The sequence below is a fragment of the Salvelinus fontinalis genome, chromosome 4 (genome assembly GCF_029448725.1).
Source record: "Salvelinus fontinalis isolate EN_2023a chromosome 4, ASM2944872v1, whole genome shotgun sequence".
Lineage (NCBI taxonomy): Eukaryota > Metazoa > Chordata > Actinopteri > Salmoniformes > Salmonidae > Salvelinus > Salvelinus fontinalis.
In genome coordinates, this window is record NC_074668.1 from 39438583 (window position 1) to 39563596 (window position 125014).

The 125014-nt window shown below is 42.5% G+C and overlaps 3 protein-coding genes and 1 pseudogene across 4 annotated transcripts; 3 read left to right on the top strand and 1 right to left on the bottom strand.

Moving 5' to 3' along the window:
- The first annotated feature begins 32643 nt into the window (after positions 1-32643).
- On the top strand, positions 32644-60941 carry LOC129853753 (electrogenic sodium bicarbonate cotransporter 4-like; annotated as a pseudogene).
- A 4135-nt stretch (positions 60942-65076) lies between these two features.
- On the bottom strand, positions 65077-67822 carry ogfod2 (2-oxoglutarate and iron-dependent oxygenase domain containing 2). Of its 2 annotated transcripts, XM_055920120.1 has the most exons (7): positions 67374-67820; positions 67218-67274; positions 66966-67076; positions 66751-66850; positions 66503-66627; positions 66109-66366; positions 65077-65819 (listed from the first exon to the last, which is right to left on the bottom strand). In XM_055920120.1, exons 1-7 carry the CDS (start codon positions 67506-67508, stop codon positions 65562-65564), a joined length of 1044 nt encoding a protein of 347 aa, XP_055776095.1. In that variant the 5' UTR covers positions 67509-67820; the 3' UTR covers positions 65077-65561. The 2 variants fall into 2 exon arrangements, with proteins under 2 accessions (XP_055776095.1, XP_055776096.1); XM_055920121.1 differs by lacking the exon at positions 66966-67076 and having other exon boundaries at positions 67374-67822.
- A 4030-nt stretch (positions 67823-71852) lies between these two features.
- abcb9 (ATP-binding cassette, sub-family B (MDR/TAP), member 9) lies at positions 71853-84185 on the top strand. Its single transcript, XM_055920119.1, has 12 exons — positions 71853-72111; positions 73242-73981; positions 75048-75162; positions 75362-75492; positions 77756-77961; positions 78173-78370; positions 78619-78747; positions 78901-79089; positions 80251-80424; positions 80671-80830; positions 81214-81350; positions 81818-84185. Exons 2-12 carry the CDS (start codon positions 73294-73296, stop codon positions 82055-82057), a joined length of 2367 nt encoding a protein of 788 aa, XP_055776094.1. The 5' UTR covers positions 71853-72111; positions 73242-73293; the 3' UTR covers positions 82058-84185.
- Positions 84186-84272: 87 nt separating this feature from the next.
- LOC129853756 (vacuolar protein sorting-associated protein 37B-like) lies at positions 84273-121573 on the top strand. The gene is made up of 4 exons (XM_055920122.1): positions 84273-84536; positions 95708-95879; positions 117799-117881; positions 118208-121573. The coding sequence occupies exons 1-4, from the start codon at positions 84432-84434 to the stop codon at positions 118673-118675; spliced, it is 828 nt and encodes a 275-aa protein (XP_055776097.1). The 5' UTR covers positions 84273-84431; the 3' UTR covers positions 118676-121573.
- The last annotated feature ends 3441 nt before the right edge of the window (positions 121574-125014 follow it).

Here is a 125014-nt window from a genome sequence, read left to right on the forward strand (position 1 = left end):
GCCAGGGTGATGTAACCCCAGATAAAACGGTGATAAAAGTTGGCGAACCCTTGCAGCTGCACCCTGGACGTAGGCAGAGGCCAATCCACCACCACTCTCACCTTATTGGGATCAATCTTGACACTCCCAGCAGAGATAATGTAGCCCAGAAAGGGAATGGTGGAGCAATGGAACTCACACTTTTCTGCCTTAACAAACAACCTGTTCTCCAGATGGCGCTGGAGAACCTGTCATTTGTGGAGCAGGTGTTCTTGGGAGGAGCGGGAGAAGACGAGGATGTCATCAATGTAGACAATAGACGAATTGGTTCAACATGTCGTGGAGAACATCATTCACCAGAGCCTGGAACATGGCAGGGGCGTTGGTGAGGCCAAAGGGAATGACCAGATATTCGTAGAGGCCGCTGGTCATGTTGAAGGCGGTCTTCCACTCGTCCCCCTCTCGTATCCGCACCAGGTGGTAGGCGTTTCGTAGATCCAGCTTGGAGAAAACAGTGGCCCCCTGGAGCGGCTCTAAGGCCGAGGAAATGAGTGGTAGCGAATAACGGTTCTTCACATGTAATGTCATTGACTCACTGGTAGTCAATGCACGGGCGCAGGGTCTTGTCCTTTTTCTCCACGAAGAAGAACCCTGCTCCAGCGGGAGAGGAAGAGAGACGGATAAATCCTGTAGCTAGGGAGTCCCAAATGTAGGTCTCCATAGCCTTGGTCTCTGGTCCCGAGAGAGAGTAAAGACATCCCCGGGGTGGCATTGTGCTAGGGAGAAGGTCAATCCCACAGTCATAGGGGCGGTGTGGCGGAAGGGAAGTGGCCCGGGTCTTGCTGAACACGTCCCGGAGGTCCTGGTACTCCGCGGGAATGGCGTAGAAGTCGGGAGCAACTTCCGAGCCCCCAGGAAGACGTCCCGGGACAGGTTGCGCCTGGCTCAGAGTCAGGACAGGCAAGGGTCAAAACCAGGAGGGTGAGAAAATAGAGACTGGGAAAAGCTGGCGCTGAGAACAAAAACGCTGGTTGACTTGACGAACAAGACGAACTGGCACCAGACAAAAAGAACACAGGTATAAATACACGGGATAATGGGGAAGATGGGCGACACCTGGTGGGGGGTGGAGACAATCACAAAGACAGGTGAAACAGATCAGGGTGTGACAGTCAGTGCACCCAGCCCAGTCATAATTCTCTCCCTCCCTATGTCATGTAGAATAGATTTTTCTGAATTACAAAAAACTGTCATGGGTTAACACATCCATAGACAACATTCTGAAAATATCCTGACAATGTTGTTTCAACCTCCTGATGTGGGGAGGATGTCATTAAAGTCAACACGATGTAGGTTATTAGGCTAATTTGCTATAATTGAATCAAAAACATTGGACTACTTTAGTTTAACGGTGATATGGTTGCCATAGTGCCGTGAGGTAGCCTAGGCAGAATATATTGTAAATATTTAATTGTTTTTTTATTGCATTTTTCAACTTTGTTTTGTTTTTGATCCCTTTTTGAAAGATTTACTGAAATATCTGGTGGTGACTCATCAAAATGGCAGGACTGATTATGGCAAGTCAGTTTATATTTGATTATATGATTTGAATGATGCAGCATCATCAGATCAACATTATCGGCTTTTTGGCCCCGTGCCCCAGTTCCTAGAGGGAAGTGGACTGCGGTGTGAGGGGATGCAGAGGCTCGCTTCGTAGGGGGCTTTTCTGGACCACTGCTGAGGTGTGGTGCTCTAACTGGTACTTTTACAGTCGCCGAAGCATCACAGAGGTGGGTGCTATATTTTAGTAGTGGACGATCCAGCCTACCTACGGAGTAGGGGCTGTGACTATCGAAGATAAAGAGGTGCCCAACAACGGCCTCTCTACCTCCCTGCCTGGCTGTACCATCTATGCTCACTCCTCTCATCATCTAAAGCTGTGGAGGACTAAGAACAGACAGATCTCTACGTTTCTTTTGTTAAATCGTTTAGGTCATTTTGTTTTTAAAGGAATTTAGAAATTGTACTTGTAATGAAAAGCACTATATAAAATACATCTATTATTATTATTATAACTGATGGTTTATTTGTGTGTGCATGGCCCAAGGGCAACTAGTGTTAGATATAAGTACATCTCAATCATTGATGGTGGAATTGGCATCCAGTGTTCAATAAAATGTTATAGATTTATAACTGATGATATACATATGGTGCATTCAGAAAGTATTCAGACCCCTTGACTTTTTCCACATTTTGTTACGTTACTGCCTTATTCTGAAATGGATTAATAGGTTTTTCCCCTTCATCAATCTACACACAATACCCCATAATGATAAAGCAAACCCAGAATTGCAAATGTGTTAAAAAAAAACGTTTATCAAGTTTGCAGAAGTTTTCAGACCCTTCACTCAGTACTTTGTTGAAGCACCTTTGGCAGGGGTTATAGCCTCAAGTCTTCTTGGGTATGACGCTACAGAATTGGCACACCTGTATTTGGGGAGTTTCTCCCATTCTTCTCTGCAGATCCTCTCAAGCTCTGTCAGGTTTGATGGGAAGCGTTGCTCCACAGCTATTTTTAGATCTCTCCAGAGATGTTCGATTGGGTTCAAGTCCGGGCTCTGGCTGGGCTACTCAAGAACATTCAGAGACTTTTACCCTCTCTGGGATAGCGGGACGCTTGCGTCCCACCTGGCCAATAGCCAGGGAAAATGTAGAGCGCCAAATTCAAAAATATTATATAAAATCAAACTTTCATTAAATCGCACATATAAGATACCAAATTAAAGCTACACTCGTTGTGAATCCAACCAATATGTCCGATTTCAAAAAGGCTTTTCGGCGAAAGCATAAGATGCTATTATCTGATGATAGCACAATGTCAACAAAGAGAGTGTAGCATCTTTCAACCATGCCGGCGCTACTCAAAACGCAGATATACAATATAAAACATGCATTACCTTTGACGAGATTCTTTTGTTGGCACTCCAATATGTCCCATAAACATCACAAATGGTCCTTTTGTTCGATTAATTCCGTCCATATATGTCCAAATTGTCCATTTATTTGTCCCGTTTGATCCAGAAAAAAGAGCTTCCACTTTGAAGAACGTCACTACAAAATATCTAAAAAATTACCTCTAAACTTTGCCAAAACATTTCAAACTACTTTTGTAGTACAACTTAAGGTATTTGTAAACGTTAATAATCGATCAAATTGAAGACTGGGTCTATCTGTTTTCAATACAGGAGGACAACAATCTAATGCTACTTTTCAAGTCTTGCGCAACTCTCAAACAGTACACATGACGTTACTCTACTTCCTGATGGCCTTCTTCTTCAGTGCACATATGAATATCCTCAACCTATTTCCTAAGACTGGTGACATCCAGTGGAAGCAGTAGGAACTGAGAACAGGGTGATCAAAAATGTTGTATACCAATGAAAACTCGTTGAACAGACAGTGACATAAAAAAATAAATGGTTAGTCCTCAGGGTTTTGCCTGCTACATAAGTTCTGTTATACTTACAGACATGATTCAAACAGTTTTAGAAACTTCAGAGTGTTTTCTATCCAAATATACTAACAATATGCATATCTTATATTCTGGGGATGAGTAGAAGGAAGTTGTAATTGGGCATGCTATTTTTCCCAAAGTGAAAATTCTGCCCCCTATCCTAGAGAAGGTAACGAAGCCACTCCTGTGTTGTCTTGGCTGTTTTCTTAGGGTTGTTGTCCTGTTGGAAGGTGAACCTTCGCCCCAGTCTGAGGTCCTGAGTGCTCTGGAGCAGGTTTTCATCAAGGATCTCTCTGTACTTTGCTCCGTTCATCTTTGCCTCGATCCTGACTAGTCTACCAGTCCCTGCCGCTGAAAAACATCCTTCACCGTAGGGATGGTGCCAGGTTTCCTCCAGACGTAACACTTGGCATTCAGGCCAAAGAGTTCAATCTTGGTTTCATCAGACCAGAAAATCTTGGTCTGAGAGTCTTTAGGTACCTTTTGGCAAACTCCAAGCATCCTGTTATGTGCCTTTTACTGAGGAGTGGCTTCCGTCTGGCCACTCTACCATAAAGGCCTGATTCCCCCTTCCCCAGATCTGTGCCTCGACACAATCCTGTCTTGGAGCTCTACAGACAACTCCTTCGACCTCATGGCTTGGTTTTTGCTCTGATGCACTGTCAACTGTGGGACCTTACATAGACAGGCGTGTGCTTTTCCAAGTCATGTCAAAAATCAATTGAATTTACCACAGGTGGACTCCAATCAAAGTGTAGAAACATCTCAAGGATGATCAATGGAAACAGGATGCACCTGAGCTCAAGTTCGAGTCTCATAGCGAAGAGTATGAATAATGATATTTTTATTCTTTATGAATTTGCGAACATTTTTAAAAACCTGTTTTTGCTTTGTCATTGTGGGGTATTGCGTGTAGATTGAGGAGGTCATTTTTTTATTTAATCCAATTTAGAATAAGTGTTTAACTTAACAAAATGTTGAAAAAGGGGTCTGAATTCTTTCCCAAAGCACTGTATGTTATGCCCTGGTCAGCAAAAAGGTACAGTATGTGTGTGAGTGAAGAAATTCCCATGGTCACATGTAGAATAGTCACATAACTCATGAATGTTGATCAGTCAACCCTATCACCAACCAAACCAGCCCCAATACCAGTTGTCCTGTTATTGAGCCATCAGAGGGGGAGAGGGCAAGGTTTGAAAGAGAGAGAGGGGGTTAGGAAGAGAGGGTCAGAGAGAGAGAGAGGGTGCGAACTGAGAACAACTTTTCCCTATTGTTCGGTTTGGTGTTGTCAATAGTTCATTCGAGATCCAGTGATAGGCTATGGTATCATTGATGCATTCCTGCAATTAACAGAAGACCTCTCTTTCTCTCCATTTGCTCATTTCAGGCCAGGAAACTACGCCAGGTAAGACACCTTATTGTACATATATTAACCTGTCTTCCAGGTGTAGTTTAGTACGGTTCCATTTACAGAATCAAGACTCCCCTGCTGGAGATGGTAAATAGAAACAAAAGCAACACGGGCTGTTACTTCTTGCTGAAATATAGAGAAGCGATGATTTCCTGAAGTCTGTATAAATTGTTGAAACTTGATGATTTATGAAACGCATTTTGGAATAATGTTTTACTTGTAGACTTTGATTTCCCAGCATATAAATATACACTGGCGTCTGTGAATGTATCATATCTTTTTAATGTTCTTTGGGAAATAATGTTTGAGCAGAAAATTGTTCTGAAGCAAAACTTCTAATGCAATTTGGTTTAATGGAATTGAATCGCTGCTAACTGATTAAGAATGTACTCAAAACCATTTTCATCTCAATTACTAAACAGGCCTTATGAAGCAGATTTTATTTATTGTAATATTGTAAGCACTTCTCATGATACTTTTATTTTAATATTGTAAGCTCTTCTCATGATACCTTTTCAACAGAATTTTTTTCGGTGATAGGTTTGTGATTGTTTCAGAAACAGACATTGTAATCTGTTAGGCAGATGTGACAATTGAATGTACACCAGAGAGAGGTGGGGTGAGATTGGAGGGGGGAACTGTGCGTGACAGGACTGTTGTGTGTGTGGTGCACGTGTGAGAGAGAGGGGGAATGATAGAGAGACAACGATAGACAGAGAGCAGGAGGGCGATAGAGAGAGAGAGAGAAAAAGAGGGGGAGAGAGAGAAAGACACATCGTTACAACACTGTACATATACAGTACATACTGACATTTGAAATGTCTTTTATATTTTTACACTTCTGTGAGTGTAATGTTTACTGTTCATTTTATTGTTTTTCACTTTTGTATATGATCTACTTCACTTGCTTTGGCAATGTTAACATATGTTTCCCATGCCAATAAAGCCCCTTGAAATGAATTGAAAGAGAGACGAATGGAAAGAGAGGCAGAGGGATCGAGAGAGAAACAGAGAGAGAAGGGGAGGGGGGGGCATAGAGAGGGTGAGTGAGAGAGAGACCAAAGACCTACTGTTTGTATCTATCAGTGTGGCTGCATGTCCACATTAAGTGGGTTTGCAGTCCCATCGATCAGGCTGGCAGAGAAGAGAGGTGATGGCCTGTAGGTCCCACTCATCCTGCCCACTGGGTGTGAAGGACACTGATGTGACAGAACTAATTACACACACAGGAAGCCAGCGAAAGCAAGAGCCACACAAGCTCAACACAGCCTCAACACAGCCTCAACACAGCCTCAACCGCCTACGGCCATAACAAAGCTATTCCCCTAATCCACTTAAAAATGATCTTTTGGCATTTGTTTTATTCGTCCACTGTTGTTACATTCCCAAACTGTTTTGCATGACAGCAATCAAGTTTAAGATCTAGGACTTTAAAAAAAGCTACATGTAACTTGCCTTATCATCGTGATAATGCAAAACGCATCATCATAATGATGTGGCATCATGATGATGTGTTCTCTGGGAATACTATGCCACAGTAACATGAGTAAGTATGAGTATGAGTATGAGTAAGTATTGCAAATAGCTTTCCCAGTTTACCAAATATCCAGTGGTCTGTCATGTGCTGAAGTACTCTGCTTATCTGTTTTAATTATGCATCTTTCCATTGAGTTGGCCTCCAATTTAATTATTTCCTCATTGATCTGTGATCATCAGCAGTCAATGCAGCTGGGTCTCTCTCTCTCTCTCACACACACATGCACGGACACACACACAATAGTAGTATACACACACACAAACACAATAGTTGTACACACACACAGACACACAACCACAATAGTAGTATATAGTCAGTCACAACCGGACACTCTTCTATATATGCAGTATCTACACTCCCCTCCATAAGTATTTGGACAGTGAAAATATATTTTTTCAATTGTCTCTATACTCGTTGGATGCGTTTGCAGTTTGTTGTGGGTTATGTTTTGTGCAATAGGAGCTGAATCGTGAACGATGACTGAAGTCATTTTCTTTTTAAGTAAGTAGATAAGATGTTTCTGAGCACTTCTAAATTAATCCTGAGAATGCCATGATTAAGAAAAATCATGAATTCATAATGATGTGTGAGAAGGTTACTGAGGCTACAACAAAACATGCTAACTTCTACATGCTAACCAAAAACAGGGGAGGTTAGCATTTTTTGTGGGATATGATCTTTGTGCCTCTGTAACTTTCTCATTCATCATTAATCACTATTCTTTCTTGGTAATCCAAAATATAATTTTCTTACTTCGAATAAAGGTGACTCCAAAATTAAACCAAAATTAAACATTATTCACCATTCAGTCGCTATTGGGAAAAATATAATCTGAAACACAACCCAATCAAAATGTAAATGCATCCAACAAGTTTGTCGAGTCACAAGCTTGATGTAGTTATTGAGTGCAAGGAATATGGGACCAAATACTAAACGTTTGACTACTGTAATGCATTATAAGTGAATTTGTCCAAATACCTATGACTTCACATGGGGGGACTAGATGTGCAAGTGCATTCATTTCTAAACAGGACCACAGATATGTATGAAAAGAACCTGAAATAAAAGGTGACATTCTGTACTTTTGCCTCATGAAACACTGATCTCAAATCCAAAATGCAGGAGTATCTAGCCAAATTGAAAATGTTTTCTTCACTGTCAAAATATATGGAGGGGAGTGTATATAAAAATATATATATACAAATATATGTATATATAAACTCAGCAAAAAAAGAAACATCCCTTTTTCAGGACCTCGTATTTCAAAGACAATTTGTAAAAATCCAAATAACTTCATAGATCTTCATTTTAAAGGGTTTAAACACTGTTGCCAATGCTTGTTCAATGAACCATAAACAATTAATGAACATGCACCTGTGGAACGGTCGTTAAGACACGAACAGCTTACAGACGGTAGGCAATTAAGATCACAGTTTTGAAAACTTAGGAAACTAAAAAGAGGCCTTTCTACTGACTCTGAAAAACACCAAAAGAAAGATGCCCAGGGTCCCTGCTCAGCTGCGTGAACATGCCTTAGGCATGATGCAAGGAGGCATGAGGACTGCAGATGTGGCCAGGGCAATAAATTGCAATGTCCGTACTGTGAGACGCCTAAGACAGCGCTACAGGGAGACAGGACGGACAGCTGATCGTCAACGCAGTGGCAGACCACTTGTAACAACACCTGCATAGGATTGGTACATCCGAACATCACACTTGCGGGACAGGTACAGGATGGCAACAACAACTGCCAGAGTTACACCAGGGGTGATGGTTGGATTCCCGTTTATTGTCGAAGGAATGAGCGTTACACCGAGGCTTGTACTCTGGAGCGGGATCGATTTGGAGGTGGAGGGTCCGTTATAGTCTGGGGCGGTGTGTCACAGCATCATCGGACTGAGCTTGTTGTCATTGCAAGCAATCTCAACGCTGTGCGTTACAGGGAAGACCTCCTCCTCCCTCGTGGTACCCTTCCTGCAGGCTCATCCTGACATGACCCTCCAGCATGACAATACCACCAGCCATACTGCTCGTTCTGTGCATGTAAGACAGGAATGTCAATGTTCTGCCATGGCCAGCGAAGAGCCCGGATCTCAATCCCATTGAGCACGTCTGGGACCTGTTGGATCGGAGGGTGAGGGCTAGGGCCATTCCCCCCAGAAATGTCCGGGAACTTGCAGGTGCCTTGGTGAAAAAGTGGGGTAACATCTCACAGCAAGAACTGACAAATCTGGTGTATTCCACGAGGAGGAGATGCACTGCAGTACTTAATGCAGCTGGTGGCCACACCATATACTGACTGTTACTTTTGATTTTGACCCCCCCTTTGTTCAGGGACACATTATTCCATTTATGTTAGTCACATGTCTGTGGAACTTGTTCAGGTTGTGTCTCAGTTGTTGAATTTTGTTATGTTCATACAAATATTTACACATGTTAAGTTTGCTGAAAATCAATGCAATTGACAGTAAGGCCGTTTCTTTTTTTGCTGAGTTTATGTACATTTTTGTTAACATAATGGTTGTGTAAGCTGTGCTTAATATACACTGTTATTTTGCTAATCTTTCCGTTAGTCTTTTTTGTTCTCCAGGATGGACCATGAGCGAATGGGAGACCGGGGAATGGGGGGCATTCACCATCGATATGAGGAGGAGGGTGAGTGAGATACAGTACATCAGGCTTTCATCCTAATCTAAAAATACATTGTTGTTCCTCTTTAAAACAAACATGTATATTGTACAATAGGCATATCATGATGGAATAGGGCAAACTTTTTCTTGCTTACAAGACGACATGAGAGATGTTTTAAAAATAATCGACAAGACAGTTCAGATCAGTTATTTGTTTTTAATTGCATAGCATTCATCATTTTACTGTAATATTAAATATCTAATGTATATTTATTAGATCAATCATTTGTGTAAATGTGCAATTTATCTCAATGAAGAATTCATTATGTTCTATGTGATGATAATAACAAAGATTAAAGATCAACATGATTGGGATCGGCATTGGATACCATTTTATATGCAAACATGAATTTGCATCTGTGTGTGTGTGTGTGTGTATGTGTGTGAAAGATTGTGTGTAAACCTGTGTGTGTGTTTGCATGGACTTTCAGTTTGGGTCACCGTGTCCTGAGCAGACCCATGTCTATCAATTTGCCAGCAGGGATGTGTGTTGTTCCAGCAATGATTTCTCTGTATTCAGCGTTGCACTGAGGAGGATGTCACCGAGTTAGTTAAGACTAGGCCTCGCAGGCTAGGATCATTTTTGTCTAGCTTCCGGGCTCCTTCATGCAAATAATTTTCCATTTGTTCAACAGTTTTTTTTTGCACCATTGGTTTAGAACAATGTTCTAATTGCCAATAATGTTTTATTGTAGTTCTTGCCTCAAGTGAACTTGATCATGCACTGATATTCAAAAAAGCAGCCCATTGGAAAGCTACAGTACAGTCGCCATCAAAGTAATATACAACAACACAAAAGTTGACATGGTTGTGGTTTGTAGCTGACAGGAATACATGGCACAGTATGTCACTTAGGAAAGATCATGTGCAGAAGAGGGATCTTTTACAGTATGCAAATCATTAATAACAATGCATTTGAGTTGTCATTCATTATGTAAGTGAGTGGCTTTTTCATTAGAGAAACACACACGAACACTGTATCATCATTTATCCATTGTTTGTTTCAATGACTGAACATTCATGGAAATGCTCCTTTGTGTACCAGGGGTTAATGAATGATGTGATGGGACTCAGTTATTATGTGTTGGTTGTTGCTGGGCTCTTCTAGGTATTGTACTGTACTGTACAACTATTATTAGGCTTTGTTTGATGGATTTTTAATGATGTTCTGTTTCATGTTAATGTAACTTTAATACCGTTTGTTTCCAGACCATTAGTCCAACTGCATTGGTGTCCCAGGACCCAACTTTGTTGTTAACTTAGCATTACCGTTCATCCACAGACCAGCAGAACATCTACATCGGTGTCCCGGTGCCTCGTGGGTACAGACGGAAGCGCCGGCGAAGACGTTCTGCAGGGGGCCATGAGGCGGGGAACATGGAGAGGGGGGACAGTCACTATGACCAGAACAAACAACATGACCACGAGCATGATGACGGGGACAGATACAGAGACATTGAGGAGGGCCTCGTGGACCCACACGACATCCAAGTCCCTCAAGACATCAACCGCACAGGTAAGTCATGGTCTGCATCCCAAATGGCAACCCTATTTGCTAAGTAGTGCACTTATTTTGATCAGGGCCACAATCACATTACACTACAGTGCCTATGCACCATAACAACCAATGGTCAGAGGTGATTTTAGCATGTATATCTTGGTGGGGCAAACGCAACTTTTTTATTATCATGCATGCCAGCAAAGCCACAACACAACACTAAACAATAGATGAATTGCACCATAACGGTGGCAAACGGTGCCCACAAACGGTTATGGCCTACATAAAGTTGTCCCAAAAGCAGAGCTTTCTTTTCAGCATCATGGAGTGAATCCTTACCACCGCTACACCTGGCTATCAGCGGAGCCTTGTCTGGCAGTGAAACTGTCCATTCAGCCTCATTTAGTGACTTTCTAAAAAAACATACTGTAGCTGACTTTTTTTTTCACGTTTATTTAACCAGGTAGGCTATCTGAGAACAAGTTCTCATTTACAACTGCGACCTGGCCAAGATTAAACAAAACATACAGTCAATAATATATACAGTGTGTGCAAATGAGGTAAGACATGGGAGGTAAGGCAATAAATAGGCCATAGTGGCGAAATAATTACAATTTAGCAATTAAACACTGGAGTGATAGATGTGCAAAAGATGAATGTGCAAGTAGAGATACTGGGGTGCAAAGGAGCAAAAAATGTAAATAAATAACAATATAGGGATGAGGTAGTTGGATGAGTTATTTACAGGTGGGATATGTACAGGTGCAGTGATCTGTGAGCTGCTCTGACAGCTGGTGCTTAAAAGTTAGTGAGGGAGATATGAGTCTCCAGGTTCAGTGATTTTTGCAATTTGTTCCAGTCATTGGCAGCAGAGAACTGGAAGGAAAGGCGGCCAAAGTAGGAATTGGCTTTGGGGGTGACCAGTGAAATATACCTGCTGGAGCGCGTGCTACGGGTGGGTGCTGCTATGGTGACCAGTAAGCTGAGATAAGGCGGGGCTTTACCTAGCCTTAGGGGCAGCCAACGAGAGCATACAGGTCGCAGTGGTGGGTAGTATATGGGGCTTTGGTGACAAAATGGATGGCACTGTGATAGCAAATTGGATGCAGTCTGAGTAGAGTGTTGGAGGCTATTTTGTAAACGTCATCACCGAAGTCAAGGATCGGTAGGATAGTCAGTTTTACGAGGGTATGTTTGACAGCATGAGTGAAGGATGCTTTGTTGCAAAATAGAAAACCGATTCTAGATTTAATTTTGGATTGGAGATGCTTAATGTGAGTCTGGAAGGAGAGTTTACAGTCTAACCAGACACCTAGGTATTTGTAGATGTCCACATATTCTAAGTCAGAACCGTCCAGAGTAGTGATGCTGGATGGTTGGGCAGGTGATGGTAGCAATCGGTTGAAGAGCATGCATTTAGTTTTCCATGGTTTACTTGATTAAACCTCTTAAGGATCCGCCCCTTTTTTTCAATTTTCGCCTAAAATGACATACCCAAATCTAACTGCCTGTAGCTCAGGCCTTGAAGCAAGGATATGCATATTCTTGGTACCATTCGAAAGGAAACACTTTGAAGTTTGTGGAAATGTGAAAGGAATGTAGGAGAATATAACACAATAGATCTGGTAAAAGATAATACAAAGAAATGTTGTATTTTTTTGGTACCATCATCTTTGAAATGCAAGAGAAAGGCCATAATGTATTATTCCAGCCCAGGTGCACCAACTGAGAACTCTGGTAAAAAAAAACAAGGTTGAATCATGACGTCAGTGATCTTCAAGTCGGCGCTCTAGAAAGAGGCCTGAGTTCCGACTTGGAATTCCGAGTTGGATGACCATTCAGAACGTATTTTTCCCGTCGTAGCTAATTCTTTTCCAGAGTTCCCAGGTGTCTTGAACACACTGAAGTCTGAGCTTTCCCAGTTCTGAGTTTCCAGTTGTTTTGAACGTGGCAGAAGTCATGCTGGATTGACAGCATGGCCAATGTATTCAACCTTTTCTGGCCCATGGCGTTGCATGTGAATGTTTATCCTTTTAAGCTTGGAAAAGAGACCCTTAAACCCAGACTTGGACCACACACCCTCTCCACTGAATAGCAGGCTAGTGATTGCTTTGCAAAACTTGCAGTTAACCACTGATTCGTTCCAAACCACTCATTGTTGAATTTGCGATTTTCAACTTGTTGTGTAATATTTATGTCCAATAGCCAATGAGCACCGATACGTTTTCTCTAATTTCTCTTCATATGACAACTGCAAGGATTTGGCAGTAGATTGTCGACTTGATTCATGATAATGACTGCTTGTCTATCTTGCTACCTAAGATTTTGAAAGTATGATGTTAACATGATCAGTCCAATCAAAGCTACGGTATATATAACGTGATTTGATGTCATTTTATCTGTGGCCAATGACCTTGAGCCTTCTTGGATGGGCACTTCTAATGTAAATCTATGGCAGCACCCAAGGGGTTTGAATTTGAGCTCTCCCTGTAGATTTTGCAGTGACGTATTGTTCCCATGAGTGACAGAACACTGAGCCAATCACGGCGCAACTAGAGAACATTACCAACCGCTACGCTCAGTATTTTTCGCTGTCTGGCCCACCACCACAGAAAACACTAAGCTAAGCTGAAACACCTGCATTTTGGAGCTGCATTACTCAAATAAGCAAAAAAGAGACCATGTTTTCCCCACCTGTCCTGAACGACGGGTCGTCATTGACAATGATGTATATGTATGGGCAATTCCAAGGTAATGGAATTATGCTGAAACTCCAGATTTTTCACTTACAATGTATACCAAACAAAAAAAAATGATTAAAAAGTTTAGCAAACCATACAAGTCTATGCACAATGACTACTTTTAACAATTTACACTGAACATTTTACAAAAACACATTTATTGGAAGAACTGTGCATATGCGAAGTGAGTGAAGTGGATTTACACCCGGCAACGGAATTGTGGTAACGCAATTTCATCATTGGTCCCTGATCTGTACTACATAGAAATGCATAATTAAAGATATGAATATCATTCTCTTCATGGTTATGTATCCTAAATAGATAGGCACACAAAAATGTATGAATATGCATTATCCTCCTTTGCATATTTGTGTATTATTCTACACAATGGCTATTATTTTAATGAGCTCTGTCCCCAAACAAGACCCAATTTGGTTGGTCTGGACCGGACCAAATCTTAACCAATCATAGACGTGTATGTTTCACAAGTTTGGACATCAACGTACAGCACAGTAAGGCTCTGTAGAGTCCAGCATAGTAGTGTTCAGTACACTACAGTAGAGTATAGTTCAGTACAATAGAGTACAGTATACTCTACTGTGTACAGTACTGAACTATTTTTAGAGAGTTCAGTGAATCCATATTATGGCAAGAACAGCTCAAATAAGCAAAGAGAAACAACAGTCCAACATTACTTTAACCTGTTAGGGGTGCAGCCCGACACCGGTACACTTATGACAACATCCAGCTCAAGTGCAGGGCGCGAAATTCAAAAGATATTTTTTAAAAATATTTAACTTTCACACATTAACAAGTCCAAGACACCAGATGAAAGGTGCACATCTTGTGAATCAAGCCAACATGTCCGATTTTTAAAATGTTTTACAGGGAAGACACAATATGTAAATCTATTAGCTAATCACGTTAGCTAAAGACGCCAATATTCTTACTCCATCAGTTTATGACTCCATCAGTAGCTATCACAAATTCGGCCAAATAAAGATAAAAATAGCCACTAACCAAGAAACAACCTCATCAGATGACAGTCTGATAACATATTTATTGTATAGCATATGTTTTTTTCAAAAAATTTGCATATTTCAGGTATAATTCATAGTTTACATTTCAGCTACAATCAGAAATTGCACCGAAAGCAGCCATAATATTTACAGACACCAACGTCAAATACCTAATTACTCATCATAAAACATTTCTGAAAAATACATAGTGTACAGCAATTGAAAGACAGGCATCTTGTGATTCTAGACAATATTTCCGATTTATTAAATGTTTTACAGCGCAAACAAAATGTAGCGTGAAATTAGCATAGCCACAATAGCCAGCAACACTTGGGCGCCCACGACCAGTCAACATGCACGACAGATATTAGAAATAGCATCATAAAATGTTTTACTTTTGCTGATCTTTCATCAGAATGTTGAACAAGGTGTCCTCTGTCCAGATGAGTCGTTGTTTGGATTCAGAATGGCAAATTTCCCTCTTCACTTAGCATTGGCACTAGCCGAGTGGCACAAATCTCTCCGACGTAAACACAGTCAGAGGACGGAACACGGCAAAACTCCCGAAAAAATTTCAATAATCTTATTAAACTATATTGAAAAAACATACATTACAATGATATGTTCACATGTATCAAAAAAATTCCGAGCCGGGGATAGTTGTCGTCTATTACGGCAGCAAAACAGAAGGCAATGGCACTTCCTTGTCGCGCGTTTCAGAGTACCGGAAGTGGACGGTCACGTCAAAGAAATAGCTTTTATTCCACCCCAGACCAAGATGAACACAAAATTTCTTCTCTCATATCCTCTTGAGACCAAGAGGAAGGTGTATGGAGTGTAAGTAGACTCCTAAGTGTCATGACCATATATAGGCATCAAGTTGAACAGAACACATTTCTGACATTTCACTTCCTGGTCAGGGAAAGTGCTGCCAAATGAATTCTGTTTCACCCAGAGAAATAATTCCAACGGTTTTAGAAACTAGAGAGTGTTTTCTATCCAATATTAATAATAATATCCATATTGTACAAGCAAGAATTGAGTAGGAGGCCGTTTGAAATGGGCACGATTTCACTGGCTACTCAACACTTTCCCTTGTAGCCAGAAGAAGTACTTTAAGAGATGGTCAGTCAATCCAGAAAATTATTGTAATTTTTGCTTATTTGAGCTGTTCTTGCCATAATATGGATTCACTGATCTCTAAAAATCATCAAGCGCTATGGTGAAACTGGCTCTCATGAGAACCGCCACAGGAAAGGAAGACCCCGAGTTACCTCTGATGCAGAGGATAAGGTCATTAGAGTTAACTGCACCTCAGATTGCAGCCCAAATAAATGCTACAAAGTTCAAGTAACAGACACATCAACAGTTCAGAGGAGACTGTGTGAATCAGGCATTCATGGTCGAATTGCTGCAAAGAAACCACTACTAAAGGACACCAATAAGAAGAAGAGACACAAGCAATGGACATTAGTAGCGGTTCCAACCGCCATGTTATCGTGAGATGCAGAGTAGGTGAACAGAGGATCTCCGCATGTGTGATTCCCACTGTGAAGCATGGAGGAGGAGGTGTGATGGTGTGGGGGTGCTTTGCTGTTGACACTGTCAGTGATTTATTTAGAATTCTAGGCACACTTAACCAACATGGCTACCACAGCATCCTGCAGCAATACGCCATCCTATCTTTTTTGCGCTTAGTGGGACTATCATGTGTTTTTCAACAGGACAATGACTCAAAACACACCTCCAGACTGTGTAAGGGCTATTTGACCAAGAAGGAGAGTGATGGAGTGCTGCATCAGATGTCCAAACCTCCACAATCACCCAATTGAGATGGTTTGAGATGAGTTGGACCGCAGAGTGAAGGAAAAGCAGCCAACAAGTGCTCAGCATATGTGGGAACTCCTTCAAGACTGTTGGAAAAGCATTCCTAATGAAGCTGGTTTAGAGAATGCCAAGCGTGTACAAAGCTGTCATCAAGGCAAAGGGTGGCGACTTTGAAAAATCTAAAATATTACATATATTTTGATTTGTTTAACACTTCTTTGGTTACTACATGATTCCATGTGTTATTACATATTCTACAATGTAAACTTGACTGGTACTGTATATAAAGTGAATAAAACACTAGGCCTATAGGCTATGCCTACACTGCATTGGATGCTTTGAGTAAATCTGAGCTGAAAGACATTGTAGGCTATTTCGTTAAAATAAACTAGAGCCTATGAACACGTAGTAATAAAAATTCAAATCTTAATTGGCACATTTCAAACTATCCTTTTGTGAAGCGCAGCAAGGGAACCAGTTCTGTATGATGGCAAGTGGTGGGGTTGATAAAACAGAATTGGAGGATCCTCTATCATTTAAATCTCCAGTTTGGGAAACAGTAGCACCCAAAATGAATTGAACTTAGGAGGTAATCAACTAAATGTTTAGAATTTATTAGAACATGATAAGATGATATTACATGAATGAACAATATGCATAAATTCTTTGTATTTTCTTCTACTTTCTGAAGAGGCAACAGCGCGGGAATGACCCATCTGTGTGTGATTGTTAGACTGCCACTACAGTGCATTTGGAAAGTATTCAGACCTTGACTTTTTCCACATTGTTATGTTACAGCCGTATACTAAAATGGATTAAATAAAACATTTCTCATCAATCTACACACAATACCCCATAATGACAAAGGGAAAACAGGTTTTTAGAAATCTTTGCAAATATATTAAAAATACTGAAGTATTCATAAGTATTCCGACCCTTTCCTATGAGACTAGAAATTGAGATCAGGTGCATCTTGTTTCCATTTATCATCCTTGAGATGATTCTACAACTTGGAGTCCACCTGTGGTAAATTCAATTGATTGGACATGACTTGGAAAGTCACACGTCTATGTAAGGTCCCACAGTTGCCAGTGCATGTCAGAGCAAAAAACAAGCTAGGAGGTTGAAGGAATTGTCCGTAGAGCTCTGAGACAGGATTGTGTCGAGGCACAGATCTGGGGAAGGGTACCAAAAAATTTCTGCAGCATTGAAGGTCCCCAAGAACACAGTGGCCTCCATCATTATTAAATGGAAGAAGTTTGAAACCACCAAGACTAGAGCTGGCTTCCCAGCCAAACTGAGCAATCAGGAGGAGAAGGACCTTGGTCAGGGAGGTGACCAAGAACCTGATGGTCACTAACAGAGCTCCAGAGTTCATCTATGGAGATGGGAGAACCTTTCAGAGAGACAACCATCTCTGCAGCACTCCACCAATCAGGTCTTTATGGTAGAGTGGCCACCCCTCAGTAAAAGGCACATGACATCCCGCTTGGCGTTTGCCAAAAGACATCTAAAGACTCTCAGACCATAAGAAACAAGATTCTCTGGTTTGATTAAACCAAGATTAAACCAAGAGCCCGGACTTGAACACTATCAAACATCTCTGGAGAGACCTGAAAATAGCTGTACAGCAACGCTCCCCATCCAACTTGACAAAGCTTGAGAGGATCTGCAGAGAAGAATGGGAGAAACTCCCCAAATACAGGTTTGCCAAGCTTGTAGCTTCATACCCAAGAAAACGCGAGGCTGTAATCGCTTCCAAAGGTGCTTCATAAAGTACTGAGTAAAGGGTCTGTAAATGTAATATTTCATTTCTAAAATCCTGTTTTTGTTTTGTCATTATGGGGTATTGTGTGTAGATTAGGGAAATCCATTTTAGAATAAGGCTGTAACGTAAGAAAATGTGTAAAAAGTCAAGGGGTCTGAATACTTTCCAAAATGTCCTGTATGTATCCGTTAGCAATGATGCTCATGACAACGCCTTCTGGTAGACGAAAGGCTTTCCCAAAAAACTTCTAAATGATATGTTAACTACAAAGTAGTCTATGCATACCTGGCTGAATGATATCATGATTATTTTCATCATTCCAGGGATGATTTGTTCGGCAAACTCTGCAAATCACGTGTGCTTCAGAAACATCACTAACCAAGCAAGGCTTTTGCCTTGGTAGCACCTAAACTAAAAGGTATCTACACCCATAAATCTACATTTGAGATTCTTCCCAGACCTAAAAAACAAAAATGGTCTCCTGATGTGGTTTAATCATTGTTGTGGACTTAGAACCTCAAAATGAGTTGTTTTTCTTTTTTTAAAAGTGTGATTGAGCGTGAAAACCTGAAACAGGGAAAATCTGAAACCTGGAAAACCAAAATGGAGAAAATGGAATAACGCAAAAAAATACAAACAATTTTATAGGGCCCTACATCATATGGCTCAAGATCTATTCCTGGGTTAGTTTGACATCTTTCGCCAAAACAAAAATGAACTACAGTAACTGTTGGCATTTCATTTTCCCACTGTATCGAAACCAAACAGTAACCCCAAAACCACAATACGTACTGAACCTTCGGTTTGGTGAACAGTTACACCCTTGGTACTGAACCAACTTTACACTACTGTACTCTTCTGTGCTGTGCTGTACTATACTCTACTTTTCTTTATTGTATTCTATTTTACTGTCCTGTACTGTGCTGTCCAAACTTGTGAACCCAACTGTGGTTTGTGACTGATTTTCCATTGTAGCCAATTCAATTGCAAAAACATTTACCAATTTTGGGGAAATTCTGTTACCAATTTGTTTTAATCACTTAATAGTTCATAAACACAATTTATATCAGTAAAAACACTAACTAATTTATGTCTACCTTTACTTGGTACTTCTGTGAACTGTCATTATCCTTCTTTCTCATGAAGGAGAGAAATCAGAAAATATCATAAAGATATGTGGGTTTCTGGTAACGGAATTTTAAGGCACACGGCAATGTTTGTTAAACTTACAGAAGGCACAAAATGTATCCAAAACTAAATATAAGTGTTGATAGTTGTTTTCTAAGACCCCTTTTCCATACGTTTGACCAGAAATCAAAGCCTTTGTTAATTTCTCATTTTTAGGATGGAAAATAGTTGAAATAGTTATGCCTTAATTTCTAAAAAATATAGACTAGTAGCTTTTTTCATTTGACACCCAATTTGACATGCTCCTATTAACTTCACGTTGGTGCTCTTGGGTACTTTTACATGGAAATGTCTGTATGTCTAATCACACATTACATCACAGGCAAGTCATGATCACAAACACATTGTTTCCATTTGTTTGATACCATTCCATTCACTCCACAAATGAGTCCCATCACACTCCAGTGACGCTGAGCGCGTCATAACAACGCTAGCCAGCTGTTATCTCCTATGAGAAAACGGCATGTGTTGTCTTGTTTGGGGGAGTGGATCTGTGACTCTTACAGTAACCAAAATAGAGAGTCTAAAATATATCATAAATCAGGTGGAGTTTGAAATGCATCCCTTACCCAGAACCCTCAGCTAGTTGAATGGAATTGAGGTACTCGTCACTATGTGAGTATGTCCACATGGCTCAATGTGGTGTAATTGAGTTCAATGCAGCACAATAGCTTGAATACACAGTTGTTGTCACGGCCGTTGAATGAAGTGGACCAAGGTGCAGCGTGGCGAGCGTACATGTTCTTTTTATTAGAAAAGACGCCGAACAAAACAATAAACACTACAAAACAAACCGTGACGCTTAATGCTATGTGCCACAAACAAAGTATACTTCCCACAAAGACAGGTGGGGAAAAAGTTCTACCTAAGTATGGTTCTCAATTAGAGACAACGACAGCTGTCGCTGATTGAGAACCCTACCCAGCCAAAACATAGAAATACAAACAATAGAACATAGAATACCCACCCCAAATCACACCCTGACCAAACCAAATAGAGACATAAAAAGGATCTCCAAGGTCAGGGCGTGACAGTTGTTATTTTCAGTCAGCTTGTTAGCTGATTTAAGAGGGCACCTACACAGCTGCAATCTTAGCAGAGGGCTATTATACATACAATAATAATAGGAACACTAAGTTTTAATATTTGAGAGAGGAAATACGAAGACCTTCAGGACAATAAAGTGTTAGGAGATTACATTTTATTTAACTAGGCAAGTCAGTTAACCACAAATTCTTATTTACAATGACGGCCTAGGAACAGTGGCTTCAGGGGCAGAACAACAGATTTTTACCTTGTCAGCTCAGGGATTTTATCTAGCAACTTTTTGGTTACTGGCCCAACGCTCTAACCACTACGCTACCTGCCACCCCTCAATGAAAGCTTAGAAACCTTAAATAAAAGTAGAATCATTTTGGGAAATAAAGAAACGTTTTAAGAACTAGACCCATTGATGTCCCCAATTTCCCTTGTGTGAATTAAACTACTATTTTAGATTATTTATATGTTTTCTATTTAACTAGGCAAGTAAGTTAAGAACAAATTCTTAAGAACAAATTCTTATTTACAATGACGGGCTAACAAAAGGCCTCCTGCGGGGACGGGGGTTGGGATTAAAAATGTAATTAAATTAAAATATAGGACAAAACACACATCACGACAAGAGAGAAAACAACACTACATAAAGAGAGATCTAAGACAACAACATAGCATGGCAGCAACCCATGGCAACACAGCATGGTAGCAATACAACATGGTAGCAACACAACATGGCAGCAGCACAACATGATAGCAGCACAAAACAGGGTACAAACATTATTGGGCACAGACAACAGCACAAAGGGCAAGAAGGTAGAGACCCCCATAAATCACGCAAAGCAGCCACACACTGTGTTTGTAAACTGTTTGTGTCAACAAGTTTCTTACAGTTGGTTAGGGTTTTTCAAAGTAATATATGAAATTAAGTTGACTATGTTGTATCAAATGTCAGTAGCTTACTTTGTTCTGCCTAATAAACGTACCTAACCACTTTGTTAAATGAGCCCTCTAACTTCTCAACCTTGTCCAATGCAAGTGGATAGAGAACAGAGCACACATCCAGGACCTCTATACCAGGCGGTGTCAGAAGAAGGCCCTAAAAATTGTCTAAGACTCCAGCCACCCTAGTCATAGACTGTTCTCTCTGCTATCACATGGCAAGTGTTACCGATGCACCAAGTCTGGGACCAACAGGACACTTAACAGCTTCTACTCCCAATCCATAAGACTGCTAAATGGCTTGTTAAATAGTTAACCAAATAACTACCCGGACTATCTGCATTGACCCTTTTTCACTAACTTTTATGACTCATCACATAAGCTGACAATACAGTGCCTTGCAAAAGTATTCACCCCCCTTGGCATATTTCCTAGTTTGTTGCATTACAACCTGGAATTAATTTATTTATTTGGAATTCATGTAATGGACATATACAAAATAGTCCAAATTGGGGAAGTGAAAAAATATATAACAAAAACTTGTTTCAAAAAATTGTAAAAAAGAAAACAACGGAAAAGTGGTGGGTACATATGCATTTACCCCCTTTGCTATGAAGCCCCTAAATAAGATCTGGTGCAACCAATTACCTTCAGAAGTCACATAATTAGTTAAATAAAGTCCACCTGTGTGCAATCTAAGTGTCACATGATCTGTCACATGATCTCAGTAGATCTGTTCATGTTCTGAAAGGCCCCAGAGTCTGCAACACCACTAAGCAAGGGGCACCACCAAGCAAGCGGCACCATGAAAACCAAAGAGCTCTCCAAACAGGTCAGGGACAAAGTTGTGGAGAAGTACAGATCAGGGTTGGGTTATAAAAATATATCCAAATATTTGAACATCCCACGGAGCGCCATTAAATACATTATTAAAAAATGCAAAGAATATGGCACCACAACAAACCTGCCAAGAGAGCCGCCCACCAAAACTCATGGACCAAACAAGGGGGGCATTAACCAGAGAGGCAACAACGAGACCAAAGATAACTCTGAAGGAGCTGCAAAGCTCCACAGCGGAGATTGGAGTATCTGTCCATAGGACCACTTTAAGCCGTACACTTCAGAGTTTGGCTTTACGGAAGAGTGGCCTGAAAAAAGTCATTGCTTAAAGAAAAAAATAAGCAAACACGTTTGGTGTTCGCCAAAAAGGCATGTGGGAGACTCCCCAAACATATGGAAGAAGGTACTCTGGTTAGATGAGACTAAAATTGAGCTTATTGGCCATCAAGGAAAACACTATGTCTGGCGCAAACCCAACACCTCATATCACCCCGAGAACACCATCCCCACAGTGAAGCATGGTGGTGGCAGCATCATGCTGTGGGGAAGTTTTTCCTCGGCAGGGACTGGGAAACTGGTCAGAATTGAAGGAATGATGGATGGTGCTAAATACATGGAAATTCTTGAGGGAAACCTGTTTCATTCTTCAAGAGATTTGAGACTGGGACGAAGGTTCACCTTCCAGCAGGACAATGACCCTAAGCATACTGCTAAAGCAATGGTTTAAGGGGTAACATTAAAATGTCTTGAAATGGCCTTGTCAAAGCACAGACCTCAATCCAATTGAGAATCTGTGGTATGACTTAAAGATTGCTGTACACCAGCGGAACCCATCCAACTTGAAGGAGCTGGAGCAGTTTTGCCTTGAAGAATGGGCAAAAATCCCAGTGGCTAGATGTGCCAAGCTTATAGAGACATACCCTAAGAGACTTGCAGCTGTAATTGCTGCAAAAGGTGGCTCTACAAAGTATTGACTTTGGGGGGTGAATAGTTATGCAATCAAGTTCAGTTTTTTTGTCTTATTTCTTGTTTGTTTCACCCCCAAAAATCTTTTGCATCTTCAAAGTGGTAGGCATCTTGTGTAAATCACATGATACAAACCCCCCAAAAATCAATTTTAATTCCAGGTTGTAAGGCAACAAAATAGGAAAAATGCCAAGGGGGTGAATACTTTCGCAAGCCACTGTATATGCTTATAAGTCCCATGCCATTATTTTATATTGTATGATTTTATAGTAAGAACATAATTGAATTTATCTGAATAAATTATATTCTGGAATTTGTGCGCATATGAAGTGGCTATGTTGATCTTGAAAGGGATCATTTAAAACAGGCCCTAAATGCTACAGTGAATTCATAAACTATTCAGACCATTGTACTTTTTCTACATTTTCCTACTTTACAGCCTTATTCTAAAATAGATTTTTTTTTTTTTATTCTTCAATCTACACACAATACCCCATAATGACAAAGCGAAAACAGGTTCAGAAATGTTTGCAAATGTATTAAAAATACAAAAACAGAAATACTGCATTTACATAAGTATTCAGACCTTTTGCTACGAGACTCGAAATTGAGTTCAGCTGCAGCCTGTTTCCATTGATCATCCTTGAGATGTTTCTACAACTGGATTGGAAATTCAATTGATTGGACATGATTTGGAAAGGCACACACCTGTCTATAAGGTTCCACAGTTGACAGTACATGTCAGAGCAAAAACCAAGCCATGAGGTCCAAGGAATTGTCCGTAGAGCAGAGACAGGATTGTGTCGTGGCACAGATCTGGGGAAGGGTACCAAAAAATGTCTGCAGCATTAAAGGTCCCCAAGAACACAGTGGCCTCCATCATTCTTAAATGGAAGAAGTTTGGAACCACCAAGACTCTTCCTAGAGCTGGTCGCTCGGCCAAACTAAGAAATCAGGGGAGAAGGGCCTTGGTCAGGGAGGTGACTAAGAACCTCTTAAACTCTTACTTAGAGTCAAATGAAGTTCTTTCAGGGCCGTCGATGTGTCTGCTTGGGGGGGGGGGGGGGGGAGGGGATATACATGACTGTGATTATGATCGAAGATAATTCTCTTGGTAGATAATGCGGTCGACATTTGATTTTTAGGAATTCTAGGTCAGGTGAACAAAAGGACTTGAGTTCCTGTATGTTGTTATGATGACACCATGTCTCGTTAATCATAAGGCATACACCCCCGCCCTTCTTACCAGAGAGATGTTTATTTCTGTTGCGCGATGCCTGAAGAAACCAGGTGGCTGTACTGACTCTGATGACGTATCCCAAGTGAGCCATGTTTCCATGGAACAAAGAACGTTACAATCTCTGATGTCTCTCTGGAAGGCAACCCTTGCTCGGATTTCGTCTACCTTGTTGTCAAGAGACTGGCCATTGGCGAGTAGTATGTTCGGGAGCGGTGCGCGATGTGCCCGTCTACGCAGCCTGACCAGAAGACTGCTCCATCTGCCCCTTCTGCGGCGCCGTTGTTTTGGGTCGCTGGCTGGGATCCGATCCATTGTCCTGGGTGGTGGACCAGAGGATCCGCTTCGGGAAAGTCGTTTTCCTGGCCGTAATGTTGGTGAGTTGACGTTTCTCTTATATCCAATAGTTCCTCCCGACTGTATGTAATAAAACTTCAGATTTCCCGGGGTAACAATGTAAGAAATAACACATAAAAAAACAAAATACTGCATAGTTTCCTAGGAACGCGAAGCGAGGCGGCCATCTCTGTCAGCACCGGAAGTTATACTGTATTCTATCTATTGCATTTTAGCCTATGCCACTCTTTCATTACTCATCCATATATTTATATATTCTTAATCCAGTCCTTTAATTAGATTTGTGTGTTTTAGGTATCTGTTTTGGAATTGTTAGATATTACTTGTTAGATATTGCTGCATTGTCGGAACTAGAAGCACAAGCATTTCGCAACACTCACAATAACATCTGCTAACCATGTGTATGTGACCAATCAAATTTGATTCGATTTTGATTCGATTTTTTTCAGCGGCAGGGACTGGGAGACTTGTCAGGATTGAGGGAGGGATGAACGGAGCAAAGTACAGAGACATCCTTGATGAAAACCTGCTCCAGAGTGCTCATGACCTCAGACTGGGGTGAAGGTTCATCTTTCAACAGGACAACAACCTTAAGCACACATCCAAGACAACGCAGGAGTGGAATTGGGACAAGTCTCTGAATGTCCTTGAGTGACCCAGCCAGAGCCCTGACTTGAACCCGATCGAACATCTCTGGAGAGACCTGAAAATAGCTGTCAAGTGAAGCTCCCTTTTCAACCTCACTGAGCTTGAGAGGATTTGCGTCATATCCAAGACACGAGGCTGTATCGCTGCCAAACATGCTTCAAGAAAGTACTGCATAAAGGGTCTGAATACTTATGTAAATGTGACATTTCCATTTTTTTATACAGTTGCAAAAATGTCTATAAACCATTTTTTTGCTTTGTTATTATGGGGAATTGTGTGTCGATAGTTTCCGAATGCACTATATATTTAGAGTTATTTTGCAACGTTAGTTGTGAAAAACAAAACATATATGGGCTGCTTTGTTATGCTGATGAAGGAGGACCCAAAAGCGACGTAATAGAAACAGAGTCTTTATTCCAGTCTTAAACAAACAATGATGTTCCTGGATATTATCCAAAGGTAATCCAAAACAGGAAACTGAAAACCTCTTGTCAGTAGAGAGGAACGACTGGAGACGCGACCACCGACTGCAGGTCGCTTCAGGAAGGCACAGACCGTAGCTGACATAGACACCTGCTCACACGCAACTTCTGACAAATGCAAAAACACAACAGGGCGGAACAAGGACACAGAGCAGCTAACCTCAAACAAGAATCCGACAAAGACAGAAGCAGAAAACAGAGGGAGAAATAGGGACTCAAATCAGAGGGCAAAATAGGGGACAGGTGTGAAAGAGTAAATAAGGTCGTTAGGAGAATGAGAACCAGCTGGGAGCAAGAACGGAACGATAGAGAGAGAGAGCGGGAGAGGGAAAAAGGGAGGAGGAGAGAGAGGAATAGAAAGAGGGAAAGAACCTAATAAGACCAGCAGAGGGAAGCACAGGGACAAGACATGAAGATCAAAGACAAAACATGACAGTACCCCCCCACTCACCAAGCGCCTCCTGGCGCACTCGAGGAGGAACCCTGGCGGCGACGAAGGAAATCATCAATCAACGAACGGTCCAGCACGTCCCGCGATGGAACCCAACTCCTCTCCTCAGGACCGAAACCCTCCCCATCCACTAAGTACTGTTGACCACGTCCCTGAGAACGCATGTCCATGATCTTCCGTTCCTTGTAAATAGGTGCGCCCTCGACAAGGACGGGAGGGGGGGAGGGAAGACGAACGGGGGCGCGAAGAAAAGGCTTGACACAAGAGACATGGAAGACAGGGTGGATGCGACGAAGATGTCGCGGAAGAAGCAGTCGCACAGCGACAGGATTAACGACCTGAGAGACACGGAACGGACCAATGAACCGCGGAGTCAACTTGCGAGAAGCTGTCGTAATGGAAAGGTTACGAGTGGAAAGCCACACTCTCTGACCGCGACAATACCTAGGACTCTTAATCCTACGTTTATTGGCGGCTCACAGTCCTCCCCGCCGACGAAGGCAGACCGGTAATAAAGTCTAAGGCGATCTGAGACCATGGTCGAGAAGGAATGGGAAGCGGTCTAAGACGACCGGCAGGAGGAGAGTTACCTGACTTAGTCTGCGCGCAGTCCGAACAAGCAGCCACGAAACGGCGCGTGTCCCGCTCCTGAGTAGGCCACCAAAACCGCTGGCGAATCGAAGCAAGCGTACCCCGAACGCCGGGGTGACCAGCTAACTTGGCAGAATGAGCCCACTGAAGAACAGCCAGACGAATAGAGACAGGAACGAACAGAAGGTTACTAGGACAAGCGCGCGGCGACGCAGTGTGAGTGAGTGCTTGCTTTACCTGTCTCTCAATTCCCCAGACAGTCAACCCGACAACACGCCCTTCAGGGAGAATCCCCTCCGGTTCCGATGGCGACAATCGATGAGAAAAGTAAGCGCAAGGATGGACCTTATCGTCAGACTGGAAGCGCTGGGACAGAATGGCTCCCACGCCCACCTCTGAAGCGTCAACCTCGACAATTAATTGTTTAGTGACGTCAGGAGTAACAAGGATAGGGGCGGATGTAAAACGCTTCTTGAGGAGATCAAAAGCTCCCTGGGCGGAACCAGACCACTTAAAGCAAGACTTGACAGAAGTCAGAGCTGTGAGAGGGGCAGCCACTTGACCGAAATTACGAATGAAACGCCGATAGAAATTAGCGAAACCGAGAAAGCGCTGTAACTCGACACGTGACTTAGGAACAGGCCAATCGCTGACATCCTGGACCTTAGCGGGATCCATCTGAATGCCTTCAGCAGACAGATAATCATCGAGAGCCTTACGTTCGGGAGCCGACAGAGAGAATAATCTACCCCGAGGAGAAGTGGTCCCCGGATGGAGATCAATACAACAATCATACGACCGGTGAGGAGGAAGAGAGTTGGCTCTGGACCGACTGAAGACCGTGCGTAGATCATGATATTCCTCCGGCACTCCTGTCACATCACCAGGCTCCTCCTGAGTAGAGGGGACAGAAGAAACAGGAGGGATAGCAGACATTAAACACTTCACATGACAAGAAACGTTCCAGGAAAGGATAGAATTACTAGACCAATTAATAGAAGGATTATGACATACTAGCCAGGGATGACCCAAAACAACAGGTGTAACAGGTGAACAAAAAATCAAAAAAGAAATGGTCTCACTGTGGTTACCAGATACTGTGAGGGTTAAAGGTAGTGTCTCATATCTGATACTGGGGAGAGGACTACCATCTAAGGCGAACATGGGTGTGATCCTCCCTAACTCTCTGAGAGGAATGTCATGTTTCCGAGCCCATGCTTCGTCCATAAAACAACCCTCAGCCCCAGAGTCTATCAAGGCACTGCAGGAAGCAGCCGACCCGGTCCAGCGTAGATGGACCGACAAGGTAGTACAGGATCTTGATGGAGAGACCTGAGTAGTAGCGCTCACCAGTAGCCCTCTGCTTACTGATGAGCTCTGGCCTTTAACTGGACATGACATGACAAAATGTCCAGCAGAACCGCAATAGAAGCAAAGGCGGTTGGTGATTCTCCGTTCCCTCTCCTTCGTCGAGATGTGAACACCTCCCAGCTGCATGGGCTCAGTCTCTGAGCCGATGGAAGGAGATGGTCGAGATGCGGAGAAGGGAAACCCCGTTAACGCGAGCTCTCTTCCACGAGCTCGGTGACGAAGATCTACCCGTCGTTCTATGCGGATAGCGAGTGCAATCAAAGAGTCCACGCTGGAAGGAACCTCCCGGGAGAGAATCTCATCCTTAACCTCAGCGTGGAGTCCCTCCAGAAAACGAGCGAGCAACGCCGGCTCGTTCCAGTCACTGGATGCAGCAAGAGTACGAAACTCTATAGAGTAATCCGTTATGGATCGATCACCTTGACATAGGGAAGCCAGACCCCTGGAAGCCTCCTTCCCAAAAACTGAACGATCAAAGACCCGTATCATCTCCTCCTTAAAGTTCTGATAAACGTCAGAACACTCAGCCCTTGCCTCCCAAATAGCTGTGCCCCACTCCCGAGCCCGCCCAGTAAGGAGTGATATGACGTAAGCGATCCGAGCTCTCTCTCCAGAGTATGTGTTGGGCTGGAGAGAGAACACAATATCACACTGGGTGAGAAAGGAGCGACACTCAGTGGGCTGTCCAGAGTAACATGGTGGATTATTAACCCTGGGTTCCGGAGACTCGGAAGACCAGGAAGTAGCTTGTGGTACGAGACGAAGACTCTGAAACTGTCCTGAGAGATCGGAGACCTGAGCGGCCAGGGTCTCAACGGCATGACGAGCAGCAGACAATTCCTGCTCGTGTCTGCCGAGCATTGCTCCCTGGAACTTGACGGTAGTGTTGAGAGAATCCATAGTCGCTGGGTCCATTCTTGGTCGGATTCTTCTGTTATGCTGATGAAGGAGGACCCAAAAGCGACGTAATAGAAACAGAGTCTTTATTCCAGTCTTAAACAAACAATGATGTTCCTGGATATTATCCAAAGGTAATCCAAAACAGGAAACTGAAAACCTCTTGTCAGTAGAGAGGAACGACTGGAGACGCGACCACCGACTGCAGGTCGCTTCAGGAAGGCACAGACCGTAGCTGACATAGACACCTGCTCACACGCAACTTCTGACAAATGCAAAAACACAACAGGGCGGAACAAGGACACAGAGCAGCTAACCTCAAACAAGAATCCGACAAAGACAGAAGCAGAAAACAGAGGGAGAAATAGGGACTCAAATCAGAGGGCAAAATAGGGGACAGGTGTGAAAGAGTAAATAAGGTCGTTAGGAGAATGAGAACCAGCTGGGAGCAAGAACGGAACGATAGAGAGAGAGAGCGGGAGAGGGAAAAAGGGAGGAGGAGAGAGAGGAATAGAAAGAGGGAAAGAACCTAATAAGACCAGCAGAGGGAAGCACAGGGACAAGACATGAAGATCAAAGACAAAACATGACATGCTTGATACGACTATGGGCTATTGATCATTTGAGAAAGTCAGAAAAAAAAAGCTTGGGCTTTGTTCCTTGCCCCAGGCTGCACAGCTGTTCTCTCAAGTGATCATATTTTCTATTTTGAATTTAATCTTGTCTTTGCTAATATGTCATATTAGTTTAGATTTAGAATGGCCCATTACTAAATGGGCAGGAACAGGGGCAGGGGGGGATATTTAATCTGTATGCACTCCAACATCAAATGGAGGCCGCGCGCTTTCCCGCCGGTCTGTTTTTCTATGATGCCAGATAGGCTACTTCGGTTTTATAGCGGAGCTGTGCTTAATGTGAGCAGCTGATAAATATAACAACACTTATTTCACTTCACACATGAGCATGCTCTGGCTGTGTGTAACGGCAGGGATCTGACCAAGACGCAGCGTATTCCGTGTTTAACATATTTAATGACAGACGAAAACGTGAACACTTACAAAACTACAAACGTGGCTTACTGATACAGTCCTTTCTGGTGCAGACAAAACACAGAGACAGGAAACAACCACCCACAAAATCCCAACACAAAACAAGCCACCTATATATGATTCTCAATCAGGGACAACGATTGACAGCTGCCTCTGAATGAGAACCATATTAGGCCGAACACAGAAACAGACAAACTAGACACACAACATAGAATGCCCACCCAGCTCATGTCCTGACCAACACTAAAACAAGCAAAACACATAAGCACTATGGTCAGGACGTGACACTGTGCGAGAGGTGACATTCTGTATGCCATTGGCTCTCCATTCCTGTTCCTGCAGCTACCCCAGTGCTTAATTTGGGAAACCAAGTGAAATCTGTTCGGGAACATCGATAGTAACATGTTTTCGCAATGAAAATATTTCACTAAACTGTTGACTGCCCCTCTGCGTGCTCGTGAAAATTAATAAAAGAGAGAGCGAAGGAATACTGTAAAGGAGAGAGAGGAGGTGGTGGAAACGCACGGTGGTGAGATATTCTGTGGCTAAAGGTGTCCGTCCGCCTATTCATTATGAAAATATACACATTTCCCTATTAGGCGATTCAAAATCAAATTCACTATAATTGCTAATTGTAAGCCGCCTTACACGATCAATGAACTAACAGCATCCCCTAGGGCTGGCTGTTCTCTCCCAGACTCGTGGATAGAAATGTTGAAGTATAGCGTAAGGTAACCAATCCATCCAATGTGCATAATAATACAGTCCACACTCAAAGCGAATACTCAAATGTGTTTACTTTTGGAGTAAAGGCGAGACCAAGTTTGTAGCAAAGACATCTTAAATCAGTTTTGTTGTATGCTTTTCTGCTATGCGTAATATGTTGTAGGTTATGTATTGTGTAACAGCATCACAATAATCATTTGAATTCATGTTTTTCTTTCGTGCTTGGGCTCACAAGTCTATGCATATGCATAAGCTCCAATAGGCTATGCATAAGGTGTATTTAATTCATCATCACTGTAGAAAGCGCTGTCCATTTCGTTTCGTTGTGTTAAACTTTGAAACAACATCCGCAACGACCATGTTTTTCATTCGGTTTCGACCTGCTTTCGAACTTTCTTCAAATTGATCATCACAGTGAGGTGAGTTTTTAAAGCATTATACTTTGGCATTGCTGTCAGAGTGGTTAGAGGGACAATAGAGCACTGAGTACCAGGCCATTAACAACCTGATGGTGGTTAGGGCACTAACAATGCATGTCCTGAGTGCATAAGAGATTACCTTAACTCACGTGGAATTTTACTGCGGTCATGACTCCTGGTGTGATGGTAATACCGTCACTGCAACCGCCCTATTCTTATGTGACCTAGTTACAGTTTTGACATAAATTGGCTTGAAAATCTATGGCAAGACTTGAAAATGCCTGTCTAGCAATGATCAACAACCAACTTCACAGATCTTGAATAATGTGCAAATATTGTACAATCCAGGTGTGCAAAGCTCATAGAGACTTACCCAGAAAGACTCACGGCTGTAATTGCTGCCAAATGTATTGACATAGGGTTAGGGTTCATTTTTCTAAATTGCCACTTCTATAAACACCTAAATACAGGTCTGGTTCCTTATGGGTTTCCATAGATGTGGGATTTTATCATCTGGAACCTTAGCGACTACATAAGTAGAAAACTATAGCTCTACTAGGTGTCTTCCATCAAGCGCAAACACCCGTCCTAATGAGTTACTGACACCATTTTTACCCATAACCCCTCATTCTCTATTCTTACAGGTAAACCATAGGTGTCCACCTGGTGTCACAATAACATCCATAAAAGGCTTCTAACATACATACTGTATTTAACATAATGAACAGTTTACATACATTCTTCTACAATAATATGCATTCTCAATAGATTTCAATATCTTTCATAAATCAACCCAAATAAGTCTCTAACATCGAAATGGCTCTAACACTTACGTAAATGAGATATTTCTGTATTTCATTTTCAATAAATGTGCTAACATTTCATTACGGGGTAATGTGTGTAGATGGGTGAGGGAAAAAATCAATGTAATCCATTTTGAATTCAGGCTGTAACACAACAAAATTTGAATACTTTGTGAAGGCACTGTTTGTCAGGTCGCTGAATTGGCCTAAGCATCGACACCTCGTGGTAGAGATCAAGTCCTCTGGTCACAGACGTTCCTGTAGGATTGATAGAAATGCTGTCAAGCTCAAGATCAGATCATTGCCATTGAAGTGAAGGGTAAGACAGAACGGCAAGTTTTTACCCTTGCTGATCCAATTGATCAGCTTAAATTTTTCAGTTTACCATCCCTTCATCCCTGTCTGTGAGGAATTATAACAACTCAGTAAAAATTCAAATATTCAGCTTGACCTTTTTAAATATTAGGTAATGTAATCATCACCATCTGTTGTTGCCCCATTGCTTGGAACTCCCCGCTTAATAAGTGGGCTCACAGGGAAGACATTAAGCATGTTGATATTTCAGATCCACAAAAGTCAAAAATCTCCAGAGTAAATATGAGTCTGTCAAGCAGTGATGATGTCTGACGCGTGTGTGTGTTTGTCCCAGTGTCCCCTGCGGCGGAGCGTCTCCGCTATATCCTGGGAGAGGACGATGACATGCCCAACCCCACCCTCTTCACTGAGATGGACACGCTGCAGCAGGACGGAGACGAGCTGGAGTGGAAAGAGTCTGCTAGGTGACTTCTGACCCATAGATTACACACACACACACACACACACACACACACACACACACACACACACACACACACACACACGCACACACGCACACACGCACACACACGCACACACACACACACACACACACACACACACACAGACATACGGAAACATAATAGAAACATACGGTAAAAGCCAGCCTTGACAGCCAATATCAAGTCTGTCAGGTTCATGCCAAGAAGTTGAAGGTCTACGTTATAGTTATAGCTATGAACTTCTGAGTCACCTGTAGTGTAGGCTCATTTATATTTTAACGTGCGTATGGTGATACCAAAAATACATTTCATAGAACAAATTATCCCAATTCTTTAGCATAGACGGATGTCATTCCAGAACCCACCAATTTTGTCATGAGTTTCATGTTTATTATGGCATGCATGATGAATGAATGTCTGATTGTTGACATGTGTCATTCCCAAGACAAGCAGTCAGTGTTTACATCATACCAGTTTCGACGTGAGTGATTTGTCCCTTCCAACTCATGCCCTCTTTCTGTCCCTGGACTGGGGTGCAGGTGGGTGAAGTTTGAGGAGAAGGTGGAGGACGGAGGAGAGAGGTGGAGCAAGCCCCATGTGTCCACCCTGTCCCTGCACAGTCTGTTTGAGCTCAGGACCTGTCTACAGACCGGCACTGTGGTTCTGGATCTGGAGGGATACTCACTGCCTCAGATAGTTGGTGAGCATCACAAATTCCCCTTTACAGAGCGCTAATGCATGCCAAATAAGTGTTGTGTGATTCTTACCTAATGTTTAGAGTTAGTACTATTAACAGTTAGCCTAGTGTGTGCAGTGTATTTCAGTGATGCTGGCAGCATCCAGTAGTTGACAGGAAAGGCATTATGGTACCAACAAGGACATGAACTGTTGGTTGTGAGTGATACTACAAACAGTACTAAGACAACGTTCTCCTGCAGATGAAATCATTGAGCGGCAGATAGACGAGGGCATGTTGTCTCCTGACCTGAGAGAGAAGATCAGCTTTGTCCTCCTGAGGAAGCACAGGCACCAGACCAAAAAGCCCATCCACCGCTCTCTGGCTGACATGGGCAAGGCCAGCGGTGGTGGTGCCCGTGAGTGTCCCTCTGCTCTATGGTCAAGAATGGCCATCGGTATCCCTATACACATTAGAGTACTTCCGAAGGTTTACATTTGTAGCCTACGTATACACATAAATATATATATATTATGCCCACTGCACAGGCTTTCTTATACTTTCTTTAATTGCAAATGATCAACAACAAAAAATGTATGCAGTCCTCTCAGTTTTATTCAGTTGAATTAAATCAACTTTATCCCCAAGGATACATTATAGTCTATCTCCTCAGACAGTCTCCTGTCTTCCTTACTTGAATTTCCTCCTCAGCTCGTAGTCCAGGGGCAGCGGCCGCATTCAACCGCTCCACAGAGGACCTACGCATGAAATCAGGAGGCTATGGTCGTCTGCGTGAGTCTCTCTCTCATCATCTCTCTAGAGCCTGTCTGTTTCTTTTTCTCTTTCTTTCACGCTCTCTTCCTGTGACTTCTTGTAATCGCTCTTAAAGATGCACTCAGCAGAAATCGCTCCTCCATTTCCTAGTTGCTAAAATTCTAGTAGTTTGCTTAATTTCAGTTTATATGACAAAACAAGCAAGTATAGTGTAGAGAATCATTGTACCATCTAAACGCTATGAAATATATATTGTATTTTCAGCTGTTTGAAGCTGGTGTACAAAACCAAAAGTAAAAGACGCAAAAACAAAACTTAAGAACGGGAAACATATAGCATATAGAAACTTGCTTTCAATGAGAATAACAGATCTAGAACATACATTTCTATGTGAATTTTGTTGGGTTACCCAAAAAGTGACATATTGCAGCTTTAAATATCAAATTATTAGCGATATAGAATACTACAGGGTTGTCCCTAAAGAATGTAAGAGAGGCGCTGCGCCACTATGTAAAAAAGTAAAAGACGTAAAAAAAAATATACAGTACCAGTCAAAAGTTTGGACACACCTACTCATTCAAGGGGTTTTCTTTATTTTTACTATTTTCTACATTGTTGAATAATAGTGAAGACATCAAAACTATGAAATAACACGGAATCATGTAGTAACCAAGAAAGTGTTAAACAAATCAAAATATATGTTGTATTTTATATTCTTCAAGGTAGCCACCCTTTGCCTTGATGACAGCTTTGCACACTCTTGGCATTCTCTTAACCAGGTTCATGAGGTAGTCACCTGGAATGCATTTCAATCAACAGGTGTGTCTTGTTAAAAGTTAATTTGTGGAATTTCTTTCCTTAATCCGTTTGAGCCAATCAGTTGTGTTGTGACAAGGTAGGTCACAACACAACAACACACAAATAGATAGCTCTATTTGGTAAAGACCAAGTCCATATTATGGCGACAGTCCATCATTACTTTACTGGCGACAGTCCACGACAGTCCATCATTACTTTAAGACATGAAGGTTTCATGCAGAAAATTTCAAGAACTTTGAAAGTTTCTTCTAGTGCAGTCGCAAAAAACATCAAGCGCTATGATGAAACTGGCTCTCAGGAGGACCACCACAGGAAAGGAAGACCCAGAGTTACCTCTGCTGCAGAGGATAAAGTCATTAGAATAACTGCACCTCAGATTGCAGCCCAAATAAATGCTTCACAGAGTTCAAGTAACAGACACATCTCAACATCAACTGTTCCGAGGAGACTGTGTGAATCAGGCCTTCATGGTCGAATTGCTGCAAAGAAACCACTACTAAAGGACAACAATAATAATAAGAAACTTGCTTGGGCCAAGAAACACGAGCAATGGACAGTAGATCGGTGGAAATCTGTCCTTTGGTCTTATGAGTCCAAATTTGAGATTTTTGGTTCCAACCTCTGTGTCTTTGTGAGACGCGGAGTAGGTGAACGGATGATCTCCGCATGTGTGATTCCCACTGTGAAGCATGGAGGAGGAGGTGTGATGGTGTGGGGGTGCTTTGCTGGTGACATTGTCAGTGATTTATTTAGAATTCAAGGCACACTTAAACAGCATGGCTACCACAGCATTCTGCAGCAATACGTCATCCCATCTGGTTTGCGCTTAGTGGGACTACTATCATTTGTTTTTCAACAGGACAATGACCCAAAACACACCTCCAGGCTGTGTAAGGACATTTTGACCAAGAAGGAGAGTGATGGAGTGCTGCATCAGATCACCTGGCCTCCGCAATCACCCGACCTAAACCCAATTGAGATGGTTTGGGATGAGTTGGACCGCAGAGGGAAGGAAATGCAGCCAACAAGTGCTCAGCATATGTGGGAACTCCTTCAAGACTGTTGGAAAAGCATTCCAGGGGAAGCTGGTTGACAGAATGCCAAGAGTGTGCAAAGCTGCCATCAAGGCAAAGGGTGGCTAGTTTAAAGAATCTAAAATATTACATATATTTTGATTTGTTTAACACTATTTTGGTGACAACATGATTCCATATGTGTTATTTCATAGTTTTGATGTCTTCACTATTATTCTAAAATGTAGAAAATAGTAAAAATAAATAAAAACCCTTGAATGAGTAGGTGTGTCCACACTTTTGACTGGTACTGCATGTTTTACTTTATTTGTTATCATATAAGCTCATCTTTTGCTCTAGATTGCAGGAAATGGCAGTTACAGGTGTTAAAAAAAGAAAAATCTCGGAGTCCAAAGGGGGGCATTGACTCCTCCTAGCCTCCTCCCCAGCCATACTAAGCAGCACCTCCTTGTTAAAAAGATTCTGAGGAAAAATGATCATATTTAATCCTCTTCAGGTCATGAATTCATTTCATTTGAAGAATGAAAAGTTGATTTTTACACGTGTCTTTGATACATAGAACACTCTCCATATCCTCAACATTGATATGATAAATTGTTCACATGTACTGTGTTGCTTTACAGGTCATGCCCATAGTAGGAGTATGAATGACATTGCAGACACTCTGAGCACAGACCAGGTGACCCACTAACGCAACATTACAACTCAGCAGGCTCAATTCAATCAAACATCCTTGCGGCGCGAAACTGCAGGTTTTACAGAATTATTGTCTTCTAATGGTTTTTTAATCTAAGTTAATTTAGGGTAGTTACATTACTTAAAATGTGCACTTCCTTTGTGCAGAAATTATATTAGTTTTCCGCAACGATGTTTGATTGAATTGCAACCAGAGTGTTTGTAGGAATTCATATTCCTTCTTTTGCAATGGCAAAACGTGTTGAGTTTGTGTATACATACAGTATGTGTTTGTGCCGACTTTTCAAAATCCATTTAACCAGTAAATGTGCAGAATTTTACATATACATTTTAATTAAGTGCGGCAAGCAGCTGTATGCTGCAGAGGATTTGTATTGCAGTTGTATTTCATTGTTGCCATGGGAGCCCCGATGAGAGTCAGCATTGTTATAATTCTCATAAAATATTTGATTGGGTTCGTTTTAGTGTTAGTGTCACAGAGCAGTTGGGAGCAGGCTGCCTCACAATTCAGTCTTTTCTTAGGGTGATTTAAAAGGAGAATTTAAACCCAGGGAGACAGACGGTCTCTTTAAATCCAGGAGAATTCCATTGTTAGAAGGGTTATTATGCTGTGAATGATGGAGGATGGGTCAGGCGTGTTGTGCTAAGCATTGGGTTGAAACGGATGTCTCTTTGACAATTTTATGCCCAAATAATTGTCTTGAGATCATGTTCTGGACAAATACGTTGGGTTTAACTCAGTAGATATGTGAATTAATACATCTCTGGGTACTTGACTGTTTCTGCATCTATTTGGCTAGCGTAAAGCAAAAACAGACTGGCTTCCAGGCTATCCCAATGTTTTTAAACTGCCCTCACTGTTTAGTCTATGGTTGAGTGCTTTATACTACACGTAGGGGCATACATACATACATACATACATACATACATACATACATACATACATACATACATACATACATACATACATACAGTAAATCATGTACCAGTATGCTAGTGATACCGTTGGCCACGTTTCTTTCACACATTCAAGTCCCAGGCTACATTGGATTTTAGATTTTTTTTTTAACATGAATTAGAATTGACGCTCAGAGACCAGTTTTGTTATCCAGCAAAAACATATGCTGCCAGAAGAGTAGTGAGGTGAAATGTAATTATGTTTTTCAAACAGATCATTGAGTGGATAGATAGAAGCCTAAAGGCATTGTTAGAACACAATGACAATGTCAAGAAGGATAAATCTATTATAAGCACATATTGTATGGTTACACTGTCGTATTTGAATAATTTATTAGTGTCATATAGTGATATTTATGTGGGTATATAAAAAAACTACGACTTGAACTTGAAAATATGATGCAGTTTCACCTCAAATTTGTTTTTTTCAGTTATGCTGACAAGAAATCCAGTGTCCATACCATACAGTATATGCCATGATGTATCAACTATTTTTGACTCCCTCCCTCCCTCAATAGCTAAGGAATAAGTTCATGAAAAAGATCCCTAGAGATGCTGAGGCATCAAATGTGCTAGTGGGTGAGGTGGACTTCCTGGATAAACCCTTTGTAGCCTTTGTCCGCCTGGCACAGGCCACCACTCTGGGAGGACTTACAGAGGTTCCTGTGCCCACCAGGTAATGGCTGTCTGCCTGCCTGTCTGACACATTACCATGTCTATTCATATTACCCCTTACTCCTCTCTGTGTGTTTCTCTCGCTCTCTCTCTCTTTTTTTCTGTCTCTCGTCTTTTTCTCCGTATCTGTTCTTATACCCATGCAAATGTATTTTGTGAGCCCTAAACCATTTTTGAGGTGTCTATTTTATCCACACTACCTAATCTAACCTTAGTTGAATGCACTGACTGTAAGTCACACTGGATAATTGTCTGCTAAATGACAAAAATGTACAAAATGTGGTCTGTGGTCTAGCATACTTTACACATACTGTAAATAATTGCTGCCTTACTTTCTCCTTTGTATCTGTTCTCATGCCCATGTGAGCACATCTTTTGACATTTTGTGAGCCATTGTTGAGGTACCTTTTTCCCCACACTACCACAGATTCCTGTTTATTCTGTTGGGGCCCACAGGAAAAGCCAAGTCCTATAATCAGATCGGTCGAGCCATAGCTACTCTAATGGTGGATGACGTAAGTGTCTGTCAATGTTTCCTTTTTTTCTTGAATACAGATGACATGGAAATACAGGCTTGATTGTCTGGCAACTTGAGTCAGCCAAAAATGTGTGGACTTTACATACTGATAATGAGGCCACCATGGCTTGCTGTTGGTAACGGTCAGCCTCTCCTGTCACTATCATGGGAAAAAACATTGAATGTCAGACAGGCAACAGCCAGTTATTTCACCATAAAAGACAGGTGTTTTGAACAGAGTCCCACCACGGTCATAAATTTGGAATAGTTCTCAGGGTTTGCATCCCATTACTTTATGAGGGGACAAGACAGGCCCTAATATCAGATACGTTGTGCAGTGCATAATAATAATAATAATTTATCTTTCTCCCCCCTCGCCCCCCCAGCTCTTTAGTGATGTGGCGTACAAGGCTAGAGATCGAGAGGATCTGATTGCAGGTATAGATGAGTTCTTGGATGAGGTGATCGTGCTGCCGCCTGGCGAGTGGGACCCCAAAATCCGTATCGAGCCACCTAAGAAGGTGCCCACGGCTGACAAGAGGTTGGAGTCATATTTAGGTTTTATAATCTAGTTTAATCTAGGTTAGTTCCGTTACCTAATAATTTCCACACACTTTAAAAAAGTCACCTCTAAGACCCAGATATGAGGTCCTTCTCAGTATTTCTGTCATCAACACTTCTCTTCCTGTGTGTATTCCCTCTGTTTACAGGAAGTCAGTGCACTCTCTGAATGAGCTGGGTCAGCCGAACGGTACGGCGGGAGGAAATGGAGGCCACGCTGAGGATGAGGAGATGCCAGTGGCTCACGAACTGGGAGAGGAGCTGGCACACACTGGGAGGTAGGCTACTGGTTGAGGACTGGGATTGACACCTTTTGCATGTATGTTAAGAGACTAGGAAGAATGATAACATGAAAGGAACTGGGTCTGAACTAGGATAAGAGAGAAATGCTACTGAGTGAATTGAAATATGAGGTAGAGTACTTGAGTGTAACTGGTACTAGAGCTGGCCTTTAAAGAGACATTGGGACATCTAAATGTGCTTGAAAACGTCCTGTCTCTTGTTAATTCACATTGGGAACATTCACCCAGTGGATGGATTAGGGACAGATCACAATTTACTGGGGGGGGGGGGGTTGTCAAACTTTTTTTTTTGCTTTGGGGAGGGTTGTGTATTTTTTTTTATTGGGCACAGGGGAGGGTAGTGTGTTTTTCCCTGATTTACATTTGCTCCTTTGGAGGTTTTACTATATAATTTATTCCATCATAGACGTATTTCCTCATCCGCTTGCATGCGCCTCCCCAATAGAAAGGAAGGTGTTTTGGTACTTCCCATATGCATTGTGCTTTTCCGTGTGCAAATGTTTACTATACCACAGGTCAGTATATTCTAACGGTCTATCCTGCCCTCTATCCACCATTCATAGTGACAATAGTGGTAGGTGGATATTTGTCCAGATCTGAAATAGGCCAACTAGCAATCATAACACACATAACAACATTAAAAACAGCATCAATTTTTTAAATGAATCGACAGGAACAAATAGGAATAGCTGATAGGCAGTGCAGAGGCCAGGTGCATCATTGCGCATGAACGAACAGTGAAGACATGAGACACACAGCTAAAAAATCTCACCTGTTCATCTTGTTTAGGGACAATACAATTATTCTACCTAGACTAGCCTACAACATCACAATGCAATGAATAATTGCATTATTGTTTAAAAGTGAGTACAACATTATATAGCCTACTCTAGGCTGCAGTGGAAATAGAATTTGAATAACAGACCAGTTGTGGGTCCACTCAACAGTTTATAAGGTCTAGAAAGACACAGTAGCAGGCCAGTCTGACTGTATTTTTAGTGCTGATACTGAATATGCTGTCTGTTGCACATCATCATTCTCCCCCAAGTTGTCCTATAATAATGTGGCCACATATACTCCCAGCAGGCCCGGTTATTCAGGAAAGCTTATCACATGCTCTGCCTCCTCTCCAATCCGAGCAGTATTTACACACAGACTTTTATCTGCAACAAGTCAATTTGATGGAAACACAAGTCTGATGGGAAAATGCTCCAGGGTTTCCCTTAGCTGGTAAATGCTGGCATTTGGCTGATAAAAAATAAAAAGCTGATAAATTACATTGTAGCAGGCCAAATTGTCCAGGAGAGGTTGTCTATCATAGCCGACACCCCGAATTTGCGCTTCAGCGCCATTCTCTCACACGCCTTGCGTACACATGTGCCTGCTTCTGAGGAGAGAGAGAGCAAGAGAGGAGCCTTGGCCTAGGTCACTGTTGATTTCAAAGATGGAGGCCCTTTTCATTGAAGTAAAACCAAAGATAGAGGAGAAAGAGTTTGCCTCTAGTGAAAAGAGGGGGATATAATATTTTAATATTGTAGTGGACTAAGATGAGAAGAATGCAGGGTACTGTACAACTCCTTATTTATGTAGGATTCAATTTTAAAACTTACATTTATTTATAATAATTCGTTTTTTATCCTTTTTATTATTATCATTGTATGTCATTGTTATTATTGTAAGCCTATTTACTGAACAAAAATATACAACACCAAAAAGTTGAATGACAATCAGAGATTGTCAAGCCAAGCCTTCCATACTGGGTAAGCCTACAAGGTAGGGAGGGATGTGTTTTCTGTTTGTCTATTTATTGTGGTGTTGAAAACGCAACCCGTGTCGGTATGTGTTTGTTATTGGTTGTGTTGGTGGAAAATGTGTTGCATACAGTATATTTTGTATAATTATTAACATGCCATCAAAATGTTGAAAATCTGATTTACCCATAGAGGTTCATTGTCTGCAACCGGCTCTGATTATGAAGTAATGAATCATGCAGGGAGAGTGAGCTCTTGTGGTGGTCGGTGAACCCTCAACCTTCTGGCTCATAGCCCTGCGTGGCATCGACTGGGCAACAAAAGCAAAGTAGATATCCACGTTTATAAGCACAGGGTCGCTACAGTTATTGTTATTTGTGGTCGTAAAACATTATTTTGAGTTAATCCTATGAAGGTGGAGGGTGTTCAATTTATTTTACAGTACAAGGCGAGGGTCATATGAAAATATTTTTGCCACTGGGGAGAGGGATGCATTTTTTTTAAGGACACCTTGAGATGGACCCCTCCTGGTCAGGCGTTCAGTAATATACTGTTAGAAAAAAGGGTTCCAAAGAGGTTCTTCGGCTGTCCCCATAGGAGAAAAAAAATGTGGGTTCCAGGCAGAACCCTTTTTGGTTCCATGTAGAGGCCTCTGTGGAAAGGGTTCTACATGGAACCCAAAGGGTTGTACCTGGAAAGGGTTGTCCCTGGAACCTCTTCAAAGGGTTTTCCTATGGGTACAGCCGAATAACCCTTTTAGGTTCTAGATAGCAAAATCTAAGAGTGTAGCCAAGATCATCTCGTCTCCATTCCTCATCGGCCTGATATTATAGTTTTAAATCATCATCGGTTCAATTGGCCCATCCTGTCACACTGTGAAACGACAGACAGACTGAAATGAAGTGAGTCCGTGTGATGCATAAAACAGGTGATCATGCATTTCAAACAGCGTATGTGCACCACCATTACCAACGTGTTTGTGTCTGTGACAAGCACTTTGTGACAATTGCTGATGTACAAAGAGCTTTTTGAAAATACATTTGATTGATTGACTGCGTGTGTGGCAGGTTCTGCATCATAACCAGAGGGTTTGTGTCTGTGCCTGTGTCTGTGACAGGTTATGTGGAGACCACAGTGTTTGTGGCTGTGTCAGGTTCTGCATCATTACCAGAGTGTCTCTGTTTTTGTCAGGTTCTGTGGAGGTCTGTTCCTGGACATCAAGAGAAAGCTGCCCTGGTTTCCTAGTGACTTCTACGAAGGCTTCCACATCCAGTCCATCTCTGCAGTCCTCTTCATCTACCTGGGCTGCATAACCAATGCCATCACCTTCGGAGGCCTGCTGGGGGATGCCACAGACAACTATCAGGTAGAGCTGATGTAGCCTGAAATCCAGAACTGTTGTGTTAACATTCTACCCCTTGTAATCTGTGTCAAATGCCAATGAGTTTGGCATATTTACGGAGTAAAATGAGTGAAACGTTAGTACAAACAGACTGATACCCAAGTTAGGGCTTATGACCCTTGAATTAATTTAAAATGAGTTAATTTACTGATTCAAATTGTAAAAATTCTGAGTCTGTGATTTGCTAAAGACTGTTTTTAGTATGGAACATGAGCCAAAAAAAATGGTATGGTAGCTAACTCACTCTAGGTGATATATGTGTGTGACGGATGGGAACAGTGACTGCACTAAATCCATTTGTTCAGCTCAACACATACTGAAACCATTTAGGATAAGTGCTCTGGCTGGCTGCTACTGATGATTCGCACAGACTGTCTGTCAGATTGAAATATAGCATACTGCCTTTCTCTAACACATTCACAACCACTTCTCTCTGTCTGTCTCTCTTCATTTTCCCTCTCCATCTCTCTCTCCCTACTCTCACCCCTACCCTGTTTCTCCCCCTGCCCTCTCTTCTCTCTCTCCTCGATATCAGGGTGTGATGGAGAGTTTCCTGGGCACAGCGTTGTCAGGAACAGTGTTCTGTATGTTTAGTGGTCAGCCCCTCATCATCCTTAGCTCCACTGGACCCATCCTCATCTTCGAGAAACTGCTCTTCGAATTCAGCAAGTGAGTGAGAGCTCAACCCCACTTCAAAGTCAGACACTGTAGCCAAGGGGTGTCGAACTCATTCTGCCCTGGGGGCCGCACTCATTCTTCAACGAGGTCCGGAAAGCCGCACTGGCATTTTTATATACACTGCTCAAAAAAATTAAGGGAACACTTAAACAACACAATGTAACTCCAAGTCAATCACACTTCTGTGAAATCAAACTGTCCACTTAGGAAGCAACACTGATTGACAATAAATTTCACATGCTGTTGTGCAAATGGAATAGACAAAAGGTGGAAGTTATAGGCAATTAGCAAGACACCCCCCAAAACAGAAGGGATTCTGCAGGTGGTGACCACAGACCACTTCTCAGTTCCTATGCTTCCTGGCTGATGTTTTGGTCACTTTTGAATGCTGGCGGTGCTCTCACTCTAGTGGTAGCATGAGACGGAGTCTACAACCCACACAAGTGGCTCAGGTAGTGCAGTTCATCCAGGATGGCACATCAATGCGAACTGTGGCAAAAAGGTTTGCTGTGTTTGTCAGCGTAGTGTCCAGAGCATGCAGGCGCTACCAGGAGACAGGCCAGTACATCAGGAGACGTGGAGGAGGCCGTAGGAGGGCAACAACCCAGCAGCAGGACCGCTACCTCCACCTTTGTGCAAGGAGGTGCACTGCCAGCGCCCTGCAAAATGACCTCCAGCAGGCCACAAATGTGCATGTGTCTGCTCAAACGGTCAGAAACAGACTCCATGAGGGTGGTATGAGGGCCCGACGTCCACAGGTAGGGGTTGTGCTTACAGCCCAACACCGTGCAGGACGTTTGGCATTTGCCAGAGAACACCAAGATTGGCAAATTCGCCACTGGCGCCCTGTGCTCTTCACAGATGAAAGCAGGTTCACACTGAGCACATGAGCACATGTGACAGACGTGACAGAGTCTGGAGACGCCGTGGAGAACGTTTTGCTGCCTGCAACATCCTCCAGCATGACCGGTTTGGCGATGGGTCAGTCATGGTGTGAGGTGGCATTTCTTTGTGGGGCCGCACAGCCCTCCATGTGCTCGCCAGAGGTAGCCTGACTGCCATTAGGTACCGAGATGAGATCCTCAGACCCCTTGTGAGACCATATGCTGACACATGCACATTTGTGGCCTGCTGGAGGTCATTTTGCAGGGCGCTGGTAGTGCTCCTCCTTGCACAAAGGCGGAGGTAGCGGTCCTGCTGCTGGGTTGTTGCCCTCCTACAGCCTCCTCCACGTCTCCTGATGTACTGGCCTGTCTCCTGGTAGCGCCTCCATGCTCTGGACACTACGCTGACAGACACAGCAAACCTTTTTGCCACAGCTCGCATTGATGTGCCATCCTGGATGAACTGCACTACCTGAGCCACTTGTGTGGGTTGTAGACTCCGTCTCATGCTACCACTAGAGTGAGAGCACCGCCAGCATTCAAAAGTGACCAAAATATCAGCCAGGAAGCATAGGAACTGAGAAGTGGTCTGTGGTCACCACCTGCAGAATCACTCCTGTTTTGGGGGGTGTCTTGCTAATTGCCTATAATTTCCACCTTTTGTCTATTCCATTTGCACAACAGCATGTGAAATTTATTGTCAATCAGTGTTGCTTCCTAAGTGGACAGTTTGATTTCACAGAAGTGTGATTGACTTGGAGTTACATTGTGTTGTTTAAGTGTTCCCTTAATTTTTTTGAGCAGTGTATTTCCTTGCTGTCAGAATTTTCAAAACATTGTCCTCTATCCATCGTTTTTTGAATTTTCGATGCTCCCTGACTGTTTATTGATTATTAGTGAGCTGGACAGTCAAGAAACTGTATGAACATAGGTCCATTATCATTTCTACACAGTTTCAATTTGTTTTAGTAATTTTAAAATATATTGAGTTCTCCCTCCTCCCCCAAAAAACACCCCTGCTGTAGCCTATACAGTATATAATATTTTGATACATATGGTTCCTCCCTTTGATTTGAAAGAGAATTCAAACACCCACATCAGACATGATATACTATGAAAGGCACAATGGTGAGATTTGATATGCCATATTGGAGAGCGTGTCCGTTCCAGCTTTGTAAAAGGACGGTCTTACCTTTCACCTTCTGCCCTATATCAATGTTCTTATTTCTAAGGAACAATGGTATAGACTACATGGAACTGCGTCTGTGGATCGGGATCCACTCCTGTATCCAGTGCTTCCTCCTGGTCGCCACGGACGCCAGCTATATCATCAAGTACATGACCCGCTTCACAGAGGAGGGCTTCTCCAGCCTCATCTCCTTCATCTTCATCTCTGACGCCATCAAGAAGATGGTGAGTCACACGCAGGCACGGGGACTCACACAGACGCAGTCACGCTCACACTTAGGCACACAAGCACACAGGCACAGAGGTGCACACTTAACTGTTGATGTAATGTGCTGCTACAGATGGGCTCCTTCAAGTACTATCCCATCAACACCGACTTCAAGCCAGACTACGTCACTGCCTACAAGTGCGAGTGCCTGGCCCCAGACCCCAGTGAGTCCATCCTTGGCATATAGTATATCATTATAGTACAGTAACAATCAAGTTAGCCAGAATTCCCAACAGGGGTCATAGTGGTTGTCATATGGTTGGAGAGGGTAGTAATGGGGAATCAGGGCCTAGTAGCTTGGGTGCCAATCTGTTTCTGCTCATGTCAACTCCTTATGGAATTGTCATGCCAAACATGGCAAAAGTTTGACTTGACACTGACAGAAATGGAGCACAAACAGATAGGAGTATAAACAGGACCTGGCTACCTCTAAGGGATTTGGGGATATAAAGATTATCGTATGGTTTGGTAATATAAGGAGGTATTATACATTTATGCCTCTCTGGAGATGTTCATTGGGAAATCGTTATGAGAATTGACTTAAGATATTTGAATAATGTAACTGATTTGTCTTATATTTGTTTTTGCTGCCCTCACAAATGGCTGCTGTCTGATGCGAGTGAGTAACACTTTGTATGCATGAGCTTCAACTAGTTACTTTCTCTGTTCAAGGTCTCCAAGTCTACCTAATGAATTCTTATTCCATTTTGCATTTCTCTTGTCCCGTGACTCTGCCCTCTCACTGTTTTCACTCTCTGCATCTCAATTTTTCCTTCATAACCCTCCTCTCTCCTTCTTTCTCCCTTCTTTTCACTTACTAAACAGTGGCTTCAATGATCTTCAATGGTTTAGTGCCAGTGCCAACTGATAACACCTCTAGTCTCTTTGGAGTAAGTGATTTTTTAAAATTACGTTTTTACTTTGTTATGTCTAGCAACAACAACTGGGACCTAAGACACCCACCACAAGGCCCCTAAATTTGCCCAAGAAAGGCAAACAAATTTCAAACCCACACCAAACTTAAAGACATGAAGCAAACCAAAAAGTGGAGAAAAGCAAAAAAAGGAAGATCAGATAAACGGCAACGAAATGAGTTAACCCTCCACATCTGTCAAGCCAACTTGTGCACTGGGCCAGCTGCTCTTAAATATCACCTGTGCCAGCACAGAGGAAATACCTTCTGACTAACGAGGTGACTACAATCGGTGTGCCGACCGTGCTAACGTGCTAACATCCAACCCCAAAATATAAATGGAAAAACCAAAGCCTGTAACACCTTCCCCCTTAAGGCAACAAATATACCCTATATTTACACTACTGTTAAAAAAAATTGGGGTTACTTAGAAATGTCCTTGTTTTTGAAAGAAAAACACCTTTTATGTCCATTAAAATAACATAAAAATGATCAGAAATACAGTGTAGACATTGTTAATGTTGTAAATTACTATTGTAGCTGGAAACGGCATCCCGGAGTTGCCTCTTCACTGTTGACGTTGAGACTGTGTTTTGCAGGTTCTATTTAATGAGGCTGCCTGTTGAGGACTTGTGAGGCGTCTATTTCTCAAACTAGACACTCTAATGTACTTGTCCTCTTGCTCAGTTGTGCACCGGGGCCTCCCGCTCCTCTTTCTATTCTGGTTAGAGCCAGTTTGCGCTGTTCTGTGAAGGGAGTAGTACACAGCGTTGTACGAGATCTTCAGTTTCTTAGCAAATTCTCGCATGGAATAGCCTTCATTTCTCAGAACAAGAATAGACTGACGAGTTTCAGAAGAAAGGTGTTTGTTTCTGGTCATTTTGAGCCTGTAATCGAACCCACAATTGCTGATGCTCCAGATACTCAACTAGTCTAAAGAAGGCCAGTTTAATTGCTTCTTTAATCAGGTCAACAGTTTTCAGCTGTGCTAACATAATTGCAAAAGGGTTTTCTAATGATCAATTCGTTTTTTTAAATGATAAACTTGGATTAGTTAACACAACGTGCCATTGGAACACAGGAGTGATGGTTGCTGATAATGGGCCTCTGTACACCGTTTCCAGCAACAATAGTCATTTACAACATTAACAATGTCTACACTGTATTTCTGATCAATTTGATGTTATTTTAATGGACAAAAAATGTGCTTTTCTTTCAAAACAAGGACACTTTATCATGTAGACACTTTATCAGCCAATTGGGAATTATTTGTTTACAGCAAATGGCTTTCCTTTGAGGAGTCTGAAAAATAAGTTGATTAGTTCCCATATTATTATTTTCGTCGCCCTTATGTTCTCTTGCACTCTCTTTCCTTTTATCTTCTCTCTCTCTCGCAAGAAACCTCACATCCTCACAGCCATTACTCTCCCCTTCACCTTATTCTTCGACCTCTAAAAACTGTGTCCTACTCCCTGCCCTCCTACATCCCTCTCTCCTCTTAGTTGAACATCACAGACCTGGACTGGAGCCAGCTCAGTAAGAAGGAGTGTGTGAAGTATGGAGGCTCTCTGGTGGGCAACACCTGTAAGTACGTCCCTGACCTGGCCCTCATGTCCTTCATCCTGTTCTTCGGGACCTACTCCATGACCGTCTCTCTCAAGAAGTTCAAGTTTAGCCGCTACTTTCCTACCAAGGTGAGACTAGAGCGAACTGAAGAGGAGCTGGATGTTTATTCATTGACATAGAGACTGCATCGCAAATAACGTCCTGATTCAGCCACAGTTTCATTTTTTTCAAGACAAAGATTCTCTATTTAAAACACTTGAGGCAGATATGATTAGGTGTAATCTGTGGTGATTTGGGGTCATCTCCATGGAGATATGGTGTAAATAAGAGCAATGACCGAAAAACGCTTAGATCTAAACTTTTGTATACAATTGTCTCCCCAAACTCCTCAATGTACATGCTACAGTAGATCCCATGGTATTCTGAAACTGCATGTTCCTCACAGACAGGAATATTCTATTTCACCTATTTTACAGCTGAATACAGCTTCAAATAAAATGTAATATTATTTGTCACATGCGCCAAATACAACAGGTATTACTGTGAAATGCTTACTTAGAAGCCCTTAACCAACAATGCAGTTTTAAGAAAATACCTTAAAAAAAGTAAGAGATAAGAATAACAAATTAAAGAGCAGCAGTGAATAACAATAGCGGGGCTATATACAGGGGGTATTGGTACAGAGTCAATGTTTCAATGTGCGGAGGCACTGGTATTGTCGAGGTAATTGAGGTAATTATGTACATGTAGGTAGAGTCATTAAAGTGGCTATGCATAGATAATAACAGAGAGTAGCAGCAGCGTGGGGGGCACAATGCAAATTGTCTGCGTAGCCATTTGATTAGCTGTTCAGGAGTCTAATGGCTTGGGGGTAGAAGCTAGTTAGAAGCCTCTTGGACCTAGACTTGGTGCTCCGGTACCGCTTGCTGTGCGTTAGCAGAGAGAACAGTCTATGACTAGGGTGGCTAGAGTCTTTGACAATTTTTAGGGCCTTCCTCTGACACCGCATTGTGTAAAGGTCCTGGATGTCAGGAAGCTTGGCCCTGGTGATGTACTGGGCCGTACACATTACCTTCTGTAGTGCCTTGCGGTCAGAGGCCCGAGCAGTTGCCATACCAGGGAGTGATGCAACCCTTCAAGATGCAACTGTTGTGTCATCAGCAAACTTAATGATGGTGTTGGAGTTGTGCCTGGCCGTGCAGTCATGAGTGAACAGAGAGTACAGGAGGGGACTGAGCACGCACCCCTGAGGGGCCATGTGAGGATGCCCCCCTGAGGGGCCCATGTTGAGGATCAGTGTGGCGGATGTGTTGTTACGTACTCTTACCACCTGGGGGCAGCCCATCAGGAAGTCCAGGATCCAGTTGCAGAGGGAGGTGTTTAGTCCCAGGGTCCTTAGCTTAGTGTTGAGCTTTGAGGGCACAAGGGTGTTGAATGCTGAGCTGTAGTCAATGAATATCATTCTCACATAGGTGTTCATTTTGTCCACGTGGGAAAGGACAGTGTGGAGTGAAATAGAGATTGCATCATCTGTGGATCTGTTGGTACCGTATGCAAATTGGAGTGGGTCTATGGTTTCTGGGATAATGGTGTTGATGTGAGCCATGACCAGCCTTTGAAAGCAATTCATGGCTAGAGATGTGAGTGCTACAGGTCGGTAGTCATTTAGGCAGGTTACCTTAGTGTTCTTGGGCACAGGGACTATGGTGGTCTGCTTGAAACGTGTTGGTATTACAGACTCAGACAGGGAGAGATTGAAAATGTCAGTGAAGACATTTGCCATTTGGTCAGCACATACTCAGAGTACACATCCAGGTAATACGTCTGGCCCAGCGACCTTGTGAATGTTGACTTGTTTAATGGTCTTGCTCACATCTGCTGTGGACAGTGTGATCACACAGTCGTCCGGAACAGCTGATGCGCTCATGCATGTTTCAGTGTTACTTGCCTCGAAGCGAGCATAGAAGTTGTTTAGCTTGTCTGGTAGGCTCGATCTTAGTCCGATTCGATCTTAGTCCTGTATTGACGCTTTGCCTGTTTGATGGTTCGTCGGAGGGCATAGCGGATTTTCTTATAAGCTTCCGGGTTAGAGTCCCACTCCTTGAATGCGGCAGCTTGCCTGTAATCCATGGCTTCTGGTTGGGGTATGTACGTACAGTCACTGTGGGAACGACGTCCTCTATGCATTTATTGATGAAGCCAGTGACTGATGTGGTGTACTCCTCAATACCATCGGATAAATCCCAGAACATATTCCAGTTTGTGCTAGCAAAACAGTCCTGTAGTTTAACATTTGCTTCGTCTGACCAATTTTTTATAGACCGAGTCACAGGTGCTTCCTGCTTTAATTTTTGTTTGTAAGCCGGAATCAGGAGGATAGAGTTATGGTCAGATTTGCCAAATGGATGGTGAGGGAGAGCTTTGTACGCGTGTGTGGAGTAAAGGTGGTCTCAATTTTTTCCCCCCTCTGGTTGCACATTTAACATGCTGATAGAACTTGGATAAAACTGATTTAAGTTTCCCTGCATTAAAGTCCCCAGCCACTAGGAGCGCCGCCTCTGGATGAGCATTTTCCTGTTTGCTTATGGCGGAATACAGCTCATTGAGTGTGGTTTTAGTGCCAGCATTGGTCTGTGGTGGTATGTAGACAGCTACAAAAAAATACAGATGAAAACTCTCTAGGTAGATAGTGTGGTCTACAGCTGATCATGAAATACTCTACCTCAGGCGAGCAAAACCTTGAGACTTCCTTAGATATCATGCACCAGCTATTGTTTACAAATATGCATAAGCCCCCGCCCCGTGTCTTACCAGAGGCTGCTGTTCTGTCCTGCCGTGTATAACCCGCCAGCTGTATGTTCTTAATGTCATTGTTCAGCCACGACTCCGTGAAACATAAGATATTACAGTTTAATGTCCCGTACAGTCGTCCCATTTATTTTCCAGTGATTGAACGTTAGCTAGCAGAATGGAAGGCAAGGGCAGATTAGCCACTCGTCGCCTGATCCTTAGAAGGCATCCTGATCTCTTTCCGCGAAACCTACATTTCCTTTTCCAGCGAATCACAGGGATCTGGGCCTGGTCGGGTGTTTGTAGTATATCCCTCGCGTCCGACTTATTGAAGAAGAACTCCTCGTCCAATTTGAGGTGAGTCATCCCAGTTCTGATGTCCAAAAGCTCTTTTCGGTCATAAGAGATGGTAGCAGCAACATTATGTGCTAAACAAGTTACAAACAACGCAAAAAAATAAAGAAATTGCATGGTTGGTTAAGATCCGATAAGATGGCAGTCCTCTCTTCCGGCACCATCTTGAACAAGCTTACGACTTTTAATGCATTGTGTTGAGATGTGTTTTTTATGTGTTTGTGTATCTGCGTTTAAAGAGTTTAATTCCAAAACACTATATATCCTTTTTCAGATATATTGGTAAATTAGCTTTTTAAAAAAATATATATAATATCAAAGAGATTGTGTGTTTTTTCACTATCTAATCATGGCATGGGGCTATTCAATGACAGAAATGTATTTGTTTAAAATCTAAAACTTGATGGTTTCATTTCAGACATACAAATGTGTTTTTTTTGCAAAATGCAATATATCTGCCTCTCTCAGAGAAATAAGTAGTACTGCTAGGTTTTACAGTCAAATGTAGCAAATAACTACATTTTCTATAAAGAAATTTACAAATGGTACATTTGTGACATCAATATTTGTATATTTTTATAATTCAATACAGTAATATGAGATATACTATACATGTACATTTTAGTCATTTAGCCGATGCTCTTATCCAGAGCAACTTACAATTAGTACATTCATCTTAAGATAGCTAGGTGAGACAACTACAAATCACAGTCAAATATACAGGATATGAACATTCCATTCCAGCAAATCAATGGATATAGCGTTTTGCAAAAAAACACATTTTCATAAAGATCTAAAATCTTTGAATTGAGAACAGAAATATTTGACAGACATGAAGGTGAGCAATCATTTCTGATGAAAAAACAAATGTAAAAAATGTGTGAACATAGTGTTTTGGAAATAAACTCTTTGTGTATTTCTTTGAGATGTGATTTATGTTTCTCGCTAGACTTATATTGTATTTTTTTTAATTTGCTTTGTTCTGTCTGTCTGTCTGTCTGTCCGTGTCTCTGTCCTTGTCTCTGTCTATTGTGTCTGTCTGTGTGTCTGTCTCTTACTCTGTCTGTGGCTTCTGTAAACAGCTGCGGAAGCTCATCAGTGACTTCTCAATCTTCATGGCCATTATGACCTTTGTGGGTCTGGACAGGTTAATCGGGCTCAAAACCCCCAAGCTCATTGTTCCCACAGAGTTTAAGGTAAAGGAACGGGTTCAAAACAGCCACTCTTTTTATTAGTTATATTCCTGACCGTACCCTGGAACAGTTGTGTATCATTATACATGTATGTTTTTGTCCTTTAACCAATGAATGGTCACTCAGACACTGTCCCTTACTGACTCCCTTTAGCCCACACGTCCAGACCGGGGTTGGATAGTGCTGCCGTTTGGGAAGAACCCATGGTGGGTGTATTTGGCCAGCTTCGTCCCTGCTCTCCTGGTCACCATCCTCATCTTCATGGACCAGCAGATCAGTGCTGTCATTGTCAACCGGAAGGAGAACAAACTGAGGGTACTTTGAGGGGTGTTTTTATTAATTGATTTGACCTTTATTTATCCTGGAAGTCCCATTTGAGTCAAGGCGACCTCTTTTAGAAGTCACACCTGGATGTTCTCCATTATATCCACAGCCAAGCCTGTTATAGTGAAGCCATTGAGAACAAGTTTAACCTCAGATTTTTGGAGATCACACTGGGCATCACACATGTTTGCCATAATCTCGGTTAACCCAGAACTAAAATCTTGTGTAATTTGTGCAGAATCTGTCCATGAGAGAGGATGTTTGCCACAATGAGCAATTTATATTGTAGATAAGAGATGTACTTGTAGGGGTAAAATATAGTTCCTAGAACCTTAATTGGCCTTTGGTGTCATGTTGGGTCCTACATGATGCATAGGACAATTACCTCAATGACATCCCCCAGTGTGAGTTTGTCCTACTCTGCTCTGTGTGTCCCTCCACCTGTGTGTCCCTCCCTGGCAGAAAGGGTGTGGCTACCACCTGGACCTGTTTTGGGTGGGGGTGCTGATGGCTGTCTGCTCCTTCTTGGGCCTGCCCTGGTATGTGGCTGCCACTGTCATCTCCATCGCACACATCGACTCGCTGAAGATGGAAAGTGAGTCCAGCGCTCCTGGAGAGCAGCCCCAGTTCCTTGGTGTCAGGTGAGGGAGCACTGAGCAGTGACCGTAGACTGTGACTATGGAGGATGTACTGGACAGTATAGTCCAGGCAGGGCTTGTCTCGTGTCTGCTGTCTATTATAGATGGAAAGGTTTGATGGTAGTCATCCCCTCTCTGTTTCTCTCTCGCTCTTTCTCTATTGAACAGGGAGCAGAGACTGACAGGGATTCTGGTGTTTGTTCTCACTGGAGTCTCCATCTTCCTGGCTCCCATTCTACAGGTCAGTAAAATGTATTCATTTCCTCTGACCCAAACAAGGATTATGGATAAAGGATAAAAAGGATCTGCGCCCCAAATGGCACCCTATTCCCTATGGGCCTTGGTCAAAAGTAGGGCACTGAATAGTAGTGCACTGGCCATTTGGGGTGCAGTCAGTGTGTTTTCTATACCACCACATGACATTATTAAAGGGGATCAACAAGATAATGTGCTGATGTTGTCTGTGTGTTTAAGATGTGTGTTCTCTCTCTCTTTCACCCACAGTTCATACCCATGCCAGTACTTTACGGTGTGTTTCTCTACATGGGCATGGCATCTCTTAGCGGCATTCAGGTATGTATAGACCACAAAACAACGTAGACAGCCAGTGGTTGTGGCAATTGAAAGTCTCATGGTATGCGGGTTCTTCCTCTGACATTAATTCAAATCTCCAAATGAAGATGCATTCTCTGTGATGTCGTTCTCTTCCTCATCAGAAACCGTGTGTCTGGAGGGAAGGTGGCTGTATTCTAGCCGCGTCTAAAGCAATTTGGAGATGCATTTTGATGAGCGCGTTAGCTAGGCTGCTCAGAGCGGAGCTAGGATTTCAGTGAAGGCTCAGTGAGGCTGTTTGTGCTCTGTGTGTGGATGCTGTTTGGCTGCACCCTGCCAATCAAAGGGAAATGTCACAGACGAAAGAGTAAAATGTCAACAGCAAGGTGAACAAACATTACAGGGTCCTATTGCAAGCCCATTTACAAGCCTATTGCCCACAATCCATAAACAATTGTGTGTGGCTCAGTTGGTAGAGCATGGAGCTTCCAATGCTTTGGTTGTTGGTTTGATTCCTGCTGGGACCACCCATATGAAAATGTATATACACATTACTGTAAGTTGCTTTGGATAAGTGTCTGCCAAATTGAATATGTTATATAGATAAAACATTGGAAATTGAGAATAATGCACGCAGTGATGAGTGTGTGTTCTCATTGTCACTCCCCTGTAGTTCTGGGAGAGGATCAAGTTGTACATGATGCCGTCCAAGTACCAGCCTGACTTCCCTTTCCTGCGTCACGTGCCTCTGAGGAGGGTCCACCTCTTCACCCTGGTCCAGATAATCTGTCTGGCTGTCCTTTGGGTTCTCAAGTCCACCGTTCTGGCCATCCTCTTCCCTGTCATGGTATTATTCCTTACTCGCTTTTGATTGGAACAAGCATTAATACAGGGCTGTCAAACCCATTTCCAGAGTGTCTGCTGTTTTTGTTCTTTCCGTCCAATTAAGACCGAGACAACCAGCTGAGGGGAGTTTTTACTAATAAATGAGCTTAACTGATCAAACAAGTACAGTACATGGGAGGAGCAAAACCTGCAGACACTCGCCCCTCAATGGAATGTGTATGAAACCCCTGCATTAATGCATAAAAAATGATGGTCAGCTCTCACAAGCTAAAGTTTCACTTTAGCGGACATCATTTCAGCTATGCATTCAAGCACTTCAACATACAAATGACCTGATGTGATGTAAACGTTGGTTACTTATATGAAGAGTTTAACTTTCATCTTCTTTCCTGTTGAGGTTGTTTTCTTGTCGTGGAAGTTATGTAAGATTGGATAATGTGCTGGTGTGGTTAACAGATCCTTGGGTTGCTGGTGGTGCGTAAGATGCTGGACATGGTGTTCTCTCAACACGACCTGGCCTGGATCGATGACATCCTGCCTGGGAAAGACAAGAAGAAGGATAAGAAGAAGAAGGGCGATAAAGATGACACGAAGAACAAAGACAAGAAGAAAGGGAGAGCAGGCGACAGCAAAGACAAGGTGAGAAACGTTAAGATTTACTGCCACCAACTGGCTGGTTTAGAGCAAAAGAAAACTTGCTAAATAATGTATTTTTGATGGCTGTGTTTTGTGTGTGTGTTTGTATGCAGGAGAAGTACCACGCTTACTCCAACTGCTCGCCCAGCTCTGAGTCTGACCTGGACCGCAGGTACTGTGTGCTTAAACTACACGTCCCCTACAGAGACCTCCTTCAGCCTGCTGACGCCCAGTCACAGTGGGCCGCTCACTGCCAGCCAGGCAAATACATCCCCTGATACATAGATTACATAAACATGAAATCAGCCTGGCAGATATATGCAGACCCAAAACATGGACGCACACACACACATGGGCGCCTGACTTTGTCTTAAAGTAAAAAAATAAATAAAAGAGTTAAACGTTTTAAAAACATTTCCTGCAATTGTACACTGCTTCTTTACAGGTGGAATCTATATTTATGGACAGAACACAACAATTTTTCTTAAGTTCTGCCACAAATTATATTGAGGTCGAGTACTCAAGTGTTTTTAGAACACAAGGCCAGAAAGAAATATGTGCACATTTATCTAGGCCTATATGCCAACAGTGTGCAACAATGCCCAATTTATCAGAATCATTACAGATAGCAAATCCTAATTTCTAAATTGCTCCATAGTCAATAAAACAAATAAGTGCCACTTTCAAGATTTTTTTTGGAACCGCAACATCAACTGGTTATATTATATCATGGAATACATTCTTCAAAAGGCAGTAACCTCAGCAGTGGAGCTTGCTTGTAGAAGCATGTGGCTGTGCAAAATGGCGTATCCTTGTTTTGTTCATTTAGCAGACAAGACGCTCTTATTTCCCGAGCCATTATAACAGTCAAGACACCTATTTTGTAGTGAAAAAAACAGAATGGATTATAACAGAATAAAATACAACAGAATATTTTTCCAAATGAAAAAAGTGTGAAGTGACTTGCATCTCGCCACTCAATTTGGCGAGTTGAAAGACAATTTTTTTATTCAGATGTTCGATTTAGTTTATTCTGCCTGTTTGGAATTTTCTAAATGAACAGTTCCACGTGACGAATTACGCCCACAACATATGTTTACAGTAGGCATAGGCCTAATGATTCTGATGAAAATACAGTCTTTGTCTTTATCAAACGAATGTTTTTGCATATTTTCAGTGTGGAACCTGTGTAGCCTAGCCCTAGACTAACCAATTCAAAGGGCACTAGCAGGTCACAAAGTAGCCAAAGCGGAAAATAGAAGGAATGCAACTGTCATCATTTGGCAACAAATGTAGCTTGTGTATCCCATCATTTAGATACTTTTTCCTCGGCATGTATTTCTAGGCCTAATGGGAGAAGAACCGCTTGATGCTTGGCTTAGTTTATTTTTAGTTTTGCCCCGCAAATGCACACGTAGGCCTATGGAACACTAGTGTCAAAGCAAATGAACATTGTCTCAAACCACATTCCACTAAATAGTATTGTATTTCATTATTTTTTATCTGTTTAAAGATGGAGAGACTGATGCCCGTCCATACCTACCTCCGACATAGAGTTTTTTTTAAAGCTCTGTCACAGTGTCACCATGACAATGTTTAAAACTTGTCTCAGCAGCATATATATTCTATGCAACGAGAGTCAATTTTACTTACCAAACAAAGTGGAGCTATTTTATCGGGGTACAAATATGATGTGCTTTTTAATTTTGCATTGTAACTGCGAAGCGGCCACGTGTGCACTCGCACCGAGCACTCAACCAGGACTGTTACTTTTGTAACTGAATTAAAACATGATTGATTTAACCGATTGATGCTGAGGAAATAGATGGCAAAAATGCAGAATGGTGTCAAATACAGCTTGGGGAGAGACATTATTTCACAGATTTAATCATGTAATATGTGCCATTGCTCAGGCGCCTATGCACACACACACACACACACACACACACACACACACACACACACACACACACACACACACACACACACACACACACACACACACACACACACACACACACACACACACACACACACACACACACACACACACACACACGGTCTTATACAAATAACCTTGACACACATTATTAAGTCCCATTCAAAATCCTATTTTCACTAACCCCTAACCGTAACCCGTACCCTAACCCTAACCTTAACCCTAACCCTAAAACTAACCCTAGCTCCTAACCCTAACCTTAACCCTAACCCTAAAACTAACCCTAGCTCCTAACCCTAATTCTAACCCTAACACTATTTCTAACCTTAACCCTAAACCCCCTAGATATAGCATTTGACCTTGTAGGGACTAACAAAATGTCCGCAGTTGGTCAGATTTTTGTTTGTTTACTTTTCTTGTGGTGGCTTTTGGTCCCCACAAGTATAGTTAAACATGTCCACGCGCACACACACAGCTATAAATACACACATCTATAAATACACACATAATTTATCACAGACAGTGTTCTATATTGTTCTCAGAAAAATATACCTTCATACCCTTCTCTCCGTTCACTTTGATACAATGCAGATCGTTTTTGCACATGTTTTTCCCCCCTAGTGCTAAGGAAAAAAACTAAACGTCCACCAAGGGGCAGCCCCAGGACCGAGTTTGTGGAAACCCTGTGCTAAGCAACCTTTGCTGCTATTTTTAAGGCTGCGTTATGAAAGCTAGTTGTGTAATTTTGTGTCAGTGTCTCTCGATATGTGTACACACATCGCAGGCACATGCATGCGCATAATTCCAACATGCTAGCCAATAGCCATACACTATCTCTTATGTATTTTCACTTTCTAAGGCACTGGCTTGGTTTATATTCTGTAGAAATGTTTGACATTGGAATAGATTCATAAAAGTTTACAATTATATTTGAAGGTAGTGGATACACAGTATTTGAGAGTGAACAGCGTTTGGCCCACTGTATGTGTGCATCCCCATGCCACATGCATCAGGCTTTTCTCAGAGTATTGGTTGTTTCTTTTTCCTCCATGTGTTGTATAATCTAGTAGCCTATCTATAGGTCCCATTCACAAACACAAATGTTTAGTTTAGTTGTGTCGTCATCCCATATAGTTGCATATTCTTCCCCTTCTATCCTTTTAGTCATGCCTACCTCTGCATGTTATTTTTTGAATAGGAACTATGATAACAATTCATGTCTGCATTACGTTTCAGGAAGCATAGTTCAGAATAGACTTATTGAAGATTAAGATCAAGGTCCAACTGAAATTTGATTTCTGCTTTATCCCAACCCCTCCGAAAGACACACAGGTTATAGATGTTGGACCAGGGGGCTGCCACACTGGGCGCACGTGGAGCAGTTGTTCTGGGTGTTAAGTGCCTTGCTCAAGGGCACAACGGTAGGCAATGGCATCTAGGGTTTGATACCAGCAACCCTCCAGTTGCCAGCTCACTTCCTGACAGGTTTTTCCCATTCGACATGGGTTTCGAACTGGCAACCCTCCGGTCACTGGCTCGACTCTAACCGCTAGGCTACCTGCCGCCCATGTTTAGACCTACGTCTTTGCTTGTGGTTTTTCTAAATCAATTAGGAAAGGGAAAACTGCAAAGTAAGGACAAACTTTCATTAAGTGAAGTTTTGCATTTATTCTTCACCAACTGTACATTGCATTCATTCCCACCCCTCACATTCCACATAGGGTGTGAGCTGATCAAGAAGGATGCAATTGCAGACCGCAATTAGAAGCGTTGTCTGATATAGGCGTTTCTTGATATCAAGTTACACCCATTGATGCTCGCCATTGGTCTGTGGCCATTTTTTTCACGTAGAGGACAGCAGTTGTTGGCAACTGTAGCATTGTTGCTAACCCTAACCCCTTTTCTAACCTTAACCTCAGTCTCATAACCTTCCACGCTAATTCACCTAACCTGCCACGCTAAATCACCTAACGTACCACATTAATTATCCTAACCTGCCACGTTAGTTATCCTAACCTGTTATGTAAACAAATATTTTTGTGTCGAGAAACCATCAGTCTCACAACACCAGAACTGACCAATGGCAGGTATCAATGGGCGTTTCCTGTTATTAGGGAACTAATATCAGTTTGCAGTTTGCAATTGCACCATATTCAGCTGATCCACAGAAAGGCTTGAAACACTATGGCATAAAGAACAGACATCAATCACAGTTGACAGCCAGCCTAACGCTCTGTCACGTTGTCTCACATTAGTTTGCCCAACCTCTCCTCTAGTCTAATTTACTCTAAGGTACTATGCATCAGATCCATATTACATCTAACAACTGACTACCTCCCTGTCTAACCCAAGGTTACCTTACCCCTCTCCAGTCCCTCCTTCCTTCTGTGTTTCTTGCCTCTCGCTGTGTATGTCATATATTTAATTTAACAGAATATTTTATCCAAAGCGACTTACAGTAGTGCATGCATACATTCTTGTATGTGTGGCACAGCGGTAATCGAACCAATCTGAGCCACGCAGGACCACATATATGTATGATAACTGGAACTTGCCGTTCCTCAGCATCACCCTGCATCTGAAGATCTCCTGTCCCTCGTCACCGACGGTCCCTATGGCCCATGGCCGTGGCATGGCCTTCCCCGTGCCCCAGGTGAAGATCGAGATGGAGTCGGACTAGGACACGGACACTGATCACCCCCGCCACAGGGACTTGGTCAGCGAAACAATGCTTTGGTCGATTGACAGACAGAGTTGTCACCTGTAGGCACTGACTGCTGTGTGACAGAGCACAGGCAAACGTGGGTCCACTGCGGACACTGTACAGTACATAGACGTAAAATGCTGACCCACTTACATACCAAGTCTCTTCTAGAATGCCTGCAGAGGACAGTACAAGGTGGCGTGGACTAACAGCTGACAGCATATGACACCTAACATATATAAATTAACTGGGAATACAACATGCACATGGAGCAGTACATTTCACATAGCTGTCAATTTCAATGTGTCCAAAATCCCAGCAACAGTTTCTGCTTTTAAACTAGGAGGCCCTTTGCTGAACTGTCATGGATATCTCTGTTGAGAACATTTTGACTGTGTAATTTTCAGGATATGCATAAGTTTAGAAACACAATGGAGGGATATAGGAGAAAGGTGAGTGAAGGATCTTGTCTGTGCTGCATATGAGAGTATTTTGTGTCAAGATATTTATTTAGATTATAAAAGTATATATTATGTATTTTTCACTGTTCATACAGAGATATATATATATATATATATATATAGTAAGTATGAAGTGTGAGGTCCAGAATAACTTGAAGTGAAATCCAGAATTTCAATGTCAGTAAAAATGGCCTGCCTTTTCATGTGATAAATGAGTTCTTGAATATCCTTCTTCAGAAAATAATTGTGTTTTGGTGTGTGTGCATGTGTGTGTGTGTTGTGAGGATGTATGCTGCCTCTTCTTGTAGCATACCAGCTTGCCTATTCCCTCGTTCCTATTCCCTCTTGTGTTTTAAAGCCACTGGGGAAAAAGAAACAGCCAAAAAATGTGAATAGCCTACTAGACTGAATATTGTTATTTTTGAAAAATGATTGATTTGTCGTTCTATTATCTCATACTGCAGGGGTCATCAACTAGATTCAGCTGTGGGATGATTTCTTTCCTTAGTGGGGGGGGGGGGGGGGGGGGGTTATAAATTTGTACTTTGCAAATTGAAAAAATACTCTGCAGGAAGCCCAAACCAGTGTTCATACACATTTTGACATATGGAATTTCATGACTTTTCCAGGACTCCTCCATGACATTTAATCAAATTTGGTGGTCTCAATTGGTGGTATGCTTAAATGTGGTATCTACACTGGGAGGCACTTACACCCCCCCCCAACCCCATGCACTTTTGATCAAGCTCTGCTCAAACACATCAGAGTCAGTTGATCAAGGTCTGGTTGAGCAGCTCATGTGTAAAATGTGGTTTGTTAGAGGGGGGTTGGAATAAAAGCCTGCACACCCAGTAGCTCTCCTGGAAGATGGTTGACCACCCTTGATGTAAAACATTGCAACTTTACAACCAAATACATTTATGCCTTAATAAAACAATTCACTCATTCAATATATCAAAGATCAAATGGCTATGATAGGCCACAAATCTTTTGAGCTGTGCTCTTGGCTTAGCCCACATATTTCTTCAGGAAATGTACTTAATTAGTTTCGTCATATTTATCTTAGCTAGGCCTACCTTATAAGTGTTTACTTTGCAGGCTGACAAGCATCTATTGAGTTGCAATGTCCCAATACATTTGATGCCCAAATCCACTGGAAGTACAGTTGAAGTCGGAAGTTTACATACACTTAGGTTGGAGTCATTAAAACTGATTTTTCAACCACTCCACAAATTTCATGTTAACAAACTATAGTTTTGGCAAGTCAGTTAGGACATCTTCTTTGTGCATGACACAAGTCATTTTTCCAACAATTGTTTACAGACAGATTATCTCACTTATATTTCACTGTATCACAATTCCAGTGGGTCAGACGTTTACATACACTAAGTTGACTGTGCCTTTAAACAGCTTGGAAAAGTCCAGGAAATTATGTCATGACTTTAGAAACTTCTGATAGGCTAATTGACATAATTTGAGTCAATTGGAGGTGTACCTGTGGATGTATTTCAAGGCCTACCTTCCAACTCAGTGGCTCTTTGCTTGACATCATAGGAAAATCAAACAAAATCAGCCAAAAAATTGTAGACCTCCACAAGTCTGGTTCATTCTTGGGAGCAATTTCCAAATGCCTGAAGGTACCACGTTCATCTGTACAAACAACAGTACGCAAGTATAAACACCATGGGACCACGCAGCCGTCATACCACTCAGGAAGGAGACGCGTTCCGTCTCCTAGAGATGAACGTACTTTGCGTTTAAAAGTGCAAATCAAACCCAGAACAACATCAAAGGACCTTGTGAAGATGCTGGAGGAAACAGGTACAAAAGTATCTATAGCCACAGTAAAACGAGTCCTATATCGACATAACCTGAAAGGCCACTCAGCAAGGAAGAAGCCACTGCTCCAAAACCACCATAAAAAGGCCAGACTACGGTTTACAACTGCACATGGGGACAAAGATTGTACTTTTTGGAGCAATGTCCTGTCTGATGAAACAAAAATAGAACTGTTTGGCCATAATGACCATCGTTATGTTTGGAGGAAAAAGGGGGAGACTTGAAAGCCGAAGATCACCATCCCAACCGTGAAGTACGGGGGTGGCAGCATCATGTTGTGGGCGTGCTTTGCTGCAGGAGGGACTGGTGCATTTCACAAAATAGTTGGCATCATGGGGCAGGAAAATTATGTGGATATATTGAAGCAACATCTCAAGACATCAGTCAGGAAGTTAAAGCTTGGTCGCAAATGGGTCTTCCAAATGGACAATGACCCCTAGCATACTTCCAAACCTGACCCCGTTACACCAACTCAGGAGGAATGGGCCGAAATTAACCCAATTTATTGTGGGAAGCTTGTGGAAGGCTACCTGAAATGTTTGACCAAAGTTAAGCAATTTAAAGGCAATGCTACCAAATACTAATTGAGTGTATGTAAACTTCTGACCCACTGGGAATGTGATGAAAGAAATTAAAGCTGAAATAAATAATTCTCTCTACTATTATTCTGACATTTCACATTCTTAAAATAAAGTGGTAATCCTAACTAACCTAAAACAGGGAATTGTTACTAGGATTAAATGTCAGGAATTGTGAAAAACTGAGTTTAAATGTATTTGGCCAAGGTGTAGGTAAAATTGCGACTTTAACTGTATCTACAAAAACAAGTTTTGCAGCCACATAATGCAAAATGAAGACTAAATCTAATATATTTTCCTAAAATTAGTTTTCGCGATTCACAAATGATTATTTTGATTCACATGTCTCAATTCACAACGATTGAACAGAATCCCAAGTAACACAATGGTGAATTAGTGAATCGTTCATTTCATCAATAACATTTTCAAATATTCATTTGTGTGGTGCTTTGTATGGCTTTTTTCACAATCCTGGCTGATATGTTTATATATCTATATTTATAAATTGATAAAATATTTAATAATTGCCTAAATAAAGTACCTTAACAGAAATGATTAAATTCATTTCCATTACTTTTTCCATACTTTTCAGATTTTATCATTTTTCTAAACTTTTCCAGGCCTAGAAAACACAATATTAAAATTCCATGACTTTTTCAGGATTTTCATGACGTACAAACCCTGTCAAGAAAAAATTGACAAAAACAATAATTTCAAACCTTGATTAAATTGGTACATGATCATACATGTCTCTCTGTTTATGAGTGGAAAGACATGGGAATAGATTTACTAAATTCAAATACTTTTAGTCTTTTATGTCAAAAAACGGAAATTTAACAAAATAATTAGTAATAATTTTGTCCGCGGGCCGCCAGTTGACGATCCCTGCCCTATTGTGTGTAAATGACTGCGGACACTTACTGATCAGACACCTAACAATAACCCAAAGACGATGTACAAACTGTATTCTTGTGATATTTTCTTTGTTGTTAAATGTTGATCCTTTCAATATGATAGATTTTATCAACAGAGAAATGCCTAGGCATTATTTATTTTTTGTATGTATTATTACAGAATTAGTAAGACCATAACTACAGTTATGTATTTATTATTATAAAAAAATATTTAAACACAACATGCAACAATTTCTATTTTACTGAGTTACAGGTCATAGAAGGAAATCAGTCAATTCAAATAAATGAATTAGCCCCTAATCTATGGATTTCACATGACTAGGCAGGGGCGCACTCATGGGTGGGTCTGGGAGGGTGTAGGCCCAACCCTTGGGAGCCAGGCCCAGCCAATCAGAAAGAGATTTTCCCCACAAAAGGGCTTTATTACACAGAAATGCTCCTCAGTTTCATCAGCTGTCCAGGTGACTGGTCTCAGACAATCCCGCAGGTGAAGAAGCCAGATGTGGAGGCCCTGGGCTGGTGTGATTGCACGTGGTCTGCGGTTGTGAGGCCGGTTGTACGTACTGCCAAATTCTCCAAAACGACATTGGAGGACATTCCCGCAGTTAGCATGCCAATTGAACACTCCCTCAAAACTTGAGACATCTTAGGCCCAGCACAAGGTGCACCTGTGCAATGATCATGCTGTTTAATCACCTTCCTGATTTGTCACACCTGTCAGGTGGACAGATTACATTGGCAAAGAAGAAATGCTCACTGACAGGGATGTAAACAAATGTTGTGCACAAAACTTGAGTAATAAGCTTTTTGTGCATATGGAACATTTCTGGAATCTTTTCAGCTCATGAAACATGGGGCAAACACTTTACATGTCATGTTTTATATTTTTGTTCAGTATATTTACATGATTTATAAATTGTACAGATAAAAAATCTTGTCAACTTTCTGTGAACAAGAAACAGGAGCAAGGCCACTAAAAGTAAGCTATAAAGGGGAAGGCAAAAGCTCAGGTTCTCACCCAGTGTCTATAAACACTGGCTTTTGGATATGAAATACCCCTACCTGGACAAAAATACCATTCAATTCACTAGCAACACATTTTTTGTATGGACATGATGTTTTAGGAAATATAGGAATACATGTGACACTGCATAATGACGTTTGTAGTGAGGTGTTTTGTAGAAGTAGTGATGAGCCTCCCGATGTTCCTAATGTCTATCACGTTTCCTCTCCACAACTCCTCTTTGGCACATGCGATAATCTCTACGATAAGGAAACATCCAGACAATAGTCACACTAACATACACAAATACAGATGGACCAGCAGCATTAAGTTAATGCAGGACACATTATACATTCTGTAGAAGAGACATCCCTATGTCACTCGTGAAGCCGTCTGCGAAACCCTCTCCTTCGACCAGGGTGGGCCTCTTGTTGCACATGGGGCACAGTTTGTTCCTCTCCTGTGAGGCTCTCATCCAGACGATGAGGTTCCAGCGCTGGCCAGAGGAGATGGGCAGGGCACCGTGCATGTGTTGTCCTCTGTGGAGGATACCCTCCGTCACTTTGTGCTCTACCTCTGTACATGCTGTCTCACTCAGAGGCACCTGCAGGGGCAGCAAAAACACCATCAGCAACTGAGCCACACTAGACTAACAATGAGAATGTTTACTAAAGTGCTGTGGTGACTTTAGTTCATGCAACTAATAAATCTGTGCGATTTCACAACCTAAAATGTAACAGTGTGTAACCTGTGTGTAACCTGGCATGGTTTTTAAACCACAGTGTGTGTGGAATTAATGAGAGATAGTATGAGTATGAATCTAAAACAAGAGCACAGCTCCATTTGTTATTTCATTCTATATAACACTTCCCCATCTGGCTCTAACGAGGCACCTGTCTCATGTCACCAAAGTAGAGATTCCCCTCCGTGAACTCTTTCCCCAGAGACACGTTGAGAGTGACCTCTGCGTTGTCGTAGTGGTAGCTGAGGTCCAAGTCTTCATGCATGTCATATTTCACCATGAAGGCCTTGTGGCTGTCCAGGTAGCATCCCCCACAGTCATGGTAGAGCAGAGATGTGAGAGGGTGCAGATACTGCTCACGGAGAGGGATGATGAAGCCTTCGTCAAACCCTAACTCGTTCAGGAGGATCTGTGTGGACAAAAGAACATCACCAACAAAAGGAACATGAGTTACCACAGGTAACACTTGATACATTGATCATTTTGCCTGAAGTCTCCAAATCTAATATTCTACAGATTTCTCTCATATATAAGAGGACGTGTACCCCATAGTTATTCATGGTATTCGGTCTGCCCTTGGGCGATCTAGATTGTTCAAAGTGTTCCATCTCTTCTATCAGCTCATCACAGAAGATTTTCTTGAACACAGGAAAGCGGAAGACCCTTTCCGCTTTAGAATATAAAAAATAATGAGTTAGGCCCTAATGTGGACAATGGAATAAAAATGTCTATGAAGTTGAACAGTCATGGCAGGCACCACCTATGTCAAATATGAACTCTAAGGAAAACTCACCTGCTTCTGTCTGCATTAAACTCAACAGTCCCTCTTTACTGGCCTCATCACTTCGACAATAATCCACCATCTGTTTAAACTCTGGGGCCATATAGGATTCCTAAAAAGATAGACAATCTAAGTAAATTACACTGTACAGTAATACCACAGATCAAAGGGTTAATTAACAGTATCTGTGTATGGATTTGAAGACTGCAGTATTGTATGATTCCTACATGGAGATGGTAGACATGGTCATGGAGTGGTTTATAAATCTCCTTAATGGCTGCAGCTCTCTCAGCTGACTTCACACCAAGACTCCTGCGCCTTTCAACTTCTTTCTCAATCTAGATAAGAAACATTCAACCCATACATTAAAATATAATGATAATTCAGTCCGATTTTCACAAAATACTCCAATTTGTAAGTCGCTCTGGATAAGAGCGTCTGCTAAAATACTTAAATGTAAAATACATGGGTCTACTTGCCTTTTTCAGGAGGTCCTTGAATTCTGTGTCAGTGGAGCAGCCAAGATTTCTTAACACCTGGAATGTAAACAGAAGTAAGGTAACTAACTTTACACGTATCTAACAAGACGTGACAACCTTCTGTAGATCTACTGCCTAGCTAGGCCAGATACCCACCGCTTGATAATCAGATCTAAACTGGTGCTCGGATAGAAATCTGACATGAAGTTTGAACTCCTCGAGGAAAACATTGTCAGTGCTAAAACAACTACAAGTGTAAAATGTTGCCTTCGAATCCTTGTCGTGTTGCATGACTTGTCATATAAAGATAATACAAATCAACGTATTACGGGACAATTCATAATAATATTGGCTAATATAGCAGTTAAACGTTGGGGATATCGCCCACGGAACTGTAGTTGTTTGTTGTGATCCAACTATGTTATGTGTCCGATGTGAAATGATACTCTCAGCATTTAGTTTCCATGATTTGTAATCAACAAAAGAGCTCAAACAGACACATTGCTGTATATAAAATAATCAAATATCAAACAGCACTCTATTATTTAAATATGTGGCCATTTTTCTATCTGTTTGTGTAAAATGGATTCAAGAGGAAAGGTAAACTTCGAGTTGCGTTTCCGGGTCCGTCAACATAAATCGTCCGTTCGCAGAATACTAAGGAAACATACGAATCTCTCAACCGTTGATTCATTATTTATTCATTATTTTGTCATGTTAATATTTGCTTGCTCGTACATCGGTTTCTCCTTGTAATATATCAATTGGCTCGCATATTTACAGTGGTTTTATGTCCCTTTTTAGCTGTTGAGATGTTGAGTGTGGATTCGTTGCAAGTGGTGGCTGAAGAGGAGGTGGTGGAGTCGAGCTCAAACCGACTGGGTGACATCTACACGTTTGTGGCCGAGGGCTGCTACCCCCAGACTATGAATCCTATACGAAAGAAGAATCTCAAAAGATATGCTCAGAAATTCATAATTGATGGTAAGAGAGTGAATAGATAACAAATAACAACAAGAACATTCTTAATGGGTAGAGGGCGGTTGAAATGTGTGTTGTTGACTAGAATAGCATCTCTTTCTAATTGCATGTTGTCTGTGTGGTTTTGTTGTTCTAGAGGGTCGACTGTATTATGTGGGGCCCAAGAAGGAAGAGAAGCGAGAGGTGGTGATTGAGGCGGAACGTAAGAGGCATATATTCCTAGAGTGCCACTTCAATGACATCGGTCATCACTTGGGACAAAAGAAGACTGTTCACAAGATCCAAAGCAAGTATTACTGGCTGGGTATTGTGAAGGACGTCGTGGACTGGGTATGTGCGTCTCTTTGGACTTCAGTGTAATGCAATAATACAACTTGGAGGCATATCATTCATTTATTCTTCTTACAAATTGTGTTTGTGCATTTGTCTGCCTTAGATCAAGGTATGTGAAACCTGTCAACACACGGAGAGGAACAAAAACATGACAAGGACTGTTCGGCCAATCAAAGTGGAAGCCCCCTGGGAAATTCTAGGGATTGACATATTTGGTAAATCAACTCTCAGAAAACTTCTCAGAAAATTCAACTACTCATCTAGTGTAACTGGTGTAAAATGACTAGCTAGTTAGCTGTGCACGGTAGTAGTAGCGTTTTAATTGGTGTCGTCACTTGAGCTGAGAAATTGAGGTAGTTGTTTCCCGCGGCTTTTGTGGAGCGATTGGTGATGATGCTTTGTGGGAGGCAGTTGTCGATGTGGTGAGAGGGTACCTGGTTCAAGCCAAGGGTGTGGCGAGGAGAGGGACAGAAGAAACACTATTACACTAGTCTCAGAACAATAGATAAAGAGTTCAAATGTTTGTCTGACTTTGTTGAATTTGTTCTTCTTTAGAAGAAAAGGAAAAGCCACACACTAATAGCGCCGATGGCAAATAAAATATGGCAATATTTTGACAGCTAGCTGTCTTCATGTCAAGCACTGCAGGTCACCAGTGTATATAGGTTTCCATTGGACACACGCAGGTGTTTGCAATCATGGCTGGCTATGGCATGACATCATTGGTCAATTTACACATAACAATAATATCGAGAAAAGCATGAATGGATACACAATGATCGTAGCCTACAGTTACATCATAAGTAGCCTAGAGTACACAATTTAATTTACAATCAATGGAAAAATCACAAATAGCCTACATCATAAAAAGCGTATACAATTTTATTTCAAATAGATAGAAAAATCACAGGAGTTTCTGATCAAACTCAATGTTCAGACCAAAGGAAGCGAGGGTCTTTAAATTAAAGAAATGGTTCTTCTTTTCACCAGGACCTTTCCCAGAAACCCAGCAAGGTAATTCAAGTGTGGTAATCGTCACAGATTACTTCAGCAAGTGGGTGGAGGCATTCCCCATTCAAAAGAGAGATTGCCTCTCTGTTGCCAGATGTATTTCTACATCCATTTACAGGTAGCCTAATTAAACACACACACATTTCAGTCCTAATTTGAATATTATCTGCAAGATACAACAATCATCAACAACATGAGTGGACATGAGATGGCGCTCAATCACCATATTTTTCCCCCCCTACCAGGTTTGGGGCAGCAAAAACAATAATCTCCACACAAAGCGTTGACTTTTGTGATGAGGTGAGAAATGATTAGCCTGTGTCTATTTACAAACTTAACAAAGTGGATAGGCCGATATCAACATTTCTCCCGTAATGTTACTTCCAGGTGACCAAGCACCTGTGTGACAGGTGGAACATAGTGCAGAGTGTGTCTGCTGTGGAGCTGAACCCGCTACACGACCGCAGCAGTGGCCTACTGAAGGAGGCCATCACTCAGGTGGTGGCAGAGAAGCGGGCAGAGTGGGACGATTTCCTGGACTCTGTTTTATATCTGTTTAGGATGACCATCGACCCCACAACCAAGTTCACACCCTATTCACTCATGTTCAGCAGGGAAGCCATTTTGCCCAGTGAGGTGATATGTTTTTTTCGTGTCACTTTGTTTGGTTTAAAAAGGCATCAAATTGTGTTATTACTATGTAATTGTTCATGTTTAGTTACTAATTTTCGTTTTCTTTTGTCAAGACAAAAGCTGCTCCTTTCATTTACGACCAAGATACGGATTTGTATCACTCAAAGAAAGAGGCCTCTGCTTGTATGACAGTCATGCAGGAGCAGCAGATCTCTGTCAAGCAGCTGGTGAGTTTGAATTGGAAATGCAATATCTTCACTTTTGGGAGATGCTGTGCTACACCACTGAAGAGAGCCCGGTGAGCTTGTTTCATGACTGCCACTTAATTTCTACTTCACTGCTGACTTACTTGACTTCAACCCTCTTGCTCTTTGGGAAGCATAGTTCATCAGGACATACTGTAGGTCATGTGTGATATTCCCATGTGAGCTTTCTCTGGATTCCATTGGAAATGGTAAATAATTGTTTGTGTTTACAGGTGATCGCCAACATGAATGCGGCCTACAAACAGGAGAAGAAGAATGCCAAGAGAAGATCTCGGAACATGCCCTCCATCACTTTCAAAGTCACCGACCCTATGTTTCGCTCGGGAGAGTCACCCTTCCAGAAGAAACTGAAACCGAGCATTTACTTGTCTTTCCCTGTAGAAACAGTCCTCGCCACTAAGCAGAGCTGCTCTGATGACAAAAAGAGTGACTTGGAGTACCCCCTGGTTTCTGATGTTCATTGAGGCCTGCTATGCTGGGGTTATGGTATACAGGGTACAGAATTGAGACTTATACAGTGACTGTATTGATGGCTCAACTATTTGGCTCGCTTCAGTGCTGCGATGGAGACATTATGTCCACATAGCTAAGCAGCTTCACCTCCGAGAGAAGATTGGTAAACATAGAGGCACCAACATCAAGAATCCTGATATTTTTTTTTAATGAATTATTGGGTTGGTCACGTGTCCAAATACATAGGATCTCTCTAGCAGTGCCTGATGGATTTGTGGTCTTGTCATTGCTATTGTGATGCCTGTAGGTGCTAAAGGCCAATTTGTTTTCAGCAAGAGGTGAACGAAATGAATACTTTTACACTAGATAATGTAGAATACACCTGGATCTCCACCTCTGTTCAAAATCGGATATGAGGTCGCATTGATGTCATGGAGCAGTGCACTTGGAGCCAGCATCAGTTTTTTTGGGGGGCCCACACTTGGGATACCTCATATCCACAATCAGTCATTCATGAATACTTTGAATTTCGGCTCTGCTACATGCTTTAGGGAAGAAACGTTATTCATTGGTTTGGGTCCATATCAAATGATGGCTTAAAAGTTTATTGCTGTGCATGGATCAAAATTCCCCATAGGCCCCACATTCTACTGAATAATCTTTGAATAGGGACATCACCACACAACAAAGTCTTGTTAACAGACTCAGTACCCCTAAAGTGATAAATATGACTTTCACATGGAAGTTATGAATCACTTAATGCACATTGTAATAAATAAATGCAACAGTTCTCCTATGTTTTTCCAAATGATCTCTGTCGTACATACAAAACACACACACAATCTCTGAGACCCTTTGAATAAACCTCATAATAATACACTGTATGGCTCTGGCTATTTAGTCCTGTTGACGAGACTCACGTGATTTAGCGCAGGGAGCACCGTGTTAGAAGGACTCCGAAATACTGGCTCTCTGGATTGCCCCGCCAGTTCCGTCCTGGGATGATCTTGTAGGAGGAGCCTCGCACACCATTTATATTACCGGTTTCCATACACATTGCATAATGGATCACCAGTGCAGCTCAAGTGCAAACCGATATGAACTCAGAATGCGACAGAGTGGCGAGACGGCCATGTCGCCTAAAATATAATAAATGACTGTATCAAGGAAAGCTGTAAAGTGATCGAATATCCGAGAGGAGATAAGAGCGCCGCACGGTAGGTCAATGTGATACAGTAACCTTGTCGAAACCTGATGTCACGGGTGCATTTGTGATCATTGATCACGGAAGGCATTTATACTGAACAAAATATAAACGCAACATGCAACAATTTCAAAGATTTTACTGAGTTACAGTTCATATGATGACATCCGTCAATTTTAATACATTCATTAGGCCCTTATCTGGGGATTGCACATACCTGTCAATACAGATATGCATCTGTCGGCCACAGATACCTTTAAAAGAATGGGCCTCACTATGGGCCTAAGGATTTAGTCACGGTATTTCTGTGCAGTCAAATTGTCCTCGATAAAGTGCAATTGTGTTCGTTGTCTGTAGTTTATCCCTGCCCATTCCATAACCCCACTGCCACCATGAGGCACTCTGTTCACAATGTTGACATCAGCAAACCATAAGCCACATGATGCCATACATGTGGTCTGTGGGTGTGAGGCAGGTTGGGCATACTGCACAATTCACATAGGAGGTGGCTTATGGTAGAGAAATTAACATTAAATTATCTGGCAACAGCTCTGGTGGACATTCTTGCAGTCAGCATGCCAATTGCATGCTCCCTCAAACCTTGAGACATCTGTGGCATGTGACAAAACTGCAAATTTTAGAGTGGCATTTTATTGTCCCCAGCACAAGGTGCACCTGTGTAATGATCATGCTGTTTAATCAGCTTCTTGATATTTTTTAAAATCTTTATTTAGCTAGGCAGGTCAGTTAAGAACAAATTCTTAATTTCAATGACAGCCAGTGGGTTAACTGCCCTATCAGATGGATGGATTATCTTGGCAAATGAGAAATGCTCACTAACAGGGATGTAAACAAATTTGTGCGCCAAATTTGAGAGAAATGAGCTTCTTGTGCGTATGGAACATTAATAGGATTTTTATTTCAGCATATGAAACATGGGACCAACACTTTACATGTTGCATTAATATTTTTGTTCAGTGTAGTTTGGTGAACTTCCATTTGGGTTGAATTCAAAACACTTGTTCGAAGAAAAAAAAAACATCAAATAATTGTAATAGCCTATAAATGTATTGTAATAGCAACAATATTAAAACAAAACAATAGGCTACAGTTTTAGTTTTTTGTATTCTTGTTTCTCCCCAGACTTGTTAATTCTTCACAGGACACTATCTCTCCACGCATAGACTGAAACGGAATGGAGGTCATAGGAGTGGTGAGCTGTATCTTGTTATTTATCCTGGTGGATGTTATTGTTACCACTGTCCTCTACTTACATGGTTGCCAGACTGCAATATTCACAGAGGATGTGCAGAACTTTGACATTCTCCACTCCGTCCTGGACCTCTGGGGGACTATGCTGGTCAGAGTCTGCCTTCTGCTTGGGGCCTCCATAGGGGTGTTATGGAACAGAGTGGACGGCCCATGCAGGGTCTCTGCCCTGGGGACCCTGACTCTCCTAATCTGCCTGACCATCAGCACCTACGCCTTAGCTAAGCTCCTGATGCTCTCGGAGCAGGGCGATCTGGCGCACCAACCCTGGTTCCTCAGTCTGTTTTCCTGGACCTGTGTGTCAGTGCTGGGGACCGTGCTCCTCTGGAGGCTCCTGGGAAGGTCTCCAAACACTGTGACTGACGGAGAGGGAGATGGTGGAGGAAGTGTCTGTGAGGAGACTGAGAGGCTAGTGGAGGCAGCAGGAGAGAATGGCACTGAGGAGGTGGAAGAGCAGCAGAAGCATGGGGGGAAGAAGAGGAGTAGGGCGAGCAGGAAAGGAACAGAGGACCAGAAGAACTCAGGGGCCACACTGGGGCGTCTGCTGTCCTACTGCAGTAAATACGCTGGGCTGCTCTCTGTAGCCTTCTTCTTCCTCCTCATCTCTGCTGTGTGTAAGTGGCAACTTGTTTAATTACAATGCACAGACGACTAGGGCCCTGCGCTTTTCCTGAACACATGACCTGACCAGGAACAACTCAGGGCTCTAGTTACAGACTATAACTAGGGAACTGAGGATTTCCCTGGTCAGGTCACATCAGTTATTTGGCCTGGCCATGGTCAGGAAGAACTCGTGGGCCCAACAGATGACAAGTCAAGTTGATTAATGTAGAGATCATCACCATTGTGAGGCTGGCATATTACACAGTGTTGCATGAGATAGTTACACAGAAGATGTGTAATAAAGAAACATAACCAGCCTCTTTGAAGTTCTGTTTGGATCCCATGCGTTTGTATTTAAGACTTTATTACTGAACTCATAGCAGCATGGTATTGCATTCAGGGTTGCAAGGTTGCTCTACTACTCATTATAAACTGGGTGAGTCGAGCCCTGAATGCTGATTGGCTGATAGACGTTGTAAATCAGACCGTATACCACAGGTATGACAAAACATTAATTTTTACTGCCCTAATTATGTTGGTAACCAGTTAATAATAGCAATAAGGCACCTCAGGGGTTTGTGATATATGGCCAATATACCACGGCTAAAGGGCTGTGTCCAGGCGGATAAGAACAGCCCTTAGTTATGGTATATTGGCCATATACCACACCCCCTCGGGCCTTATTGCTTAATTATAAGAGTGACAAATTACATTAATGACTCATGTACCATGAATAAAGCATGATGGGTTTCCTGAGTGGCACAGCAGTCTAAGGCACTGCATACTGCATCTCAGTGCAAGAGGCATCACTACAGTCCCTGGTTTGAATCCAGGCTGTATCACAATTTGCCCAGCGTCGTCCGGGCCCGTGTAGGCCGTTATTGTAAATAAGAATTTGTTCTTAACTGACTTACCTAGTTAAATAAAGGTTCAATTAAAAAATACTCTACCCTACTCATTTCCTTTCATTACAGACAAATCAAAATATATCTATACATTTAACTGTATTTATATTTTACACAATTGTGCTTATTATTTTTCATAACATTTAATGGTACTATGTTATCCACTTTATAGGTGAGGCCTTCATCCCCTACTACACTGGGCAGGCTATAGATGGCATTGTTATTCACAAGAGTATGGAGTACTTCACCAAGCCCCTGATCACTCTCACAGTGTTGGCCTTAGTCAGGTAAGCCATGCTGAAGTGAACAGAGATCACAAGACGTGTGTTTTGTTAACTGGTTGTCCTTGTTGTGTGCCATGTCTTCTTTGATGTCTTGCACATTCTGTATATCTATTATTGATTCTACAATATATACATTGATCTTGTGTGTTTGTGGCGTGTAATGTATCTCTGACTGCGTTTCATTTCTTGCGTCTCTCCTTAGCTCTATAGCTATTGGAGTACGAGGTGGCCTCTTTAATCTAACCTTTGCCAGACTGAATCTTCGCCTGCGGAATCTTCTCTTCAGATCTCTGATGCGTCAGGAGGTGGGCTTCTTTGACTCTAACCACACAGGTGAGCTCTCAAGATTTCTCTTTATTCCTTCCCTTCATGCTTTTCCCTTGTTCCTCTGATTAAATCAAATCAATCAAATCAAATGTTATTAGTCACATGCGCCGAAAACAACATGTATAGATAGACCTTACAGTGAAATGTTTACTTACGAGTCCCTAACCAACAACTCAGTTAAACAAAATATGGATAAGAATAAGAAATAAATGTAACAAGTAATTACAGAGCAGCTGTAAAATAACAATAGCGAGACTATATACAGGGGGGTACTGGTACAGAGTCAATGTGCGGGGGCACCGGTTAGTTGAGGTAATATGTACATGTAGGTAGAGTTATTATTGTGACTATGCATAGATGATAACAACAGAGAGTACAGCGGTGTAAAAGAGGGGGGGGGGGGGGGAGGGGGGTGGACAATGCAAGTAGCCTTGGTAGCCATTTGATTAGATGTTCAGGAGTCTTATGGCTTGGGGGTAGAAGCTGTTTAAAAGCCGCTTGGACCTAGACTTGGTGCTCCGGTACCGCTTGCCATGTGGTAGCAGAGAGAACAGTCTATGACTAGGGTGGCTGAAGTCTTTAACAATTTTTAGAGCCTTCCTCTGACACCGCCTGGTATAGAGGTCCTGGATGGCAGGAAGCTTGGCCCCAGTGATGTACTGGGCCGTTCGCACTACCCTCTATAGTGTCATCTGCAAACTTAATAAAGGTGTTGGAGTCATGCCCGGCCGCGCAGTCGTGGGTGAATAGGGAGTACAGGAGGGGACTGAGCACGCATCCCTGAGTGGCCACTGTGTTGAGGATCAGCATGGCGGATGTATTGTTACCTACCCTTACCACCTGGGGCAGCCTGTCAGAAAGTCCAGGATCCAATTGCAGAGGGAGGTGTTTAGTCCCAGGGTCCTTAGCTTATTGATGAGATTTGAGGGCACTATGGTGTTGAATGCTGAGCTGTAGTCAATGAATAGCATTCTCACATAGGTGTTCCTTTTGTCTAGGTGGGAAAGGGCAATGTGGAGTGCAATATAAATTGCATAATCTGTGGCTCTGTTGGGGCGGTATGCAAATTGGAGTGGGTCTAGGGTTTCTGGGATAATGGTGTTGATGTGAGCCATGACCAGCCTTTCGAAAGCACTTCATGGCTACAGACGTGAGTGCAATGGGCCAGTAGTCATTTAGGCAGGTCACCTTAGTGTTCTTGGGCACAGACCCTATGGTGGTCTGCTTAAAACATGTTGGTATTATAGACTCTGACAGGGAGAGGTTGAAAATGTTAGTGAAGACACTGTTAGTGAAGACACCAGTTGGTCAGCGCATACTCGCAGTACATGTCCTGGTAATCCATCTGGCCCTGCGGCCTTGTGAATGTTGACCTGTTTAAACGTCTTACTCACATCAGCTGCGGAGAGCGTGATCACACAGTCTTCCAGAACAGCTGTTTCAGTGTTATTTGCCTCGAAGCGATCATAGAAGTTGTTTTGCTCGTCTGGTAGGCTCCTGTCACTGGTCAGCTCTCGGTTGTGCTTCCCTTTGTAGTCTGTAATGGTTTGCAAGCCTTGCCACATCCGACTAGCGTCAGAGCCAGTGTAGGACAATTCAATCTTAGTCCTGTATTGATGCTTTGCCTGTTTGATGGTTCGTCAGAGGGCATAGCGGGATTTCTTATAAGTTTCCGGATTAGAGTCCCGCTCCTTGAATGCGGCAGCTCTAGCCTTTAGCTCAGTGCGAATGTTGCCTGTAATCCATGGCTTCTGGTTGGGGTATGTGCATACAGTCACTGTGGGGACGACGTCATCGATGCACTTATTGATGAAGCCAATGACTGATATGGTGTACTCCTCAATGCCATCGGAGGAACCCCGGAACATATTCTAGTCTGTGCTAGCAAAACAGTCCTGTAGCTTAGCATCTGCTTCATCTGACCACTTTTTTATTGATCGAGTCACTGATGCTTCCTGCTTTCATTTTTGCTTGTAAGCAGGAATCAGGAGGATAGAATTATGGTCAGATTTGCCAAATGGAGGGTGAGGGAGTGCTTTGTATGCGTCCCTGTGTGTGGAGTAAAGGTGGTCCAGAGTTTTTTTCCCTCGGGTTGCACATTTATAACATGCTGATAGAAATTTGGTTAAACGGATTTAAGTTTAAAAGCCCTACACATTTCTCCCTCTACTCTGCCTTCATAATTCTGCTCCTATCCTGTCATTAAATAAGGAAAATAATTCAGAAATAGTTTGGAAAAAATACAACAACAAAAATGTTTGTCCTGCAGGTGACATCACCTCTCGCCTGACCTCTGACACTACTCAAGTGAGTGACCTGATCTCTCAAAACGTCAACATGTTCCTGAGGAGTATGGTTAAGGGCATAGGGTTCTTCATCTTCATGTTCGGGATGTCCTGGAAGCTGACTCTGGTCACCATCATGGGTTTCCCCTTCATCGCAGTCATCTCCAATGTGTATGGGGAGTACTACAAGGTATTCACTCTGCTGCTTGTATACACACACACAAGCATGCACACCTACACATGCACAAGCTCTCACGCACACACGTACACACATACACACTTCACCCCAACCCATGTATTAAATTGTAATAGATTTTAATACTTGTTTATTAAAAGCTTCATTCATACAGTATTTAGTTTGCACTTTTACTTGTTCAACTTTCCACGGTTCTCATCATCAGAGATTGACCAAAGAGGTCCAGACTGCCCTGGCTCAGGCTAACCAGGTGGCCGAGGAAACTGTTTCATCCATGAAGACGGTACGCAGCTTTGCCAATGAGGAACAGGAGGCTGATTCCTACTACAGCAGGCTGCATGTCATGTTTCAACTGAACAAGAAGCAAGCGTTGGCCTACGCCCTCTACATGTGGTCCAGTTGTGTAGGTATTACCGTGTTCAGCAGCTACCGTCTGTAAGACCGTCAACGTACATAAGAATGAAGAATTTGTTCTTAACTGACTTGGCTGGTTAAATACAAGTGAAAAAAATAAAAGACAGCTCAGATGAGGACTGAATGTTAAGGAGCTCCCTCGTGTTTCGTGTCGTGTGTTTTTTTATTGCATCCAGTGTATCTGCTCGCTTCACCTTGGTCGTTGGGCACATTCAAATGTGTTTCTCGTTGCTCCAGATCTCAGAACTTGCTCTTCAAGTGGCAATCCTCTTCTACGGCGGTCACCTGGTCATTACTGAGCAGATGAGTGGTGGGACCCTGATATCTTTCGTCATATATGAGTTGGAGCTGGGAGAGTGCCTGGAGGTATTTCTCATATGTCTCATTCATATACATCTCTAACTGTATACATGACAATCACAACCTATCCCTCTAACCACCTTATATTACCATAAGTAAGACAGCTACCAAGCTAATTGTATTATCCTTGTCCCCTGTCTTGAATAACTTGTGTTACAGAGCATAGCATCGGTCTACACAGGTCTCATGCAGGGAGTGGGAGCAGCTGAGAAGGTGTTTGAGTATATCGACAGGGAGCCCAAACACCAACATGATGGGAAAGAGGTCCCCGACACCTGCAAAGGACTGGTCGAGTTTAAAGATGTTACGTTTTCCTACCCAACACGGCCCAAAACAGACATTCTAAAGGTATGTGTCAGCTGACCATTAGGTTTGGGCTCAAAGCTAGACTGATGAGTGGAGCTATAGACAGAAACAATGTTGTCAGGCAATTCTGTATCGTTTCATGCCAGTAGAAAGCTTTTATATCATCCCCATGCAGCAAAGCCAGCCAGTACACTATCAATCATACAAGAACGCTACTGTATTGATCAATGTCGGAACTGTTAGGTTCTAAGTTCTGGTACAAATTCCAGTCGTATTCCGAAAAAAGCTCATGCTAGATTTATTCGGCACACTGGGTCATACAGCTGCAAAGACAAGATATGAAGTCACAAGCACATATTTTTATGACCTCCAACTAGGCCTCAACCTCACCCCCCTTTCCAAACAGACCCCCCTTCTGTGTGTAGGAACAATTCATCTCTGTGGCTAGGCAGGTGGTGCTATCGTACCAGCTCAAATCTGGAACCTTTGGTACACCTCCACGCATCTCACGGTCTTCTTATCAGTCAGGAGAACCCTTAAGTTTAGGGAGTGCATATTCTTGCAGCCTGCCGCAGTCCGATAGATAATTATCCTCATACACAAAGAGCTATTTCTGTGAATAAGCAATCTATTCATAATATAGGGACGCAAAACATATTGAGAGGATACAATGATATAAAACAGTAAAACTATAAGACAGTGTTATAGGGCAGTAGTTTACAATCTATTAGATCTAACGTATGGCTCCTATCTCACCCTTATGGAAACTTTTTGTTTCAAAGACAGGCCTCCTTTGAACTTTACCTCTAGCAAAATACAACTGCACATAGATCATTCCATCTAACCCATAACACGCTAATCACTATTGCTAGGCTACTTTTATGATTATAAACATACTAAAACGTGCTCAGGTCAATTAGTCAGTTTCCAACAGTGCTTTTTATCATGTCTAAACTTATATTAATGATATATGTATGCCTATGGTTGGGTATATATGAACAGATAGTTTGTTTTCTTCTTCTTGGTGGTCCTCTGTAGCTCAGTTGGTAGAGCATGGCTCTTGCAATGCCAGGATAGTGGGTTTGATTCCCAGGACCAACCATATGTAAAAAATGTATGAACGCACGACTAAGTCACTTTAGATTAAAAAATATCAGCGAAATGGGTTTTTACATTTTTCTTAATCTTCTTCTTCTTCTCCAGAGTGTATCCTTCACGTTGCGGCCTGGAGAGGTGACAGCCTTGGTAGGACCATCTGGCAGTGGAAAGAGCTCTTGTGTGGGTCTCTTAGAGAACTTCTACGCCCCACAACAAGGCCAGGTGCTTCTGGACGGCCGGCCGGTGCACACCTACCAGCATGGCTTCCTCCACTCGCGGGTCAGTGCTCTGCATTGCTCCTCTGGCATTTTAACTCCTTGTTTACAATGTGTACAACTAAGCCTCTGCGTTAAATCACAATCACTGTTTACCTGAGAAGTTTGCCATGAAATCTAAATATTCTGTCTCGTGCTAGATAGCTTATTCCTTTCAACCACCAGAGGGCATCAATATTCATTTTAAGATGAAGACTGGTAAAGATCCCCGTGCAAAAAGACTGAGCCTGTCTCTGTGTTGTTGTTGCAGGTAGCACTAGTGGGCCAGGAGCCTGTCCTGTTCGCCCGTTCTGTAGAGCAGAACATAACCTATGGACTGACTGACATCCCTATGGAGGCTGTGGTGCAGGCTGCCACCGAGGCAAATGCACACGACTTCATCACCGGTCTAACCAACGGCTATAACACAGGTGACATTAATGCTATTGCCTAAACTAATGGTTCGCAAACTTTTTTGGTTACTGTACCATTATCTGAATTTTGATCTGTCCAGAGTACATCTGAAGTACCCCCCCATGTGCATTTTACCAGTAAGCCTATGGTCTCCTGAGTCTTTTCAAGCACCCCTTGTGGATAAGCCAAGTACCCCCAGGGGTCCTAGTAGTGAATCTGAAAAAATAGCAAACTAAAAACTGCAACATTTTATGTTTACTGCAACATACTGTATGAACATTGGCCAAATAATGTTTTGTGTAACACAAAATAATAGCCTCTCCTCACTATTTGCATATGATTTTGCATTTCTATTTTAAGATCTCGAACGCAATGAAATTGTTCCTCGTTCCTCTCTTAGGAGTGGGTGAGAAGGGCACCCAGTTGTCTGGGGGGCAGAAGCAGCGGGTGGCCATCGCACGGGCACTCATCCGCAACCCACATGTTCTCATCCTGGACGAGGCCACCAGTGCACTGGATGCAGAGAGCGAACATGTTGTAAGGAGACAGGCTAAATCAGTGTTCTGTGACTGTGATCTGGGTTTAATCAGATCAAGTCGTGAATTATAGATAAAGATACAGTATGGATTTAGAGAGGAAGCGTGTATATTCTGTAATATGCAGCTCCTCAAGTTTCATGACAATAACCTAGTTCATTAAATGCAGTCTAATGTTATTATAATAACTCTCAGCTGCTGGTGTCCTCTCTGCTCTCCGTCTTTAATCAGATCAAGTCTTCAACTATACTAGATACTATTAACCCTGGATAATCCTTTTTAGTATAACCAAACTCTCTGCATTGTAACTATGCTGGCTTAAAAAGGTCAGTATTATTATTTAATCTTGGACATAGTCTCTTTATCGGTTGTCTCTAATTTGATGGCACTTTATCTCGTTTTCTGAATGCTATCTCATATTTGACTTTTAGTGTAGCTTAGGATCTACTCTCTGTTCTCTCTCCCCAGGTTCAGCAGGCTCTGAACAACATCATGCGTCAGCACACAGTGCTGGTGATCGCCCACCGCCTCAGCACAGTGGAGAGGGCAGACAACATCATAGTCATCAACCGTGGCTGTGTGGTGGAGCAGGGACCACACAGCCAACTGATGGCCAAGGGGGGGCTCTACTGCAAGCTGGTACAGAGGCAGGTCCTGGGAATCGAGACGGGTGCAGAGGTTCTTAACCCTCCAGAGGTGGACATCTGAGGGTGGTAGTCAGCAGAGGCAGTGCGGACATGATAGCAGCAGTGCCAGCGAGTCAGAATATGAACACCATGCTACTGAGAGAGGTTCTAGGGCTTTATTGGTAGCCAACACTGACTGACTGGCACTTTTGGGCATTAATTGACTGAGCAGTGCCTCGAAACCAAGGCATTACATTACCCTTGATGTTTTATTTGCACATTAGGTTGAATAGATTCAACTCAAGTCTATTTTACAGTGTTCAAAACCTTGAATAATTGTTATTGAATAATCAATAAGAGTATACATTTTGTTTGTCATTTGACCAGCTCTTCTGGACATGAATGAGCAACACTCTAATTACTTAATCCCAGTGGTGATATTACACTGAACAAAAATATAAACACAACATGTAAAGTGTTGGCCCCATGTTTCATGAGCTGAAATAAATTATCCAAGACATTTTCCTATACACACAATAAGCAAATTTATTTTAAAATGTGTTTACATCCCTGTTAGGGAGCATTTTTCCTTTGCCAAAATAATCCATGCACCTGATTAAACAGCATGCTCATTACACAGGTGCACCTTGTGCTGGGGACAATAAAAGGCCACAAATGTGCAGTTTTGTCACACAACCCAATGCCACAGATGTCTCAGGTTTTGATGGAGTGTGCAGGAATGTCCACCAGAGAAGTTGTCAGAGAATTGAATGTTCATTTCTCAACGATAAGCCGCCTCCAATGTCGTTTTGGAGAATGTGGCAGTACAGCCAAACGGCCTAAACCGCAGACCACGTGTAACCACCCCAGCCCAGGACATCCACATCTGGTTTCTTCATTGGCAGGATTGTCTGAGACCAGCCATCCGGACAGCTGATGAAACTGGGTTTGCACAACCAAATCATTTCTGCACAAACTGTCTGTTGTTGTCATCATCTTCACCAGGGTCTTGACCTGATGGCAGTTAGGCATCGTAATGGTCTTCAGTGGGCAAATGCTCACCTTCGATGGCCACTGGCACGCTGGAGACGTGTTCTCTTCACAGATGAATCCAGGTTTCAACTGTACCGGCCAGATGGCAGACAGCGTGTATGGTGTCGTGTTGGCGAGCGGTTTGCTGTTGTCAACATTGTAGTGCCTCATGGTGGTGGTGGGGTTATGGTATGGGCAAGCATAAGCTATGGACAACGAACACAATTGCATTTTATCGATGGCAATTTGGATGCACAGAGATACCGTGATGAGAACCTGAGGCCCATTGTTGTGCTATTCATCCACGCCATCACCTCATGTTTCAGCATGATAATGCACGGCCCCATGTCACAAGGATCTGTACACAATTCCTGGAAGCTGAAAATGTCTCAGTTCTTCCATGGCTTGCATACTCACCAGACATGTCACCCATTGAGCTTGTTTGGGATGCTCTGGATTGACTTGTACGGCAGCATGCTCCAGTTCCCGCCATTATCCAGCAACTTCACACAGCCATTAAAGAGGAGTGGGACAACATTCACCAGGCCACAATCAACAGCCTTCACTCTATGTGAAGGAGATATGTCGCGCTGCATGAGGCAAATGGGGGTCACACCAGAAACGTATCTGTGAACAACAGATGCAGATCTGTCCCAGTCATGTGAAATCCGTAGATTAGGGCCTAATTAATTAATTTCAGTCCATAGATTAGGGCCTAATGAATATATTTGAATTGAATGATTTCCTTATATGATATGTAACTCTTTGAAATTGTTGTATGTTGCATTTATATTTTTGTTCAGTGTATGAATATCGTTAATATCATTGATTGTATGATGTACAAAACAATAATAGTATTGTGATACTCTATTTCTAATTGCAATATTAGGTGGAAATGGTAAAGTTATCTCTGTGTACATCTAGGCCTATCTGTATCTGGTTAATTTGTAAACATATACTGTATACAGGACAGAGAGGTGCCTTCACTGGATGAGAATGTGCAGACTGTATATATTCTATGCAAATCAATGGGAAGTGCAATGTCTTGAAACTATATGACACTATCATTGCTGAATAGATTAGATTTCATGTGGATGCTGTCCAATACTTGATTTTGCACAAGTAAAAGTGAATGTACTGAATTAACAAAGACATGGCTACAACTAGGCTACTGAAAACATGTTGTTTGTTGCTGCCTGTTGGTTTTATCGTAGCAGAGGCCTCTTCGACTGTATTACATTCAGTATGACGTCATATATCCCCACCTCCAATCCTGTGCCAGAGACACACAGCTTCCGGTTACAGTCCGTAGCTTTCTCGTTTTTTCAGCCAAGCTGTTTATTCTTCGGAGCGCGTGAGGGTGAAGGTGCTTCAACGAAGGGGATCTGAGGGGAAGAAATAATCTTAAAACAGATGTGACAGAAATGTCTGGTTTTTGGAACAAGTTTAGCTCCTACTCGATGACGCAGCTCAACGAAATGCTTGAAGATGATGACAAATTTAACACAATTATTCAAGAAATGGAAGAGGTAAGCCACTGTAACAAATTCTCGAATCACTTGGGTTTACTGCCGCAATGTTTACATTTTTCAAGCCTTTTGTTTTGCTTTTGCCAGCATGCAGGGTAGGTAACGAAGCATGTAGTGAATGTCGAGAATTGGCGCGAAATTATATTGCATACTTTCCAATACATTGTTTTCAACCTTTGGTGCGTGGACAGATAACGTTAAAGTAGACTACCGTCAATGTCTGGTGTTTAAAAAAAAAATATATATATTTACTCTTTGAACACCTTTTAGAATTTTGCAGTCTAACTCGAAGTGGCAAACCTTCGTGGAACTCGAGATGGTTTGCAAAAACATGTTATCTTGTATAACCAATTGCCTTTTTAGCCATAAGGAACCTTGAATGAAGTTTGGTAAAACAACTGGCTATAAAGTCACTGATGACGACAATCATGAAATTGTCAGCTGCTGAATGAACTTTGCTGCCAGGTGGGCCGAGTCATTACTTTCAGTATGGTAGTTTATTTGTTAGATTGTCTTTAATATAAACTTCTCCATTGATGCTTGCTTATTAGGGAGGCAGGTAGCCTAGTGGTTAGAGCATTGGGCCAGTAACTGAAAGGTTGGTGAATCGAATCCCTGAGCTGACAAGGTAAAAATCTGTCTTTCTGCCCCTGAACAAGGCAGTTCGTAGGCCATCATTGTAAATAACAATTTACATTTACATTTAAGTCATTTAGCAGACGCTCTTATCCAGAGCGACTTACAAATTGGTGCATTCACCTTATGACATCCAGTGGAACAGCCACTTTACAATAGTGCATCTAAATCTTTTAGGGGGGGGGGGGGGGGCAGAAGGATTGCTTTATCCTATCCTAGGTATTCCTTGAAGAGGTGGGGTTTCAGGTGTCTCCGGAAGGTGGTGATTGACTCCGCTGTCCTGGCGTCGTGAGGGAGTTTGTTCCACCATTGGGGTGCCAGAGCAGCGAACAGTTTTGACTGGGCTGAGCGGGAACTGTACTTCCTCAGTGGTAGGGAGGCGAGCAGGCCAGAGGTGGATGAACGCAGTGCCCTTGTTTGGGTGTAGGGCCTGATCAGAGCCTGAAGATACTGAGGTGCCGTTCCCCTCACAGCTCCGTAGGCAAGCACCATGGTCTTGTAGCGGATGCGAGCTTCAACTGGAAGCCAGTGGAGAGAGCGGAGGAGCGGGGTGACGTGAGAGAACTTGGGAAGGTTGAACACCAGACGGGCTGCGGCGTTCTGGATGAGTTGTAGGGGTTTAATGGCACAGGCAGGGAGCCCAGCCAACAGCGAGTTGCAGTAATCCAGACGGGAGATGACAAGTGCCTGGATTAGGACCTGCGCCGCTTCCTGTGTGAGGCAGGGTCGTACTCTGCGGATGTTGTAGAGCATGAACCTACAGGAACGGGCCACCGCCTTGATGTTAGTTGAGAACGACAGGGTGTTGTCCAGGATCACGCCAAGGTTCTTAGCGCTCTGGGAGGAGGACACAATGGAGTTGTCAACCGTGATGGCGAGATCATGGAACGGGCAGTCCTTCCCCGGGAGGAAGAGCAGCTCCGTCTTGCCGAGGTTCAGCTTGAGGTGGTGATCCGTCATCCACACTGATATGTCTGCCAGACATGCAGAGATGCGATTCGCCACCTGGTCATCAGAAGGGGGAAAGGAGAAGATTAATTGTGTGTCGTCTGCATAGCAATGATAGGAGAGACCATGTGAGGTTATGACAGAGCCAAGTGACTTGGTGTATAGCGAGAATAGGAGAGGGCCTAGAACAGAGCCCTGGGGGACACCAGTGGTGAGAGCGCGTGGTGAGGAGACAGATTCTCGCCACGCCACCTGGTAGGAGCGACCTGTCAGGTAGGACGCAATCCAAGCGTGGGCCGCGCCGGAGATGCCCAACTCGGAGAGGGTGGAGAGGAGGATCTGATGGTTCACAGTATCGAAGGCAGCCGATAGGTCTAGAAGGATGAGAGCAGAGGAGAGAGAGTTAGCTTTAGCAGTGCGGAGCGCCTCCGTGATACAGAGAAGAGCAGTCTCAGTTGAGTGACTAGTCTTGAAACCTGACTGATTTGGATCAAGAAGGTCATTCTGAGAGAGATAGCAGGAGAGCTGGCCAAGGACGGCACGTTCAAGAGTTTTGGAGAGAAAAGAAAGAAGGGATACTGGTCTGTAGTTGTTGACATCGGAGGGATCGAGTGTAGGTTTTTTCAGAAGGGGTGCAACTCTCGCTCTCTTGAAGACGGAAGGGACGTAGCCAGCGGTCAAGGATGAGTTGATGAGCGAGGTGAGGTAAGGGAGAAGGTCTCCGGAAATGGTCTGGAGAAGAGAGGAGGGGATAGGGTCAAGCGGGCAGGTTGTTGGGCGGCCGGCCGTCACAAGACGCGAGATTTCATCTGGAGAGAGAGGGGAGAAAGAGGTCAGAGCACAGGGTAGGGCAGTGTGAGCAGAACCAGCGGTGGCGTTTGACTTAGCAAACGAGGATCGGATGTCGTCGACCTTCTTTTCAAAATGGTTGACGAAGTCGTCTGCAGAGAGGGAGGGGGGGGGGAGGGGGAGGAGGATTCAGGAGGGAGGAGAAGGTGGCAAAGAGCTTCCTAGGGTTAGAGGCAGATGCTTGGAATTTAGAGTGGTAGAAAGTGGCTTTAGCAGCAGAGACAGAAGAGGAAAATGTAGAGAGGAGGGAGTGAAAGGATGCCAGGTCCGCAGGGAGGCGAGTTTTCCTCCATTTCCGCTCGGCTGCCCGGAGCCCTGTTCTGTGAGCTCGCAATGAGTCGTCGAGCCACGGAGCGGGAGGGGAGGACCGAGCCGGCCTGGAGGATAGGGGACATAGAGAGTCAAAGGATGCAGAAAGGGAGGAGAGGAGGGTTGAGGAGGCAGAATCAGGAGATAGGTTTGGGCAGAGGGAAGAGATGATAGGATGGAAGAGGAGAGAGTAGCGGGGGAGAGAGAGCAAAGGTTGGGACGGCGCGATACCATCCGAGTAGGGGCAGTGTGGGAAGTGTTGGATGAGAGCGAGAGGGAAAAGGATACAAGGTAGTGGTCGGAGACTTGGAGGGGAGTTGCAATGAGGTTAGTGGAAGAACAGCATCTAGTAAAGATGAGGTCAAGCGTATTGCCTGCCTTGTGAGTAGGGGGGGAAGGTGAGAGGGTGAGGTCAAAAGAGGAGAGGAGTGGAAAGAAGGAGGCAGAGAGGAATGAGTCAAAGGTAGACGTGGGGAGGTTAAAGTCACCCAGAACTGTGAGAGGTGAGCCGTCCTCAGGAAAGGAGCTTATCAAGGCATCAATCTCATTGATGAACTCTCCGAGGGAACCTGGAGGGCGATAAATGATAAGGATGTTAAGCTTGAAAGGGCTGGTAACTGTGACAGCATGGAATTCAAAGGAGGCGATAGACCGATGGGTAAGGGGAGAAAGAGAGAATGACCACTTGGGAGAGATGAGGATCCCGGTGCCACCACCCCGCTGACCAGAAGCTCTCGGGGTGTGCGAGAACACGTGGGCAGACGAAGAGAGAGCAGTAGGAGTAGCAGTGTTATCTGTGGTGAGCCATGTTTCCGTCAGTGCCAAGAAGTCGAGGGACTGGAGGGACGCATAGGCTGAGATGAGCTCTGCCTTGTTGGCCGCAGATCGGCAGTTCCAGAGGCTACCGGAGACCTGGAACTCCACGTGGGTCGTGCGGGCTGGGACCACCAGGTTAGGGTGGCCGCGGCCACGCGGTGTGAAGCGTTTGTATGGTCTGTGGAGAGAGGAGAGAACAGGGATAGACAGACACATAGTTGACAGGCTACAGAAGAGGCTACGCTAATGCAAAGGAGATTAGAATGACAAGTGGACTACACGTCTCGAATGTTCAGAAAGTTAAGCTTACGTTGCAAAAAAATAAAATAAAAGATCTTATTGACTAAAAATGATATAGTACTGCTGGCTGGTGAAGTAGGCTGGCTAGCAGTGGCTGTGTTGTTGAAAGTGAAGCTGGCTAGTTAACCTCGACAATTTCTCTAAATTTCTCTAAACTACACAATTATCTTGGATACAAGGACAGCAAAGACAACTAGCTAACACTACGCTAATCAAGTCGTTCCGTTGTAATGTAAGTTTCTACAGTGCTGCTATTCGGTAGAAGTTGGCTAGCCAGCAGTGTTAGCTAGCAGTGTTGGCTAGGTAGGAGGACGGCAGCGCGGCAGGCGAAAATAGCTGGCTAGCTAACCGATAATTACTCAAAGCTACACAATTATCTTAGATACAAAGATAGCAAAGACAACTATGTAGCTAGCTAACACTACACTAATCAAGTCGTTCCGTTGTAATGTAATCGTTTCTACAGTGCTGCTAATCGGTGGCTAGTTGGCTAGCTAGCAGGGTTGACTACGTTACGTTACGTTACATTACGTTAGGACGAGAATACCTGGCTAGCGAACCTCAGCGAACCTCAATAACTACACAATTATCTTTGATACAAAGACGGCTATGTAGCCAGCTAAGTAGCTAGCTAAGATCAAACAATCAAAGATAGCAAAGATAGCAAAGACAACTGTGTAGCCAGCCAACACTACACTAATCAAGTCGTTCCGTTGTAATGCACTCGTTTCTACAATGCTGCTATTCGGGGAAAAAAAATTGTTCTTAACTGACTTGCCAAGTTAGATAAATTCCACAGACTAAGTTCTCAGTTCTACTCATTGGGCAGGACTTCTAGTAGCACACCTGAGACAAGAACAAGCTGTGAGGGTGAATTTACATAGTTGTTCCTCGACAATTCCATAGATCCATCTGTAGGGGAAAGGATAATTCTATGTAAGTTGAAAGGTCTTTAACTGACTTTGTAAATTAATAAAGGAAACCAGCTAGCATTGATTTGCATGTGTCTCGATACCAGAGAACTGCTTTTTATAGTCCCAGTTACGATTTTATTCCTCCCTGTATCTGATTCTAGCTGCCAATGGTTTCGTTTTCCTCGCTTTGTGGCAGTGGAGTAGAATGACAAAGGGCTTGATATCACAGCTGCTTGCTGTAGGTTACCAACCATAGATAATTTTTTTCCCTCATAAATCTACACAATAGCCCATAATGACAAAGCGAAAACAGGTTTTTAGAATTTTTTGCAAATGTATTAAGAATAAAAAAAAAAAAACAGTATTCAGACTAGGGATGCGCGATATATCAGTGAGCATATCGGAATCGGCCAATATTAGATAAAAATGGCAACATTGGCATCGGCCCGATGTCTAGTTTAACGGCAATGTGCAAAAGTCTAGTTTAACACCGATGTCAAAGCTGATGTGCATACGTGTTTAACGTAAGTAGATGACGTAATGACACCACGAAAAATACAGCGCTACACAGAACAAAAGCAGAAAAACTTCCAACAAGTTTAAGTTGAGCAGTCATTTGAGAGGCGAAATCCATTAACGCCAAGATAATGTAATTCATTATGCTACTTGCTATGGGCGTCACGACTGACATTTGGACCAGCGACGTCAGCCCCATGAGCATGCCGAGTCTGACAGCACAGTGGGTCGTCGATGATTTCGTACTGAGGAAAGCCTTGTTGCATGCTCAAGAATGTGCTGGTTGTCATACCGCTGCTGTCATTTCAATGACATTTGAGAACATGTTTGAAACATGAACACACGTCTAGGGCCATTCGAACAACTCACTTGAGAAATAAGCTAATCAACTGCTTCTGCAGCAGATGTGATACCCTCTGTCATGGCATTGAAACGCCTGCTTAACAATACTGCTGACACAGACCGTGGGGTTAAAACTTACAAAAGTACTCGGAGGCTGTGAACAATCGATTCGATGGTATTCTGTCTGAGCTTCTTTACTGTGTCGCCACCATGCTCTACATACGTAAATGGGGGACATAATGTACTTAAATGCCAACAAAATAACCTTTTGTTCAGTGTGGTGTGTGTGTAACCTTTATTTAACTAGGCAAGTCAGTTAAGAACAAATTCTTATTTACAATGACAGCCTTTGAACCAGGGACTGTAGTGATGCCTCTTGCACTGAGATGCAGTTCCTTAGACCGCTGCTTCTGTGTTTGTGTGTAACTATTTAACTGTACTAGAATGCTTAAAAGGCCGCTAAAATAAAAGATAACGGTGCGTTTTCTTTTTTTTGGCAAGGATTTCGGTATCGGCCAAAGATGTCATATCGGTGCATCCCTAATTCAGTCTCTTTGCTATGAGCCTCGAAAGTGGACTTGATTTGTAAAGTCACACACCTGTCTATTTAAGGTTCCACAGTTGACAGTACATGTCAGAGCCAAAACCCAGCCATGAGGTCAAATGAATTGTCTGTAGAGTTCCAAACTGAGCCAAACTGAGCAATCGGGAGAGAAAGGCCTTTGTCAGGGAGGTGACCAAGAACCCGATGGTTACTCTGACATATCTCCAGAGTTCCTCTATGGAGATGGGAGAACCTTCCAGAAGGGCAACCATCTATGCAGCACTCCACCAGACGGAAGCCACACCTCAGTAAAAGCACATGACAGCCCACTTGGAGTTTGCCAAAAATGCACCTAAAGAACTCTCAGACCATGAGAAACAAGATTCTCTGGACTGATGAAACCAAGATTGAAGTCCTTGGCCTAAATGCCAAGCGTCACGTCTGGAGGAAACCTGGCACCACCCCTACTGGGAAGCATGGTGGTGGCAGCATCATGCTGTGGGGATGTTTTTCAGCGGTAGGGACTGAGCGACTAGTCAGGATCGAGGGAAAGCTGAACGGAGCAAAGTACAGAGAGCCTTAAAGAAAACCTGCTCCAGAGCGCTCAGGACCTCAGACTGGGGTGAAGGTTCACCTTCCAACAGGACATCGACCCTAAGCACACAGTCAGGACAATGCCGGAGTGGCTTCAGGACAAGTCTCTGAATGTCCTTGAGTGGCCTGGATCTAACATCTCTGGAGAGACCTGAAAATAGCTGTGCAGCGACGCTCCCCATCCAACCTGACAGAGCTTGAGAGGATCTGCAGAGAAGAATGGGAGAAACTCCCCAAATACATGTGTGCCAAGCTTGTAGCGTCATACCCAAAAAGACCTGAGACTGTAATCGCTGCTAAAGGTGCTTCAACGAAGTACTGAGTAAAGGGTCTGAAATAATTATGTAAATGTGGTATTTCTGGGGGTTTTCTTTATACATTTGCAAAAATTTCTAAAACAGTTTTTGCTTTGTCATTATGGGGTATTGTGTGTAGATTGAGTGGGGGAAAACGATTTAATCCATTTTAGAATAAGGCTGTAACGTATCAAAATGTGACAAATGTCAAGGGGTCTGAATACTTTCCCGAGTGCCTTCTGTTTTCCCCGCTGCTCACAAGGATTCGTTAGAAGGGAGTGTGACCAATAACACACCTTATGACTGAGAGAAATTAATTCTCAACATACTTCCTTCAGACTGGAATTTGACATAGTATCTTTGTATTATTTATTGAGATGCTTAGTCTTCGGGTTACAATGACCTAATTACTTTAGGAATATTTTAATAGTTGTGTCCTTTTCAACGATTATGAAAAAAAATTGGTTGCACCTCGACTCACGTTGGTTGAGCACCCTCTGCTTCTTTCCTAATTACTTTGAGAAACATTTAATTTTAAGGAAAGTTCTTTATTGGTGTTTGCGTTGCTTTTTATACAGGTCTTCTGAAGAATAATAGCATGTGGAAAATGTCCACCCCCTCTGCAATTAACCTTTTTTTTGTTTACGTCTGGCCCCGCTAAGAATATGGTTGATTAGCCCTGACGTACACAATGTAATCTGAGCAGGTACAGTAAGTAAGTACGCTGTACTGCTCCGGTATGGAAATGCATTGAATGCATACCTGTAAATATGGACACTTTTACGCTTCATGCTAGCTAACCAACCACTCTTTTTCACACTTGGAATACACACTCGCACACCTGCTCACTCTTTTTATGCAAATGGTGTTCAATGAGTGTGTGTTCCTATCATCTCAAATAACCAGAACAATGTCACTGCCTCTCGCTGGAATCACATGAATCTCTTCTCTATGGCCAACCTTGGTTAATATCATGGCTACATACTGACAGTTCATATTTGTCTGGCATGTGTGTGCCGTGCCAGGAGATATAAACCCCTTGTCCCTGCCGTGCCAGGAGATATAAACCCCTTGTCCCAAGTTAACAGTAGTGCGTTATCATTTTGCAGGATAGGATAAAGTAATCCTTCTAAACCCCCCCCCCCCCCCTTAAAAGATTTAGATGCACTATTGTAAAGTGGCTGTTCCACTGGATATAAGGTGAATGCACCAATTTGTAAGTCGCTCTGGATAAGAGCGTCTGCTAAATGACTTGAATGTAAATGTAAATTTTACTGCACACTCTAATGGCATGTTTGGATTGTGTGCGTGAATGTACATGGCAGTCGGGTACAGACAGGAGCAATAGCTGCCAGACTGGTCTTGGTTAATGCAGTTGCTGGGCCTGATCAAACTTCAACTCAACACAGCCAGCTAAGAATAGCATATCAATCAACTAAAGTTCCTTTTCAGCAAATGTACCAGGTAGTATCTCAACACTGGGTGGCGGTTGACCTAGTTCTCCATCACCACATGATGTGTCCGCTGATTAACTTTGTGTTTTAGACATTTCACATGTGAAGTGAATTTGAGATTAAGCCGACTTTGTACAGTCATTCAGCCCCTCTGTGAATTCCTTCCATGATCAGTCAGTCTCAGTAGGAAAATCCTCCCTCAATAGAGCGCTGTAGAGAGATGTACTGTCACTTTGAAGTGATTGTGGTTCAAAAGAGAAATGGAAGGAAGGAAAATAACATAACCGCAGGTATGAGCAAGTGTCACTTAGTTGGGAGACTGTGATTTGCAGATATGTAGCTAGACCTATACCAGGCATGACATTGAGACATGTAGCCCTCTATATCTTGCTCCCTGTTTGGCAGAGCTCTAGAATAGATTCATCTCTTGGACTGGGCTCCAGAGGAGGCGCTGAATAGAAAAACCTCTTTGGGTGTGATGCTGGCTGCTGATGCTGCTTCTGGCCCCCTGAGCTGTGGTCCTGTATTCATAAATCATCTGAGTAGGAGTGCTGATCTAGGATTAAGTCCTCCCTGGCCATGCTGTCTTATTTCATAATAACTTCATTATGTTAAATGGAGGGGTGTCTTAAATGTGAAGAAAAAAGGAATGTATTGAACACAGTATGTTTGTTGTGACGATTTTGGTGTTCCCTCTAGTATTTTTCACTCGGGAACTATCACTGTGAACAGAGAAAGTGGAGAGTTTTTCTGAAAGCATTTCCTTCCCCCGCAAAATGTGTTTGGTTGGACAGAATGAGCCTGCAGTTGTGGATGCTATTTAAGGGCCTACTTTTTTCGGTGCACGGTGTTGGAGTGGCTAATTGAGCTGTTTGGTCAGCTCAGGACATGGCAGTGCAGTGGCGGAAGCAGTAAAGCACAGTGGTAATAAGTGTATTTAGCCTCTGGCCTTGTCTGAAATGTTGTTTTCTCTCTGTCACCCTCCAACCCACAGCCCAGCGGCCAAAGCCCACACGGCTGTCTGGTTTGTGTCTTTCTGTTACAAGATAATCCGTTTTGGAAATAGTGTTCTACATAGTAGGTTAGTTTATGTATTTTCAGAGCTGGGTCACATGATTCTATTCTATTCAAGCCACTTGCTATTTCTGTCCTTGGAGAAAATGTAGCTTGATGCGACTGTGAATTTGAGTCATGTGGGAAAAGCTCTTGAATAGTTAGTTAGTCATCAGCCACTGTTTAGATTCTTGGCTCAAATTAAACTCCATATTCATATTTTCTTCATGTGACTAATTAGATTTTTTTTAACATAATCCACATCCCGGGGGCTTGTTGTGAGAAGTCACACAGCGGGTTCTAGCTTTGAGTGTTGACAGGACAGGCACAAGATCTGATCCCTACCCATCCTGGTGTTGCCTTACATTGTGTTTGTGTATCCGCATGTCTTACCATGTGTGTCTTTATAATGTGTCGTACAATGTATCTCTCTCTGTATGTCTTTAAATGGAACTGACAGCATTTTAACTACTTTGCAGATATGAAACACAGGCGATCAGTCAAATATCAAATTCCCAGTTTATGCTACAAAACTAACTTTATACGAGGTTTTAAAAATAGGTTCTATTTGACTCAAAATTCCGTTATGTAGAGTAAGGCATTTTTGGCAGAATAGATGGACACAGTTCAATGCATGATTCATATAATTCACTAATACATTATTTGGAAGTCCAAAAACTATTGCTATCAGGTTATAAATCACAGCTGACCTGGCACATTGTTTGCTGCCTCCACCCATTCAGGATGCATGGTTATTTTCAAAGACTCAATATTTTGGACAAAAACTGACAAATGTAACCAAGGCTGGGGAATGTCAATACATTCAAACAGCAAGGACAGTGACCACAAGTCAATCATATCATGGCCAATAGGTTAGCATATCTATTCATTTAGGTCTTTATTTAGCAAGCTTGATTAAAACACGAAGCCTACTTTAGCTACCTAGCTAGCAAACTAATGGGAGGTTGTCAGCTTTTTCCCCTCATCGTTTTTCGCTGGCTACAGCTAGAGATGCAGGTGTCATTTGGTTAGCTAGCAAGAAATGGCTATCACTTTGCTAGCTAGCTATGCTGAACTTCAATGACTATCCACAGTTAGCATGCATATCTCTTAGTTGTCAATCAAATGTATTTGGCATCGATCAAATGTGCGGGCAGGCAATTCCCATTCAGTTGTCACTGCCTGTAAACACACAGTCCAGTTCAAAGTGAATGATGGCAGGCCCGTGTGGCAACTAGCTGATTTGCATATATGCCTACTGTAGCTCTGCTTGGATATGGGGCACCGGTCTGCGTAGGGTCCGGTCCTGGAGAAGACTAACAGTTTTTATTAGGATTTATTTACCGCAGTGTCTATTAATTGTCCGAACGCACGGCCGCTTTCCCACAATATTGCTGTAGAATTTCACAAATGCCTTACTCGACGTCATTACCAAACGTTCTGTGAATGTATGAAAACGTGAACAGGAAGTGCTCGCTTGTCAGAAAGGAGTCATATTCTTCCTGGGGGTGTACTGTATCTGAGCAGATTTCTATAAGATTTGAATTTGCTTAAACACTGTCAGTTTCACTTTGTTTGTGGGTCTTAATGTGTGTTGTAGATGCAGGAGGTGCAGCAGATCAAGGAGATGATCCTGGCCAGTAATCGGAGCCTGGCAGAGCAGAATCTTCAACTGCAGCCCAGCCTGGAACACCAGAAGAGCCAGCTCACCAAATGCTACAGCTCACTACAGGAGAGCTTTGAGGCCTACCATGTCCACAAGTCCAAACTAGGTAACGCATGTTCACTTGTCTTCAGATTTTGAGTACATTTCATTATACACCGAGTGTACAAAACCGCAAGAACACCTGCTCTTTCCATGACATAGATGAACTGGGAAGGGGGGGGGGGGGGAGTGGGTGCACAACTGCATAAGGAAGTACCAAAACCCCTTACTATAGGGGAGGTGCATGCAAGCAGATAAGGACATTTGGCTAGAATGGAATAAATTATATTGTAAAACCTGCAAAAGAGCGAATGTAAACCTGGGGAAAAACTACCCTCCCTGTGCACCCTCCCCAAAGCAAAAAAAAAAGTTTGACAACCCTCCCCTATTTTGGACCACCCCACAGTAAATTGCGATCTGTCCCTTACAATGAAAAAGCAAGGTATTTTTTTGTAAAAATTATGCATGGCCATCATATTTCTAATGTTTATCATAGAAAGAATGAAGCCTGCTACATATCCTAATGTTTTGCTTAAAGTTAATCTTGCATTTTAAGTACCGGAGAAAAGTACAGTGGCAAGAAAAGGGTGTGAAGCCTTTGGAATTACCTGAACTTCTGCATAAATTGGTCATATAATATCATCTGATCTTCATCGAAGTCACAACAATAGATAAACAGTCTGCTTAAACTAATAACACACAAAAGATTTGACATTTTCATGTCTTTATTGAACGCACTGTGTAAACATTCACAGTGCAGGGTGGAAAAAGTATGTGAACCCTTAGATTTAACTGGTTGACCCTCCTTCGGCAGCAATAAGCTCAACCAAATTTTTTCTGTAGTTGCGGCTCAGACCTGCACAACGGTCAGGAGGAATTTTGGACCATTCTTTACAAAACTGTTACAGTTCAGAAATATTCTTAGGATGTCTGGTGTGAATCACCCTCTTGGGGTCATGCCACAGCATCTCAATCAGGTTGAGGTCAAGACTCTGACTGGGCCACTCCAGAAGGTGTATTTTATTCTGTTGAAGCCATTCTGTTGTTGATTTACTTCTGTGTTTTGGGTCGTTGTCCTGTTGCATCACCCAACTTCTGTTGAGCTTTAATTGGCGGACAGATTGCCTTACATTCTCCTGCAAAATGTCTTGATAAACTTGGGAATACATTTTTCCGTCGATGATAGCAAGCTGTCCAGCAAAGCAGCTCCAAACCATGATGCTCCCTTCACCATACTTTACAGTTGGGATGATGTCTTGATGTTGTGCTGTGCCTTTTTTTCTCCACACATAGTGTTGTGTGTTTCTTCCAAACAGCTCAACTTTAGTTTAATCTGTCCACAGAATATTTTGCCTGTAGCGTTGTGGAACATCCAGATGCTCTTTTGCGAACTTCAGACGTGTTCGCACGTGCAGCAATGTTTTTTTTGGACAGCAGTGGCTTCTTCCGTGTTGTCCTCCCATGAACACCGTTCTTGTTTAAATCAAATCAAAATCAAATTTATTGATATAGCCCTTCTTCCATCAGCTGATATCTCAAAGTGCTGTACAGAAACCCAGCCTAAAACCCCAAACAGCAAGCAATGCAGGTGTAGAAGCACGGTGGCTAGGAAAAACTCCCTAGAAAGGCCAAAACTTGGAAGAAACCTAGAGAGGAACCAGGCTATGAGGGGTGGCCAGTCCTCTTCTGGCTGTGCCGGGTGGAGATTATAACAGAACATGGCCAAGATGTTCAAATGTTCATAAATGACCAGCATGGTCAAATAATAATAATCACAGTAGTTGTCGGGTGCAGCAAGTCAGCACCTCAGGAGTAAATGTCAGTTGGCTTTTCATAGCCGATCATTACTAAGAGTATCTCTACCGCTCCTGCTGTCTCTAGAGAGTTGAAAACAGCAGGTCTGGGACAGGTAGCACGTCCGGTGAACAGGTCAGGGTTCCATAGCCGCAGGCAGAACAGTTGAAACTGGAGCAGCAGCACGGCCAGGTGGACTGGGGACAGCAAGGAGTCGTCATGATAGGTAGTCCTGAGGCATGGTGCTAGGGCTCAGGGCCTCCGAGAGAGAGAGAGAACGAAAGGGAGAATTATAGAGAGCGTACATCAATTCACAAAGGAGGCTAGCACTGGAGTAATATGATCAAATTTTTTGGTTCTAGTCAGGATTCTAGCAGCCGTATTTAGCACTAACTGAAGTTTATTTAGTGCTTTATCCGGGTAGCCGGAAAGTAGAGCATTGCAGTAGTCTAACCTAGAAGTAACAAAAGCATGGATGATTTTTTCCGCATCATTTTTGGACAGAATGTTTCTGATTTTTGCAATGTTACATAGATGGAAAAAAGCTGTCCTTGAAACAGTCTTGATATGTTCGTCAAAAGAGAGATCAGGGTCCAGAGTAACGCCGAGGTCCTTCACAGTTTTATTTGAGACGACTTTACAACCATCAAGATTAATTGTCAGCTTCAACAGAAGATCTCTTTGTTTCTTGGGACTTAGAACAAGCATCTCTGTTTTGTCCGAGTTTAAAAGTAAAAAGTTTGCAGCTTCATTATGTCTGAAACACAGGCTTCTAGCGAGGGCAATTTTGGGGCTTCACCATGTTTCATTGAAATGTACAGCTATGTGTCATCCGCATAGCAGGGAAAGTTAACATTATGTTTTCGAATGAAATGTACAGTTGATTTGTCAGAGGACAAACCATCCACAGAGACAAACTGATATCTTTCCGACAGTGTTTTACGTATCGTAGACTCGTCAACGGAGATGTTAGCTAAAGACTTACAGAAATCCCTGGAACATGCTGACACTCTAGGATTCTTCTTATTGAGCTGTGCTGTGCTCTTGCAGTCCTTTGCAGGATGGCTACTCCTAGGGAGAGTAGCAAGAGTGCTGAACTTTCTCCATTTATAAACAATTTGTCTTACTGTGAACTGATGAACATCAAGGCTTTTAGAGATACTTTTGTAACCCTTTCCAGGTTTTTGCAAGTCAACAATTCTTAATCTTGGTTCTTCTAAGATCTCTTTTGTTCGAGGTATGATTCACACCAGGCAATGCTTCTTGTGAATAGCAAACTCAAATTTTGTGAGTTTTGTATAGGGCAGGGCAGCTCTAACCAACATCTCCAATCTCGTCTCAATGATTGTACTCCAGGTTAGCTGACTCCTATTAGCTTTTGGAGAAGTCATTAGCCTAGGGGTTCACATACTTTTTCCAACCTACACTGTGAATGTTTAAATGATGTATACAATATAGACAAGAAAAATACAATTTGTGTGTTATAAGTTTAAGCACACTGTGTCTGTTGTGACTTAGATGAAGAGCATATCTAATTTTATGACCAATTTCATGCAGAAATCCAGATAATTCCAAAGGGTTCGCATACTTTGTCTTGCCACTGTAGCTACACCACTCAGTGTTGTCTGCTTATTGAATACCCGTTTATGAATTCTCACCCGAGTGGAGAAGTGCAACTGAACATTTTTCTAATGCCGAGAAGAAATTACAATAAGAAGCATTAAAGGTCTGCGTTTACAAAATGCAGCATGATATTTCTTATGCGTTTTTTTCCCCACTGCTCGGATAACAAAATTATTTGTTAACGTGACCCCTAAATTTAACTTGCTAGTTATCTAAGTAAATGACTGAATAAATAAGGTAATGGGGCATCATATTGTGTTAGTTGTCTGTAGTGTTTGACAAGTCAACGCCCTTTTGGATGAGTCATTTTTGTTCTCACCCATCTACACACAATACTCCATAATGACAAATTGAAAACGTGTTTTTAGAAATTTTTGCAATTTAAATACAGAAATATCTAATTTACATACAGTAAGTATTCACACCCCTGAGTCGATACTTTGTAGAAGCACCTTTGGCAGCGATTGTACACTACTTTTCAAAAGTTTGGGGTCACCTTAGAAATGTCCTTGTTTTTGAGGTGAAAATCTCCCAAAAATTGTCCATTAAAATAACAGCAAATTGATCAGAAATACAGTGTAGGCATTGTTTATGTTGTAAATGACTATTGTAGCTGGAAATGACAGATTTAAAATAAAAATAAATAAAAAATTGAATATCTACATAGGTGTACAGAAGCCCGTTATCAGCAACCATCACCCCTGTGTTCCAATGGCATGTTGTGTTAGCTAATCCAAGTTTATCATTTTAAAAGGCTAATTGATCATTAGAAAACCCTCTTGCAATTATGTTAGCACAGCTGAAAACTGCTGTGCTGATTAAAGAAGCAATAAAACTGCCCGCCTTTAGTTGAGTATCTGGAGCATCAGCATTTGTGGGTTCGATTACAGGCTCAAAATGTCCAGAAATAAAGACATAAAGACCTTTCTTCTGAAACTCGTCAGTCTCTTCTTCTTCTGAATGAAGGGAAGTGGATGGTCGTAGGTGACACACCCCCTTCAACATGCATGCTATAAACAGACCAAACTCATCTTGTCTCCTCTTATTATCTTTGGTTGATGTGAAAGTGTTTTACTCAATTATTTCGATCAATGGTGAGCGCACCCGTGATGAATTGTGGACTTCAGGAAACAGCAGAGGGAGCACCCCCCTATCCACATCGACGGGACAGTAGTGGAGAAGGTGGAAAGTTAAGTTCCTCGGTGTACACATCACGGACAAACTGAATTGGTCCACCCACACAGACAGCGTTGTGAAGAAGGCGCAGCAGCTCCTCTTCAACCTCAGGAGGCTGAAGAAAGTTGGCTTGTCACCAAAAGCACTCACAAACTTCTACAGATGCACAATTGAGAGCATCCTGTCAGGCTGTATCACCGCCTGGTACGGCAACTGCTCCGCCTACAACCGTAAGGCTCTCCAGAGGGTAGTGAAGTCTGCACAACGCATCACCGGGGGCAAACTACCTGCCCTCCAGGACACCTACACCACCCGATGTCACAGGAAGGCCATAAAGATCATCAAGGACAACAACCACCCGAGCCACTGCCTGTTCACCCCGCTATCATCCAGAAGGCGAGGTCAGTACAGGTGCATCAAAGCAGGGACAGAAGCTGTTTTCAGTCTCTCGATCTCAAGGCCATCAGACTGTTAAACAGCCACCACTAACATTTAGTGGCCGCTACCGACATACTGACTCAACTCCAGCCACTTTAATAATGGGAATTGATGGAAATTATGTAAAAATGTATCACTAGCCACTTTAAACAATGCCACTTAATATAATGCACAATATAATGCACATTTGTGGCCTGCTGGAGGTCATTTTGCAGGGCTCTGGCAGTGCTCCTCCTGCTCAAAGGCGGAGGTAGCGGTCCTGCTGCTGGGTTGTTGCCCTCCTACGGCCTCCTCCACGTCTCCTGATGTACTGGCCTGTCTCCTGGTAGCGCCTCCATGCTCTGGACGCTACGCTGACAGACCCAGCAAACCTTCTTGCCACAGCTCGCATTGATGTGCCATCCTGGATGAGCTGCACTACCTGAGCCACTTGTGTGGGTTGTAGCCTCCGTCTCATGCTACCACTAGAGTGAGAGCACCGCCAGCATTCAAAAGTGACCAAAACATCAGCCAGGAAGCATAGGAACTGAGAAGTGGTCTGTGGTCACCACCTGCAGAATCACTCCTTTATTGGGGGTGTCTTGCTAATTGCCTATAATTTCCACCTTTTTGTCTATTCCATTTGCACAACAGCATGTGAAATTTATTGTCAATCAGTGTTGCTCCCTAAGTGGACAGTTTGATTTCACAGAAGTGTGATTGACTTGGAGTTACATTGTGTTGTTTAAGTGTTCCCTTTATTTTTTTGAGCAGTGTATATACTGTACTCTATCATCTACTGCATCTTGCCATCTTTATGTAATACATGTATCACTAGCCACTTTAAACTATGCCACTATGTTTATATACCCTACATTACTCATCTCATATGTATATACTGTACTCTATACCATCTACTGCATCTTGCCTATGCCGTTCTGTACCATCACTCATTCATATATCTTTATGTACATATTCTTTATCCCTTTACACTTGTGTGTATAAGGTAGTAGTTGTGGAATTGTTAGGTTAGATTACTTGTTGGTTATTACTGCATTGTCGGAACTAGAAGCACAAGCATTTCACTACACTCGCATTAACATCTGCTAACCATGTGTATGTGACAAATAAAATTTGATTTGATTTGTAGTTTCTGTCAGCCGAGAGTTATAAAAATATGACTGCTTTTGTTATGTCAATCTTTCCTCAGTTAGCGCTAGGATAAATGTAGCCTACATTTTTTCCGGTTTGGATGATTGTGTTATGCTGTAGGTACTTCTGTGAATGTCTGAGCATTGCATCCAAAAATAAACTGCTCACATTCTGGACATAACTTTCTAAGGACTGTGTTTGTGCAAAATGTTTCTGAAAAAACAGTGTGGCCAGCTCAAATGCTGATTGTTGCGCCATTCGAAACTGGATGTTCTAAATAAGCATTCAAATCACACTGGTTTGATCGTACCCTACAGGGACCGCTGTAGAATGATCACACCTGTGTGTTGGTACATGTAAAAAGGTTAGTCACTATTGGCTTTATGGTAAAATCCCAGAGCAGTTTCTTTCCTTCCCGGCAACTGAGTTAGGAAGGATGACTATCTTTGTAGTGACTGGGGATTTTGATACACCATCCAAAGTCAAATTAATAACTTTACCGTGCTCAAAGAGATATTCAATGTCTGATTTTTATTTTTTTGTACATTTTTTAAAATAGTTTACCCATTCCAATAGGTGCCCTTCTTTTGTGAGGCATTGGAAAACCTCCCTGGTCTTTGTGGTTGAATCTGGGTTTGAAATTCACTGCTCAATTGAGGGACCTTAAAAATATCTGTATTTGTGGGGTACAGAGATGAGAGTTATTAAAAAATCATGCTAAGGCCTCCCGAGTGGCGCAGTGGTCTAGGGCACTGCATCGCAGTGCTAACTGCGCCACCAGAGTCTCTGGGTTCGCCCCCAGGCTCTGTCGCAGCCGGCCGCGACCGGGAGGTCCGTGGGGCGACGCACCATTGGGCTAGCGTCGTCAGGGTTAGGGAGGGTTTGGCCGGTAGGGATTTCCTTGTCTCATCGCGCTCCAGCGACTCCTGTGGCGGGCTGGGCGCAGTGCGCGCTAACCAAGGGGGCCAGGTGCACGGTGTTTCCTCCGACACATTGGTGCGGCTGGCTTCCGGGTTGGAGGCGCGCTGTGTTAAAGAAGCAGTGCGGCTTGGTTGGGTTGTGCCTCGGAGGACGCATGGCTTTCGACCTTCGTCTCTCCCGAGCCCGTACGGGAGTTGTAGCGATGAGACAAGATAGTAATTACTAGCGATTGGATACCACGAAAATTGGGGAGTAAAGGGGATAAATTATATATATAAAAAAAGAAGAAATATCATGCTAAACGTTATTGCACAGAGTGAGTCCATGCAACGTATTATGTGACTTGCTAAGTAAGTTTTTACTCCAGAACTTATTTATCTTTACCATAACAAAGGGGTTGAATACTTATTGACTCAAGACATTTTCATTGTTCATTAATTCCACTTTGACATTATGGGGTATTGTGTGTGTGTATATAGGCCAGTGACATTTTTTCATCAATTTTAAATTCAGGCCCTAAGACAAAATTAGCTAAAAGTCAAGGGGTGTGAATCATTTCTGAGTTTAACTTTATGAGCTGGATTGCCTGTCTATGCAATTTGTTTATTTTAATTTGTGCTCGTTAGCATATTTATATAAAGCCAATTCCTCCTTTGGCCGCCTCTCCTTCCAGTTCTCTGCTGCAATTGACTGGAACGAACTACAAAAATCTCTGAAACTGGAAACAGTTATCTCCCTCACTAGCTTTAAGCACCAGCTGTCAGAGCAGCTCACAGATCACTACACCTGTACATAGCCCATCTATAAATAGCCCAAACAACTACCACTTCCCCTACTGTATTTATTTATTTATTTATTTATTTTGCTCCTTTGGACCCCAGTATTTCTACTTTTTATTTTATTTTTATTTATTTCACCTTTATTTAACCAGGTAGGCAAATTGAGAACACGTTCTCATTTACAATTGCGACCTGGCCAAGATAAAGCAAAGCAGTTCGACACATACAACAACACATAGTTACACATGGAGTAAAACAAACATACAGTCAATAATACAGTGAAAAATAAGTCTATATACAATGTGAGCAAGTGAGCTGAGATAAGGGAGGTGAAGGCAGATAAAATATATATATATAAATAAAAATATAAAAAAAGGCCATGGTGGCGAAGTAAATACAATATAGCAAGTAAAAAAAACACTGGAATGGTTGGTTTGCAGTGGAAGAAGGTGCAAAGTAGAGAGAAATAATGGGGTGCAAAGGAGCAAAATAAATAAATACAGTAGGTAAAGAGGTAGTTGTTTGGGCTAAATTATAGATGGGCAATGTACAGGTGCAGTAATCTATGAGCTGCTCTGACAGCTGGTGCTTAAAGCTAGTGAGGGAGATAAGTGTTTCCAGTTTCAGAGATTTTTGTAGTTTGTTCCAGTCATTGGCAGCAGAGAACTGGAAGGAAAGGCGGCCAAAGGAAGAGTTGGTTTTGGGGGTGACCAGAGAGATATACCTGCTGGAGCGCGTGCTACAGGTAGGTGCTGCTATGGTGACCAGCGAGCTGAGATAAGGGGGGACTTTACCTAGCAAGGTTTTGTAGATGACCTGGAGCCAGTGGGTTTGGCGACGAGTATGAAGCGAGGGCCAGCCAACGAGAGTGTACAGGTCGCAGTGGTGGGTAGTATATGGGGCTTTGGTGACAAAACGGATGGCACTGTGATAGACTGCATCCAATTTATTGAGTAGGGTATTGGAGGCTATTTTGTAAATGACATCACCGAAGTCGAGGATTGGTAGGATGGTCAGTTTTACAAGGGTATGTTTGGCAGCATGAGTGAAGGATGCTTTGTTGCGGAATAGGAAGCCAATTCTAGATTTAACTTTGGATTGGAGATGTTTGATGTGAGTCTGGAAGGAGAGTTTACAGTCTAACCAGACACCTAGGTATTTGTAGTTGTCCACATATTCTAAGTCAGAGCCGTCCAGAGTAGTGATGTTGGACAGGCGGGCAGGTGCAGGCAGCGATCGGTTGAAGAGCATGCATTTAGTTTTACTTGTATTTAAGAGCAATTGGAGGCCACGGAAGGAGAGTTGTATGGCATTGAAGCTCGCCTGGAGGTTTGTTAACACAGTGTCAAAAGAAGGGCCAGAAGTATACAGAATGGTGTCGTCTGCGTAGAGGTGGATCAGAGACTCACCAGCAGCAAGAGCGACATCATTGATGTATACAGAGAAGAGAGTCGGTCCAAGAATTGAACCCTGTGGCACCCCCATAGAGACTGCCAGAGGTCCGGACAACAGACCCTCCGAGGGGGGGGGGGGGTTGGTGCCCCCTTGTGTAATAAGCTGGTAATACCGTAAATCATGGATGAGAGAAGGACGATATGAAAATCTGTATATCATCCAACCCTATTAATTGTGATGGCTTAATGGTTTGAAAAGGTTACATGCCTATTATCTGGAGTGACAAATCAGTTGACAACTCACTCTGAACTTTTGAACATTGTTTACTGTCATGGATAGTTTGAGATGGTAGTTACAATGTTTTTCTCTTGTTTGTTCTTCCATTGACACACAGACCTGACCAGTTTCTCCATTTCCTGCATTTTTCTTTTTCCCCCCATTAGAAGACTCCAGGGGCCAAATAGTGGCCCTAGTGCATTTGTCATTTTCCTTCCCGCAGTAGCTGATCTCTGCCAGTATTGAGCAGAATACAGCATTGACTTAGATCCCAGCTATACTGCAGTATGAGAGAGGTAGAGTACTGTATACCCCCATGTTGGCACACCTTAACAGCACTTTGTGTGGAGTGAGTAATAAATTGTGTGCTGATACCTATGACTTGGTATGACGCAACGGTTGCCAGTGAAGTCACTCTGAACAGCATGCCAACATTTCATTACTTACTTTGTTCTGGTGGGTGTAGTTTAGCACTCACTGATGAAGTTGGTTTAACCTTGTATTCTCCTGTAATCCAAGGAGCAGTGATTTGGAACTCCCCAAGGCATGTACACTGCTATTTTCCATCTTGTAGTTGAACAGACTTTGTCTCTCTCTGCCTCCTGTTGTACACAGAAGATGGTATTATGGTTTTATATTCCCATGCTTTGTTTGTGTGGCTGTTAGGCTATTTCATGGAATGGAGTAAACAAATAAACTGCGACAGACAGCGCCTGGCCTCCTGCCATTTGCTTGTTGAATGCGAGCAGGCTTTTGTCAAATGTAGATTTCCCTGTGCGCTGGCTGTCCTAGCAGCAGATGCCTGGGAAGGACAGAGCAGAGCAGCACTACTGCGTCCCAAATGACAGCCTATTTCCTATGTAATAAACTCTATATAGAAAATAGGGTGCGTCATTTGGGACGCATCCCACAGCAAAAGAAAATCAAGGTCTCCAAGCAGAATCAACCCAGTATTGTTTGTTTCCTTTGTATACAGTGACTCCCCCACCGATCCTTCAAGGCAATGCCAAAGGGGGTTCTTCAGAAGAGACTCCCAGTTTGGCAGTGAGTGGGAGCCAGGATGACAGGACAGACTCTGCTCCCCTGCCCCTTATTACAGTAGTCCACAGTGAGCCATTGTGCTGCTGGGCATGTGAGAGACAAACGGTGCTAGAGGGAAAGAGGGAGGTAGGGATAGAGGGAGGCCAAAAACTCTCCCTCAGACTATCAGTGGAGGCTGGCCTGTATCCATTACTAAATGGCAGTCTCATGATCCCTGGGTCGAAGGTGTGTGTGTTTGTGTTCCTCGCTGGTCTTTGAGGTAGAGAATCATTCCATTGTGTGGAGGAGTGCTGATACTCCTGTGAGTCTTTGTCGTTAGAGGGGGGGGAGTCATTTTGCTGGGGCCTTTGCTGGAGCCATAGTGGGTGGAGAGACACTTGCTGTGCCAGAATACGAGCTTCTATCATCCTGACACCTCAGAATCAACTTATTTGCCAAGTACATTTACACATACTCAGAATTTTACTTGGTGCTATGGTGCTGCTAGTGATAGACAACATTTAGAGACAGAATACAGACAGTGGAGTTTAAGCAAATTTTAACATACATTATATACAACTAGGTAGAGTGAGCATAGAGCTATAAGAGAATGAACAGATATCCAAATATACAGTGGGTATACGATTGATATACAGTATATTGGATGTACAGATTTACAGTATAAAAATGAATATTGTATCTAAATGCAGAGAGATAAACAGAATGCAAATGCAGTGTACACCGACATGGTAACTAGGCTACTGACGGTCATTATTAGCCTACCAAACTTGCTAACTGCCTGGTACTCAACACTCTATTGTCCCTCTAATCACTCTGATATCAATGCAAATGTTATCGAAAATCGAATAAACTTAATGAGAGCCCATGAGCTTACGTTGCGCAACATTTCTATAGGCTATGCAATTGCGTGATAATTGTTTTGGTGGCCTCTTAAAAAGAGGATCCCATCAGCGTTCTAGGCCTACTATATTTATTTATCAACTTGCCTAATATTAACCACATTGCTTTGCTTTACAACAGGAATATAGCTTACCTGCCTGGCATGAAAATGAACCACGGGAAAAGCGTCCTCCATTCGCTATTTAAGTATAGATAACATGTTTTTTTCCCCCATGCCGCTGTTCCAAGACAGTTGCATGATAATGGTTCATTCTAAATCAAAATAATTTCTCACACACACACACACACACGTATATGTGTATATACATGTCTATATATCATTTACTATATGTAAAGACGACATTAAATTAAGAATATAATGATGGGTGACTATTAGCCTATCACCTGTGAATGATGCCCAGCTTGTGCAGTAAGGCAGTCTTATACATTTTTCTTTTTAACTTTCTTCAAATCATAGTCGCACACCTCTGTAGCCTAGCCCATGGGCCTATATGTTTTGATAAGGTTTATCACAACTAAAGTGGCCAAATAACTTCTTAAAATTAAGCACATTAATCCGCTTTATAATCAGTTTAAAGCCTAACTGGCGTACCTAGTCTGCGCATGAGTTTAAAGTTTGTGGAAGAACATTTTCACACAAAAAATGCACCTTTATAATAAAGCATTACATGCATAATCACATTTGCTGACACTTTCAAGAACATTTTACCATTAATTGATTACAGTATGGAACATTTGTGCTTGTGGCATACTGCCGTGTGCGCATTGCTGCACTTATAATGTGAAGAAATAAACTATTAGGCTATCAACTTTTGTAAGCTTGTGGCGAAATCCTGCACTTAAGTGCGCTGCCACTTTAAGAGCACATGAGCAGTAGGAAGGAGGAGATAAAAGAGCTAGTTAAGCTCTAATGGAGAAGAGCTCTTGTTGGCGCGACAGTTTGGTTTGTGTGTGCTATGCTGCAGAGTTTTTTTTGTTTGTCTTCACCGTATGTGGTTGTACAGTTTTTTGGATCAATCCTCGGTGTGATCGCTCGACGACGTGGTTGTTCTCATTTGGGACCGTGATGGTTATGGATCAAATGGATTAGTAGCAACATTTGTTGCGAAGCATTCAACTACAACCCAACATACCATCGGACAGTCAGACCGGATACCTGCACCCTCAAGACCACAGCTAAGCCCTCTCTTGTTCTCTCTCTTGTCACGCTATGTTCCAGTGCTTTACACTGCAACCGACTCTATTTCCTAAGTACATTGAAGTTTCATTGGAGCTGGACTAGTGTGTATATGAGCACCAAACATTCACACCCTCTGCACTCCTTCCCAGGAAGAAAATACAAACTATTGCAAATCCTCTGTGATGACTGGGTTCATTCATTATTATATGAAGTTGCTGTTTATTTGCTCTGCCATTATTGTTATATGTGTAGGGTGCCGTCTTTCGGATGGGACGTTAAACGGGTGTCCTGACTCTCTGAGGTCATCAAAGATCCCATGGCACTTATCGTAAGAGTAGGGGTGTTAACCCCGGTGTCCTGGCTAAATTCCCAATCTGGCCCTCAAACCATCATGGTCACCTAATAATCCCCAGTTTACAATTGGCTCATTCATCCCCCTCCTCTCTCCTGTAACTATTCCCCAGGTCGTTGCTGCAAATGAGAACGTGTTCTCAGTCAACTTACCTGGTAAAATAACGGTAAAATAAAATAAAAATATGAGGTATGTTTGGTGGGGTTACCAAGAATTGTGGAAGGACTGATGTGATGTGGGATCTATAGGGTGTGTATTCTTTTTTCTCTCCGCTGGCTATCTGGTCAACAGGCTACACTCTAGGCAGTCTCTTCTGTTGATGTGTGTGGGTCTGGTAGTGGTACTCTCGCTGTTCTACTATTTTCCTTTCGGCAGGGTTAATACCTGCCTGGCGCCCGAACACAATTTTCTTTACCTTTCTCTAATTAATACCGCTACAAGCTAAACATTCTGATCTGTTGCACCAGCCTCATTGCTTTTAAAATGTTTTTTTTATGGGAGTGGTTGTATTAATTTGGGATCTATCACATCCCACAACTGTCCCAGAGTATGTTCGGAATATTTATTTATTGCACAGAAGGACAAGTTGACCAATAGTAAAAAAATTGACCTATTCTATGGGGGATAGTAGATTGACATAGGCTAGTGCTTCTACAGTTCGTTAGGCCTACTCATCTTGTTGGCTGACAAAGTAGGCTAAATGTGGACATCTTCAATATGCGCCTTGGAATTCGATAAGAGGGACGAGCACATTTGTGTCTTAATTAACTTGTAGCATACTTAGCTGAAAGGCCTGTGAGAAGGACCGAATCACATGATGCGCATTTGCTAATAAGAATTGAGATATCTGAGAGTGCTTCGGAGAATGGCAGCCAGGAGAAAGGAATTATAACTGTTGTATTCAGCCCAAGGGCACAACGGCCACTTTGGCCGCAAAAGACAGATTTTTTTTAGAGGGCATTATGGCCACACAACCGCTGGGAAATTCAAGTCCTGGTGAGAATATTATCAAGGGCTTGTCAAATTGTGAATGAGAGACTGATGAAGTGTGCAGCTTGAACAAGAAACAAATCAGAGCTCATGCCTTTTCATGCAACTTTTTTCAAATCATCATTAAAGTTCCCATCATGCAACCTTAGAATGTATTAAAAATCTGAACATATAGCCCAGCATTTTGTATCACCACAGAAGTTGCATAAATAACTCAAAATTAAGCATATAGGAGGACCAGTTTCTTTGTTAACCGCTCAACACAGAATAGACGTATGTGTGCACTTCCTTTTAAATCGCTTGGAGAAAATATCCTTTGTATTTTATTAAGCTATGTTCAATTGTATTCTTCATACTATAAAATAATAACAAGTAATGCCATGGAATTATAAGCAAATCTTGTCTGCTGAATGAACTCATGTAACCCACAGCCATATTTCATATCTATATCAGGGCCTAACATAGGGACAACTCATAGTATGCTAGTCTGTTCTTCTGAAATATAAATTTTATTCATATCATGTTTATTTAGACCCGTCTAAAATGTATTTATTGTGATGACTATATTCAATTGATTTATTCTACTTTTTTTTCATGAACGCCACAGCAATGTTCGCTCTAATAATCCATGAATGGCTATTTGCATATAGGTCTACTGCAGCTCTGATTTGTTTAAGGCGTAGTCTGTGTAGATTACGGGCCTGAGTCGTGCCTGTCAATGCAATAGGATCATACTCCAATTCACTCTTGCTACAAGAAAATCTCTTGCGCAGTTAGAATTGCATACTAAGTTTTCCATAGTTGGTTTTTGTTTCTGTATGTTACATTGAAAGTGGCTAATATTGCGTTGATTCGATCACAATTCCCACAGTAGAGCGAAATGTTGATAGTGTTAACTGAAGGGAAGAACTCTGAACTTCACTCAACTTTCTAATCTCGTTCTTCTCTGCGCAGGCTGATATTACTTCTGTGCGGCTGTCTGAGGGGAGCTGCGTGCAGCTTAGACGGAACATGCTTTTTGCTCTAGAGTCGTGCAGGACTTTGATGGAGGGCAGGTGGCAGCCGACGACCCTCTGCAGACTGGATAATGCGTTGCACTTTCCCATTGCAGCGGGCAGCTGCAGACCCAGACTGTGATGGTGGAAGTGAGGTTGGACTCAACGATTGATGTGTAAAACCGGAGCAGGATTGACTGGGAGATTTCAAGATTTTTCATATGCCGCAAGTAGTACATCTGCGTATGCGTCTTCTTGGTGACCGCCGTGATGTCCTCCCACATGAGGTTGTGGCAGATGATAGTCCTCAGGAATTTGAATGATTCAGCCGTGCCAAAAGCTGAGCCATCAATCTCTCGAGGGGGAGAGATGGTGGGGGGTGTTTTCTGAAGTCAACCACCATCTCCATGGGTTTGTCTGTTGAGTTCCAGGTTATTGAGACTGCACCAGGCCACCAGCCGGTCGACCTCTCCACGGTACATGGACCCATCGCCGTCAGTGATGAGACTGACCAAGCTTGAGTAGCTTGACAGATGTGTTGATGCAGGTGCCGTCATTGGTGTAGAGTAGAGATGATAGCACGCATCCTTGCGGAGCTCCAGTGCTGAGGGATAAAGCGTTCAAAATATGTTTTCCCAGCTTCACGTGTTGCGTCCTGTTGGTCAGGAAGTCAGTGATTTCACTGAGAGATGGTGCTGGACATGTTCAGCTGGGAGAGTTTGTCTTGTAGCAGTTCTAAGATGGTGTTGAATACAGAGCTAGTCCACAAACTATATCCTTGCATATGTCTTTGGGTAATCAAGGTGTTTGAGAATGTAGTTAGGCCCATGTTGACCGCATTGTCCACAGACCTGTTAGCTCTTTAGGCGAATTGCACTGGGTCGAGGGAGTCTTCATTAATGGTCTTGAGATGGGACAGTACCAGGCCTCAAAGCTTTTCATGAGGTAGAGCAGAGGGGTGCCTGGAGAGGAGTGGATGAGATGGGGAAATGGCTCACACCTACAGTACATTTGGATTTAGGTTCTAGTACACTACTCGTAACATGTCTAGGTCATCAAGAAATCCAACAGTCTCAGTCATGCCAGTTGGACCGACGACCACTTCCCCTGCCCCATACTCTCTGTTTTAATGTTTTCCTGTGATGTTATCAAGAGTGATGATGGTGGATAATGGACAGACAGTTCTCTCTCTGTATCAAAAAGGGGCTTAGCTGGTGAGCGTGGCAGGGGGGCGTGGCAGGGGGGCGTGCCCACCATCGAGAACATGTTAGTCCTCCATCTTGGCGGTGCCAATAATTTTATATATATATATATATATATATATATATATATATATATATATATATATATATTTATTTATTATTTATTATTTATTATTTATTTTTTTGCATTTTTAAGGCCAGGCACCACAAGCAAAAACTGTCATTTTTTCAGATTTTGGGATATTTTGCAACTATAACTTTCATAGAATGTACACATAAATTGTCAATAATGTATATACATACTTTATTTGTATCATTTTATCCCAAATTCGTCAAATACACCTACCATAAATGTCGTTCTTGATAGCATGTTTCATGTAGAACTTCAACCACTATTTTTAAAACACTCCATGTTGAATCATATATCATTCAAAAGCTTGTTTTCCGGATCATATTGTTAGCTAGCCCATACATGGCTATATCCTTCGTAGTACTTCGTGCTGAAAGATTAGTAATTTCCTGACATTTGATTGGTTACTGGCATTTTAAAGGCCCTTTCCGGCAACCTGATTGGTTAAAACGCCTCACGTGGCGCGCAGCACTTCCTCGTTTGAAAATATCTCCCGCGAAGAATCAATGTAAATGAGAAAAACTCGATGAATATACCTACAGTATGTGAATAAATAGGCGATCTCAGTTAGCCAATGCAAGAAAAGCAGTGATTGAAAGAATGTGCCTGATCCGCCAATCAAGGCAGTGGCAGTACAGGTAGAGGAGGAAAAGGAGGTCGCCCGCAGCAGCGCGTTGAGACGCAAATTAGTTGAGATGAAGATGACAACTAGCAGCAATCAACCAGACAGCAGCCGGCCAACAGTGGCTTTTATTACTGCAAAGTCCACTATTGTGGCTAGTCCTTATTGTAGCTAGCTTCACGTAGATGGGTCTGACCACCATTAATCAAATAAAAGCTGTCTTATAAATTAGGGCTATTTTAGATGACCGCTAACTATAGCTACTGAAACAGATGTGTTATTAGACGTGTATCTATTTTGACACGCAAAGACTCAAACGGCGTTCCATAGAAATCCTGGTTGAGAATGAAACGACTGAACAACGAAACAGCACAGCAAGTAAGTGAAAGAAATATGTTTTGATTTATGTTTTACTGGTAACGGGACATATGTAAATGCCAATAAAATAACTTTTGTGTGTGTGACCATAACTAGACAAGTCAGTTAAGAACAAATTCTTATTTACAATGATGGCCCGGACGATGCTGGGGCAATTGTGCACCACACTATGGGACTCCCAATCACGGCCGGATTTGATACAGCCTGGATTCGAACCAGGGACTGTAGCGGCGCCTCTTGCACTGAGATGCAGTGCCTTAGACCGATACGTCCGTGTGTGTTAAGCATTCTAGTACAGTTAAATAGTTAAAAGGCCGCTAAAATTGTAAATATTGGGTATCAGTATTGTTTTTTTTTTGGCAAGGAGAATATCGTATCGACCAAAAATGTCATATCATTGCATCACTAATGCTAATATTTACAAGGGGTAACATGTTGATATTTAGTCCTGCAGTTATGTCTGTAATGTTGATAGACATAAGTACTTCTCCCCCTCACTTAAGTTGCAAAGATTCAGAGAGGGCTACAGTCAATGGAGAGTGCTGCAAAGATAATTAGAAGAGCATACGCAGATATATACCCAGACATAGCAGAGATGTTGGAGGATGAGGATGCCATCATAGATATTCATGTATCCTTTGATGGCACTTGGCACAAGAGAGGATTAACTTCCAACTCCGGGAGAGGTGTGTGCTTTGCTGCTGGTACCAGCGAGCCATAGAAAATAGTGAAGATCCACCCTGTCACAAAAACCTTGGGAGGCCTTACATTTTTTAATAGAGGTTGCACCGAAAATGGTACCTGTATATCATAGGCTCTCAAATTATAGCATCCTCAAAATAATGTATCACGGAGGAACCCAAAATGCAAATGAATGTCTGAACTCTAATATGGTCTCGATGCCCCAAAACTGTCTTAGTGGGGAAAAAGCCTCATTGATGGTGAAGCCGTATGGCAGTAGCCACGTTCAATGAGGGAGCCACTACTATAACAAATTATGAACACATTGTGGCCTGACCGCACTTTGGTGACACTGGAGAAATCAGCGAGGAGTTGTGAGTGCTGATGCTGCTTCAATGGAGTGTGCCAAGCGTAGGCGCAGGTCCCATGACAGTCAAAGTTAAGTGGCACCAGCAACAACTGAGGGCCTTACATATGGGGCAGGCATAGCTGATTTAATGTTCTGCACATTTCAACAGCCATACAAAAAGTATTGTATGTGAAAAATTGAGCAAAGTTATATGATAATTTGCCCAAAACCACAGATTTGCCCAACAGACCAGTATTCAAAGCATATGGTCTTTGCTTGAAACAAATGTCTTAAATGTATGAATGTATTTGTAAAAGGTATATTTAATGTTTATTTGTCAGTTTAGAAGTGATATGTGAATAAAACATGAATTAATGTGACATAAATGGTCATATTTATGGAAAGTACAATTTAATTACGTTAGCCTATCTTTATCGGCCATTTTATCAAAATGACATGTTTCCCGTGCGCCAATACATTCTTCAATGTATCTTCAAAGGACATACATTCACATTATTCCACACACAGGTTCTTAGGTTTTATATTCAGACTTTTACAGATGCTTTTTGTTTAAGTGTAATTTTGTGTAAATATATGCAAAATATGCATCCGTCATACATGTGAAGTGTTTGTTAAATTATTCCATGAAATGACAAGATTTTGATGAACTGATCTGTAAAAGTCTGACCATTTGAGTGTCTTATTACAATAAAACAAAACAAAAAACATTCTGCCATGAAGCAATGTGTTGAAAACAGATTCTCGTAATATGCAAATGAGCACATATTTAAGGACGTTTTGCCTCGTTGCATATTTTAATTTAAAAATAAATAATACAATATAAAAATATATATACAAAATAAATAATACAATAATATATTGTACTTTATTCATACTTTCAACTGGAAAAGTTTCAGTCAGAGTAAAGAAGAAAAACAAATTCCCTATTAGCCGGTGGGGCCTGGCCTTGAGCAAATTAAGGCAGCGATGCATGTCTGCAGTTTTAAAGCTAATTTCCTGCTATTCTTTGTATTTTGCCATGGCTAATGCTGTTATTTTGCTCAAACATAATAACAAAATATATACTGCTACTTTTTTTTCTCCCTGACTGTCTAGCTTTTATTTTGGTGTTATATTATTTGAAAGTAGTGTTTTATTATTTAATCTATCTATTTTCAATTTTTTACTGTTTTTGATTTACCTGCTGACCAGTACGTGCGCCATCGCGCGCATATTGATTTAGTCCACCCACACCAGACACGCAGGTTGAAATATCAAAATGAACTCTGAAACAACTACATTAATTTAGGGACCGGTCGAAAAGCAATAAACATTTTTGGCAATTTAGCTAGCTGTCTTGCTGTGGCTAGCTAATTGGTCCTGGGATATAAACATTGGGTTATTTTACTTGAAATGCACAAGGTCCTCTACTCCGACAATTAATCCACAGATAAGTGTTAGAGTTTGTTTCTAGTAATCTCTCCACCTTCAGGCTTCTTTGGACTTCATATTGCGGTTGGCAACCAACTTTAAGGTGCATTAGCACCACTAACTGCACTGGAGTGTGAACCTCAGTTTATCTTTCAATCACCCACGTGAGAATGCTATTCATTGACTACAGCACAGTGTTCAACACCATAGTGGCCTCAAAGCTCAGCACTAAGCTAAGGACCCTGGGACTAAACACCTCCCTCTGCAACTGGATCCTGGACTGTCTGAAGGGCCGCCCCCAGGTGGTAAGGGACGGTAACAACACACCCGCAACACTGGGGCCCCTCGGGTGTGCGTGCTCAGTCCCCTCCTGTACTCCCTGTTCACTCATGACTGCACGGCCAGGCACGACTCCAACACCATCATTAAGTTTGCTGATGACTCAACGGTGGTAGCCTGATCACCAACAATGACGAGACAGTATATAGGGAGGAGGTCAGAGACCTGGCTGTGTTGCCAGGACAACAACCTCTCCCTCAACGTGATCAAGACTAAGGAGATGATTATGGACTACAGGAAAAGGAGAGTAAAGAAGAGTAAAAACCAATGAGATGGGAGAAGCAGGACTTGCAGTGCGTTATGTATCTCAAATAGAAGCAATTTAAATTTTAGCACATGGCTTCACAGAGGTGTGGGCGCAATGATTGAGTAGTGTATGTGTACATTTATTTTGCAACGCTTCCCCCTGTGGTGCGAGTGGTGTAGTCAGCATGTTAGGCGACCAGAGGAAAATAAAAAAGCTTAGGTGGCCCGCCCAAGATTTTCAATGGCAGAAAAATCCTTTCACTGGCTGGAGCAACTGTGAAAAGCCTTGCGTTAATGCTGGTTAAATTAAGGCTCTTATTTGGCACTGAGCGAGGAGGAGCGTGCCAGGGCTTTGTCGCTCGCTCTCCCGCCCCCCTACTGGTGCTGCCAACTTTAAAAAGTTAGGAGCATAACATTTAGGAGCACCAGAATCTTTTTTTTTTATTTTTTACTATTGATATTCAGTTTCTTGTCGGTTTCTCACATGGAATAGCCTTAATTTCTTAGAACAAGAATAGACTGACGAGTTTCAGAAGAAAGTTCTTTGTTTCTAGCCATTTTGAGCCTATAATTGAACCCACAAATGCTGATGCTCTAGATACTCAACTAGTCCAGTTTTATTGCGTCTTTAATCAGAACAACATTTTTCAGCTGTGCTAACATAATTGCAGAAGGGTTTTCTAATCATCAATTAGCCTTTTAAAATGATAAACTTGGATTAGCTAACACAACATGCCATTGGAACACAGGAGTGATGGTTGCTGATAATGGGCCTATGTAGATTTTCCATTTAAAAAATCACCCGTTTTCAGCTGCAATAGTCATTTACAACATTTAACAATGTTTACACTGTATTTCTGATAAATTTTATGTTATTTTAATGGACAAAAAATTTGCTTTTCTATCAAAAACATGGACATTTCTAAGTGACCCCAAACTTTTGAACAGTAGTGTATGTGTGCTGTGACCTGGTCGCTTTGGTGTCAGACCCTGCATGTAAACCCATCAGCTCCAGCTGGTGTTAGTCAACTTTGTCAGCAGACTGACTCCACACAGGAACACAAACCAGGCTGGCTTCTTGCTCGGCTTCCTTGGAGACTCCCTGATTGTGTCCCAGATGCAACCCTATTCCCTATACAGTGCACTACTTTCGACCAAGACCCACATACACGCAAGGGGGGGTGGGGGGCCTCTCACAGGCTGGGAGGAGGAGGAGTTGTGGTTGTTGGCCTCAGCGTAGAGGGAGTAGGGTGCCATTTCAGATGCAGGCTCCAGTCTTAATTTACCACTCATTGTGAAAGACAGTCAGTCTCTTTGCTCAATGTTCTGTCCTTGGTTTGGGTGTCAGAGGTTGTTGTAGACAATGAGTGACTGATGGAGATTTAACTGTGTGTGCACGCATGTTTTCTCTCACTGGTTGACTACTCCCTCATTCTTCTGTAGCAGTCATCATGTGATTTAGTGTCATGTTATTAAGGCCTGCTAATAATTTTCATCAGTACATTTTCAACTGTCCTGTGACTGAGGTGACTGTTTGAGAGGATGAATTATAGTTGCGGTCATAAACAAAATGCTAACTTTTGTCTTGTCCCTTTTTTCTTTCTCTTTTGCTCACAGACCACACCTCTGGGAACAGTTCATTGGAAACATTGCTAGCTCTACTGCAGGCAGAGGGAGCCAAGATTGAAGAGGAGACTGAGGTAAGCAGCATGAAAATATCTCTCTCTCACTCACTCACACTCAGTGTCCTGCCTTTCCTGTTTTTTTTATTTACACTTTGGCCCAGGGGGCCTTCTATGGTTTATTAATCTAACTCTATGGTCCCTGTTGTTACAAGTAAGGTGGACACCTCTCAGCTTTTCTTTATAGTTCTGTTACTGTCCAATCCTTACATCTTTTCATTATATTTGTATTTATTTTTTATAAACAAGTGTTTAGAAAAGGGGGGGAAAAGGCATTAGCATGGAATATCCAGAATGTGCTTTTATTTTAACGTTTTAAACTGTTCCTGCTTATTCCTAAACAGTACATGGCCGATTCCTTCTTGGACGGCGACGTCACCCTGGATACCTTCATAGACTCGTACCAGAGCAAGAGGAAGCTGGCCCACCTGAGGAGGGTGAAGATTGACAAGTTGCAGGAGATGGTGCTGAAGGGCCATAGGCTGCCCCAGGTGCCAGTCTCTTGCTCCCATCCCCAGGAGGTCTCAGCCAGGCCAGCCCCCCTCTACACAGAGGTCAACAACCACTCCCCGGTGCCCCAGCCCAGGAGAGCCCCCCCTCCCCCTCCAGCCCAACAACCCCCAGGTGTAGCCCCCCAGCCTGCTGTCTTCTCCTATCCTGCCATCCCATACCCCCCTATCCCCCCCAGGGCAGCCCACCTTTTGCCCAGTGTCAACCCGGCACACCAGAACCACTTCATGTCTCAGTGCCCCCCTGTCCTTCCTCAAAGGCCTCCCCCTCGCATGGCCCCGCAGTCTGGCTTCATGATTTAGTAGTGAAGGGGGTACAGTACATGCAGTGGACTTGCACTGCAGTCTTGCTGGAACTATCTTCTGTGTTGTCAGGCTGTGAGCCTCTGAATATGGCACAACGTAATGCAAAAGGGGTCGACTAACTTAGATTGAAGGCTGGTCTGGGCATGTTCAACTGAAAAACAGAATCGATTTTGAATTTGCACTCTTCTCACCAGAATCAGCACACCATTGCTACAACACCCCAGAAAGGACTTGACTGCCCAGTGCTTGCATCTGCAAAGTTAAATCTCTCAGCGACAGAGCTTTAGATGTAGTCTAAAGTGAAATAAATGTCAATTTATGGTTAGCTGGCCTCATACAACTGGGCTGGCCATGACCCCAGTCAGACGAGGCCTATTTTTTTCAGCACTTTATGCACCTCAGGTGTTTCCTCAGTCCTCCCTCCTCTTCCTCCTCTTCTTGCCCGTTACAGTGAAGGTGCCTCTCATCATCTGTGGTGTCTAAAGCGAATGGGGACTAGAGCCATTCATTGTTTCTCATTTGATCTACAGTGTCATTTGAACTTGTTGTATTTATATTGTGTAACCAGAGACTTCCCAGAAGACGATGGTAAATCATATGCAAAATGAACAGAGACCTTACCGTGCTGTTAAAAAAAAACATCTTTCCCAGGTATAGCTGCACAAACCTGTAGCCATGATATTCTGACATATACTGACTTAATTCCATAGGGTACTTAGAAATGTTGAGACTTCATGAATTAATTAATAGATATTTAGAGTACTAATGTCATACAGCATTATTATTGCCAGGAAAGATTGGACAGACATTTTAAAATAACTCATTTGTGAGCTCAGATGCATCTCTTCTCCAGCATGGATAGTTGTCAATAAAGTGTGTGGATCTCATGCCCAGTCCAATATGGAGGACAGTCGAATTGGTCTCTGTCACTCAGGGCAGACAGTAGAGGTGGGTGGGGGTTGGTGTCACAAACACTCTGAAACCTTGGCCTCTTGGTCTTGCCTGCGAAGGATCTGTCATTGCCATATAATCAATTTACCTTAAGTGTGGTTTTAGTCAATAATATAATAAGCATACTTGATGCGCAACAGTTTTGGAAAAAAAAATGTTTTTCCTTACGTATATCACTCCTTTAATCATTGAATGCCGTTTTCTCTTGGGTACGTTATAAAGCTGATTGTCGTCATTGCTGTTGAAACAAGATTAGTCTATTTAAGTTCATTCGGTGATATAACCATATACAGTACATATCAAATCAAGTATATACTGCAACTAAGCCAGTCATCCACTGTTGTGTGAACAGAAATACCCTCTGTAATTGAAGGTAATTATCACATTGACTGAACAACAAAGACTCTGTTATCTTAAAGAGATTATCCGGTACTTTTATATACTTAGCCAGGAGATCTGAAAGTAGTGCTCACGAGCCAGAAGTGGTCTGCGAAAATTGCGTACTATGTCACATATGTGCCGATATGTGCACCGCGTCATTGCTCTGCTGTGTATGCATCTTGCTAGCTGTCTTTCAAATGGTGAGTGGCTTAAGCTCATTGGCTAGAACTCCAATTGCTAGGGGGCTGGTCCACATGTAGGGAAAATGTTGCACAGCTTCCAGAAAAACATTCTCTTTCAAACTAGAGATTTTATGGCTAATTGAAGTAAGACAGTAATTCTGCTCATAGATTAGGAATGTATGAACTACACATTGACACGTCAATTCCAAAGCCATTTATTGAGAAACCATTGTGTATAATTACTATTTTCATACTTTCCTGCATCCATTTGTCAGGTTTATACCCATGTTATGACAGTAGTTTGAGGTGTGCACATTTTTATGTTTGATCCATATTGATGAAATATCAAAAAGAATACAGTACCCATCTAAAATGTTTCTTGCACCATTTGTATTACAAGTACTAATCCTAAAGAAGTCACATATCATAAGAGTGTTTGGTTACCTTGGCCTAAATTCTGCAGTTGTGTACTGTTCGAGCCACTGAGTGCCTACACTGAACTGGACTGATATGGAGCATCACACTGCTGACTGCTCTATGCCTCTTACCTGTGTAAACTGACCAGGCTTGACTGCTCTTCTGGTCTGGATCACCTTAGTTAGCCCCACCATCAATGTCTACTTCCCCAGGCTGTTATCATTTGCTGTCTGCAACCGATGTGATGGTGGTGCAAGCCTGGGGGCAGGAGAGGCTTGAGTCAGTCTGTCTGCCTGGCTTCTTCTCTCCTAACTGGTGCTATGGGGCCGGTGCAGTTTTCTTCTGAACATGTGCCAGAGAGACATGTGCCTAATGCTTGTGGTACTCCTACAGCTTCTTTGTACCATCAATACATACTGTGGTTTGCCTGCCCTGAGGTGGGTGACCGCCATTTTATATTCTTATGCATATCGGTGGTTCGCCAAGACGAGGGCTCCTATATTTTTAAATGTATCTTAATATCAAACAGAAATGCATCTTTCTGAGAAACTGGCCAAATCGGCGCAATAACTGTCGTAAGTTAGGTTGAAGAAAAAGCCATGTCCCTATTTATTTCTTAAATGCAAAAAATGTTATGTATTGTATACCAATTGTTTTGATATACTTTAGCCTACCAGCATTTCTAAATGAAATGAATGATACACTATTAATCATTGTGTGCATGTTTTTATTTGATTGTGATTCATTTCAGAGTTTTTCTGCTGTAGCAGTTTGTTTATAACTGGCATTATTTGGCTGTTTGGGCTGCTTTAATACAGATTGATTTTCCATACTCATGTTCATACATGTTGTTCATTGTAATGTTGTAGGTATTTTGGCTTATGAAGATTGTAGAGGTGGTTGATTAGAATGATGAAGCTATTTTTTTAAGGACGGACAGTGAATAAAGAAATTGTTTTTTGTATTGACGTCTTTTGAGTTGCCTCGTACCAAATCACAGAGCTTGATCTCTGGTTGTTAGGAGTCAGTTGGCCATTTCAAGTTATTTTTGAATGTTAAGGCATATTCCTACATTAAGTACAAATTGGGGGCGGGGGTGCAATATTAGGAAGGTGTTCCTAATGTTTGGTATACTCAGTGTCCGTTTTGAATTTTCAAACTAGTTTTAATTGGGAAAGCAGATGGTGTTTATCAAAATATATCACTGCATGTGAAAACACAGAATCCTACTCATTACTCCACGTTCTTAACCTGTGTCACTTTTGTTTTGAGACGACTTCGCTGTCGAACAGAGCGCGGCACGGCTTCCAAAACGAATGCAGTCACTTTTCACACGGTACAAACTACGCCCACCTAGGGACCTGGGACAGATTAATCGAATCCCCTCATTGAATGCAACTTCACAACAAAATACATTGTCACATTTATCTTGATTATGTTAAATGTTATTATAATAAACATTGCAGTTCACTGAGGAAGGTTTTATTAAATTAATCAAAATTACAATACAGGTGCCAGCCTTGATGGTAAGTAAAAGGATAGGATAAAGTAATCCTTCTAACCCCCCCCCCCCCCCTTAAAAGAGTTAGATGCACTATTGTAAAGTGGTTGTTCCACTGGATATCATTAGGTGAATGCACCAATTTGTAAGTCGCTCTGGATAAGAGCGTCTGCTAAATGACTTAAATGTAAATGTAAATGTAATGGTAAAAGCAGGCTCTGCAGGGTAAATTGAAACAAGACCGCCATCTACTGTTAATTTACTGACATTGCTATTTCTACTTTTGAGGCAAAGGCTAGGGGTTAGTATGATCAGTGGTGTAAAGACTTAAGTTGATGTTTTGGGTGTCTGCACTTTACTATTTATATTTTTACTCAAATAGTATTTTACTGTGTGACTAACTTTAATTTTCTATTAATGAATCTTTACTTTTACTCAAGTATGACCATTGGGTACGTTTTCCACCACTACATATGATGTTCCTTGGTATGATTGATGTCCCACCCTGGGAGAGTATTCAGTTGTATATTTTCATGTTCCTGAAATAAAGAAATTCACAAAAATGAAATTGATAAGGATAGTGATAGAACAGGTGGGTTGCCTGGTAGATGTGTGCATTGAATATAGCAAATGTATGATTAAGACAAACAAATTAATTGTTAAACCCAAGGACCTTATAAAACAGGTTAAACCAATGACTGTATACCAGTATATGAAAACCTTGCTGGATCAAATCCCAGAGCCGACAATGTACAAATCTGTAATTCTGCCCCTAAGCAATTGCTATTCACGTGCTAGTTGGAACCAAGAAACTCACATTTTCGACTTGCTAACTGGTTGTAGTTATACATGTGCCGCGTTCAATGAATCAACAGGTCAGAAATGTTAAGAGTTTCCTAGTTCCGACTAGCATATGAACGCGGCATTGATGATGCGTTCAAAACAACTGGGAACTCAGAAAAATACGAGGTAAAATCATGACGTCAGTGATGATCGGGTCGGAAAGTTGGAGCTCTAGAAAAAGGCCCAAGTTCCCGAGTTGGAATTCCGAGTTGGATGACCGTTCAAAAAGATTATTTCCCAGTCGGAGCTGAGTTCCGAGTTGTTTTGAACACACTGAAATCGGAAGTCAGAGATTTCCAAGTTCCCAGTTGGTTTGAACGCGGCATAAGCCCCAACAACTGCTCCCCATGTGCCGATGACATGATGTTGATTAAGGCAGCCCCGCACACCTCTCTGATTCAGAGGGATTGGGTTAAATGCCTAAGACACAATTCAGTTTAATGCATTCAGTTGTACAACTGACTAGGTATCCCCCTTTCCTTATCCCTTTCTGATACAGCCAACACGTTGTGGATTTTGAATGCACCCCAAGTGACCTGCATGTGTACATACTCCAACCAAAAGCCATGGATTACAGGCAACATCCGCACTGAGCTAAAAGGTAGAGCTGCCGCTGTCAAGGAGCGGGACTCTAACCCGGGCGCTTATAAGAAATCTCAATATGCCCTCCGGCGAACCATCAAACACGCAAAGCGTCAATACAGGACTAAGATTGAGTAATACTACACCGGCTCCGATGCTCGTCGGATCTGGCAGGGCTTGCAAACTATTACGGACTACAAAGGGAAGCCCAGCCGCAAGCTGCCCAGCGACACGAGACGACCAGACGAGCTAAGTGACTTCTATGCACGCTTCAAAGCAAGCAACACTGAAGCATGCATGAGAACACCAGCTGTTCTGGACGACTGTGATCACACTTTCCGTAGCCAATGTGCGTAACACCTTAATACAGGTCAACATTCACAAGGCCGCAGGGCCAGACGGATTACCAGGACGTGTACTCCGAGCATGCACTGAACAACTGGCAAGTGCCTTCACTAACATTTTCAACCTGTTCCTGACCGAGTCTGTAATACCTACACATTTCAAACAGACCCCCATAGTCCCTGTGCCCAAGAAGACCAAGGTAACCTGCCTAAATGACTACCGACCCGTAGCACTCACGTCTGTAGCCATGAAGTGCTTTGAAAGGCACCATCATCCCAGAAACCCTAGACCCACTCCAATTTGCATACCGCCCCAACAGATCCCCAGATGACGCAATCTCTATTGCACTCCACACTGCCCTTTCCCACCTGGACAAAATGAATACCTACATGAGAATGCTATTAATTGACTACAGCTCAGCTTTCAACACCATAGTGCCCTTTAAATATCCTCAAAAACGTTGACAGCTGCACCATCAAGAGCATCCTAACTGGTTGCATCACTGCCTGGTACGCCCTCCATCCACAAGGTGCTATAGAGGGTAGTGCGTACAGCCCAGTACATCACTGGGGCCAAGCTTCCTGCCATCCAAGACCTCTATACCAGGCGGTTTCAGAGGAAGGCCTAAACATTGCCAAAGACTCCAGCCACCCTAGTCATAGACTGTTCTCTCGGCTACCGCATGGCAAGTGGTACCGAAGCGGCCAAGTCTAGGTCTAAAAGGCTTCCTTGAAAATAAAGGAGAGCCGCACACTCTAGGAGCTCAGATGCAAAAATGTAATATCCAACGTTTCGACAGCCAAGCTGTCTTTATCAGGGTATAATCACAAACACTGCGGGAAGACTTGTTTATATAGTGTCAAAAGACACACAGGTGTCTGTAATCATGGCCAAGTGTGGCCTAATATCATTAGTTAATTCTCAAATATAAAAATGGCATACAAAGAACAGCATACAAAAAAGGCTTCCGAACAGCTTCCACCCCCACGCCATAAAACTGCCTACATGTACAGTACCAGTCAAAACTTTGGAAACACCTGCTCATTCAAGGGTTTTTCTTTATTTGACTATTTTCTACATTGTAGAATAATAGTGAAGACATCAAAACTATGAAATAACACATGTAGAATGTGG

Coding starts and splice junctions, on each gene's coding strand:
- ogfod2 (XM_055920120.1), bottom strand. CDS start 67,508: ATGCAACACGACAAGGATTCGAAGGCAACATTTTACACTTGTAGTTGT. Junction 67,275..67,373: donor TTAGATCTGATTATCAAGCG/GTGGGTATCTGG, acceptor TTTACATTCCAG/GTGTTAAGAAATCTTGGCTG. Junction 66,851..66,965: donor ACCATGTCTACCATCTCCAT/GTAGGAATCATA, acceptor CTATCTTTTTAG/GAATCCTATATGGCCCCAGA.
- LOC129853756 (XM_055920122.1), top strand. CDS start 84,432: ATGTCTGGTTTTTGGAACAAGTTTAGCTCCTACTCGATGACGCAGCTC. Junction 84,537..95,707: donor TTATTCAAGAAATGGAAGAG/GTAAGCCACTGT, acceptor TGTGTGTTGTAG/ATGCAGGAGGTGCAGCAGAT. Junction 117,882..118,207: donor AGATTGAAGAGGAGACTGAG/GTAAGCAGCATG, acceptor ATTCCTAAACAG/TACATGGCCGATTCCTTCTT.
- abcb9 (XM_055920119.1), top strand. CDS start 73,294: ATGGAGGTCATAGGAGTGGTGAGCTGTATCTTGTTATTTATCCTGGTG. Junction 73,982..75,047: donor CCTCCTCATCTCTGCTGTGT/GTAAGTGGCAAC, acceptor TCCACTTTATAG/GTGAGGCCTTCATCCCCTAC. Junction 75,493..77,755: donor CTTTGACTCTAACCACACAG/GTGAGCTCTCAA, acceptor TTTGTCCTGCAG/GTGACATCACCTCTCGCCTG.